This window comes from Cotesia glomerata, linkage group LG4 (genome assembly GCF_020080835.1).
Source record: "Cotesia glomerata isolate CgM1 linkage group LG4, MPM_Cglom_v2.3, whole genome shotgun sequence".
NCBI lineage: Eukaryota > Metazoa > Arthropoda > Insecta > Hymenoptera > Braconidae > Cotesia > Cotesia glomerata.
The window spans coordinates 26357515-26465866 of NC_058161.1; the positions used below are offsets into that span (position 1 = coordinate 26357515).

At 28.4% G+C, this 108352-nt stretch overlaps 8 protein-coding genes across 14 annotated transcripts; 5 read left to right on the top strand and 3 right to left on the bottom strand.

Moving 5' to 3' along the window:
* The first annotated feature begins 3037 nt into the window (after positions 1-3037).
* LOC123262420 (anaphase-promoting complex subunit 4) lies at positions 3038-8690 on the top strand. Of its 2 annotated transcripts, none has more exons than XM_044724616.1 (5): positions 3038-3311; positions 3909-4804; positions 4881-5104; positions 7376-8090; positions 8544-8690. In XM_044724616.1, exons 1-5 carry the CDS (start codon positions 3206-3208, stop codon positions 8667-8669), a joined length of 2067 nt encoding a protein of 688 aa, XP_044580551.1. In that variant the 5' UTR covers positions 3038-3205; the 3' UTR covers positions 8670-8690. The 2 variants fall into 2 exon arrangements, with proteins under 2 accessions (XP_044580551.1, XP_044580550.1); XM_044724615.1 differs by having other exon boundaries at positions 3041-3311; positions 7376-8145; positions 8221-8690.
* An 11852-nt stretch (positions 8691-20542) lies between these two features.
* Positions 20543-21769, bottom strand: LOC123262513. 2 transcript variants are annotated; one of them, XR_006508950.1, is made up of 4 exons: positions 21372-21769; positions 21127-21245; positions 20907-20982; positions 20543-20834 (listed from the first exon to the last, which is right to left on the bottom strand). XR_006508950.1 is itself a non-coding variant. In XM_044724762.1 (3 exons), exons 1-3 carry the CDS (start codon positions 21170-21172, stop codon positions 20618-20620), a joined length of 339 nt encoding a protein of 112 aa, XP_044580697.1. In that variant the 5' UTR covers positions 21173-21768; the 3' UTR covers positions 20544-20617. The 2 variants fall into 2 exon arrangements, 1 of the variants encoding a protein (XP_044580697.1); XM_044724762.1 differs by having other exon boundaries at positions 20544-20834; positions 21127-21768.
* Positions 21770-24390: 2621 nt separating this feature from the next.
* On the top strand, positions 24391-26765 carry LOC123262469 (ribosome biogenesis protein BRX1 homolog). 2 transcript variants are annotated; one of them, XM_044724698.1, is made up of 4 exons: positions 24391-24544; positions 24751-24867; positions 25805-26081; positions 26160-26765. In XM_044724698.1, the coding sequence occupies exons 2-4, from the start codon at positions 24757-24759 to the stop codon at positions 26753-26755; spliced, it is 984 nt and encodes a 327-aa protein (XP_044580633.1). In that variant the 5' UTR covers positions 24391-24544; positions 24751-24756; the 3' UTR covers positions 26756-26765. The 2 variants fall into 2 exon arrangements, with proteins under 2 accessions (XP_044580633.1, XP_044580632.1); XM_044724697.1 differs by having other exon boundaries at positions 24392-24513.
* A 1192-nt stretch (positions 26766-27957) lies between these two features.
* LOC123262500 lies at positions 27958-30080 on the top strand. The gene is made up of 4 exons (XM_044724745.1): positions 27958-28120; positions 28477-28672; positions 28877-28914; positions 29729-30080. The coding sequence occupies exons 1-4, from the start codon at positions 28066-28068 to the stop codon at positions 29965-29967; spliced, it is 528 nt and encodes a 175-aa protein (XP_044580680.1). The 5' UTR covers positions 27958-28065; the 3' UTR covers positions 29968-30080.
* Positions 30081-33785: 3705 nt separating this feature from the next.
* LOC123262424 lies at positions 33786-43876 on the bottom strand. 4 transcript variants are annotated; one of them, XM_044724625.1, is made up of 6 exons: positions 43633-43876; positions 43427-43459; positions 40971-41107; positions 40633-40790; positions 35541-37437; positions 33786-33969 (listed from the first exon to the last, which is right to left on the bottom strand). In XM_044724625.1, the coding sequence occupies exons 3-6, from the start codon at positions 41049-41051 to the stop codon at positions 33877-33879; spliced, it is 2229 nt and encodes a 742-aa protein (XP_044580560.1). In that variant the 5' UTR covers positions 41052-41107; positions 43427-43459; positions 43633-43876; the 3' UTR covers positions 33786-33876. The 4 variants fall into 4 exon arrangements, with proteins under 4 accessions (XP_044580560.1, XP_044580558.1, XP_044580556.1 ...); XM_044724623.1 differs by lacking the exon at positions 43427-43459 and having other exon boundaries at positions 43648-43876; XM_044724621.1 differs by lacking the exon at positions 43427-43459.
* A 1590-nt stretch (positions 43877-45466) lies between these two features.
* Positions 45467-60948, top strand: LOC123262503 (UPF0547 protein C16orf87-like). The gene is made up of 3 exons (XM_044724750.1): positions 45467-45623; positions 48193-48381; positions 60436-60948. Exons 1-3 carry the CDS (start codon positions 45573-45575, stop codon positions 60670-60672), a joined length of 477 nt encoding a protein of 158 aa, XP_044580685.1. The 5' UTR covers positions 45467-45572; the 3' UTR covers positions 60673-60948.
* On the top strand, positions 54318-55541 carry LOC123262476 (trypsin-3-like). The gene is made up of 2 exons (XM_044724713.1): positions 54318-54655; positions 54771-55541. Exons 1-2 carry the CDS (start codon positions 54565-54567, stop codon positions 55496-55498), a joined length of 819 nt encoding a protein of 272 aa, XP_044580648.1. The 5' UTR covers positions 54318-54564; the 3' UTR covers positions 55499-55541.
* Positions 60949-61342: 394 nt separating the features above from the next.
* On the bottom strand, positions 61343-102473 carry LOC123262428 (monocarboxylate transporter 9). The gene is made up of 5 exons (XM_044724634.1): positions 102021-102473; positions 75609-75818; positions 75406-75532; positions 69818-69997; positions 61343-63712 (listed from the first exon to the last, which is right to left on the bottom strand). Exons 1-5 carry the CDS (start codon positions 102160-102162, stop codon positions 62437-62439), a joined length of 1935 nt encoding a protein of 644 aa, XP_044580569.1. The 5' UTR covers positions 102163-102473; the 3' UTR covers positions 61343-62436.
* Between the last annotated feature and the right edge of the window lie 5879 nt (positions 102474-108352).

A 108352-nucleotide genomic window follows, 5' to 3' on the forward strand; every position in this document is an offset into this window, starting at 1 on the left:
AATTTTTACACGTTTATTTTCGCATTTTTTCTGCGGGTCATAATAGATGAGGTAATGGCGAAAAAACGAGAGTTCTATGGAAAAATATGTTTAGTTGCCCGTACTACGTCGCCTGTATGATTTCAATGTTTCGGCCGCTCTGGATACTTTTATCAAACACTCAATTAGGAAAATGTACTGATTTTGCGCGAAGTGATTCCGTAAATTGCCGCTGAGATATATAAATTAAAAATAAGAAAACGAAATTTTCGTGTATTCCAAATGTAAATTATTTACATGCCTTGGACGAATACTGAATATTAAGGGCACAAATTTTAAGGGAATTTATTTTCCATATTTTTTGCATAAATTCAGTACGGAATAAAACGAAATACAATAGTTGCCAAAACAAAAAACTCTAATGTTTATATTACAGTGCTTACAAAAAATTCATTATGTTTATGTTAAAAAAAATATTGAATTGTTGCTAAAGATGACGAGAAAAAAAATTTTTATTTTATTGTCACATCGAAATTTTATATTTTTTTAATATGCTTCTATTTTTTTCTTAGGGTTTACAAATTACTGCGTTGAATATATGAAGCCTCAAGAATTTTCGAACAAAATAAAAGGTTACAAAGAATAACGATTGTTAATTTTTTTCAGCCAATATCTTTCACGTCAATCATTATCTAAAAATTCATTAATTTTTTTTATTCTATTTTTTTTTTTTTTTTATTAAAAAAAATCAATGCTTAGAGAACAAGAAAATTTTTTATGAAATATAACGTTTAATAATGATGTATAATAATAATATTCAACCAATATATTAATTTAAAAACTATTAGAAGTTTAAGGTATAATTTCTGACTTTCCGAAAAATTTTTCTATTTCTTAACGACACTATTATTATTATCGATAAATATTACTAAGCTTATTTTTTAAGATCTTTTCATTATTTACAAATTACCTCTTTAGGTTGTACGGATAGTACCCCGTAAGTCATGGTCGAATCTAAATTTTTTTTTCATTAAAATTAAAAATTTGAATCCGAAAATTCATTACTATAATTTAACCGTTACCTTACATTATTATTAATTAAAATAATTAAATAATTTAATTAACAAAAACAATAAATAGTCAACGTTTCACTCAAGTATTTTTTCACAAAACTCGGGCTTGACAACACCGCGCTTAACAGCCGAGACCAGTGATTGCAGTTTCAATCGGCTTAGCGAAACGAATGGAAATTTTGGAAAAACGTTTTTAGAAATAATAGATAATTTAATAAACTATTTCACCACAAAGCGTTTTTTTCAAAAATTTCATTCGTTTCGTAAAACCAATCGAAACTGCAATTGCTTTGCTGTTGGGAGTGCGACAGAGATAGTTCCGTTGAACTCCGTGAGAGCAAAGCGAAAAAAAGATGGTCTCGCCTGTTAACAGCTGTTTATATTTATCTCACTGTGTAGTGTTGTTGAAAAACATAAAAACATAACCCATAAAAATACACAGGAATTATTAAAATTCAAAATTCGCGCGTTCTATTCTGTGCAACGTTGCCACACTGCACTGAATCACGTGGTTTATTTATTTTTAAATATGTCGGCCTGAAATTTTCGTAAATTTCTCATCTTTTGCATTAAAATATCTTTAAAAGCCTTCGTCAGAAAATTTTCATTTTATTTTTAACGTATTCTACGAAAGTTGATTGACTGAAATAGAAGTTTTTTGTTTTTTTAATTTTCCTATGAGGTAGTCACATAAATCGAAATATGTGCAATCCGCCAATAGTCTCTATAGGCTACATGCTAAATTTCAATTTTTTAATAATTTATTAAAGAATAACTCTTCGTCAATCTATTCCAAAAAAATAGAAAATTTATCAAAATTTATGAAAAAAAAATTCAAAATTTCTTGAAAAATTTTCGATTTTTTAAATTTTTTTTTTTTTTTTTTTTTTTTTTTTGCAAGTTTACAAAGTCACTAATACAGATTCAAGAAAAAAATAAAGAAAAAATTTTTTTTTCATTTCGATAAAAATTATGACCTTTTCAGAGCGAAATTCTTGCTCCTTTAATTTTTTAAAAAATTCAATCAAGTGGGAAAAAAAAAACGGTTAGCTGGATTAAATTGAAACTTCGTAGGGTTTTTGTGGGTATATTGAACAGTAAAAAAGCACACTTAACATTAGTGGTTTCCGCAATATTTTTGATTGGGCACTTGATTTTCCAAAAAACCACAAAAAGCCCTTTTTTGGTTGCTTTTTCAAATTCATGTAATGATTAAAAAAAATTTTTTTTTTCAAAAATCAATAGCCAATCCTTGTAGAGAATTTATTCAAGTTTTTGAAACCAACCTTGAAATTTTTGCGCGATCCATTGGTTTCTGAGATATTGGTAATCAAAGACAAAATGATTTTTTTCCATTCAAACACTGATATCTCAGCGAGAAATGCTCGTATCGAGATTTTTAAAAAACCAAATTAAAGCTGAATAAACAAGTTATTCGGTCCATATAAAAGTTAAGTAAAAAAAATTTTTTCCAAGTCCGTAGATTAAAAAAAAAAAAAAAAAAAATTCCGAAATTTTTTTTTTCGGTGGTTTTCTTAAGATTACTCGAAAAAAAATAAAAAAAAAAAATTTTCAAACCCAGATCCAAAAACTAGACACTTAGAGTTACAATTTGCTTTTTTTTTTGCTGTACGACCATTTTTGTATAAGTTACAGCCTGTTGAAAATCCCCTAAAAATTTGGATTATTTTCTTAATCCCTTAATTTTTGTGAGAAGTGTACATCATTTGTTTACCAAGCACAAATTTTTTTACAGAACGGAAAAATTTATTTCTGTCGTTTGCGATTTCTTACTAGTGTTTAAAATTACTTCAAATTTTTAATATACAATCAATATGATCGATCTCACCCCAATAGCTGATATGTACCGATCGAAACGTTATAATCTGACAATAAAATTGTATCATTTGATTAATTTCTTACTTACTAATCTATGCTGTCAGCCGTTTATAGCGTCTAAATGAAGTCAATATAATTCTTGCAAGCCTGGCACATGCGCATCAAGAATTTCCAACTAGAGAGCGCTGAGATGATTTATTATGATTATTATTTGATTTTCTGTTTATGTTTGCATAGTTTTTACAAATTTTCTACTTAGGTTATAAATTCAAAAAATTTTTAATACAAATTCATTGTTTATAAAAAATAAAAAAATGTCTGGAACAATAAGACAATTAGAAGAACGTCAACTGGCTACAGAAGTAACAATAATGCGTTGGTCACCTAAAATGGATCTTCTAGCTGTAGCTAATAAAAAAGGTTAATGTTTTTTTAATACTACATTATAATTTAATTATTGATTATAAATTCAATTGATTAGTTGTTACTGTCAAAATTTTCTTCTTTGTTTTTTTATATTTATAAAAATATAAAATTTTTTAAATTATGAAAATCATAATTTGTTGAAAAATTTTATTTATTAATTTAAAAAAATTACAATTGCTTTAAATTTTTATGATTTAATTTTTGTAAAACCATGATCTATTTTTTCTTTGAATTTATCAAAAATATAATGATTGGTAAAAAAAATTTTTGGAGTTCACTGTTAAAATTTTTTATGATCAAAAAAATTTTTTCTACTCACCCAATATTTTAAAATTTTTCTTTACAAATTCTATTTTTGACAAGAAATAAAAATTAATTTTAATGATTTTAAATATGATTGTAATTGTGAAATTTTTTTTAATTAATTAAAATCTGACCATTTTTTTAAATTTTCTCCATAATTCTTAGCACCGATGCTCTAATTTATTTGTTAAATGAAACTAAAAATTGTCAGATGTCTGCTGATTTCAGTGTCATTAATTTCCCAATTTTGGGTAAAAATATATTTTAATATTTTTTCTCATTTTTTAGGTGAGGTATCACTTCATCGTCTAACATGGCAACGTGTCTGGCTAGTGAGCCCACCAGAAGAATCAGAAACAATTTCAAATTTATCGTGGCATCCTGAAGGTAAATTGTTGGCTGTATCATATGATAATACCAAAGTACTCCATTTGATTGATATTGAAAATAAAAATATAATACACAAACAGAAATATAAACCAAATAATCTTATAACATGTATGTCCTGGTTGTCACTATCTCAGCAAGATTCATCAAACGACAATTTCAAACAATTAAATTTACAAATAAATGATGAAAAGTCTTCAATAACACCAACTGGTCCATACTTGCCACCGTTACCAAGTTTGAATCACACGTTTACGCAAGAGACAGGGCGTAAGGAGTTCTCTGTTAAATCTCTTGACATACTATTTTTGGGTCATGAAACTGGTGAAATATCGATGTATGTATTTGGCATGTTTTATTGTGGGAAATTGAAAATTTGCGATGGTGTTGTGTCAGAAATAACAGGTGGTTGCGGCAATCCAATTTGGGTGAGCTGCCGAGTTAACGACAGTAAAACAATAAAAGTATATCGATTATCGTGTTCTTTATTGGAGAGCAGCAGAGCATTTTTAAAAATAGCTCAAATGCAAGCACAAATAGATTATTTGATGGATTATTTATCGCAAACATTGATGGCCATTTCTGAGGCTTGGGAAACTATTTTGCTGGAAATGGATGAGAAGTTAACCCGCTACGAAGACAATGAACCACTGGGTACACTAGCTGCTGATTTTTTAGAATTATTAATGATTGGTATTTCTTCAAGTAAATTGGCTAGCTTTTTACTACATGATTTGTCGGATAAAGGGTTGAAGAAATTAGCACACAGTATTGATATTTGTTATGGTAATATCCAGGTAATTTTTTTTATTTAAAATTTATTATTTATTTTATTGATAGGTTAATTATTTTTGTTTTAATTTGTTGTGGTAGAAACTGGTGATGAAACATTTGAATAGTGTCGGTATGGCATTAGCTTATCAACTTGGAGAAATGCAAGGCATGGCGAGATTCGGTGGTGACTATAAAGCATTAGGGTTGGAAAATGATAAACAAATAACAATGGCATTACATGCTGTTGAAACATTTCTGGCTAAGTCGTCTGAAATCGAGCAGGTTATTGATCAAAGTATGAAAGAATATAAATCATTTTTCAGGTAAATTTCTTTTTTTACTATAGTTTTTGTTGAAAATTTGATAAGTTGAATAATATTAAGGAATAATATAATATTTTTTACACTTCATTATAATTATCTACACTAGAAAAAAAAATTTCCTGGTTTAAGAATTTTTCTGCGCAAATCAAGACGATAAAGTTCTTCAAATTTTTTTTCTTGATTCAAGTTAATTTTTTTTTTTTTTGTGTATGCTAAACTATTAGAGAATATACAAAATCAATACACTTGAGCAATCAATAGTAAAATGAAGTAAAACTTGTTAATATGAAAAATAAAAAAGGTCGACCGATCGTCACGGAAACTGAGTTGACACTAACGATGTCCGCTGATTACGCTAAAGACTGAGGGTATCCCCCTGCCGTATGCTTTTGAGTGTGATTAACTTAAAAAAAAAATAAATTATAACTTAAGGATGTTCAATCGTTAATCGTTACGCTAGAGTCAAATGAGTACCAACTTTTTATAAAATTTATTGGGGTTTTGAGAAAAATTTTAAAGTATATCAATAATCTTATGATGATTTATAATTTTTTTTTTTATTTACCTAAAATATTTTTTAGGCATCTATTTTAAAAAATCAGTAAATAATCAGTAAATTAGTCATTGATTTGACGTCCATCTTTATTGTTTATTAAATTTTACAAATCTGTCATTTCTAACCATGTAATTAGCTGTATTCAGGTGCTTGTTTTTAGCACGGTCAAAAATCAACTAAAAAAATTTTAAATACTTTTTTAAAAAGTATTTAAAAAGTATATAAATTTTTAAATAACAAATCTTGTCAAGATAATAGGATAAACTTATCAAATTATTTCATTGTCATAGGTTCTTAAGACTATGCAAGTTTTTAAAATAATAAGACATCTTGAAGTTGGTGAAAATAAAGTTGAAAGATTCCATTAAATTAATAAAAAAATTAACTCGATTTGAGAGAAAAATTCTTGAACTAAGAATATCATTTTGAAGAGTTTAATCATCTTAAATCAAGTGAAAAATTCACACTTTTTCGATACTTTTAATTGTTTTTTTATTTCTTTTGTTTATTTTGATGTTCTTTGTACGTCTTTAAAAATTCTCAGAATGAAGTTTCGTGAGGTAAATACGCAGCTTGAATAACATTTTTATTTTTCGATCAATAAAAATAAGTAAAAGACGAAAAAAATTTACTCTTAAAATTTCAGAATTTACAAAAAGTTTTTTTTTTAGGACAAAAAATAAAAAATTAATGTTTTTTTTTTTTTTTTTTCCCCAATAGCTCTGAAAATTTTTTATCTATTTTTCACTTCAAAATGAAACTTAATAAAATATCCTGATTAGTTAATTTTTGAAATATTTATAGCCATTTCAAAGTAAAAGTTCTTTTTTTTTTAATTTGTAACTTTTTTGGGTGGGCAAAAAAATTAAAAAAATCCTGAGAAACAATTTTAATAGAAAAACTTTAAAAAGTGATTTACCTGCAAGTCATTCCTGGAACTTACCGCTTTTTTCGAACTCGAAAATTTTCTAATTGGTTAATTATTGAGATCTTCGAGCTCAAAAATTTAAAAGTTATATTAAAAAAATGATTATTTAAAAATTTTTAAATGGCTATAACTTTTAAACACCTAGTTCGATTTTGATTTACTTGGCATCATTCGATGCAGTTTTTGAATGCAAAAAATTGTTTATCAGGTCTTGAGTCGATAGATAGAAGAATTTAAAAGTTATTTCAAAAAACGATTATTCATAAATTTTTAAATGGCTACAATTTTTGAGCGCGTCGTTCGATTTTGACTTACTTGGTACCATTCAACGCAGTTTTTTAACTACAAAAAAGTATCTGTGATGTTTGGAGTTGATTAGTCAAATATTTTGAAAGTTATTTAGAAAAACTTTTATATAATTTTTTTTTGGTTTTTATTTTTTGAATATTTTTGAAACAGCGACGGATTGACTTCAAAATCTAATCAACACGAAGTATCAATGAACATTTTCGAACGCCGTGTCGCTTATCTCGATCGGTTGATTCGTCGTAAAGATATCGGACCACATAATTTTATTTACTTACACACATACGCGGCCGGACGTCCAGTTGGAAACAGTCGGAATGGCTTGCTAAGACCTCAAAACCTGGAGATTTGATGAAAACTCGCATTCTCAAAATCGAACGGAAATCTATAACTTTCTACTTTTCAAAATTATTAGTTTTCAAAATGAGATATAATAAAATATAAAATTTTAAATTAAACTTACATATTTAATTTTTTTCAGATGGTTATACGTTGAAATAGCAAAATTGACCGATGAAAAAATACAACAAGATGCAAGCAAAATATCACAACAAGAATTAACATTTATTGCGGAATTTTTACTAAATTTTGACACGAGCAAAAATACGAAAGCCAACGATACAATGAACCAAAGTGCGACTACATTAACTGTAATTGATAATACCAACGCTAGTACCAGCAATAGCAACAACAATGACATTGATAATAATAATTCAAGTACGGGACGACGGAAAGGAGTAAATTTAGAAAAATTAGGACAGTATTTACGCCGAGAGCCATTGAAAATTCCATTATCCGTCGAAGGTAGTGAATGGGGTGCTATGTTACAGGAAAATAAATGTTTACTCGAGCATCCATTAATTATCAAGCAAAATTTAAATATGTCACTTTTACAATCTTATGATGCTGTTGTTGATACTATTGATAAAGTATTTTTTGACGCTTACAAAGGACTGGTGAATCATTTCAAAAACAATTCCATTGTACTTACCAATAAGTCACACAAAAATGATAAAATCAATTACGATCATAATCATGACAGCATATCTTCACAAATTGTTGATGATAATGGTGAACTTTTCCTTGCTACTACCGATAGCAATGGTAAAATTTTAAAAATTTTTAAAATAGAAGCTTATGAGTATGATGATGTTTATCGTGAAGACTACCATAATGGTGATGATGATGATGATGATGAAAAAGTAGAAATGGATTTTAAAGTTGCAATGGTTGATTTGGATAATCGACAAGGTAATTATTAATTTTTCATTTCTGGTTTAGATCATATGAGGTTTCATGATTTTGTAATTTTTATTTTATTTGCAGATTCGTTTTCAAAAACCTCAACTGATTTAAAGATAGTGGATTTACAGTTCTATTCAACAAGTTACTTGAGCTTATTGGTATTAAATACAAATAATAGTACTACTTGTTTAATACAGTTGCCAATTAAAGAAGACAAGTTATTTGATAATCCCGATGAGATAATTTATTCTATTAATGATTTCATTGGGAGTAATTTACCGAAATCATTCAATGGAATAACCGCTAATAAAATTGTTGTATCAGGACAACGTAAAGTTGCTGCTGTTTTGAGTGAAAATAATCGTAAGATTCGGTTACTAGAAACTGAAGTTGAGCCAGATGAAGACGATGACGATGAGGAGGATGAGGATGATGATAATAATGATAACATTAACTTATCGAAAAGTATTAATGATACACGGGAAGATGTTTCTATGGACATGTCTAGTGCTCATGAAAATTTATTGTAAATAAATTTTTAAGAAAAATAATTTAAAAAAGTTATTATAATACTTACAAATAACCACTTTACACCCAATAAGGTAAGTGATTTCTATACTAGTCAGGTCCCCTTTATCGGCCATAGGCTGGAAGTCGTATAAATTTTGTCAAGAGTACGTAAATAAAAAATTAGTAAAATTGTTGACCCTACTAGGCCATCTCTGAAACTTCCCGCTAATTTCAAATGCAAAGCATTCAAAATATCGCCTATTACAAAGTTTTTGTGATTTTCGAGCTCAAAAATCCAATTTGTATTCAGTAACACCCTTTTTTGAAAATATTTGAACTACAATAACTTTTAGATAAATAAACCGATTTTGATATATTTGGCGGCATTTAGCGCAGTTAAGAGAGCTTTACAAAAATTCTCAAAAAGAAATTCGATCTGATGAACAATTGAAAAACTATAGTAAAAAACGTTTCCTTTTCAAGCACTAATAGTTAAATTATTAAACTTAAAACAATCCGAAAAGAGATTTTGAAATTGTTAGAAAAAATCTGGAAATCGGTTGACGGCGAAGGTGAACCCTAGAACTTCCCGCTAAGTTTGAATTTGAAGCGCCTTAAAATGTGTTTTTTGGTTTATATTTGACCTTTTCAAGCTTGAAGTACAGTTTTTCACATTTTGAGCTCGAAGATTTATTCCTTCTTTAAATTTTTAATTTTGCAATTTCGACAGATTTTTAATTTATAAAACTTGATCTTTCGTAAATTTTTAAATTCTTCTAGTTCAAATTCAATCTTCGATTTCGAAAATATTACTTAAAAATTAAAAATTCTGTAATTTAGTTGATTCGTGAAAAATTGTAACATTTACTACAATCTGTAAAATATAAAAAAAAACTAGAAAAACGGCTGACCCCAAAGGCCATCCCTGCAACTTCCCGCTAATTTCATAACTAAACACTTAAAATTGCAGTTTCTTAGCAGGAAGTTAAAAATACAAAATAGCTTTTAGTTACCTAACTTCATTTTTCTTGTAAGATTAATTTTCTAACTTCTAAAAATGTTCCAACTATAAATTCTCAGTACACATCAATAACTTCACAAATTTTTAAAAATTTGCAATTTTCAGCAGGAATCCGAAAATAAAATACTCACAGAATAAGAATTTAAAAAAATATTTATTTTTTACGAAGCACGGAATGCTCACTTAACCCTTCGTAGATCGCATAATGAGCGCGGCGCCGCCTTTTTTGCATTTTTTTTTTTTCTCGAAATTGAGTTCATTGATAATTTTGAAAAAAATTAAGTGCATTCTTTTAACCTTTCTAAAAATTGTGACGTTATCAAAAAGCATAAAAATATTTACGAAGTAATTTAAAAAATCAATGTTCGGAACCGGGCGGCGCTATGCCGCCCGGTGCGAGTGAGCCTCCGGGAGATTTTCTAACTGCGCTGTTGCCAAATGTCGTTACCGCCACTATTTCAATCTATTTTACCGCACGTGAGGTACAAAAATAGGGTGCCACAACTTAGTCCTAACAGAGACTATACAAAACGTAATGTTTTTAGCAAGGTGCAATATCCCAAACGTCTGATGTCGAGATAAGCACATGTAAGAAATGTGACACTTGCCGAAAATTAGTTTTCATAAACGTTACTTAATCCTAAAATGTATATGCTAGAAATGTGATGTCTAAAGAACGTTCATGTTAAGAAACGTTATACTTCAAAAATGTAAAGCTTCTAAAAGTGATAGCATCACAAGTGTGCCATTTGTAAATCGTTCAAGGTTCTAAACGTGATGTTTCCCTAACGTCATACGTTTAAAAAAATTCAGCCGCGTTACCGACTGCAAAACAAGTCAAATTCAATCGATATTATAGATTTCTTATGATACTATACCTGGAAATTTTCGTCTATAAAATCACACTGTCATATATACAAACGTCAAAAATTTTATTTGACAAAAATTCAAGTCAGAATGATATTTATGAGCAAACTTAAATCCTCTTTGAGTTGTGAGAACAATGATATTAAAGTTAGCAGTCACTTGACAATTAAAAAAATTTTTTAACAAACAAATTTGTTACAAAAATTATTTTAAAAATTGCATTTTTAATTTTTTTTAAATGTCTAGATGTCAATTTTTTTTGCCATAATTTATTTGTTACAAAAATTTAAAAATTATTAAATGTCGGCTAATTTAATTTTCATGTGAGAACACAATAGTTGAAAGTCACAGGACCATTTGATTGTAGCATAGAGAACACACTTAATCAATTAAAAGTTTCAATAATTTCGAAAAAATAACCAATGCAAAAGCGAATTTAATAAAAAGATAGGAAGGAGAATGTAATTTTTATTTAAACATATATATACATACTTATATAAACTTTTAAGACATATGTATTATTTTCTAAATTAGTTGACGAGCTGAGTCAAAATATATCCAAATTTTTCAAAAGTTTCGTCATCAGGACCAATGCAATAGTTAGATTTTCATACGATTCTCTACTATTCAAATACGATATCAATTTCATGAAAAACTTCCATTGAATAATAGTATTCTGGTGGCTGTAGAATCACGCCTGGAAAAATAAAGTTAACACTTTTAGTTAATGCTATTTCTATTATCAATTTTGTAGTTTTACATGGTGATATTAATGCCATCGATTTTATGTACACCATCTTTTTATCTTCTTATTTTATTTCACAGAACATAACATTTTTGGTAGCTTTGATTATTCGTTATGTATATTTTGTAGCTTTGATATTTGGTAGCTTTGATTATTCGTTATTAATTTTTCAAATATTGTCTACAAAATTTAAACAATCTATCTATCAGATCTCGATTAGATCCTTTGAAGAATGGACTACTATATCGCGTTACTAATGCCGGAAGGTCGCATCTCAACATCTACGCCCTTCTGGCCCTGCAGAACCAAAAGGGCGTATAAAAAAATTTTTTTTTACTCCAATTAGCCTAAAAATATTTATAACATATAGATCTGTAAGGAAAGTGAATAAAAATTGTTTTTGTATACGCCCTTTTGGCTTTAAGACAAAAAATTCTAAAGCAATAAGGGCGCATCATTTTTTTTTAATCATAATTAATTATTAGCCTTAAAAAAAAAAGAAAAGTTATAACAGTTATATAGACTCCTCTGCTCATTTTATTTGAAGAGAATAAATATTTATATTTATATTTATATAATTATTTCAAGAAAATAAGTATTTTATTAAAGAAACAAAAATATCAATTTAGCTTAGGCACTTTTCGAATTACGTTATTATTATTATTAATTTTTATTTATCAAGTTATTGTTACTAGTATTATTATTATTGATAAAATTTGTATTATTATTATTACTACTGTTATAATTATTAAAATTCATATTTTTATTGATGAAATTGTTAATAGTATTATGATTATTATTATTATTATTATTATTATAATAATTATTATTATTATTATAATTATTATTATTATTATGTTATTAAATGCTCAGGGGGGTTGTCCCCGAAGTCCGACTCTCCGAGGGCCCAGCCTGAGCTCCATCCATTACTGCTGGACCACTCCGCACAACAAGGCGGTTAGCGGCCACAGCAGGCCAAAGTCATTTCCCTAAGTAGACGGAGGGAACCTAATATTACAGCCTTCTGCATCCTGACAGCCAAGAACTCAGATTTTGACGTGCAAGCTGGAACTTTGGCAAGTGAGGATACAAAAGACTGTTTCATCCCTCCAAGGACGCCAACGATTAGGACGACTAGTTTGACACGGTAACCTGGGTAAAGTTTGCCAATTTCAAATAGGAGATCCTGATATATTTTTCTTTTGTGCTCTTCTTTGGCTGAGATGTTGTGTTCAGCCGGGGCCGAGAACTCAATGACATAAATGTCACGAGTGGCCTTGTCGAAGAGCACAATATCGGGTTTGTTGTGATCGATCCGCCGGGTTGTTGCAAATGGCATGTTCCAGTAAATTTTGCAACTGTCATTCTCAACAACCTGGGGAATATCTCCTGGTAGATAAGGCAGCACTGGTGTCATATCAATACCGTAGTAATGACGAAGATAGTAGTACAGTACTCTCAGGGCAGCGTTGTGACGCTGGATATATGCACCTCTCGCCAGCACAGGACATGCCGACAAAAGGTGTATGAGCGTCTCTGGGTGTTGTTTACACATCCTACATGACGTGTCCAGAAGCTGCACCTGGAGCACCTTGCTACGGTATTCTAGAGTGTTAATGACACCATCTTGGCAGGCAAATATGAACCCTTCAGTCTCGGACATCAGGCCAGCTGACTTTAAGAAGGAAAAGGTCAGCTGCGTGGACAAGCCATGATCACGCACGTGTTTGAAGTACACGCTGTGCATGGACTTGTCCATCAGTTCGCCTAGGAGTTGTTTTTCCTCGGCGTTCCTGATGACGCTCTTAAATTCTTCCTTTCGGAGTTCCATAAGAGCGTTTATCTCTCCAAGACCAAGGGTTCTTGCTGCATATATAGCTGCCTTATACAAGAACGACCCCTTATGCGCATTTTCATGTTTATGTACGATTTGCATAAGGAAGTCATCCTCGTCTGCAGTGAAATTGACAACCTCGAATGTTAAGCCCAGGACCAAACGATCATGCAGCCGCTCCAAACTCTGCAGACCTCTCCCACCGATGGACCGGGAGAGGTATAATCTGGCGACTGATGAATTGGGGTGCATGCTCCGATTCATATTGATAACCTTACGGGTTTTGATGTCGAGATCTGGTAAATCCTTTCGGGCCCATTTCAGGACACCGAAAGAGTATAGTAAGACTGGGACAGCGAGCATGTTAGTGGCGGAGACTTTATTTTTGCCGGAAAGTTCGGAGGACCAAATTTTCCGGAGTCTCCTAACATACTCACTACGGAGAGTTGCTCGGACTTCAGAGACCGCATGCATGCGGTGCTCTTCCATTCCTAGGTATCTATACAACTCTCCGGCGCCTAATTGTCTTAAGATGCTCCCATCTACTAACTCGACATCATCACCCGTGTCAGAGCACTTACCCCTCGCCAGATGTATGACCGCACACTTGTCCAACCCAAAAGACATTCCGACATCTCGTGTGTACTCTGCTACGATGTTCAGGGCTGCCTGTAGATGATCTTCATTAGCACTATATAGCTTCAGATCATCCATGTAAAGCAGATGGGTGATCGAGTATTTTCGATCACCCGGAGGCCCCACAGAGTACCCATGGATTTTACGGAGAGCAACAGATATAGGCAGCAGTGAGATGCAAAACAGCAGAGGGCTCAAGGAATCGCCTTGAAGACCCCTCGTTTGTACTCTACAACTCCGGTTACGTGCAATGCGTTTCCATTTCCTACAGGGAAACGCGTTCGGCAGAGCTGAATTGTACGCCGAATACATTCCACCGTTTTGGGATTGACCCCCAGGCATTTGAGGAGGTATAAAATCAACTCATGAGGAGTTGAGTCAAATGCCTTGCGATAGTCAATCCAGGCCATTGACAGGTTGCGTTGATAGTAGTTATTATTATTATTATTATTATTATTATTATTATTATTATTATTATTATTATTATTATTATTATTACTTTATGACATTTATCAAATACTTTTTTTCCAATCAAAAATAATAATCGTAGTAATTAAACCTGCGAGTGGATTTCAATCGTGATAATGTCTTACTAGTTTTACGTTTAATTTCTTAGGTATAACGTGATTGAGCCAAATATCGAGTTACAATAGTGTAAAAGAGTTAGCGGCTGTTAGATTAAAATGATAAGACTAATTATAAAATTATGCATCGAGAGAAAAAAGAGCTCGATTCAACGCGACTTGGCTCAGTTTCTTTACATGTTAGATTTTTATTAACAAAACAATACTGTCTATAAAAATGTTAATTATTATTTAATATTTAATTTTCGAATTATGTTATTATTATTATTAATTTTTATTTATCAAGTTATTGTTACTAGTATTATTATTATTGATAAAATTTCTAATAATATATATTAGACGATGTGACTTTGGTGTCAGATTGGTCAGATTGAAATTCATATAGGTTTTTCATTATCTGAAGAAATCTACTGCATCAACGGAACTCCTACAGTCGATATGGCCGATTGACTTTTTAAACGTATGACGTTAGGGAAACATCACGTTTAGAACCTTGAACGATTTAGAAATGGCACACTTGTGATGCTATCGCTTTTAGAAGCTTTACATTTTTGAAGTATAACGTTTCTTAACATGAACGTTCTTTAGACATCACATTTCTAGCATATACATTTTAGGATTAAGTAACGTTTATGAAAACTAATTTTCGGCGTGTCACATTTCTTACATGTGGTTATCTCGATATCAGACGTTTGGGATAATGCACCTTGCTAGAAACATTACGTTTTGTATAGTCTCTGTTAGGACTAAGTTGTGGCACCCCAAAAATAAAGTAATGTTTAAGGTTAGTTTTTACTGTTTACATTATAACTTGTGATTTGTTCAAAATAATGTAATAATTACACTCATATTTAATAAATTAAATATTATTTATATAAAAATAGTAATAATAATACAATTGGTAAATAAATTATTTTATAGTACATCATACTAAAATTAACAGATGTCTGGCTTTATATATTACTAATTATTTAAATAATGAAAAAACAAAAAAATTTCAGGTGAACGAATTAAAAAAAAAAAAATAACAATGGATGCCAATTTTTCATGAGTGTGAATTCAGCCGACATCCGACAAATGAAAGTTTTCACAATCGATAACTTTGTGAAAATATCGATTACAATCGTTTTGAAAAGTGATAATGGCGCGTATTCGAATTCTCTTCGAGAGCATTTTTTAAAATTTTTATTCAATTGATTTCCTGAGCTATAATTTTCAAAATAAAATTTAATTTGGAAATATTGAAAATATATATCGACGAAAATGAATCAAATTCTAGTAATAGAGCATTTTACTTTCAATTTTCAGAAGCATTTTTTTATTTTTTGCAGAAAATGATTAGGTTCTTTCAGCTATAACTTTTGAAATAATGTTCTAAACGAAAAAAAAAAAAAAAATGCTCTTCTTTATTTGATCAAATCCTACAGGAGCATTTTTTTTTTTTTTAATTTTCCAAGTTTAACATATTTATAATCATTTTTTTAATATCCGACAAATTTAAATTTTCATCTACAAGCGTGCAACCACTATATATAATTAAAAAAACACTTAGCTCTTGTTTATTTTTTTCTAAATTACAAGAGTATTTTTTTTTAAATTAACTTTTGAGGTAAGTTTTTTTTTTATATATACTTTTTGTATATTAATTACAAAAACAATTCATTAATATGTAGTTTTTCAATAAATTTACATAAAATTCCATTGTTTGCTGAAATTTATTATTTTGTGTTCAATAAACTCTCTGTTTTATTTTTGGAGCTTATAGTTGATCTACTTGTACATTGCAAACGTTGTTCGAATCTCTCATTTCTTTTTTTAGTGGCGCTGTACTCAAATATTTGAATGATTTGAACTTTTCAGTTATTGTTAAGCAGACATTGTTGAAAAGATAACATTGTTGAAATAATATTTTTAAGCAATATTCTACTTCTTAAAATTTATTTTTTCTAATCTTTTAGCCATAACATGATTTTTAATTGGTTAATTTTTTTGCTGATAAAAGGTAATAAAAATGTCAGAAGTAGATACTGTTCTGATCTTACATGAATTAATTTTTATTTCTTTAATTTATTTAATTTTCGATCAGTGCTGATTATATTCTGAATACAAATTCATTAATAACTATGAAATTCGATATTACTAAGACTTATTTTGCTGTATTATCATTAGCTAATAATATTGATAATATTGGTGATAATTTAGCTCAGTTAAAAACTATTTTCAGATCTTTGTGATTATTTTAAATTACAACCACATGCAATTAGTAAATTTAAGGTCAACTTATACTTTGCTTGGAAAAACAATCGAAGAGATTTTAAAAACAAAATTATTAAACAGATGGAGTTAAAAAAGAATCAACCAAATAATTCTAACGACAACAACAACAACGACAAAAAAACTAGTCTTCAAGATTCTAATTTGAAAGAAATTTCTTCCACTGATACTGCATTCGATTCTAAAGAAGATGTGGATAATACTGAAGAGTTGGTTCGACAGTTGAGTCATCAATTCAGCACATCTTCAATATCTTCACATGAGAACGTCGATAACCGTAATCTAAAAGTAAGAAATGATTATGATTATTTAGGCTCGTTAAAAATACCTTTAGCTGAACTTCTTCATAAAGATGTTATTAGCTCTGATCTAGTTAATCATCAGTTACGTACTCTTTTACCAACAAAATTTAACATAAATTGCTTTTTTGTTATTAGTAAATTTGTACCTGATGATAATTTCAAGTTTCACGATTATGGCTTTTGTCGTCAACCAGGATGTTCCATAAAATTTAAATTTCATGGAACTACAACTGGTCTCACTTCCAACATCAAAATTTTTTCTACATCGGGTTCAACAAACCATCAACTTTCCTTGGCTTACGAATTACGTGGATCTGAACGGATAAAATTACAAGACCGGTTAAAGCATGAGAAGCCACGATCGGTTCGTAATTCATTAGTTAATGAGATGAACAAAGAACTCGTTAAGAGTGATGGTAATCACCAATTTACTTACTCTAGCAATACAGTTCGGAAAGCTCGATCATTAGCACTCAGTAAAAATGACCGTGATCCAAATGATGTGGTTGATATTATGTTACGAAAAGCTGAGGCCAATGATCATCCTTACATCAGAGAATACGTCCAACCATTTAATATATATCTTGGGATAAATGAACAAATTGATCTATTAAAAAAATTTTTAAATCTTGAACTACATTTTGATGCGACTGGATCAGTTGTTAGACCACCTTATCAAAATTCTAAACGTGTCTATTATTATATAGGTGCAGTGAACATTGATAAAAAAATATATCATGTACTTGAGCTTATCACGAACAATCACACATCTGATTCAATTGGCAAATTTTTTTAATATTTTCGAGATTTTTGGATTAAAAATGGAGTAGATTGGCCATGTTTTAAATCATTAGTCTCCGACTGGTCATGGGGATGTATTAATGCACTCATGTTTTATTGGAATGATTGTTCTGTCAAAGAGTACATTAAAATAACTTACAAGAAAATTTTTTCAGATGAACCATTACCATCAAATATAATACCCTTATATTTATGCTACCCTCACATAATGAAAATGATTTCTAGGTACGGTAAAACCCATAAAGTTAAACCAGAGACAACTAAATTATTTTTAGAAGCTTTCGCTAGACTAGTCCATTGTAAAAATATAAATATTTTTGATCAGTTAGTCGAATTGTTGTTTGTAATATTATTATATCCGTTCAAATGTTTGGAGCTGATAAATGCACTGAAATTTTTTTCTACCGTAAAATATTTGAAAGAAACAATTGACTCTGAAAATTGTGATGTTGATGAAGATCCAATCACTGTTGATAGTGAAGCTAAGACTGATTATGATTCGTCACCTTATTTTCAACGATATGTCTGTAAGAAAAACAAAATTGAAGACGACATAAAGCAATTGAAAGGATTTCTAGCTCCAAAAAATAAATTCCAGTCTTTTGTTGTGGCTCACTACTTACTTGAGCATCTATTACCATATTTATACTTCTGGTCAGTATTATTAAATGAAACTGGAAATTATTCGTCAAATGCCTCTGCGGAAAATCATTTTAAACAAGTAAAAATAGCATATGTCAATAATTTAAAAGCTGGACGTTTCATTGACATCATAGAAGTTTCATTACGCAGCTCATACAATCAGTTGGGGTTGGAAGAACCGAAGAGCTACGTCAAAGCTGCGCAAAAACAACACAAGCGTATAAGTAAACCGGATAATTTAAAGTCGGAAGAATATTGGAACCGTGGTCAAGACATCAAAAGAAGAAAAGTTGAAAAATATCAAAATGCGACTATTATTGAAAAAGCTGCTATTACTATTCGAAGATCTGCTTTGAATTTTAATTCCAATTGGACAATCAAAGATGATGATTATTACTTTGCTCCTGAACTGATGAAATTTTATTTTGTAGCCTATCATCGGGATTATGCTGATCCCAATAAATGTTTGTATTTAATGGGCGAAGATTATTGTACATTGTACAATAATAATTGGTTGTCCAATGGAATTATTGATTATTATTCAAATATAGTTGTTTCAAGATCTCGTTTCAACCATTGTGTTGGCTATACTTCTTGTGAAATGAGTTATTATATTCTATTAAAAAGATGTTTCAATGTTGGGGAAAACTTTTTTGAAATTTTAAACGATTTGTGGAGTGGTAAAACTTCTCTAATTTTACCACTCAATATAAACGATTCTCACTGGACTCTTCTTTACGTAGATGTAAAATCGCATCAAATTTATTATATGGATCCGCTAACAACTAAATTCCGACAAAAAGACAGCATTGTAGAAAATTTTATATTTTGTTATGAAAAAATGTTTCCTAATCTAAAAAAAAAATGGACAATTGCAACGAATGAATATCCAACGAATAAATATAGATTTTATGTTAAATCATTTGGTAAATAGAATAAATATTTATTAAAATTGTAAATATGTGTTTGTATAACTTAATGTAAGTCTTTTTATAATAATTTTTATTTTGTCAAGTTTTACTTTCATTTAAAGTTTAAAGAAAAAGTTTTAAGTTTAAGAAGTCTATAAAAAAAAATTTAATTCAGGAGAAATTAATTTTCAATTGTTTATATTGTTAGAATAAAAAAAAGTTAATTTTAAAAAAAATGCTCTTGTAATTTAGAAAAAAATAAACAAGAGCTAAGTGTTTTTTTAATTATATATAGTGGTTGCACGCTTGTAGATGAAAATTTAAATTTGTCGGATATTAAAAAAATGATTATAAATATGTTAAACTTGGAAAATTAAAAAAAAAAATTATCCTGTAGGATTTGATCAAATAAAGAAGAGCATTTTTTTTTTTTTTTTTCGTTTAGAACATTATTTCAAAAGTTATAGATGAAAGAACCTAATCATTTTCTGCGAAAAATAAAAAAATGCTTCTGAAAATTGAAAGTAAAATGCTCTATTACTAGAATTTGATTCATTTTCGTCGTTATATATTTTCAATATTTCCAAATGAAATTTTATTTTGAAAATTATAGCTCAGGAAATCAATTGAATAAAAATTTAAGAAAATGCTCTCGAAGAGAATTCGAATACGCGCCATTATCACTTTTCAAAACGATTGTAATCGATATTTTCACAAAGTTATCGATTGTGAAAACTTTCAATTGTCGGATGTCGGCTGAATTCACACTCATAATTTTTCAAATTATTTTTTTTTTGATTGAATTTAATTCTAATTATGATAATTAATTTAGCGGATATTTGATAATTTTAAGAATTTTTGTAACAAATAAATTATGACAAAAAATAATTATAAAAAAAATTGACATTCAGACGTTTTAAAAAATTAAAGATGCAATTTTTTTTAAATAATTTTTTTGAAGAAATTTGTTTGTTAAAAAAAATTAAAAAATTGTCAAGTGACAGCTAGATTTAATGTCATATTATAATTTTATAATCTGGTCTTAGATGTTAAATTTAATTATGTCACATGTGATAAAATTAAAAAAAAAATTTTGTTATTCAATTAAATTTATGATAAAATATAAAAGTAAAATTATATTTAATCATAAAACATTGAAAAAATACTTTATCTCACAAGGAAATAGTATTAGTTTACATTTGGCAACAGCACGTACGTTTTAACACGGCGCGCGGCGGAGCGCTCACCATGCGACCGACTTAGTTCGGAAAAGACACGCTACCTACGAAGGGTTAAATTATTTTTCTTTGGAAGACATATGTGACAATGAGTCATAAACATATCAGTTATTTTAATTATCAATCTGTTCTTCGATTGTCATAATTATCTCTAACGTACAACTTAGATAACCCAAAATACTTGTTAATGTTATACAGATAATTAACAAAATTAATTGTAACAATAGAATATATGGCGATTTAGTAAAAAACCAGTTGGACCCGAGCTCAAGTCCTAATATAACAGCGGTTATGATATTAAGCATTGCCCAGCGAATAAAGACATTTTCCCTGAAATTTTGATTGATAGTTTACTTATTATTTATCAATTTTAATTGTCATAATTATTTATTGAATACTTACACACTAAGACCTAATTCGCATACAACCAATAATAGAATAATTTTAACTGCACGCTCGAAATTAACGTCTCTGAATTCTATAAAAATAAGTTATTTAAAAATTTCTAAAATGAAATAGAGAGATTTCTTAAAATTGATAATTAAATTAAGAGTAACTCTATAATATAATGGTTAGCATTTTTATGAAGTACAAAAATTAATGAAAAATGAAAAATAAATACCGTTTATTATTGGCATTATTAGCTGTTGAAATATTTGAACTGCCATGTTTAATCCAGGTTATTTTTTAAGAACTTTGAAATGATTGTAATGCTTTTAGTAAGCAAAGACCTTTCGAATACTGATGCAAAGTTATTTTATAATTGCTGTTTTTTTTACATTTATGATTTTAATACAGGTAATATCATTAATCATAAAATTCTATAGTTTTCTGTTTGCTTACACTACAGTAATACTATAAACTGACCTTAATTCTAAGAGATTCCCAAATTTTGGTCAACAAGTTAGCATAACATGGGAATGACGGTAGCCATGTTTGGCCTAAAAACGGAAATGATGGTGACCTCTAGCTGTTTTCATGATCCCAAATCTTGAAATTGAGTTGTTATGTTCTTGATACTTATTTTCAAATTTTAATAGGGCTAGAAATTCAAATTGTGCGCCGTGTGCGCGCTTTAATCATAATCACCAATAAATAATCAGGAACCATTTTTTTTTCCGATAAGTTTCAATACTAATTAACCCAGGTAACATGTGTATGAGCAAGATTTAGGTGCCAGTGTCTTGAGCAAAACCCCTAGTTGCTAATGTCTTTTTCTACATATGGGTCTTGCTCAAGTTCATGTAGAAAGAATTGGTTCAAGATTTATATGTAACTAGCTCAAGACATTTTATGTAAGAACATGAGACAAGTCTAATACAAGGTGCATTGAAAAACTTTCTGACAGATTTTTTGAATCAGAAACTCACAACAAACACACCCATGACTAGCTCAAGATTTGCTTAAGATCCGTAATTCTCAGTGATTTGTTCATTTCTAAAGCATTTGTGAACCAAAAACTAACAGCAAATGTTGAAGCGTGACTTGCTCAAGATGCATGATGCAAATATATATTTTATAGCACTTTTTCCCCTCCACTACTTGAAGATGTATTGATTCAGTGGTGTTCATTTTAAAATAATTTTGTCTTGATCGATAAAACAGTAGGTCTATACTCTAAAAGATTAAGCTGATTGAGATCCACTGATCCTATAGTAAATATAGGAGGGGTAGAATGATGCGAACGGTCATTTGAAAACATTTGATCTTGAGCAGATCTTGAGCAAGCCTTGCACAAGTATGTTCAGCATGCTTCTGGTGTCAGTCTTTCTCAAGAATTTATGTAGTTAGTTTATCGATAAGTATTTTCAGATTTTTTCAATTTTCTTACACAATTCTTGAGCTATAATCTGGCCCAAAGTTCTTTTGTACAAGGCTTGTTCAAGACGTCAATTGAATTTGCTACAGGTATCTAGAGCAAGACCCATAGGTAGAAAAAGACACTAACAACGGTCGAAATTGAGACCAGATTTGCTCAAACCTTGAAAAAGATTACTATATGGAAAACGACTCCAATTCAGTCATGAATTTTTAATTATAGGAATTTTCTGAATTTTTGAAAGTTAACATTTGATTTTGAATTATTAAAAAAAAAAAATCATTATTTTTAAATCAATAAATACTCATAGACAAATTTTTTCTAAGACTCTTATTAATTTTATTTACAACTAGCAGTTGATCCCGGCTTCGCACGGGTATTTAACAAAAATTTGAAAATTCAACATAGTCTATGTCATCAGGGAATAGTGTAGCTTCCCAGCAGTAAAAGAATTTTTTAAATTGGTTCAGTAGTTTCGGAGCCTATTCAATGCAAACAAACAAACAAACAACCAAATTTTTCCTCTTTATAATATTAGTATAGATAAAGAACTCTGTTTTCATTCACTAACATATTAAAATTTCTCTTTTTTCTCGGTTCAAAAGATCTGAAAACTTAAATCTTTGAGATTTGAATTATTATTATTATTTCACTATACAACTATTTTACACTCAAACATAGCCTGTCAAAAATATTAACTGAAAAATTTACATTCAATTTTTTTTTTTGAGTAGTCTGTTAGTTTCATGTAAAAAATGAACGAAAGTACTAAAAATTTTTCTCTGTAGCTTTACCTGAAATTTTCATATTTTTATTTTTAACTTCAATTTTATTTGTGAAATTAAGTATATGAATATAGTCTGAATATTATTGTGTCAAATCTGTAAGAGAAATAAAAAAAATTGAAAAACGGTTAATCCTTCAAACCACCCTAAAACTTCCCGCTATTTTCGAGCTTAAAATACACTGATAATTCAATCAATTACTTTATTTTTGTGTTTTTTGAGCTCAAAAATCTACGAATTGTTTTAAAACAACATTTGTTTTGAATATTTAAAAGAATAACTGATTGATTGATAAATGATTGATAAACTGATTGATTGATAAACTGATTGATTGATAAATGATTGATAAATGATTGATAAATGTGTAATGATGTGATGATGATAGTGCATTATTATTTACTTTTTATATTTTATATATGATTATATATTTATACCATATACTTTTTGTATTAAATAATTGTATCTGTGATGGCCGCAAGGAGCCTAGACTCCATGGCCAAATAACAATAAATAAATAAATAAATAAACATTTAAACTGCAATATATTTTTGACCCTAACAGTCAATTTTAATTTTCTCGACGGAATTTGTCGGATATTTTTAAGCCAAAAAGTGCATACAGAGTTTTGAGACGATTGGTCGAATAGTTTGAAAGTTATTTCAAAATAATTTTTGCCCAAGAATCACAAAAAATATTGATTTTTTGGTAGATTTTACTTAACAGGTGTCAAAAATTAATAATCGTCAACTTAAATTCAACAAAACATTAGCAAAAAAAAATTTTTTCCGCTTGGATGGTTTTCATTCCTTGAATATTTTTAAATGGTTTGACCAATTAACTTCTCAATCTAATCAGATTTAAGTCTCAACGTCGACTTTAAAAAATTATAAGTATGATATTGTAGCCGACATTCAACAATTTTTTATAAGCTTATAAAAATTTTCATTATGACAAAAATACTAATACAAAAAATAATAATCGAGGAAATAAAAAAAATTTCCTATTTAACAGTTGTTAAAATCTTTTATACAATCATATAGATAGAATTTGTTAAAAAAAGTTTTAGAAAATTAACTGTCTGCTAATCTTACTCTCATCAAAAAACTTGGGTGTAAATTTTTTTTAATCTTTCAATTTTAGTTTTTGATAAGTGTGAAATTTACTTATTCAACAACTTTTATTATATTTATTACTCATTATTCGGTTTTTTAAAATTTAAAATAGCGTTAGACTTATGCGACATCTAGATAAATTATCGACATAGGAGGCGAGACAGCTAAAGCTATTGCAATTTCTGAAAATTTTTTTGTGTTTGAGGTTTGAGTTACGTTGCATTGAATGAATAGCACGTGTATAACATAACCCGAAAATATTGTGTATTAAAAGTACTGTAGCAAATAAATAGGTATGTTTTTATTTAACAAAATATTTATAAGGTAAACATTGATCTTAAAAAATAACTCTACCGAATATAAAAAAATTTAATTTTAAAATCTGCATCGTCAGTTTATGACAAAGTTAAATGTAATTAGAATTTACTCCATAACAAAACACATTGCCTCGTTTTGATTTATTTTTTTGTTCTTTTAGAAATTTTTTTTATTAATTTTAATAATTCTAATTAAGTGATTTTTTCTTGTAGATAAATATGAAGGTTAAAAGTAAAAAAACCGAAGTTAAAGTAGCACCTGATTCAAAAAATGAATCCCAAAAAGTATTGTTGCCAGCCAAAAGAAGGTCTGATGAAGTGATAAAAAAGGTTAGTTGTACAAATATAAATAATAATTCACTAATTTAATAAAATACTATTTTATGATTCTAAAATTAACAGACGTTTGAATATTTATGTTTAGACATTCGATAATTTTTTGAATACTAAAACTAGCAGACATTCAAAAATTTTCAGTTTTTTTTTTTTATAATTTAATTAAAAATAGAAAAAATATTTTTAAAAATTGCACGTATAATTTTTTAAATTTTCTGTAGGTGAAATTTTTTATTTTAATCTTTTAGCAATAATTTTTTTAATAAAAAAACTAAAACTTGTTAGATGTCTACTAATTTTATTTTCATATTCTTTGAAAAACTTATGTGCAATTAAATAAATTTTCTTACAATCATTAAATTTAAAATTACTTGAAAATATTCTAAATTAGCTGATGGCGAATTTCACTCTCGAGATATTCGACACTTTGTATAATAGTATTTTAATTGTATATTGTACTTACTGTATAGATATTTTGAAGCATACTAATAGTTACGTAGTTTATGTCTAATAAATAACTAGTCAATAATTTTTTCTTATCAATTACAAAACAACAAAGATATTGTACAAATTCTTAAATAATATGTTGTAAATTGATTTTCATTTAGAGAAAAAAAAATGTAGTTTTTTAGTCACCATCTCATCGTTGTATTAAAATTTGAAACTGTCGAAAAAAAAATTAATTATGCATGTATTATTCTTATTGAAATTAAATATTTTTTTGTAGAATCATATTAATATGACAAAATTTTTTTAAGTTATATGCATCCACTTAGTTAAATTAAGATAAACTTTAAATTCATTATCAAATAAAATTTTATGCTTAAATTTCTTAAAAAAAAAAAAAATCAAAAACTTTATGCTTACGTGTTCCATTTAAACTTGAAATTGCAAGCAACATTGTTGATAATTAAATATTTTTCTATTGCAGAAAAAATGGATCAACAGACAGCGAGTTCTAGTACTGGCTTACAGAGGAATAAATCTTAGATCTCGGCATTTAATGGAGGATTTAAAAAGACTTATGCCCCATCATCGGCCTGAAGCTAAAATTGAACGCCAAAAAAATCTCCAAGCAATTAATGAAATCTGCGAGGCAAAAAATTGTAATAAAGCAATTTTATTCGAAGGCCGACTTAAACGAGATCTTTTCATGTGGTTCGCCAACGTCCCGAGTGGTCCTTCTGCTAAATTTCTTGTCGAAAACAGTAAGTTTAATAATAATAATATAAAATATTTGTTTATAATCATGATCATAAATTGATTAATTGAATTTTTTATTACAGTTCACACTATGGGCGAGTTAAAATTAACTGGAAATTGTTTGAGAGGATCTCGACCATTGTTATCTTTTGATGAAAGTTTTTCAACAGATATCCAGTATGGAGTTTTAAAAGAATTGCTTACTCAAATATTTGGAGTGCCAAATCAGCATCCAAAAAGTCAACCTTTCTTTGACCATGTTTACACCTTCAGTATCTTGGACAACAGAATATGGTTTAGAAATTTCCAAATTTTAACGGAAGACGGTGGCTTGGTAGAAGTAGGCCCGAGATTTGTTTTAAATCCAGTTAAAATTTTTTCTGGTAGTTTTGGCGGACCAACCATTTGGGAAAATCCTCATTATATTTCGCCTGGTCAATACTTGAGATCATTTAAAGAAAAAGCTGGTAAAAAATACTTGAACCGAATTGAGCAGAAAGTTGCTCTTAAAATGAATAAGCCAGAAACTACTTACTCACTCAATCCATTGGATGAGATATTCAGTGGGGATGTTGATAAAAAAGCCGAAGATTTGGACAAACTTGAATCCCAGCCAATTAAAAAACAAAAAGTCCAAAAAGTTTCTAAGCAAAAACTGAAAAAAATTGATGTTCAATAATTTGTATTATTAACGTTATTTTTGGTATTTATAGAATAAAGTTATAATTTTTTTTTTATAGAAATTAATAATTTAATAGTTTTCTTTTTTTTAATAATAATAATTATTTCATTTCTAGAGTATGAAGTGTTTCATATAGTTAATGGAATTTTCATAACTATCATTTCTTCTTACCAACAACAGTTTTTCTTCAATTTAAACTATTAAAAAATAAATTAATTTTCGATAAAAAAATTTTTTCTATTATTTTCGGACACATTGCTAATAAACAAAATCTTGACCAAATTCTAATTGAAAAGATATTCTAATCTAGAGACGATAAATTTTAGACGTTCTTCTAAATTTTATCAAAATAACGAAAAAGAATTTGTACCACCCATTTTATTAAACAGATGTTTCTTGATATTTTGTTAGCATCCAAAAAATTGGTCAAAAAAAGAAACATTGAATACTTTTTCTTTTTTTAACCAAGTTTTACCAAGTATGTAAAAAATTTTTTCAAACTCAGAACACTGACTTTTTTTCATTTCGAAAAAAAAAATTTTATTAACTAAAATATCTCTTAATAAATTTCTCACAGAGAATAAAAAAACCGACAAGAGAAAATAACACATACCTATATCATACCGGGGAAAAAAAAAAAAAAAAAAAAAAAAAAACCGGACAATTTACAGTTAAATTTTAAGTATAAAGAAGAGTATTGATTTTTTAATAATTTTTTGTAGCAGTAAATAAAATTAAGTAAAAATTAAAAATTACACATTTACAAAACATTGATGTTACAGTTCGTAAAAATAATTAGATCAGTATCTTTCTTTTCTTTTTCAACTACTAAGTATTTTTTTTAATTAATTTCCATTTTTGATAATGTATAAACTGAGATAGGAATTTTAAAATAAATTAAATAGATAATTTTTAATGTTTTATCCCTGCTATCAGCTTCAGACTTGGTATTTACTGTTAAATAATGTAATCAAGTATTTTCTGTTACTAAATATGATATTGAAATCAGTGTTTCTCTTTACTCAACCCACTTTTAAAATTATTAAGGCTTATGACCTCAGCGATTTTTTTAGACAAACAAGTTTAAAATTTTCTATATTATATTCGAGATATTACTTAAAATTACAGTCGAGAGTCGAAGATACCCGAAGTAACGTCTCTTACTCGTTTGAATTTATATTGATCTTTCAATTATTATGCACCTCTTGCCTCTTATTCTCATTCCCACTCTAATTGTCAAGTTGTTTTGATATATATCATAGTTCATTGTTTATAAATACAAAAATTTTTTTTAAATTTATTCTAAAATGGGTATGAAAGAAATTAATACATGGGTTTTAATACGAAGATACGATAAATTAGGTAATTATTTATTGGTAAAATTATATTTTATTATTTCCTTGATAAAATCGATATAAAAAACTAAAGAGATATTTATTTCAAAATTCTGCTCAAAAAATTCTTTCTAAGCTAATAATTAATGTATATAATAATAATAATAATAATAATAATAATATACCAAGAATAAAATAGAAATAATTGGTTAAAATTAAAAAAAGATAAGCAAAAAATTATAACCAGAATAAAAACTATTTTTGTAATATATATATATATATATATATATATATATATATATATATATATATATATATATATATATATATTGTAACTATATTGTAATACTCCAATATTTTATCTATTAATTATTAATTTTATAGAATCTGATACCGCAAAACTCCAAACAAGTTTACAAAAATTGACACTAAGTCATGACATGATTTCCGATGAATTAAAATCATTGATCTGTAGATCTATTGATGTCGATGATGATGGTTCAAGAGTATTTAAAATTCGACGATTTGACAATAATCTCATACCTTTGTCAACTTTACTGAATGGATCATCGCCAGAAAGGTACCACCTATTAATTATAATCAGAGTTGCAGACGTTGAAATTGTTTAAAAAATTCGGAAAATTGATTAAAAATGTAGTGGGAAAATTTTAGACTGATCAATTTGATTATGTGATAAATTTAAAATTTCATTACTTACCTGCAATATCCATAAATAGAAAAATCAAAATTTTTTTATAATATTGACTTTCATTTTATTTTTCAGACCATTTATTATTGACGTGGTTGAAGTTCATCAATATTGTAAGTTGCTTTAATATATACCGTTTATGAAAAAAATTCTGACTCATATATATAAATATCACACCTGGTTATATTTAAAGTAATTTTTGAAGAACTAGAAGAGTATAATTTGTCATTATTCTTGGTCATAAAATCTTATAATAATATTAGATTTTTTTAAAGTATCACTTTTTTTTTTTTCAAATTCAAATATAAAATAGTAAAAAAAAAAAAAAATATTTATCAAAAATTTTTATTTCTCCATTTGAAAAACTTAATTTCGGTAAAAACCATAAAAATTTAATAAGTTGACGTTTGAAATTTTTCGTAAATTGTTTTTAGTTGTAAAATGCAAAGAAAGTATTAGAAATCACTAAAATTGTTTCGATAAATTTTATTAACATTTTCAAATCGAATTGAAAAAAAATATTTTTTCTATATCATAAATTTCTTTTTAATAAAGTTAAATAAAATATTATGAATTTTACATAGACATTAACAACAATAATATTTATGATTCAATGTCTAACTAATATTTGATTATTGTGATCAGAACTTGACTTTTTCCGTATTTAAATAATTATTTTAAAACAATCACATTGCTATTTTATTATTATTATTATTATTATTATTATTAGAAATTTTTTTTTCTATGAGTGTAATTTTATATCAAACAAAAAAGAGACTACTCACTTAAAACTGTAAGAATTATTTAATTACAAAATATTGACTTGTCTTAAATTATGAGATGTAATAATGTTTATCATGAGCCATCATTTTTTATCTTGATGAAATAAATTTATTATTATTAATAATAATAAAAATCTAATTTTAGGCCCAGTTGAAACACGTACAATTTTACCAAGCTACATCGATGCATTACAAGCTAAATTTAAAGATTTAGAAAAAAGAGTAAAACTAGCGGAAACAGCATTACCAAATTTAAACGATAATCATGTTAAATCTGTTGAAGATGCGGCAACTCAATTATCAACTTGTCTTCATTTTCTTGATCGTCGCCTCGATGAACTTATTCCCGCTTCATGGCAATCACAAATCAATTCTTCAGCTTAAAAAAGAAAGTATTTATAACTGAATGAGACATGACAATGTTAAGGCGTGAATATGCACTTTTAAAAATTTTTTTTTTTTTTAACTACAAAGTAAATTATGAAAAATTATTATTACATAACATTTCATAAATAAATTCTCAGCACAATAATTATTCTTTAAGGTATTACCCTCGCGACTTTCGTCGTCAAAAGTTTATGCTAAAGTGTACGGTACACATACCGGATAGTCATTATTGACAAGCCTAAAACTTTTTGCTGTTTATGTACTTATTTCAGCCAATCACGAACGAGAAACTGATCGTTTGAAAAGTCTGGCAACACTGCGTGAGCGTTAAGATAATTTATAGTGGTTATACTGTAGTGTTTTGGACTAGCTGTAGACTAACCTCTGTTTTGATACATGCGTTTATTTATTTATTCACAGATTCGGTAGAATCTGGCGCCAAGTTCCGTTCAAATCCGTTGTAAACGGAGCGCCAGACTACCGACTATGTTTACTGTAAGCAGAACGGTTTTTTGAGGCTGCGAAATTTTATTTAATTCTACGGTACTTTTTTTACCCAATTTGTTTATCATAACAGTAATTCATAATTTATTTCACCGTATTAATTAATTATATTCACTTATAACAATTTATTTACTTGAAATTATTAAATTTTATCAGCACATACTATAGCTCGCTCACAAATTTCGATCCTGACTTTTTTTTGATGGAGAAAGGTCAGCGCCACAGACTAGATAAAATAAAAATGTGTAGTAATCCTCCTTATAGATATGCAACTACAGTTAAAAAAAGTAATTCACAGCTTACATTTACGGCCGCCAGGGTGCACTGGAATTACATCTACATAAACTGTAGCTTCAAGGGGATAGTTTGCAGTAAAAAATGCAGTCAACACGAGATTTAAGTTGTTATCAATTGTAAATTTTCATTATAATTACAAAAAATACTAAAATCCGAACAAAAACAGTTTCACTGTAAAAAAGTCGCGTCAAGTCCACGTTCATAAGACTATTAGGAAAAAAAAAATTTTTTTTTTCTTTACAAAAACATACAAAATAAAAAAATTAAAAAATCCAAGTAACCGATATGATTGTTTATGATTTTCGGAAATTAAAAAAAATTTTATTGTAAATTTAAAAATAAAAAAAAAAATTTTAGAACGTACTTGGTGTGCGTCATTATGTATTTCAATTTTTTTAAAGTCCTAGTAAATAGATTTTACGAATTTCATTAAAAGTAAAATATTTTGCAACCACGCACACCAAATACGTTCTAAAAATTTTTATTGGAGGTAAAATGTATAAAATGATAAAGGAAAGATATGGCAAAACAACATGCGAAGTGACAATAAATGGAGCGAAAACAAAAGAATTTGAAGTAAACCAGGGAGTGAGACAAGGATGTGCACTGGCAGTGCTATTCATCATACCGAACAAAACAAGTTTCACTGTAAAAAGTCGCGCCAAGTCCACGTTCATAAGACCATTAGGAAAAATTTTTTTTTCTTTACAAAAAGATACAAAATAAAAAAATTAAAAAATCTAAGTAACCGATATGATTGTTTATGATTCGGAAATTAAAAAATTTTATTGTAAATTTAAAAATAAAAAATTTTAGAACGTATTTAGTGTGTGTGGTTGCAAAATATTTTACTTTTAATGAAATTCGTAAAATCTATTTACTAGGACTTTAAAAAATTGAAATACACAATGACGCACACCAGCTAATGTTCTAAAATTTTTTTTTTAATTTTTAAATTTACAATAAAATTTTTTTTAATTTCCGAAAATCATAAACAATCATATCGGTTACTTAGATTTTTTAATTTTTTTATTTTGTATGTTTTTGTAAAGAAAAAAAAAATTTTTTTTTTCCTAATAGTCTTATGAACGTGGACTTGGCGCGACTTTTTTACAGTGAAACTGTTTTTGTTCGGATTTATATACATACATTTATTCGGAAATATAATAACAATGTCTGAAAAATCGACTTATAAAAGACGATTCATAAAAAAAGTTCTTGAAAAACGACAGAAATCTCTAGCACATATGCAAATAACTATACAAATAACAAATAGAAAAAAAATAATTGACAATATTGTTTTGTTTTTTCAGAAAAATAAGTAATTAAATTTTTGTGTTGATGTATTAACTGTATGTTATTATCAGTATTAACTGATTTTAAATTTAAGTATTTTTTATTATTTCATCTGACTATTATTTTTATAACTTATGAAAGATTAATATATATTATATTAAAATTGTTAACTTTTTGAATTTTTAATAAATATAAAAAAAAAAAAAAATGAAAATTAATTCAGCCGATATTTAAAAATTTTTAGAATTTTTTTTTATTGAAAAAATGATTACAAAAAAATAAAAAAAAAAAATTTCACTTGAAAAAAACTTCAAAAACTGTAAATGCAATATAAAAAAATTTTTTTTTTCTAATTTAATTATTTAAAAAAATCGAAAAAATTAAAATGTCGGCTAACTTTAGTATCATAAAAAAATACTTACTTTCATAAAATAATCATAGTTTTTTTTTTTTAAATAAATAAAATTAATAACTATAATATTACACCTAACGTAAATTAAACTTTTCAAATTTGTCAGCGCATGCGCGTCTCATACTTCTTTCGCGACTCACAAAACTTGCGCTGTTGCCACAGCTTTATTAACGTATCCCCTCCTCGGCTAAAGTCTGGTAAATTTTTCATTACTTATTAATAAATATCTCTGAAACTGTGTAGTAATTATCAATGAATTTTTTTTTTTTAATTGTTTAGTTGTTAGTTAACGTTACTCTAGTTTTTTAAAAAGATCCTAAGAAAAGTTTCTGAGATATAAAAATTTTTGTAGGTAAATTTTTCGATATCCCGTATACCGTAATGTATAAGAGCGTTCAAAACTCAAACTTTGAAATTAAATATCTCGGAAACTAGATGGTCAAAAATTCTCAAATTGCGCCAATCGACGCAGAATTATATGAACATTAATCTGCCAAAATTAAAAAAAAATCCTAAGAAAACGACTTTGGCGAGGGTACTACCTTAATGATAATTTAAGAATCGGTTTATTAAAAATTTATTATATGTAAAAAAAACAATTTTATGCAATGTAAACAAATGTTTTATTTAATAAACTATTAATATAAATTACTATAATTTAAAATTATTTACATGTAAAAAAATAAAACCAATCAAGATAGTACCTCTGTAAATCTACTATTTAATAAAATTTAATCGAATTTATTAAAAATAGTTTTTTAAGAAAAAAAAACATTCATTGTCTTCCGACTTGTTGGAAAAATATTAAAAAATAAGTAAATTATTCGGAGACATAAGTAAAAATTGGTGAGTGTAAGAACCATAAAATCTAAGGAACGGAGATACTACCCTAATATATAATTAATGGAATTTTTTTTATATGAAAACAAACAAACATATTATTAATGAACTTAAATATCGTCATACATACAAATAAAATAATTTTTTTTTCCATAAAATTGTGATGATACAATTAAAAATTATTTTTCTTAAACATGACTGAAAAATATTTAATTTAAAACAAAACATTGTTATATATTACTCTTTAAAAAAAATAAAATCAAACAAATAGTTAACTTTAAAACTAATAATTAAAATATATCATTTTATGATTTATTTTAAACATTTTTTATGCAATTTTATTTTTATCTTAACTACAACACTCTGTAGAAAAATATCAATATATTTTTGTAATATTTTTTCTTTTAAACTAGTCATATAAATAATAAAATTTTTTTTTGTCACCTGGAATACTTAAAATTTTTTGAATAATTTTTTAACGAATATTTTGATGATTTGATGAACGGTAATCGTTCCGAACACTTTTTGGTAATGTTTAACAATGTAATTTTTCAACTTCAACTCGTTTCCGAGATATTGCTATCGAGTAATGTTAAATTAACTTCACTATTAATGTTGTTGACGTTGATTTCTACATTGTAAGTATTTGCCTGCAAAGAATAAAAAAAGTATGAATTATTAGATTCCTCAATTTAAAATTAATAAATAGATTAGATGAATATTAGTCCGATAAAAACTTCAATTATTGATATCCTATTTTAGTCCAAGATTTATTTAACAATTTAAAAAAATATAAAATATTTATTAATAAAAATGAAAAAAAATTAAGTTTCCTTGAGTCTATATTGTGAAGTGAGCAAAAATTTCTTATGGGAACAAGCACTCTTTTGAAAAAATTATTTTTAATTATTTTTTTAATCTATTCTAATAAAGTATGAAAAATCAACATTATTAAATATATACATTAATTCAATACTTAGTAATTTCAAAATAAAGAATACTAGCAATTTGCAGTCACTACGAGACAGCCGAGATTTACTGATTATGAATATGAAAACTTTGGCTTAATGATTTTTTGATATTTCTAATTACACTATACATAGTTTGGGTACTTTTTAAATGAATTAAAAAAATAATAATACTATTACAGGATTAATTACAAATAATTTAATGGATAGATTGTCACGGAAAAAATTTATAGAACCAATAAACTATTAAAAACTCCTCCAAAAACTCAAACACAAAAAATTTGACTATCACTAAAAAATATATAAAACCGTGAAAAGGCACTAATTCTTGTCAAGACCTTTCTGATGATACTAAATTTAACTATAAAAATTCCTTTAAAAATAATAATGTACACGTCACAAAATTTTTCTTACTCTCTCAATTATTTAAATCATAAATGACTATCGCTGAAAAGATATCAAACCCAATTCACGACAAAGGTATCCGTTACAGAATTTCTCTGAGTTTTTTAATTGTATAAATTAATTTTTGACATGTAACCACATGGCCATGTACAAAACAAAATAAATAAATAAACAAATTTTGTTTATCGCGAAATTCGAATCTATTTAGTACTACTTTGAAAACTTATTACAATAAATTAACAATTGCTGAAAAGCATATGAAACATTTAATTGAAAAGGCACTAATTCAAGTCTAGACCTTACCAATGATACTAAATTTAATTTAAAAAACTTATTTTGTCATATAAATACTCCGGAGACAAAATTTTTATCATTCTCTTAATTATATAGATAATAATAAAGAAGAATTTGAGTAACAAGCAATAAAGGAATATTCATTTTTAATTATCGAATTATCATGGATGTAAATAATCAGTTGATTTTTGTCAGGCTGTCAATAATTGCTATATCTGAGCGATTGGCTTCATCTGGTAGTATTATTAGTTGAAATAAATAATTAAATTAGAGAAATTACTATTAAAAAAATAAATTTTTCAGTCAAAAACTGATTAATGCATTGTTGAAAAAAAAGTTTAATCTTAATCCTAAATATAAATAAAAAAATTGTGATCCTAGCCATGTTTCTTAGTCTCAATAATTAGGGATTTTACCTTATGTAAAATTATATTGTAACTTTGGAAACATTAAGAATCATACAATTCAAATTTTAATAATTAGATATTTCATCAACTGAAACTTTTTTTGACTAAATAAACTATTCAATTAATAAAATTAAAAAAAAATCTTACCAAATGTAAAGAAGCGACAAATAGTCGCGCAATATTTCCTGGTTCTTCCTCATTCTCAGCAATTTCATGAAATTCCACCTGATGCGTCTCCTTCATTTTCAAGCTCTCCAAGATCCTCTTTTCATATTCACCGACGTGAAAACTTGGTCTATTAGCAGCAACTTTCAACGCCTCTATAGTCTCCAGCCATTTGGCAGACTCTTCATGTTCATTTTTTCCATCAAATTCCTTCCTCAGCTCTTTCATCTTTCGTTCAATTCTCTCAACTAAACCCTGACCAACAGTCTCGAAATCATCTTCCTGTATTCTTCCCATTACCGAAAAATCAGCTGTATTTTCAAGATCGGAAAAGTCATCAAGTGACCGCGGAGATGAGTAGAAACCGTCTGAGTAACTAGTAAACAATTTGTTCCGACAGTCAATTATAGTATCAGCATTAAATTCTCCATTGTTTTCTATTCCCATACCAACATCACAGTTAGAATCTTCATCCAGCAACCTAGACTCATAACCTATTAATTCACCATTAACCATCACAGGACAATAATTAACACGTTCAGTTTCTTCCACGAGTTCTTTCTGCTGACTAACTAAAAGCTTTATTTCTTCTTCATTCTCAGCGACCAATTTTTTTAGTCTCTTACTATTCAAACTTTCATTGTCGCTGGTCAAGAACGACTTTAATTGGTTCTTTTTTCTTTCATTAATCGTTAGTTTACGCTTCCTTGGTTTTTTGGATCCTTTTAGTAAAGCAGCATGACAAGGTAATTTGAATTCACGTCTCAAACGTGGTAATTTGTCTGGAACACCAGATTCGAATGGTATCGGATCGAGTATGCTAGTATTAATATTAATATTATTATCATTAGTTTCTAGGATATCTGTTACGGAATCAGTTGAACTGCGTAACCTTTTAATTGGTAAAAATAACTGTTGACAATCATCAGGATCACCAGATGTATAACCAGCATCTGTTTCAATAGAGTCACGGGTTCTAGGAATTTTTTCAGGATTTTGGTTACTATCACAAAGATTTTGTACTTGAGATTGATTGCTTTCAGGTTCTACCGTTACTGAAGAAGTATTTACATTAGACTCAGATTCTAATTCTAGACTTTTTTCAACTGATTCTTGATTTTCATGACCAGAATCAAAAGACAAAGGCAAAGAATCATGTGCCCCATTATCAGATTCATCGATAAGTTCATTACTTGTATCACATTCTGTGGGCGCATCTGTATCTGATGATAACAATCGTTCATCAGTGGAATCACGACGACTTGAATCGCTGATTGGTACTGAAAAATCCGAATTAATACGCGAACTAGGTGTGTTTGGATTTGAATTGGATGTCGTTGATCCATAAGCCGATTCAATCGTTGGACTCAACATTCCATTAGCATGCGTTTCATAGTCAGAACATGAATCAAAGTTTTCAAAATTAAAATCCGTTTCTACATTATCAGTATTAGCATCTGTTTCCGTATTTTCAGTGATCAAATCTCCAGCTTCAGGATTTTCAGGACTATGATCATCAGATAAATTTATATCAAATTGAAGGATGCTGTTTGTGAAATCTAGTGGTGTTATTGCGTCAATTAGCATCCGTGATGTTGACAGTTGTTGATTGCAACGAAAATCATATTTTTTACCGATCGCTTCCCCATTTATGTCGATTATTTCGTCCGTGAATGCTTTACGGGTGATGTCTTCTAATTGGGGATAACGCTGGTTTATTAATTTTATCTTTTGGGATTTTGACGACATCGATTTTTGGGTTGAGTTTTTTAATGTTTCGGATGATAGATTTAACAAGTCAAAGTTTTTAAAGTCAACCTGCGTTTTCCGGGATCGCCGAATGGATTTTGCTGTGGCTTTTTCAGATTCAACTTCGTGTCTGAAAGTTTAATTATGTTTTATTAATTAGACATTGATGTTAAACACTTAACACTTAGAAATTATTGTTAATCTTGCTTTCAAAGTTTATAGGGTAAATGCACCAGTTGTTGACCGGTCACCAATTAGTTGACCGATGTATATAAAAGTTAATTAATTAATATTTTACAAGAGTGTTTTTTTTTTCTTAAAGTATTAAAACAAAAAAATATGACATTTAATCATCATAATAAAAAATTACGCAATTTATTGCGCAGTGATTACAGCTTTAAAAAAAATATTTTATGTTTGTTTACAACACGATCGGCCATAAACCGGTCAAAAATAACTAGCGTACAATTAGAGAGTGAGTGCATTTCATTATTAATTTAGTGATATTAATTGACATAATATAAAATATTTTAGTTTTATTATGTTAATTAAAGATCAGATTCCAACTTTTATGGAAAAATACAGTAAAATTATCAGTTTTAATATTATTTTAAGACCGGTCAACTATTGGATCCGTCAGAAGCCAGTAAAAAATTCATTCGGTCATTTATTAGATCCTCTGATTTTATCACAATCCAATTAATGACCGTATATTTATAATACAAACTTCTTAACCTCAAAATTGAATCTGTCAAGTGTTTAAAGTACTTTAGTCATTCAATGTTTTGTAAATATAAAAATAGTGATTATAAAATGTATATTTATAATTAAAATAATACTTAAAATCTTTTTTGATTATTAAATTTTATTTTGTTCTAATTTTTTTAGTGAACGGTTATATCAATGAACGAATTATTAGAAAAAAAAATTGCTAAGCAATTAAAAAAAAAAAAAAAAAGTTACAAGCTAGTAAAAAAGCTTTAATTGAAAAAAAGAAGAAGAATAAAAAAATTTCAAGTGAATCAGAAGAATTATCGTCATCAAAATGAATTTGTGATTATTTGTGACCTAAAGAAATGTGACTTTATGTTAATTATTGCTATTACTTATATTATTTTATAAAAAAAAGTACGATTTAAAATTATATTGGAAATTTAGTTTTGTTAAAGATGTTGTTAATACTTCAAAAGTACTGAATAAATTTAATTACATACATGTAGTTTACAAAATTACTTATAATTATTTCAGCGGTCAATTAATTGGAGAACGCTTGGTCATTTATTGGGTTTCTTCGGTCAATAATTGGTGATTTTAGTATTTCAAGATTTAAATAACAAAATTAATATAATTTTGTTAATTTTTATTATAAATAGTTATTAATTATTATTAATTAAGTATTTAACTTTAGTAAAATCCATTACAAATTGTACTTAATAAGTTAATAGTTTTTTTATAGCTTAGTACAAAAAAAGAAAACCTTAATCGGTAAATAATTGGTGCATTTACCCTATTACATAAAATTTTTTCATTAAAATCATTAAAGACATGTAAATCGCTAATTAAATTGTTATAATATTAAAAATTAATTTAATTTTGCCTGCTATTGATGTTTTTTAATAAGTATTTTTTTATTAATTAAATTATTCAAAATTTGTTGAAATATTCAAGTTAAAAAGTTTAGATTAGATATTTGAATTACTATACTGATAAATTTATTTCATTACGTACAAAAATAATTTATCGGAGGATATAAGATTAAGGTTTCATTCTGGTTTGAAATTTTCAAGAAAAAATTTTTTTTTTATATTTTTCGAACGTACGCATGTTTGAAAATATTGCGTTGAAATTTTTATGTGATTGGACCACTGGAACTATTTTATTTTTTGATGTTTATTTGGATTTTCAAGTGAAAGAAAATCAAATTTTCAAAAAGACTGAAGGGGACCCGGTGGCCTAGAGGCTTAGAATTACACGAGTATTTAAATTTTTTTTTATATCAAAATAACAATCAAAACTTTGGAAATTTTTAAGGACTATTTTATGACAATTTAAGTATACAAAAATGATTATTAAAGAAAAAAATTATTTCAAGTAATTTAAAAATGGCGCTGAAGTCAGTCCTCTCAAAAAGAAGAACCTGTACTGGGTGGCGTACGATGTTTCAGCTTTTCTATGGATCTGAAATTAAAAAAAAAAAAAAACGAATTTTTAATTATTAAAAATATACCTATCGCAGGAACTAGAATGAAAAAAAAAATTTTTTTTTCAAGATATAGCGCGTTGTTAAAATTTTTTGAAAATTTCAACGTGCCATTTCTTAAAAAAAAAATTTTTTTTTTTTCATTCTAGTTCCTGCGATAAGTATATTTTTAATAATTAAAAATTCGTTTTTTTTTTTTTAATTTCAGATCCATAGAAAAGCTGAAGCATCGTACGCCACCCAGGTTCTTTTTTTTTAGGGGACTGACTTCAGCGCCATTTTTAAATTACTTGAAATAATTTTTTTTTTTTTTTATAATCATTTTTGTATACCTACTCAAATTGTAATAAATCAGTCCTTTAAAATTCCAAAAGTTTCGGTTTTTATTTTGATATAAAAAAAAAATTTTAAAAACTCATGTAATTCTAAGCTTCTAGACCAACGGGTCCCCTGAAGGAATTCAGTATGTATGATCCCGGCATGGCTGATTGACTTGAGGAAAGATTTTTTTTTTATTAAATAACCTTTAAACGCGTTCATCTCAGAAATATGTTTTTCTGGTTGACGTAAATGATATCTCTGGAATCACTGACTCAATCTTAATGAAATTTAAGCCACACATTTTACATAGTAGTAGCTATTGCATTAGCTACAATTAAATAAAAAGTTAAATTTTTGCTATTTTGTTAGGAGTAAAAACTGTGAAAAAAAAAAGCCTCATTTTTCAGTTTTTTTTTTTTAATGTCCGCTATTTTATTATTTATCAATAAATATTAATCTCCGTAGCTGATGCAATAACTACTTATATATTGAACGTAAATAATTTTGGTCATTGATTTTTAGATGAGCCGTTATCAAGTTATTATCATGTACGTCTGCGAAAAACCAACTTTTGAAGGAGTTTCGTTCATTTGTTGTTTATTTATAAAAAAAAATTAAAAAATAAATAAATTTAGATATTTTTCGTGTTATTCAAGAGTGTATTTGGTGAGCTGAGTTAGTTTTATATTAATATCTATAATAGTTTCTGTGTAAAAAAATCATGAATATTGGCTTTTTTTCGATCGCCGGAACCAGAATGACCCTTTAATATGAATTAATTATCTATTTGAAAAATACACTTACTCATGGTCTAAAAAAGACTGCTGTAACGCTGTTGTTTCCTGATACAAGGCTTCAACTCGTCTTACGTAAACATTCGCTGAGTTTTGTAAAACTAATGCAGCTTCACCGAAATTTAAATTATTTTGCTGATCAAGTAATGTGTAATAACTCTCGAGTACCTGTAAAAAATTACTATTACTTTCATTGAACAAAATTATCAATAATCAATTATGAATTCTTATAAGATATTTGATTTCACAAATATTCATTTTTTAATTTGTGTAAAAAATTTTCGGTAAATTTTTTAAAAATTAATATATTTACTAAACTCTATAAAAATTATTAAAAATTAATAGAACCTTTGATAAAGGAAACTGCCAGTCCGCTAAGTCTTTCGCCGGCTTCATCAATTGAGCAGACACTTCTTGTAATGTTGTCATATTGATGTAATATCATTTACACATCAGCGGTTAGCACATAAACAAATTATTTCTATCTGAAAAAATAAAAAAAAAGTCATGATTACTTTTATTAATTATTATTATATTAATTATTTTTATTTCAATTGAATGAAATAATAAGTTCTAAAAATAATTATTGATGATAAGTTCTGTGTGATGAATCACACAGTTTTTAATCGATAGATATTGAAAAAATGTATATACCATTAAAAAAAAAAAAAAAAAAAAAAAAAAAAAATCTTAGCTCAATCTACATTTAAATCGAAATTCATAGAAGAATATAATATTGAACTAAATAAAAGAATAAAATAAACTTATATCTGCAAACTACTTTAAACTGAACAAATAATCTTCCAAAAGAATAAAGAAAAAGTGTGTTAAGTGTCAATAATGGCGCTAAAACCATCTTATCTAATTATCATTATTCACGATAACATTGGTCTAATTGAAAGTATCGGTACTTTAGATTAATTTAATTGAATCTATTAGTCATTTAATATTGGTGAAAAAAAAAATTTTTTTCAACTAAAAATAAATGAATATTATTTGACAGTAACTATAAAAATCTGATTTTTTCATACAATGATATGTTATTACGCATTGCATTGATAAAATAAACTAATGGTCATTACTCGAATCAAGAAATTTTCCTTGAAACGTTTGAATAAAATATAATTTTTAAAAAGACATAAATTTTTACATATTTTTAATAAATGAAAAGGTAAAAATAAAATTAGCAGTATTTAGCGAAAAAATAAACGTTTTAACTCTGATAAAGAAGAATATAAATTAGATATCTTGACTTTCAAATACTATAATCTAATAAATTTGAATGTTATCAAATCTCCTTTGTTAGGCACATGCTTTCTTTTTGTAGTCTATCAGTTACTTACGGAAAAAAAAAAAAAAATAAAAAAATAAAAACGTAACAATGATAGAAATGTATAGCTAGAATTTAATGTACTTTCAAAAAATGAATTTTTTTTCTCCTGAAAAAATTGTAATACTGTGAATCCGAGTCGAAATAAGAATTATATATGATCACTTTAGTATCTTGTATTGATAAAATATTCAAATATATTGAAAAAATTCGCGTTTATATTATAAAGAAGATTTAAAATTCCTAAGATTGTAGCAGACAACTCACAATTTTAAAAATATTTTCTGAAATCATTCATTTATAAATGATTTACTTATTGCAAAAATAATAATATTAACAATACATTTGAAAACTTTTAGAAGCTTTTTCTATAAAATTTTTTAGATTTTTTTTATAATCATTAAATATAAAATTTATAATAACTTTATAAATTCATAAAAATCGAAATTTCGTGCGATGAGTTGGATTTATAAAAATAATTTTGATACCGTTGCTATTTGCGATTGAAATTTTCAAAAAAATTTCTTTCTAATAAAACGAATTTGTTTTTTTCAAATATTTTATTCTCTATAAACTTAAAAAATATATGTGACTAATTTTCAACGGTAGTATGAAAATAATTAATTTCTATTGATGGTAATGAAATTAACAGACATCTGAGAACTTTCAGCATTTTTTTGATAAATAAATTATTAAAAAAAAAAATCCAGAAAAAAAAATTTACAGATTGGAATTAAGAAAAAAAAATTAGAAATGTCAAGATTTTGCAAAATAAAACAATAAAGTGGTAAGTTGATTTCAATATACTTTAAATTGTACTCATTTTTTTAATTAAAAATTTTTTAATTGCAAATTCATCAACAAAAAGAAATTTACTGTTTTGAGTCTTCAATATCGCATTTCGTATTTCAATATAACGAATTTCAATTTCCAAATAATAATTTATGATAAAATTTATGAAACTAAAATTAAAACAAATAAATTAGTTAGTGTAACATTTTTTTCGTTAACGAAAATCCTAAAAATGAATAAATGTCTGTTTATTTCAATATCATTAAAATTTCATTTCATTTTTTAAAAATAAAAGTTGAAAGCAGTCGATAATTTAAAAAAAAAATAAATAAAATGAATTAACAAAAAAATTTCAAACTTAATATTTATGCAAGTCGTATTTTTTTTTTTTTTTTAGCTTAATTACTAATGAAAATAAATTTTAAATTTGATTTTTAAGTGCATGTCATATCATATCCAGTGTATGTACATGTGAAAACATTCTCACATGTATTGATGTATAAAAACATGTATGGACATGAATGAAAATTTTTCCACATCTGAAAATAACAAAATAGATTACAATTAAAAATTAATAACTTATAAATGCTGTGATTTATGATGACAACAAGAATAATAATTAAAAATAATAAAATTGTATGATACGAGACAGTGAATATATAAAACGAAAATATAAACACACCGTTACATTGCGCGGGCCCATGAAGTATCGTCACTAGAATATAGTTTAATTAGAAAGGGTATTCATAACAAAATATAAATTACTTAAATAATTATTAAAAATCAATATAACACCACTATAAACTTGTATAAAAAAAATAAAATACTCTTAAACTTGTCATAAATAGTGAGTTACATATTAAATCAATAATTTATTTTAGATTATACCTTTAATAAACTTACAGCGTCAGTCCACTCAAACTAACTTGTTGGCCATTTTTAATTTTTACTTATACGTTAACGTTCATTTTTTATTACGCCGCTTTTACTTTAGCAGTTTCGTATTTAGTGTCTTTGTTTTGTGTACACCCATACACTGACAATAACAATAACGGCTAGAATATTATATTTATTATATATACTACAAAACTACTAGTGTATGTATACATCGTGCGCGCAGATCGTGACCGGAAGACGGACAAAAAGATTTCAATTCCATTCCGCAAATTTTCACGCATACAATTTATAAATTATCAACGTTCGAAGTTGTCTCTATGCGCCATCTTGTGTGTAAAATTATTCGGATGAGTTGTTTCGTGTTAGCGTACGGTGGTAATAAAGATGATTAAATTTATATATATAGTATATATAGATTTAATTTATATTATTTTCAATTGAAAATTAATATTATCAACTAATATCAATAATTTTTTAAGAACACTGTCTGCTAAAACTTTAATATTAGTTATCATTTCAAAAACTTTTCTAGTCATTTTTTAAAAGTTTATCATTATATTGAAATGAGCAGATATATTATCTGGCAATTTTTCGAATTTTTATAACCAATCAATTATTATAAAAAAAATATTTTTAAAAATTTGGACTTATAATTTTTTTTAATTTCTTCATAAAGAAATTAAAAAATTTCTTCATGTAGAAATTTTTCTAAAATTTTTTCAATATAATTGTTATAAAAACCTCAAACATTGTTTGATAGAAAAGTAAAAATTTATCTATTTTCATTCCCAAATGCGCAAAAGATAACTTATAGAATATTGTCAAAAACAAAAAATTCTCAATAATTTTATTTTTCAATTTTTGATATTTTCTAAAAAAGTCACTCATATGTAAAAAGAGTCCTAGTGAATCAATGCCGCGTGAATGTAAGGGTCTTGGCCGCCTATGAATCGACATGTCAATTTTCTAAAAAATACTTCCACCAATGTAGTCTCAAAAAAAATAACCGAAAAGTGGAAAAAAATATCTGATATCTACTTATTTAAAAAAATTTTTTGTGTTTTGAATGTATGTGTAGTTTATTATTCAACAATAAAAAATGCATGCAATTTTTTTAAATCCGTGAATCTTAAAAATTTATTAAACATTAGGTTCAATTTCAGTTAAAAAAAACACTAATTTATAATTAACGATATTAGTAACTTATAACTAAAAATTCAAAACATTTCAATTGAAACCTACTATCAATTATTAGTTTTTTTAATTAATTTTTCTTGAAACTGAATGATTATATTCAAGTAAATTACCAAAAAGGTAACTAAAAAGTTTTTATGTTATTACTTACTATAGAAAATAAGTAGGTTAACAATTCAACAACTTTATTACTACCGGCACTTATTTTTTGGTTTTAAATATTTCGCGCTTTTTTTAATCTAGGGATTTTAGACAGTATCATTTCGACCATTCGATACAATTAATCCCAGCAATATCGACTTATCGCAATTTCGATGGTTTTTTCATCTACAGTCTAGTCAGTTTATTTATTATTAGTAAGATTACAAAAAAAAATTAAACAAAGCATGTTTGTTTAATTGTTATTATTACTATTTCAGTCATTATTCCTAATTTCGTCGTAAGTAAAGCAAGCAATTAATTTAAATAAATTAAAAATTGATTTTATTGCAAAATATTTATTTTTGATAATTGTTGATGTACCTTGCAATGTTTTTTTCTTATAAGTATTTATTTATCGAGGAAAAAATTGTTTCAGATTAAAATACTACTGATTATTGTTGTTGTAAACATGAGGATTGAGGATATATAGATATAGCGGCTCAACTTATTTGATATTAAGAATAATAATGATAAGATAAAAATAATTCTAATCAAGTTAGAATAAAATTTATTTATTGTTAAAAAAAATCATTAAAATGGCGAAGACAAAGACGATTAGTAAAGGATGTCCAAAATGTGAATTACAGGTAAATCTATTTTTTTATGTATCATTTATTGAGATTGAAAGTAGTACGCTGTTGTTACATCAAAAATTTTATACATTAGATTAGTGAATCTTAATGAAAAATTGCTTATGTAATAGCTCAAAAATAAAACAACTCAATAGTTATTAACATGCTAAGTTTGTTATAATAAATAACAAGCAACTCCCTGATTAAGAAATCTAATTTGAAATGATTTAAAATGATTTGAAATGATTTAAATGCATCGGATTTGAATACTATATAGATATACAATTAACATAAAGGTAATCATTTCAAATCATCTTTCTGAATCAGGGCTGTTAAGAATACTGAAAACTAAATCATGTTGCTAATGTCAAAAGCATCTATTGCTAATTTTTTACCCTATTTAACTTCACAGAACCAAAAGGTCATATTAAAAAATTTTTATCATTCGAATTAACTTAGGAATGTAAAGAATGTACAAATTCACTAAAATAATAAAATATATAATATATTACGCACCTAGAGAGCAAAGTAGGATATTTCAACCCGCGCAGTATTGTCACCCGAGCCGAAGGCGAAAACTTTCGCGTCAACTTTCGTCCCGCTGCGCTAAACGAAAATGCCGCTTTCTGCCTCCATTGAGGAGAAAAATAGTATACACACTATGAACAGTAAATAAGAAAGCCTCAGATCACATGTTTATTGACCTCGGCTTTGCCTCGGACAACAATTACATGTGATCTGAGACATTTCTTACTTTACTGCCCTATATGTGTAATATACTATTGTAATGAATAATACAGGTTAATTAAGAGAAAAAACTATTTAAAATTATTGAAGACTTTTTGTTGAATTTTAAGATAAAAGGTTACATGATTGATATTGTCATAAATTATATGATAAGTAATGATAAATAATTAAGTTTAAATAAAATTACTTTTTTTACAGTCTAAAGCATCTTCTTTAAAACGAGTCCTAAAACTTTTTGCAGTTAAAATATTTTGCGAAATATTTAAAAAATGAACTTAAAAAACTAGAAAAATATTGTAATTTTGAATTTTGCAAAGCTTTTGAAAAAATAGACTCTGGGGACGTCACAGCACCAAGATTTGATGGAAACTTCATTTCTAAAAATAGAACTGACTTAAATTCTCGAATTTTCGAAAATTTTTAATTTTTATTGCTAGATGTTCAAAATGTTTAATTTCTAAAGAAGAAAATAAGAAAATGAAAAAAAAAAATTTTTACATTCCTAACATTCCTCAATCGACATGAAAAAAATTTTTTTCATGTAACCTGCATTGAAAATGCGAGTTTCAATGCTTGTTGAGCCAACCGAAACTAGACAATTTCAGACCAATACGACTGTGTCGGGCAGGAATCAATCATTTCTTCCCGACGGATAGAAGTTGCAACTTTATTTTCAATCCTATCAATTGTTTGTTTATTTTATACCCTTATAATTGTCATTCAAACCGTTAACTGTACGGACATATTATAATTCTGTTATTAAGCCTAAATAAGAATGACAAAAGAAAACTATCCAATTTACGTACAATGTTTGATAAAAAATAAACTATTACTTTCTATTTTATTATGTTTTATAATAAAATGGTATTTTCGCTATTCGTCTGAAACTATCTAGATCTGGTTGGCTCCAGACATTGAAACTAGCTTTTTTAATGCAACTTATATGAAAAATATAATGTGTGACGCGGGATGAAACACGATTTCAGACCAGAGTGAAGTTGCCTGCCCGAGCGAAGCGAGGGCTGGCATCACTCGGTCTGAAATCTTTTTGTTTCATCCCTAGTCACACAATATACTATTTTTTATCTATAAATTTTATTTAAAAACAATTAAAGTTCATGAAAATTTTTGGACTTAAAGTCTTTAAACTTAAATTTTAACTTCTGATCAAGAATTTAAAACCCATTCAGTATTTTAGGTAATTATTTGGAAGTTGGGTTGCCCGTCGAAAATAAAAAAATAAAAAAAAAAAATTCTCAACATAAACATTTTTCGGATTTTCACCATTTTAGGTTTCGATTTTTATGTCTGAAAATATAGTCTTGCTTCACTTTTGTATGATAACTAATTTCTTTAACTTACATGAGGTGGTATTATAAATTTTTTCGTCATCTCAACCACTTCAGATGGACCAGAGCTACGATTATCATAATTATTTAAATCGACTCTCTTTCATTTGTTTTCATTCATGTTTTTAGCAAATCATGCAGTAAAAGCTTACAAATATACAATTAGTATATTGGCCTGATTCGATATAAATTTGACTTATTATTAAGCAATACACTTGATAGGTCGAGACGAGAAAAAGATAAGATTCATATATAGTCTTGATCTTGAATTCAGCTTTAACAAGTATCTGTAAATTTTACAAAAATCAAGAAAATTGGTTTTTTTTTTTTTATAATTAAACTATCTTAATAACAAATTTTGCAATTTTGTAAGTTTGCATAGAAAAAAAAAACAATCCCAGCAATTTAAAAATTTAGATTTTAAGGGGATATTGCAAAGCTTTATTATGTAATTTAGTTAATTATTTTTTATAATTTTGTCTCCAAAGGTACCGGTAGCTTGTAAAGCGTGTCCCTGTGGCCATTCATTTTTTAATGCACGTAGAAATTCAATGAAAAGTCCACCAAGTCCTGATGGTTCTGGCGCAATGAAAACAAGACGGACTAATCGGATAAAACGGCGTATTAATTATTATGATGCATTAGAATATGATAAACAAACTAAAAAAACTGCCAAGGTATGAACGCAATTTATTTAATTGTTACTTGAATAACATGTCTTTTTGTTATTAAATGAAAAAAATTTATAATTTGTTAGTTGTGGTGCAACTTTTTATACGAAATTTCTCTAGATCTTAAAATGCCTCAGATAAAATTTCTACACTGGAAATAATATTGTTCAAAAAATCCCTAATTCGTGAGTCCGGTAGAAAACAATTTAATAAAATATGACATTCTTAATATTATGAATATTTCAGGAAAAAAATCTTTTATAGGCGAATATTTTTTATATTTTTCTGAGGTTGTGTGTGTTCTTTTATTTAAATCCCCGAATAAAAAAAAGTATTGGGACAAAGAAAAAAGTATTGAAAAGTATTGGATTGACTAAAATTTCTATTATATAATAGAATAGTCGAGATCAATCAATTTAAATTATTGATGACTTAAATGGCAATGAAAAACAATTTTAAACGAAATGAAGTAACCGTGCGCATTTTAAGACACCATTATATTATAGTAGTTTTTTTTATAATAAAATAAACATCATATCCACTCTTTCAAATGATTCATGGTCTTCGTATCGGATGACCTGAACAACTACGTGAAGAGAACCACCTTTATTTTTTAAATTACTTCTCACACGAATTATTGTTCCATTATCAACTAAACACGAAGCAGAAGTCAATACCCGACGAAAAAAGTGTTTATCTAATCATATATAATCATGCATAATGATCTATATATGATTGGATCCAAAAATTGGCCAGGTCTAATTATATATAATCATATATGTATAACTATATATAATTATATATAATTAAACTAGCTGTTACCCGCCCGCTCCGCTGGGCGTTTATAGAATTGTATTTGTACATTTAAACTTGAAATTTAATTGGAGTATTGTATTGACTTACAGAGATTCCAAATTTCATCGAATTGGCATTTACCTTTTATCCATGTGATCATTCGAGCTAATATTTATTGTAACTTTCAATGTGCAATTAATATAAAATTCCCGTGGCTTTCTTCAAAAAATGAATAATAATTGACACGAAGAAAAAAATTTGAAATGAGCATTGAAAGTTTCAGTTAAAGTTATTGTAGGTCTCATTAGTGAAGTTGAAATCTGTCTAGCTCAAAGTGCAGCGAATTTTGCTGTTCATTAAAATTTCCTCCGTAAAAAGAACAATTCATCGGTTAGTGATCAGTAAAAATAAATGTATGTTAATCTTTTAGTCCGTTGACTGAATAGCTACATGGAAAGTAAAATTTTGGAAACGTTAAAATGACTTTTTAGCCGCTGCCAAAGAGACGATTGTTGTAAGAAAATATAATTATTAAGAAAGAAAAATATTTAAATCGGTTGACCTTGGAGGCCATCCCTGTGATTTCCTATTTTTCTTGAGATTCTATCAAATTTTATATCTGTAGGAACAATCTGAATTTTTTGACAATCATCACTCCCGTACTCCTATGTAGGGGAGGAATTTTGTAAGATCCTATTCGAGATGATTTCTACATTATAAACAAATGGTTCCAACAAAAGTTCGAGGCCATAGAAACTATTGTTTGAAAATGAGAGATTTTCATTGTTAACGCGCCCGCAATCGCTTATGGGGTTAGAATTCGAGAAAATCCATTCTTAGCTGAACTTGACATCATACACGAAGATTCCTACCAAATTTGGAGTCTTTGGAAGTTATTATTTGTAAATTAAAATTTTAGATTTTAAAACCCAACCCCGCAATCTCTATCAGGAGTAGAATTTATTAAAATCCATTTTGAGATGATCTCTTCATAAGAAATAAAAGATTCTTACCAAATTTATATTTTTTAGAAGTTATATTTTGGAAATTAAGAGTTCTTATTGTCAACACTCACTCCCGTGATCCTCATTGGAGGTGATTCGTTGTAAAATCCGCTCTTAGATCAATTCTATATCACATATAGAAGACTCCTACTCAATTTGGAGCATGTAGGAGCTATATTTTGAAAATCAAAATTTTTTTTGTTTATACCCACTCTCTCAATCCATATTTGGAATAAGTTGTCACAAAATCCATTCTTAGATCATTTCTACCACACATATAGCAGATTCTTACCAAATTTGGAACCTATAAGAGTTATAGCTTGGAAATTAAAAATTTTCATTGTTAACACCCACCCCCGCAGTTCATATTTGGATTAGGTTGCCATTAATTCCGCTCTTAGATCATTTCTACCTCATATGTAGCAGATTCTTACCAACTTTGAAGTTTATGGGAACTATAGCTTGGAAATTAAAAATTTTAATTGTTAACACCCACCCTCGCAATTCCCTGTCGGGTGAGCTATCGTAAAATTCGTTCATAAATGATTTATACATCACTTACAGAAAATTCCTACCAAATTTGGAGTCTGTAAGAGCTACAGTTTGAAACTTAAAATTTTTCATTGTTAATACTCACCCCCGCAATCCCCTGTGAGGTTAAATATCGTAAAATTCATTCATATACTATTTCTACATCTTTGACAGAGAATTACTCCCAAATTTGGAGTCGATAGGAGCTATATTTTTAAAACTGGAAATTTTTCATTGTTAACGCCCCCGCAAACCCCTTTGGAGGAGGAATTTCTTTAAAACCGTTGTTAGCTGACCTCTACATGGCAAAAGTAATATTCCTACCAAATTTCAAGTTTCTAGGTCTGATGGTTCCCGAGATATCGTGATGAGTGACTATATATAGATAGGAATCACATAATAATATAGATTAGGACTCCTATTTCATAACCACCACTGGGTTGACCGACATCATATATGTCCTATCATTCGCAGAATAACGTCTTCTGACTGTATACCAATTTTTATTAAGATTGGTCAAGCCGTTCTTGAGTTATAAGAAGACATACAGACAGACAGACAGACAAAAAAAAAAAAAAGTTGGATGTGAATCAGCGCATCATAAAACGATTATTTATCACAAAATTATATGAAAAAATTGAATGTACAGACAGAGTCAATAGATTTATATAGTAGTATAGATATTTAATTACATATTATTACTTCTATTTAATTATTTGGTTACTTTTATGGATGTAGTACTTGATATGGTCATACGCAATTCTCTATAACCAATTAAAATACAAAAAAACATTTTACATATAATTTTACGGCTATAACACCAGCGGTCACCCATCCAACTACTAACCATGTTCAATGCAGTTTACCTTTAGTGATATCCGTGTGCCTTGAAGTTCCCGTCTGCTATGCTGCTATCTTATGTGACAATGATTCTATGAAGTGCATAACGCATCAAATCAGTTTATCATAAATATAATATAAAAATTAATTTCATAACATATTTTGATAGTCTTAATTTATTTATTTTATCGAATCTCATTATTATATCACATTTATTTAAATAATAAAGTAAATAATGATTTTACTGTTAGGCAGTAGCAGAGCAGACCAAAACATCCCGTAAGAAATTTAACAAATTTTTTATTTCAGAATTATTTAAACGTAATGGAAAACATCATTTTGAACTTTTTGTGATAACCAAAAAAAATTTTTTTTTTTTTTTTTCAAAGAAAAAATTTTGTTAACATCTGACTATGCAAGTCTGATTAGATCTTATTGTATTTAAACCTATACATTATCAGATCTGATCATACATATACTTATATATGATTATATGTGGGGTTATAACAGCCAAGCACAGGGAAAAAAGTAAACTGTAATAAATAACAATCGATTTATAATAAGTAATGATCAACTGCTAAAAATTACCATTTCAAACAGTAAAATCGTGATTTTACTATTCACTATATAATATTTACCATTTAAACGTTACAATTTACAATTCAGACTTTGATATTTATCATTTGGTACCTAAAAATGATCTTATGATGTGTAAAAAGTATAAAATAAAGTTAGTAAACTTCTAATACAAGCAACGTCAATATTTACAAAGTAAAATAGTAAATTTTAAACGCAACGCTAAAAATCAAACTGTAATTATTGACTTGCTTGGACTGGTAAAATGTATATTTTAAAAGTATAATTTTTACTGTTTCAAATGTTAAATTCTCCCAGAGTGAGACCCCCTTCTCTTTCATCTGAGTTCCCCTTCTCTTCATAATATGGACTATTTATTGAAATGGCAATTTTTACTATTTGAAACTGTAATTTTTTAAGATGAAAGAGTCGTTATTTACTATAGTGACAGCTACTAATCACTTATTTTGAATATTAAATTATAAATTGTGGCTTTTATACTTTCTACATTAATTTAAGTTCTGTAATATTTATATTTTTGCCACCCTGAGCCCGCTTTACTGTTTGAAACTATAAAAATTAACCGGAATCCGAGTGAATATTACAGTTTACTTTTTTCCGTGTATGATTATATCTAATTACTAGCTGACCCGGTGAACTTCGTATCACCTACAATATATTTTGTTACACCTTTCGATCAGCGATTATCAATCTTTAAACTCTAATCTACTTCGATAAAGAATAAATACTGGCTGTATGAAGTGCTAGAATTTTGTTAGAATTTTGTCAAGTTATTAAATGAAACTCGCTTCTTATTATCGCCTGAAAATCAAGATCCCAAAAAATCAACACTGAATTTATGGAATTTTTTTTTGTCCATATACACAGAAGATAGACGATTAACAATTTTAGATCTGTTTATTTCCTTAGCTGAACTTACGGGTTTTCCAAAAATTTTATTCTTTTGAAAACATCCCTGAACTATAGCGAACAAAACAAAAAGAACATTTTTGAAATCGGTCTAGTTGTTTTTGAGTTTTAGCGAGACTAACGCACAGCAATTTATTTTTATATATATAGATAGATATATAGACTCATATACAATTAGATCTGATCATATATACTTATATATGATTAAATGTGGAGTTATAACAGCGAGGTATGATCAGATCTAATTATGTATAATTATATATATGATCATATATAATTAGACAAAAACTTTTTTCATCGGGTACCCATTTCTCTGAGACGATGGCACCTCCACATTCGTCAAGTTCATCGAGCAGAAATTTTACTTGGTATGGAAAATCTTCAATAACTGCGTGCGTTATGTATTAAGTCAAGGTTGCTCGATATTATATACATATACATAGGGTAGAACCACCGGTTATGTACACCTTAGTGCTAGTTTTGGACACTTTGAAATACAATGACAGTGTAGAAAATTGTAATGATAAAATAACATTTTCATAGAATTTTTAAACGCTTACATTAATACAATCAGAATTTGCGATGCTATTACGTTTATAATTTATTTATACAATAATTTGGACATCTAATGTCCAAAAACAGTATAGTGTCCACAAATGGCGCTTCTACCTTATATAAACTTTTGAAATTTCTACGAATCAAGCAATGAATTAAGGTAGTTGTAGCGTGATAGTCATTTCAACAGAAAATTATAAAATTTTTTTTATCGAAAGATAAATATATTAATAATTCACTACCAAAATTTCAGATCAATTAACCGCACCGTTTTTAAGTAATTAATTTTCGAAATTGCGTCTTTTACACGTAGAGGTATAGAGAGATGGTAAAGTTAGTATGAAATCTTTGGCCCGCTCGAGTGGTACGGAAGATTTCATACTAACTTTACCATCTCTCTATACTTCTACGTGTAAAAGATGCAATTTCGAAAATTAATTACTTAAAAACGGTGCGGTCAATTGATCTGAAATTTTGGTAGTGAATTATTAATATATTTATCTTTCAATAAAAAAAATTTCATAATTTTCTGTTGAAATGCCTATCACGCTACAACTACCTTAATTCAACGTATCTTGATAAATTTTGATGAATTTATAATAAATAGAATTAATAAAAGTTATCATAGATATTAAATATTAAATAAAAGTTATCATAGATTTTTGATTAGATTTATTAATATTCTGATAAATTATATACTTGTTGATCGAAACTTTCGATTATGGTACAGATCTATTAATATGGTACCGATATGACTTAATACTAATAATACTTAATACTAATAAGCCCACTCATGATTTATTAAGAAACCTAATCAAGATTCTATGATAACTTTTATAATAATTAAATTCATTATAAATTTATCAAAATTTATCAAGATACGTTGAATAAATTCACTGCTTGGTTCGTAGAAATTTCAATGATGATAAGTGCTTAAAACTATATATAAACGAATAGAATGTCGAATCAATCAGTAGTAAAGATTCTAAAAGTCAATAAGATGATGATAACACTTTTCGCTCTGTTTGTTTCTTCTGCAGTGGTAATAGGTATGTTTTTAATTAACATTTTCTCTGATTATTATGTTATTAAATAGATTTTTGGTTAGAGTTTCGCACAAATTTTGAAGTGTTAAATTGTAAAATTTTTGAAAATTTATTATAGCTGATCCACTGAGAAGCAACCTCGACTTAAAAAATAGTGCACGAATAGTAGGCGGTAATAATGCAGATATTGAAGATTTTCCATACCAAGTAAATTTTCTGCTCAATAAACTTGACGAATGTGGAGGTGCCATCGTCTCAGATAAATGGGTACTGACTTCTGCTTCCTGTTCAGTTGATAACGGAACAATAATTCGTGTGGGAAGTAATTTAAAAAACAAAGGTGGTTCTCTTCACACAGTTGTTCAGGTGATCCGACACGAAGACTATGAATCATTCGAAAGTGGATATACAATTAATGATATTGCGCTCGTTGAAGTCGAAACACTATTTGTATTCGATAAAATGCGTCAACCAGTATCATTATTTGACAAAGGTGAACAAGTTGAAACTAACTCGTTTGGTAGTGTAGCAGGGTTTGGCTTGACTGAAACTGAAATTTATCCTCATCATTTATCAAGTATTTCTATTCCAATTCTACCGGAATATAAATGTAATGAGTTGTATGATATACTACATGGTCTTCATCAAGGTCAATTTTGTGCGGGTTTCGAAGAAGGTGGACTCGGGTTTTGTGCTGGAGATATTGGCAGCCCCTTTGTTGTCCACGGACGAGCTGCGGGTTTGGCAACTAATTTTTTCGGATGCGGACTTCCACAATATCCGGGAATTTTCACTAACATTTCTTATTACCGATCATGGATCGATGGCAAATTGTCGACTAAATAATAAAAAAATTTAGAATCGATCAATTCTACGATGATGTTCTCGATTTTGTTAATTAATGTAAATAAATAAATAAATAGGTTTTATTTGTATCACATAAGTTGTGTTTTACAAAGTTTTTACAAAGATTTTTTAAATCTAAAGTAATTCCGTCTTGCTCTCTTATTCTAACATAGCTTTGGTTCACTTAATTCTACTTTGTACTGTAGATCTTTTTTTATAATTATTTATTATATTAATGTTGTGCACCAAGAATTTACACTTATCTTTTTATTCTAACTTCAATTGCTTATACTTATGATAATTCCATATTATCCTATCTTTTTCATACGCGTGATCACTATATCACCCGCTCTATACTCACAGCCTCATTATTATCGTTACTTTTTTTACATTCACTCTTTTCATATTCTCTCTGCATTATTTCTATTTCTTTTATTATTTTACAAAAATTCTTACATATTTTTCCTTTTAATTTTTCAACTATTTTAACTCTCAATAAGTTCTCACTACCTTTATATGCTTCCCACTCCGTTATCATTTCTTTACATTCTCTACTTAATTTTTTTTTTACATTATTACACAAAAAAATATGCTCTATCGTTTCTTCACTCTCATTACATATTCTACAACTCCAATCGTTTATTCCTTTTTTTCCTGCTCGTGTTATATTCCCACATCTTATTCTCGCCCATATTTCTTTATCTACACTTTTCACTTCTTTGTCATTCCAATACTCGATATTTTCACTCTCTGTTATTATGTCCTTGTACATATTATTGTAACTCGATACTTTTATTCTCCCCGTTATCCCCGCCTCGATTTGATTTTTATATTCACTCAAACCTTTTTTTATCACTTCCGCTTCTTCATTGTCATATATCCTTTTTATCACATTTTCACATTTCATTTCTTTCGTTAATTTTAATATCTGTTTTCCCCATCTGGTTGGACATTTATTTATCACGCATCTTATCTCTTCTCTTAGGCATATTTTTGGCCATCGGTTTTCATCCATTTTTATTATTTCAATTATGTATCTCCATATCCTTTCTTTCACTATCGCTTCTATTTTTTCACAGCTAGCTTCTTTTTGCACTATATAACCTGGTATATTTCTTTTCACTCTTAATGCCATTCTCAGTAGCTTGTTTTGCATTATTATCATTCTATCTATTTTTTCACTTCCCCATATTTCAACTCCATAGAGGCATCCTGCTCTTGCTAACGTGTTGTATAAATACAACCTGTCTTTAATATTATTTCTTTCTGTTCTTTTTATCACTCCCCATGTCGCATTTGCCACTTTATTTGTTTTATTTTTCATGATTTCCATGTGCCTGCTGTGACTATTTTTGGTAGTAAATGTGTAACCCAAATATTTAAAATTGCTCACCACTTCAAGCTTCTCCCCCGTGTAACACCACTTTTTATACACACCTCTTCCACCATTTTTAAAAACTATTATTTTTGTCTTAGCATTCACTTTTAATTTGTTTTTATCTACATATTTTTCTAGCTCCCTTATCATTTCACTTAGTCCTTCCGGGTTATCTGCTATTATCACACCGTAGTCTGCATATTTTTTCTTACCATTTCGTCCTCCATATCATCAATAAAAATATTGAATAGCACTGCACTTAGTGCACATCCTTGTCTCACTCCCTGGTTTACTTCAAATTCTTTTATTTTCGCTCCATTTATTGTCACTTCGCATGTTGTTTTGCCATATATTTCCTTTATCATTTTATACATTTTTATCTCCAATTCCTAGATTCTTTAATTTCTTCATTAATATTTCTCTGTCTACCGTGTCAAATGCTTGTTTCAGGTCTATGAAACACGCATATAGCTTCTTCTTATTTTTTAGCTTGTTGTTTATTAATGAGTTAAGTGTGAAAATGTGATCTCTTGTTCCTCTGCGTTTTCGAAATCCTGCCTGGCTCTCCTTCATTTTTCCTTCTCTATCCGTCCAGTTCATTATCCTTTCCGCCATCATTACTGTCAGGATTTTGTACCCTATATCCAGTAGTGAGATACCTCTATATAATTAATGTATTATATCAATATAAATAATGTTTATTTTATGATAAAAAACAACTATTATATAATGGTGTCTTAGTAACTTCTTGCTGAAGGAATTGGGAATAAAAACACATATTAGATTCAACTCTTGTGAAATTTTATCTTGTTACTTAATGAAGTGTCCATTTTAGTAGACTTTAGAGAAATAAAAATATTGCATTTGTCCTCATGACAGAACTTTTGAAAAATTTAATTTTTTTCGGCCATCTTGTGAAGCTGATTAAGAAAATGCATATGGTTCAAAAGTTTATATAGGGTAGAAGCGCCATTTGTAGACACTATATCGTTATTGGACATTTGATGTACAAATTATTGTATAAATAAATTATAAACGTAATAGCATCGTAAATTCTGTTTGTATTAATGTAAGCGTTTAAAAATTGTATGAAAATGTTATTTTATCATTAAAATTTTCTGCACTGTCATAGAATTTCAGAGTGTCCAAAACTAGCACTATAAGGTGTACATAACTAGTGGTTCTACCCTATGTATATATATATATATATGATATAGCGCGGCTTGCCTCGACGATAGCGCTCACAATTTTTATCGGATCTTGAATTAATGAAATACAGGATACTTTTTGGACAATTCTTGGAGTTAAGTTCAAAGATGAACCAAATCGGTCGATTAATTTAGAAATGAAAGCAATTCAAAATTTTTGAATAAATTGCAGAAATTGCATTTTTGTAGGCTCTTATTAGAATAACATTTGAATGCGAGAAATCAGATTTTTGTAAATTGCATCTAAAAGCTCATGAAATAAGGTTCAATTTCATGTCATTTGATTTTTCTAGAACAGAAATTACCTACAGGTCTATGAATATTTTACGAAATTCTACTATTCCATTCGATCCTGCAAATTTTTAGTAACTTTGAAAAATCTACTTGTGCTTCGGCTGCCAAATGGGCGTTTTAGGTAGATTTCATTGAAATCTATCTATTGCATTGGTCCTCATGTCAAAAAGCACCTTCAATTCTTAACGGATTTAGATGAAACTTGGTACACATATTCTTTGGATAATAATCTTGAATGAGTTCGAAGATGAGCGAAATTCGTCAACAAGTTTAGAAATGGTAGTAGCTCTTCAAAATTATCAAAATAGTGAAAATCACGTTTTCGGTGACTTCATTGATGTATAACTTTTGATTGAAAAAAGATTGCTAATTTTTGATAAATTCATGTGAAAGCTCATGGAATCACCTTTAATTTGACGTTTATAACATTGACATTTTCACCATTTTTAGTTATTTTATCATAGTTAAGAGTGCAATTGAACCATTTTCAGGGAATGTGTAGTACAACCAACTTATATATGTTATTTTATCAAGAATTAAAATAAATTTCATTCAATGTCAGACTAACGTTATTGGGATAAGATGATAATTCATTCTGTGAAATCTACCTTCCATTTCGGGTGTGGCCGAATGGCGTTTTTAGTACTCTCTTAAATCGAAATAGTGACTTTCGACTATGAAATAGTGACTATTCACTATTTAGTAGTGAAAAGTATACCACTATTTGAATTAGTGATCTACTCTGCACTGCAAAAATAGTGAATAGTCACTATAGTCACTATTTCGATTTAAGAGAGTAGATTTCATAGAAATCTAACTATTGCATTAGTCCTCATGACGGAAATTTCGAAAAATTTTGCTGTATTCTGACATAACTCGACGAGCTGAGTCAGAAAATACATATGGTTCAAAAGTTTATATATGTATGTATAGATATATACGATATAACGCGGCTTGTCACGACGATATCGTCGCCAATTTACAACGAATCTCTACCAGACTCAACATACTTATTCTACAGATAAATACCGAAGTCAAGTTCGAAGATGAGCTTAATCGGTCAAGTAATTTAGAAATGCTAGGATTTCAAAATTTTGAAAATCATAAAAATTCATATTTTTTCACTTTCTTACTCGAATAACTTTTGAATGGGATAACTTATTGAAACTCTGTAAATTTCATCTGAAAGCTTTTTAAATAAACTTTAATTTAAGTACCATTTCATATGTGTATTCTCAAAATTATGTCCTATTCCGCTATGCCAATTATGAAATTTGCTATTGCACTGGTTTCAGTATCTTTCCGTCGATATATATTTTTGTCGATTGCATAGAAGTTAAATGCCCTAGTTTTGTATACAATCCTCGTTATATTTTTCTCCATTCATGATGAAATCTACTTCCATTTCGGCTGCCGAATGGTCTTTTTTTTTTATTATATTCAACTAGACATACATGTGAATTCGTGTTATCAATCAACATGTAATAAAAGAGATTTTATTTCTGAAATATTCACGATACGAAAAATTACATATTTTATTCTGCATAAATTCACACCAAATTATGATTTTTTGTTAATACTTTAGTCAAAGTATTATTATTTAGTAAATAGTACTCACATTTTAAACAGAATTCACCGATATTATCAAAATGTTTGGTAATCATTTTATTTTCCAATTTTAATCACAATAACAATTTCTTCTGTTGAATTTTTTATAATGTTATGGAGGATATAAGCTAATTGATAACTTTTCGAGTGGATTAATTCTTAACTATTTTTTTATTAACTTCTAAAGTGCTTTGTCAATAAATTGTGATGTTCATTTAGCTTTACTACCTAGAAAAAAAGTATCGAATTCTTTAAACCGGGTCAAAATCGGTACATCAGTATATTGAAAAAATATCACGGAAGATATCACGTTAAAAAATTATAATTGTGTGCTTACCATTAGAGCGCAAAATAAGAAGATAACCATTTATGAAAATATTTACTCATTTAATTTTAAAAAAGGCGCATCAGTAGTAAGTAATAACTTACTTTGCTATTTATAATTTTAGTTACGCCGTGCAGCAGAACCAAATTCATTTAATAATTGTGCTCAGTTAAATAAAAAAAAAAAGCGTAAAGTCAGTAAAACTAAAAGTAACCGAACAGGTGGTAACGGTAGTGTCGGAGATGATGAAGAAGAAACTGAAGGTGTTAATGCATTATCACCAGAAAAACAATTAACATGTTCGTTAATATTACAAGAAATTAATAGTAAATTTCTGAATGTTGCCTGGAAACCAATGTGATCATTTTTATTTTATAAGTCTTTTTTTATAAGAATAAGTTAATTAATTATTATTTAAAAATAGTATAAACTATTAATAATTATTATTACGTATAGTAAGAATGTGTTTATTAACATTTACATTGAATAAATAGTTTTGATTCAATTTGTAATAATTTTTTTTTTTTTTGTAATAAAATACATTAATTGTACAAGTACATATAATCCATTCATTAATGCATTTATAACAATTGTAATGATTATAATAATAATTGTGCAATAAAATACAATCTTTTCATTATTATCAGTAATTACTAATTAATTTTATTTAACGTACTTCTTATTATTTACTCGAACATAAATAATTATTTTTTATTTAAAATTAATTACTTCAATAATACCAATACATTTAATTATTTATACTGTAAAATGAAAAATATAACATATATATAGATATTTGTATGTAAAAAAATACTGTAAAATATAAATGATAAAATTACTTTTATGATTAATATTGAAATTATTTTTATATGATATTATTGAATAAACTATACAATAATTAATTAATACAAAAATTAATGACATGATTTTTACATAAATTATTTCATTTTTTAATATTAAAGTAAAATCTGCAGAAATTTTTATTTAAAATATCTTATTTAACATGCAGAATTTAAAATCAAAATTGATTTAATTATTTAACATGTGATATAAGCAACAGTATATAAATAATTATTTTCTTTCACAGTTTTTATTTACTCAATGTTCTTTACGGTAAATTATTTTTAATCATTACATAATATAAAACAGCTATTTCCTGCAAATGCTCGTCGTTAATGTAATTCTGTACATCTCAGTTTAAAAACTCAAAAACATAAAGTTTCCCAAGCGTAGAAAAAAAATATTGACTTTTTGGAAGATTTTATTCAACAAGAAGTCAAAAATTAGAAATTGTCAACTTTAATTCAACAAAATATTACTAAAAACATTTTTGTGTCGCTTGGGTCCGTTTATTTAAGTAAATGTTACGGTTTATGGAAAATTAGGATGTAGCTTATTGGGAATAAAGTTCCCAAAATAGCCACTGCTGACGCGTGTTGCTTTCAGTTTTAATGCTAAAAATTTTCATATTTCTTTACAAAAGAAATCACTATCTACATATAATCGATGAAAAAAAATTTTTAAAATACTATAATTATAATTGTGTTGCAAATATAGATCAGGCGTCTATAATTAACTTAGTAATTATCATAATTCATAATTGATAGGTCATTTTTTCCTACATTGGTTCGATTGAATCAATTACCGTCATGCTACATAACAAAAATAACAATTTTGCAACTATACGTGCATTAGAACGACGCAAAAAAATCGGCTATTTCTCTTTCAATTAATAATGTTTTAAAAAAGCTCTGCAGAAAAGAGCTCAATACAATTTTTTAGAGGTCAAGATTTTTAATTCTAATATTTATTAAGTTAAATACTAAAATAGTGAATTATTTGCGCCACCTTAACGCCCATTTATATCTTCAATTTACTTATAGAATAGATATATATATATATATTTATAAATTTATAGTTAATAAGGCAAGACAATAGTGTCTCAAACTTTCTTCGTGAACAATTATTTATTTTATCTATCTAGTATTTTATTCCAAGCGCAATAACCGCAACAGTTAATAGAAACTTTCAACTAAAATTTACTCTTGGAAAAATAGACTCGGCAGTGATTTTACATAATTAAAAAAAAAAAAAATGAAATAAAATAGGCCTTGTTTTTCTATTTCTAAACTTTACTAGCTTGTGCTTTTAAATTCTCAGCTTTTTGTCGTCTTCTAATAAATGGCACACAACCCCACAAAGACGCGCCGGCTATTAAAACAATACCTAAGCTACTGAATATTGGTCCATAACTACCGATATGTTCAAATATCATTCCGCAAATTGGCGGTCCAACGAGTTGTATAATACCGTTGACGAACAAAGAAATACCATATGAAGAGATTAGTTTTTCAGTTCCCAACATGTCCGCCATTATGACAGCAGTGACTCCAACGTAAATACCTGACGCTAGCCCAAAAATACTACAGTAACTTGCTAACATTATGTAAGAAGTCGATGTTGGCATCAGTGTTAACGCTACACCAGATACTAGTAATCCACCAACAAAGTACCAATGTTTGGGCATAATTTTGGTATCTGAAAGTGCTGATCCACCAATCCGACCTATTAGATCAAACGCTGAATTAAGCGATAGCAGCACAATTGCACGATTTCTATCGTAACCCAGTGAAATCGCATATATTGGCAATAAAATAATGAAATTTGTGTAACTGACCGCATTCGTTGAATTTGAAATTAAAATAACGAGATAAATTGGATCTTTAAGAAGAGACAAGTCAAAAAACTTTTTTTTTGCGTTATCAGTTGAGTTGTTGGCGTTGTTAGCGGGGTTGATTGTTTTTTCAGGTGATTTCCGAAATGTACTTGAAATAGCGTTTAACGTTAAGTTTGACGCATACTCCGGTTGCAGTGCTGATAATGTACTGCCGTGATAAGGCGTACTTATGTAATTGAATGATGAAATACTTGGTGAACGTAGTGTTGATTTACGACGTACTATTGAGCTGCTGCGTTCTGGTACAGCATGTAATGCTGGAGTACTGTGCATTTGTGATGTTATTTCACGATTTGTTGGCATGCTTATTTTACGTGTTCTATTTTGTACAGGAGTATTTTTATAGTTTTCTAATGCAACGCTTGATGCACTTTTTGGTACGGCTTTAGGTTTTGGAGATAAACTGTTATTAGTATTGTTAACTGCATGAGGTTTTTCTGTTTTTATTGTTGGAATAATGAGAAGAGAATTTTTGCAGTTTTCATTGTGATTTAACCGATCTATTTCTTCAGTTTCTTCCTCTTCCTCTTCTTCAGCAACTTGTTCATCTGTTAATTTTTCTACGGGCAATGGTACAAATTTCATGTGCTTTTCTACGGGTTCGTATAGCAATGCTGCGGCCCACACGTGTAATAATACACCACTCATGATTAGAACTGCGCCTCTAGAAAAAAAAAAAAAAAAATACAAATAAAAATAAAAAGAAATTTTATAGTTGAGAGGTTGCTTTATTGTTATATATTATCTTATTACATTAGTAGACATGATATCTTATTAGATTTGCCTTGATGTGTTTCAATAAAATTGAGCTATCTAAATATCGATCTTGATCTAATCAAATTTAATTTAAAATAGGGCTGTACAATTTAACCGGCCAAGCCGGCTAAAAAAGTTAGCTAAGTTAATTAGCTAGCTAACCGATAGGTTTAGCTAATTTAACCGGTTAACTTAATTAGCTCAGCTAATTAGCCAACGGCTAACCGGCTAATTTTTTTTCAGCTATTCACTGATTCCTTTTCTACAGAAAGGTTCAAGAAATAATCTTAAGGCTCTTTTTTTCTGCTTAAAGAAACGATAGTCGCGAAATTTATTTATTTAATATTTTATCAATAACACCGACCCACAAAAAAAAAGTGCTCTGTACTTTTGACCGAACCTACCTATCTTTATGTATTTCGACGCGCTGAATCCGAATCTGAAGTCAGTTTTGCCCATACACCCTCAAAATTTTGAGTAAAATGCAAAAAACCCAAAAAAAAAGGCAAAAAATTGCGAAAAACTGCAGTTACAGCAATGAAAAAATTTTTTTGGACCCAGATCACGTATGATTTTTATGTATTTCAATTCACAGAATCTGAATCTAAACGTTTAGTAGCTCCTTGAACCGTCAAAATTTGAAAAAATTGCAAAAAACTCAAAAAAATCAAGATTAAAAAAATTTTTTGGATTCAGATTGAGTATGATTTTTATGTACTTCGTTCCACTGAATTTGAATCTGGAGTTTTTTTGTCCCATTGATGTTTTAAAATCTTAAAATATCTCAAAAAATCAAAAAAATCGAGAAAATTGCAGTTATAAATATGAGAAAAAAATCTATTAAACACGATCGTTAATGACTGAGGTGTATTTTCATAGATGGAATATGATCCTAAAATTGAAAGACTGACAAAACTTTAAAATGTGTAGAAAATAGCATGTAAGGAGAAAGTACAGAATCATGTTTTCGAATTTCGGACTGTCCTTCGTTTCTATTGAACTTTTTTTGCTTCAAATGAGCTACGCAGAGGGTTCCCCTCTTACCTTTTTTGTTTTCTTCTGGTATTTCTTTTTTTAGCATCCAGCAAAATATTGATTGAACTTGATTAAATTTATTTCTATCGAAAAATCTTTTTTAAAACCATGCGATGATAAGAAACGATCTTTCCGATTTTAAGCTGTTTTTCGCTTGTGTCGAATCCTTTTGTCTTCAAATGACCTACGCAAAGGGTTTCTTTTTCGCTTTCTGTTTTCATCAGGTACATCTCTGTTTAGTGTCCAGCAATGAACTGCCATCATATTGACATTACACTTTCCTTGATATCGACTCTCCATTTCACTTATGTCTTGGTGGAATCTTTCGCCTTGTTCTTCACTGTAGTCGCCAAGATTTTCAGGAAAGTATTGAATGTGAGAATGTAAGAAATGCAATTTAAGATTCATTAAGCAACCCAGAGTATCGTAACTCCCCAATAACTCTTCAACTAAATTTTCGTAATTTTCACTTTTATTAATTCCCAAAAAATTTTGTGACACATCTTTAAAACTCGACCATGCTGCTTTTTCAACATCTTTCATTTCATAAACGAAGTTATCGTCTAAAAGCAAAGTCTGAATTTCACGCCCATCGAAAATTCCTCCTTTTAATTTGGCATCACTTATAGCTGGGAACTTTTTTTCCAAATATATAAAACAATTGCCATTTTTTTCCAGAGCTTGTCGAACTGTTTCATAAGACCAAGCTTAATATGAAGTGGTGGTAATAGGTATTTAGAAGGATCAATTAATGGCGTTCGTATCACATTTTGAGAACCTGGATCCAAGTTCGCTCTCGTTGGCCATTCTTTCTTCACATAGTGATTTTCCCGATCTCGACTATCTCATAAACATAAAAAGCAGGGATATTTTGTAAACCCTTATTGCTGACCTAACAGAAGTGTTGCAATTTTCAAATCACCACAAATTTTCCATTGATGATCCGAATACTTTATTTTATTTAATACAATCTGTAAATTTTCATAAGTTTCTGTAAGTGTGGTCGAGTAGGCTATTGGAATCGGTGCATATTCCTCCATTCATCGGTGCATATGCTTCCATTCATCGTCTTTGAATGTGTTCGGTTTTAATTCATCAACCAAACTTTTTACATCTGAATAGTAAACCAATGAATTTTTGTTATTGTTGTTGAAAAATTTTCGGAACTCTTTCTCCCTATCGCGATAAAAATAAGCTGATGTTCCTTTAGTTAATAAATTTTTCTTCTTCAATAGAGCCGTTAAATGTTCAGATCCCTCTTTGGATAGCCCTATATCTCGCAATAGGTCATTTAATTCTAGTTTGACGAAGGTTTCAGGGTCTTTATTTTGACCGACACCGGCCAAGTATTCTTCGTCTTCAGAACTGTTTTCTTCATAGACGTCGTCAACTTGCATTCCTTCTTCGCTCTCATCCATCGGCTCAAGAGTAGCAGTTTCTTGAGGTTCGACACAAGCGGAGAACAGCTTAAAATCGGAAAGATCGTTTCTTATCGTCGCATGGTTTTAAAAAAGATTTTCCGATAGAAATAAATTTAATCAAGTTCAATCAATATTTTGCTTGATGCTAAAAAAAGAAATACCAGAAGAAAACAAAAAAGGTAAGAGAAGAACCCTCTGCGTAGCTCATTTGAAGCTAAAAAAGTTACAACACAAGTTACGATACAAACGAAGGACAGTCCGAAATTCGAAAAGGATCATATTCCATCTATGAAAATACACCTCAGTCATTAACGATCGTGTTTAATAGATTTTTTTTCATATTTATAACTGCAATTTTCTCGATTTTTTTTATTTTTTGAGATATTTTAAGATTTTAAAACATCAATGGGACAAAAAAAACTTCAGATTCAAATTCAGTGGAACGAAGTACATAAAAATCATACTCAATCTGAATCCAAAAAATTTTTTTAATCTCGATAATTTCGATTTTTTTTTAGTTTTTTGCAATTTTTTCAAATTTTGACGGCTCAAGGAGCTACTAAACGTTCAGATTCAGATTCTGTAAATTGAAATACATAAAAATCATACGTGATCTAGGTCCAAAAAATTTTTTTCATTGCTGTGGCTGCAGTTTTTCGCAATTTTTTGTCTTTTTTTTGGGTTTTTTGCATTTTACTCAAAATTTTGAGGGTGTATGGGCAAAACTGACTTCAGATTCGGATTCAGCGCGTCGAAATACATAAAGAAGCGATCACTATGTCATTTGTAAAATACATAGCAATAGATATGTTACCGTTATCACACGCCGAAGGTCCAAGATTTATGCAATTCGTTAAAGCTCTCAGTCCTGAATATGTGATCCCGAGTAAAACAGTCATAAAAGATCGCTTAGAAGTCTTGTACCAATCAGTGCGTAAAGATATACTGGCAACTCTTCGTAATTTTTATGATGTGTCGATTACAACGGACGCTTGGACATCTCGTTCAGCAGTTTCATTTATTACAATTACAGTACATGCTATAGATGAGTTATGGAATTTATACTCTGTAACTTTGAACACCTTGGAAATGACTGAAAGTCACTCGGCAGCAAATATTTACCATCATTTATGCAATGCTTTATCAGAGTGGAATTTGGCAGATAAAACAATTGCTGTGGTCCATGATAATGCACGAAATATGGTGGCTGCAATGCGCGAAAGCTCTACTGCTGACATCAAGATCGGTCAAAGTGTTCGTTGCGTTTGTCATTCGTTACAGCTTGTTATAAAAAAAGCTTTTAATGAAGAACATTTTTAAATAACATCTTCAAAAAGTTTCTGCAATCGTTGGTCACTTTAAACATTCATATAAAGCAACAAAAACTCTTAAAGATGCCCAGAAATTACATAATTTACCTGACCATTCTTTGATTAGCTACTGTGTAACTCGTTGGAATTCCGCTTACAATATGATTGAACGGCTATTGGAACAAAGACAAGCAGTTGAAAGTGTGTTACTGAATCTTGAGTTTACAACTACAGTAATGTGTAAAAAATTGCTGTTACGTAATTTAGAATGGAATTATTTAAAAGACTTGGTCCGAATATTGAAACCGTTTGAAGTAGCAACGAAAATAATGTCTAGTCAAACGGAATCAACTAGTGGAATGGTACGGCCACTTATTCATTCAATGATAGATAAGTTCTTGGTGCTTGATTATTCAGATGACCCTCCGAAAATTCAATCACTTAAAGAAGTATTTCGTGAAGAACTAGAAGCTCAGTTTTTGGAGGAAGATTATGATTCCGTACCTGCATTAGCCTGTTTTTTGGATCCTAGGTATAGTTACACGATACATTTATTCACTAATAACGAAATTATTTTAAAAAATTTGATTATCAAATTCATTAATGTTTTAATATATTGCAGATATAAAAATATGGCTGATGAAACTCAAGAATTTCGAGAGTCGGTCCAAGAAAAAATTTTAGAAATTATCGCCAAAGAAAATGTTATTAAAGAGACACCAGCAGCTATCACTAAAAATAAGAGAGAGAAAAATTTGGATTATCTCTTTAATTGTGAAGCCTTATCTCAAAGCTTTGAGAGAATGACAAGCTTTGAAAGTGATAATCCAAATTATCTAGATAATGAAAATGAAAGAGAAATTAATAGCTTCAAAATGGAGCCAAATATTCCGCTTGGTGACAACCCTCTTCATTGGTGGCACTCAAAACACCATAAGTTTCCTAAACTGGCTAGGCTGGCGAGAAGATACTTAGGTGTCCCAGCATCAAGTACACCCTCTGAAAGGGCTTTTTCTACAGCTGGAAACATTATTAGCTCAAAACGCAACTGTTTACTACCCGAAAATGCTAATTTATTGATTTTTCTTTATCAAAATAGAAGTATTACGGAAAACAAATTCAATAATTAATTTAAGAGCCATTTTCATAAATAAAATATTGTTAAGTGTTAATTAATTAAATAAATTACTTTCGTTATTTCGTTATTTGCATTATTTTTGTCATAAAAAAACATTATTATTATTTTTTGAACCTGTCTGTAAATAAAGAATCAGCGAATAGCTGAAATAAAGAATTAGCCAGTTAGCCGTTGACTAATTAGCTGAGCTAATTAAGTTAACCGGTTAAATTAGCTAAGCCTATCGGTTAGCTAGCTAATTAATTTAGCTAACTTTTTTAGCCGGCTTGGCCGGTTAAATTGTACAGCCCTAATATAAAATTTAAACTACAATTTTGCAGACTGAAAGGTAAAAATTTTTTCTATGTGCCTTTTTAGCTTTAGGATGCTCGAGTTTTTTTTTTTTTTTACAGATCTTTGTGTTTTGAACGGTTTTAAAACCAATGGCAAAAAAAATTGTATTTGTGTACACTTTATGCATTGATTCCTATTAACCTGTAGCAATGCGCCCTTTTATCTTTTCACACGCGATTTGATAAACGCTAGAAATTTGAATAGCGATGTGTTTAAGTTATGTTATGTCTCAATAAAGTTATCTAAGTATTATTAAAATCAGTCTGCTTATAGGGCATTGAAAAATCCACGAACTTCCCTTAGTTGCGCAAGTTTACCCCACACGAGTGCGTACACTTACTCTTAGTAGGGGGTAAGTGTGCGCATTTTGAATCATTCGCATTAATCTGTTTTTTTTTTTTTCCGAAATGTTAAGGTTTTAGACTTTATATTTGAATTTAATTATTACTTAAATAAATACTTTAAAGACATATTTTTATTTTCCTTCCATGCTTATCGTTTAATTTTGACACTAGTTTTAAAGCTTAAGTGCGCACACTTACCTTAAACTACTCTATTGGTTACTGATTCAAATTGATTTTTAAAAGTCAACTAATTGTCATAATTTATCAAATTCAGCTTAAAAAATTTTAAATATCTAGGTATTATAACAAAATAATATGAAAGAAATGAAAATTACAACATTGCATACTAAGCATGACATGAAGCACAAAAATAATGAAAAAATCTGGTCTTAAAGCATAATATTAATAAATCCAATATTTAAATAGGTTTACCTATATCCAAATTCTTGAAGTAGATAATTTAATACTGGTGGTAAAAATATTGATCCCAAAGAACTTCCTGATATACAAAGACCATTTGCGAATCCTCGTAGCCGTAAAAAATACGACGTAACAATGTAAACTGTTGGTGGAAACGCTAGACCAGCACCAATACCCAAAAATACTCCGTAACTAAAACAAAATTTTTTATATTAAAGTATACTTTATTTAAAAAAAAAAAAAAAAAAAAAAAAAAAAATCTTTATACACTAATCACAAAAATTAAGGAAATACAGTAGACGCTCTGAAAAGTTACGTTTTCAAAAGTTACCTTCCCCTTATATGAATTCCCCACTCTATTTCGTATGCTTGAAGGAATTGAGGGGAAATTGGTGATGGGTGGTCTTTTTATAATTGTAGTAGTAAATGTACGTGAGTCTGAGTCGGTAACCTAGAAGTCTAAAACGGTTGATAAATAAAAGCATAGACTGACAGTGGAGCAAAAATTTTTTGTAGTTGCTCTCTAGATTTTAAAATTTTGCAGGAAGAAGCACATATATGAGTTTTCTTTGAGAGTGTTGATAAATGTAAATTATCACTGGCTATTGGTTACAAAATTGTTAGCCACGCCTCTGAAAGTCCGCTTTTAAAAGTTACGCTACCCCCGAAAGCATAATTTTTGAGATCGTCTACTGTAAACACAATTTCCAAATTTCTAACAGACTGTATTCAAGTAAAAATGGTCATATTAAAATTATACACTGAAAAAACAAAAAAAAAATTAGAAAAACGGTAGACCCTGAAGGTGATCCGTGCAACTTCTCGCTAATTCCATACCTAGGTACTTAGAACTGCACTAATGATGTTTTTGAGCTCTCCGATCACACACACACACACACACACACACACACACACACACACACACACACACACACACACACACACACACACACACACACACGCACGCACACACACACTCAGAGCTAAAGAACGGCAGAACAGCATCGCACGATGGCAATCGCAGTGGAACGCCGCGACAACAGGGAAATGGACACACCGTCTCATACCGAAGATCGACGTTTGGCTAAACCGAAGTCATGGCGAGGTCAATTACTATCTGACGCAGTTGTTGTCAGGACATGGATGTTTTCGGACGTATCTTCACCGCTTCAAGCATGATGATTCACCGGAGTGCCCGTCCTGCCCAGGAATCAATGAAGACGCGGAGCACGTTTTCTTTGAGTGCCCACGATTTTACCCACAGCGAGATGAGCTGGAGATGATCCTAAAGAAGAAAATCCAACCAGAGACAATAGTAGAAGCAATGTTGTCATCAAGAGCCTCCTGGAACGCCATCAGTACATTTGCAACAGAAGTCCTCATAGACTTGCGTTCCATCGAAAGAAGAAGAGCAAATGACAACAACTAGAAGAAAGGTAAAATAACACCTTAGCTACCAGAAGAAAGAGCAGTAGCTAGATCCTCCCCTCACGAAGTAATGCCTAACGGCGGTTTCCATGAGGGATAAGGGGAAAGAGGAAAAAGGGTTTAGGGTTTAATGGGTAGGGGCGCTAGCGTCGAGTTTTAGTATGACACTGCGTCGAGTCGCCACATATCCAGGCCAAACAACTATGCCTAGAATCCGTAAAAAGGATTCCCCCCCCCCTTAAAACAAAAAAAAAACACACACACACACACACCCACAGCACAGCCACCTTCAGTCACGTCTGAGAAAACACAACAGCAAGGAGAGAAAAATAACAAGAAAAGGCTGCTGTCCACGCCCAGTCCTTCCTCAGTAAATGACAAGCCAGTACAGAAAGACAGCCCGGGAAGATACCTGGACTAAAGTGACTTGGCAAAAGAAAAAGAAGGAAAGAAAACAGGACCCAGCGGCTCAATCTGCTATACTGAATAGGTGCGCCTTGGCGCAAAACCTGGTGCGCCAGTGTGTCTTTGAAGATAAAATCGACGTCTGCTTTATCTGCGAGCAATATCTAAACATCGAAGGTAAAACATGGTTCGCAGACGAAACTGGCACGGCAGCAATTTGGATTGTGAACACAAAGAACGTTACCGTCAACAACAGCGGAAGTGGAGCAGGTTTTGTCTGGATTCAAACCCCCACAACCTGCTTCATGAGCGTCTATCTCTCACCTAATGAAGGGATTAGTGTGTTCCGACAGAAACTGGCAAATATAGAAAATACGGTCACTAAGTTTGACGGCGAAGTCATCGTAGCCGGAGACTTTAACGCTAAATCGGCTGAGTTGCTTTCTCCGATACCAGAGGTAACGAGGTTGCTGACGTCGCGGCTAGACTCGACCTCATAGTGCTGAACACCGGGAGCACCACGACCTTTAGAAGGCCAGGGTACTAAGAATCCATCCTCGACATTTCGTTGGCGACTCCAAGGACTGCCAACATGATCGAAGACTGGTCTGTATCCGAAGAATTCACTTGCACGAAGCTGGTCTATTTTTCAGAACAACCTGACTCCGGATACCTGCAGCGAGACGGAAAAGGCAGTGCTAAACACGATGAAGAATATTGCTGCCGCATGTGACGCTTCTATGTCGCGGCTGAAAAATCGGAGTTTCCACAGGCCGGCGTACTGGTGGTTACCAGACATAGCAGAACTCCGGAAAAAATGCCACAAACTCCGTCGGCTAGCAACGAGAGCTGCGAAACGCTCCCCTAATCAAGATCTATTTTCGAACGAGTATAAGCAGGCCAAAAAGAACCTAAACCGGACAATCAAAGTAAGCAAAGCTAAATTGTGGCAAGAGATCTGTAACAAGACATCTGGGGTAAAGCCTACCAAATTGTCACCAAACGACTTGGAAAGGCTTCACCAGAAGCGCCGAAACCACCTGCTTTAATGAGCAGCATCGTAGCGGAGCTGTTCCCCAAACACAAACCAAGGGAAAGAAAACATTATGTGAAAAACAGTGTAACATTTTTCACAACCAAGGAGTTGCAGGATGCAGCGAAGACCCTCAAGACAGGAAAGCCACCCGGCCCTGATGGCATTCTAGCATCGGTGATCAAGACTGTAGCCCTGGAATACCCAGACATATTCCTGAATACCTACAACGCATGCTAGGCAACTGGCACGTTTCCCGCGGTCTGGAAGCGGCAGAGATTGGTTCTGCTAGATAAAGGCAAAGGTGGCCCTGCAACACCCTCGTCGTTCAGACCACTTTGCATGCTGGACATTGCTGGGAAATTGCTTAAAAAGCTTATACAGGGAAGACTACGAAACGACATCGATCGTGCTGGAGGCTTTGCCGCAAACCAACATGGCTTTCGGAAAGGACGTTAAACAGTCGGCGCGATTCAGACAGTCGTAGGGACAGCGAGAGAAGCATGGACTGGTAGCCTCAAAGCTCGTAAAGTATGCATTCTCCTCACGCTAGATGTCAAAAACGCATTTAACAGCGCGAATTGGGGAGATATTCTAGACGCTCTGGAACACAAATTTGACGCAAAGTCAGATAATTTGGCACTAATCGACAACTACCTTGAAGAAAGAAAGCTAATAGCGGAAACTACAGAAGGACCACAAGAATACGCCATAATGGCTGGCGTGCCGCAAGGCTCAATAATGGGGCCCGATTTATGGAACGCCGACTATGACGAGCTTCTTAAGATTCTGTTACCAAAGCAAGTAGAGCTAACGGGCTTTGCAGACGACGTCGCGGCCACGATAATAGTAGACAGCGTAGAGGAGGCCGAACTACTAGTTCGGGAAACCATTGATGCCGTCGAGACTTGGCTCGATAAACACCACCTGAAACTCGCCAAGCACAAAACCGAGATGATCGTTCTGACTCGTCAAAAATGGTTCCCAAAACCATTCGCTGTGGACATGGGAGGAACAACACTAACGCCAACAAGGGCCCTGCGCTATCTGAGGGTAATGATAGAAGAGAAACTATCTTTTCGCGAACACCTCGATAATGCATGCCAGAAAGCCAGCAAGACGGTGTCTAGCCTAGCAAGAATTATGACCAACACCATGGGACCAAGAACAAAAAAGAGAAGAGTTCTTCTAGAAGCAGTCCACTCGGTACTGCTTTATGGAGCGAAGATATGGGCAGACATATTAAAGCAGAAGACCTACCGGCGAAAGATAGCAGCAGTACAGCGGCGAGGCGCTCTCAGGGTTGCCTGCGCCTACCGCACAGTTTCCGAAGCGGCTGTATTGGTCATTACGGGAGCCACGCCCATCCACCTATTAGCGTTCGAGAGAGCTAAACTCTATGACGCTAAAGATAGTGACGGGCAGATGGGCAGCGCGCCTGATCCCAAACATCAACGTCTGGCTTTCTCGAAAGCACGGGGACACGGACTTCTTCCTGACCCAGCTGTTGACGGGACATGGGCAGTTCAATGCCTATCTTTTTAAGATGGGACTGCACAGCACACCAACGTGCAAATACTACCCAGACAAAATTGACAACGCCGAGCACACGTTTTTCGAGTGTGATCGGTGGAAGGACGACAGAATCAGCACCGGAGAAACAATAGGCACAACGCTCTCCCCTGAGAGCTTGGTCACCTGCATGATCACAAAAGAAGAAAACTGGTCAGCTGTCGCAGCCTACGCGCAGCGCCTTTTAAACGAAAAAATCGCAGAAAGGGATTAGAAACCAGTAGTAACAAGAAGTAGGTGTCGTGAGACACAACATGGACTGGATCGAAGTAATGCTAACGCGGTTCCGATCCAGTCTTCCCTGTAACATTTATGGGGACAGGAGAGAGGAGGATGTTTAGTCGGTATTGTTGCAAAATAATATTGACTTCTGAGTCCAACATGCCCAGGCACCAACACCTAGTCCTGGCACCAACACCAAGTCCTGGCATACGTAAATGTATTTTACCTCCTCTATAAAAAAAAAAAAAAAAACACACACACACACACACACACACACACACACATACATACAGACATAGTGACAACATCGCGGGGGTAGTCAGGGAAGATTCCTATGACCTTAAAACGTCGAGATCTGATGAAAACTCTATTTTTGCAAAACGAGCTGAAAACAACACTTCCCGATTTTTCGAAAATCTTCGATTTTCTTAGCGGGAAGTTAAAAAACAATGAACTTGATATAAGAAAATTATTTTGAAAAGTTTCATTGTCTTGAGTTAAGACGAAAAATTTTTGAATTAAGTAAAATTTATTTTTAAATCAAAACGATGAAACTCTTCAAAATTATTGTCTTGGTTGAATAATTTTTTATCTAGAGCAAAAATAGGGTTTTATAACTCTGGAATACTAGTTTTTCAATCCTCCAGTTCAAAATTTTTTTCTGATTTTGAATAAAAAAAGATTAATTTGTCTTCAAGCAATGGATTTCTCAGTAAACGATAGTTATATAGAGAATTGAAATGATATTTGAGAAATTAGAATAAATTTTCTAGAAAATTTATACGTGATTTTTGAAAAAAAAATTTTTTTGTCCTAAAATTGAAAATTTTTTACCGACTTCAAAAATGATAAAAAATTTTAGTTTCCTTAACTTTTGTGATTAATTCATCTTTATTTAATTTCATAATAATTGATAACATAAAAGAAAAATCCAAATTACCTGACACAAAGAAATACTATAGAATCAGCAAAAAAACTGAGCATCATTCCTACAGCAGCAAATGTTCCACCAATCAAGGTGACTGTACGATATGAGTACTTAACAGATAATATACTCGACAGAGGACCTATTAAAAAAAAAAAAATTAATAGTCATTTGATTTCTAATTAATTCAAATTATCTTATAATTTTTGTAAATATACCTAGCGAACTGTAAAGAAAGTAGCAAATTGCTGGAATCAATGCAGCCATAGTTGATCCGCTTTTAAACACGTTCAAAAATTCAACGAATAAAACCCCAAATGATTTTATTGTTCCTGGTATCAGAACGTTTACCATTACGGCGGCCAATAGGACAAGCCAACCCCAACCACCGTCTGGTGGTATCCATTCTCCTTTAGGTGAAATATCAACTGTAATACAAAAAAAAAAGTTTGTAAGTAATGTGCTTCAATTTGTTTTAAAAAATTTTTCAACTACTTATTTTATTCTAAGTAATATTAATAAAAATTCATAAGTCGATTCAAGTATTTGGTATGATAAATAGTTTTATTTATAAATTTATAAATTTGCAACAGGATATATTTTTTATTAAAAGTTAAAAAAACATTTTGAATAGTGCACTTTTGGATTTTCAAAGCTTTTTTTCCATATTTTATGTTTTCAATTATTAGATGATTTATCTACGGTTGATGGTTAAGTTTAAAAGTGTTTTGGTCATGTATAAATTATAATTCAATTAAATTATCTATTGAAGAGCGGAACGCTTTTTTTTGAAAATTTTCATTTATTTATGCATAAAATGCGTTTTAATATTTCATTCTTTGTATACGTTTAAGAGATACTTCGCATCCATTTGTCCAAAAAAGGGCGAGAGAGAAAAAAATGTAAACAGTTCTTAAAAGATAAATTTTTTTGAAGGTCGATTAATTTATTGTCAATTAAAAATACGTGTTCGATAAAACGCGTTTTCCAATTAAATTATAAATTACCGTATGAAAAATCCGGTTTGTAATCCATTATTACTTATTCATAGATCGGTTGATATAAGCATGAGTAGAGTAAAAAAAATTAGTTTTGCTGAAGTTTGTCAACAGAAAAACTTTAACAAAAGTCAGAGATTTACAAATTGAAAAAAATTTATAAATCTTAGCAAGTGGACAATTATAAATATTAAAAGTCAAATAAACACGACTATCTATAATTTTCGTGAAATCGATTAGATATTAATTGAACAGTATTTAACAGATATAGGAAACAAGTAATAACATTAATAAACACACTCACACACATATATTATTATGTATTTTGATCAATCGAATACTTGGCACAAGATACGACTATGTAATTAAATTGTATGGTTAAGTATGTGAAAAGTGTGAAAAGAATGTTATTTTAAAATTCAGAGCTTGTAAACAATGTAAAAAGTATAATAACCACTATAAAACTTGCTCACGAATGAAATTTAATGAAAAAAGTTACTTTTTATTCATAAAGCCAATTTGTGGTTCAGATAAATTGAAAAGCCGAATTGGCCATGACCTAGATTCTGATTATTTGGATTTTATTTTTAATCTTTTAAAAAAGAAACTGAAAAAGCTTAAGGTAGTTGCTTTACCAAACTCACTTTCTTGGAATTTTTTAAAAATTTATACAGACTATCCGACTTGTGCCAATACCTCGCACAATATCGTGATCAAATAACGATTAATCCTAATATAATGGCAAAATGAAACTGACATTCGTAATTAATATCAAAAATAAAATATCTTTCATTACACTGAGAAAAAATAAAAATTATGTCTGGACAAGAATTTGTTAAAATGAACAATCAATATGTTAATTTTTTAATAATAGAATATCTTTATCATTGTCAAAAACACAAATTTTCAAAAAAAGTATTTTTTTTTCTCAGTGTAATAAATATTGAATTTGCATTTGCATATTGTCCGAAATATTATGTTAATTATATACGTAGTCAAATGTTCCATCTACTTTAGTGAATAATACATTATTGGATTGAATTATAAATAACAATTTATATAAATTTAATGAAAAATGTGTCGATTTTATTTGATTAGTTTCCCTGATTAAGAAATCTAATTTGAAATCATTCAATCTACGCAAAGTCTATATCTATATATTAATCAACTCAAATCATTTTTAATTGTTTTTAAACATTTCATATTAGATTTTTCTATCAGGGTTGCGTGATAAGTACCCATGTTGTACGTATCTGCGGAACTAAGATTTTAGACCTATTTTTTTTGTAACGTTACTGTACTTCTCACACTACGGTATACTCTTTACAAATTCACGCACATACATACTACCAAATATATAAAAATCTGACAACTTCCTAAATTTATTTCACTAATTGTCTTGTTCAGTCCAGACTTACTCATAGTTTATACGCGATATAAATGCAAACACCTAATATTTTTGTTATTCTGTATGATTTTTTTTTTATAATTATTTATGTTGATAATCATTATTCAATAAAAAATTAAAAATATTTTGAAATAAATTTTTAATCGCTTTATATTTTTGCGCTTTTTTCTTTTTTTCCGTTATTTTACTCGTTATAATGTTACTGCTTCATTTTCTTGCAACTATTTCTTATATCCCTTCCGTTAAAAACAGTCCTCCAAATATGTCATTTATTTAATTTTTTTTTTTATTTATTCAAAACATATTATTCTTTAATATATAATAGTTTTTCGTAAGAACAGTAATATTTCTTTGAGAAAAAAAATTAAAAAATCTGTAATTTTCTCATGCTACTTCCAAACTATCAGTTGAAAAAATTTCATTTTTAATTGGAATCATCTCATGATGGATAAGGTATGTCGTTAAATTTTAACATCTTGTGCATTGATGTATTGAAGGTCTTATATTTTAAGTTTGAAAAATTTCTTAACATTTTGCTTGCGTGATCCAACTACCTTAATACATAATATATTGTGTTATTTATCCTTTTTCTACTTGATTCTCAGTTATTGATGTCAAATAAGTTTAAGTGATATTAATTTTCTACTGGAAATCAGATATAAGTTGATAACGATATCTATTTTTTCATTGTTTGATCACAGCTTTACCAACAAATTTCTGTTCACCAATATTTTTTAATCTCAAATTTCAAATTTTCTTTATGTTAAAAGGACAACAAGTGGCGGCAACAACTGGGAATCAAATAAGGTCAAAGGTCAAATAACACAATATATTATGCGTTAAGCCTGGCTTTAAGATAATGTCCGAAAAATAAAAAAAATAATTGTGGGAGTACTTTTCCACTATTGAAAATTTTTCGTCAACCACCGTACTCTTTGGGCCATAAAATCCCTTCCCCGGCATTCAAGGGGCTCATGACGTCACAAGACCCCAAGAACAACTCTAAGTGTTAGCAAAGGCTAACACCCTCAACAGTCAAGGGGCACGAGGCAGATTTTCCTCAGCCTCTGAGATACACACATCTACGGTTTACGACTTGCCCTATTTCCCTCTACTTAACGTATCGCATTATTGTAATCGCGAATTACCATCTTGACAATTATATTTATACACGAACTTAATCTATTCTATCGTTTACTGATAACTATATTCTACGGGATTGATTAATTATTGTGAAACTTAATTAACTTCATTCGGGTATTGTAAAGAGTATAGTTATAACCTGAATAAATTATTGAATCAAAGAAATAGACTACTACATAATTAAAATTAATTATTATTTTTACATATCCGTAAAGAGGATTTAATTTCTTTAATGCTCAAAATTACAATACTAAGTATCTGCAATACTTGACTTTATTTAAAAGTTACAAAAATAAAAAAAATTTTTTTTGTTTCTTAATTTTGACAATTTTGTGTTAAAATATGTTTTTTAACTTCCCGCTCAGAAAATTGAAAATTTTCAAAAATCGGGAAGTTATTGGTTTTACCTCGTTTTTCGAAAATCGAGTTTTCATCAGATCTCGACGTTTTGAGGTCCTAGGAAGCTTCCCTGACTATTCCCGCGAGGGTGTCACTGTCTGTATGTGTGTGTGTGTGTGTGTGTGTGTGTGTGTGTGTGTGTGTGTGTGTGTGTGTGTGTGTGTGTGTGTAAGTATGTAAACCTCTCAAGAGCTCAAAAGCATAGAAAAGGTATCGTTTTGAGCTCGGAGAGCTCAAAACAACACACAGATTGTATTTTTGAGCTCGAAGAGCTCAAAAAAAAACGGCCATGTATTAACGGAATCAGCGGGAAGTTGCAGGGATGGCCTTTAGGGTCAACCGTTTTCCTAATTTTTTTTTATAGTTTTGAAGATTTTTTAATATTTTGCTTGCGTGACCCAACTACTTAAGATGTAAATTATCCAAAGGCTGTCATTATGATTAAACAAGACGTTAACAATAAATAGTACCTTCTATAGCCTGTCAATATCGTTAAATGAACTGTTAGCAAATGGTGTAGCATTTTTAAATAAAAAGTTTTTTGTATAATATTATTTAAGAAAAAATTTTTTTTTTATTTTTCGCCAATACCGAGAAATATAAGCTTTAACATAGTATTCGAAATTTTAGGATTGATAAAGGATTGAAAGAGATCTAACCGTCACACAAAAAACACCTTATTTGAGCAATAAGATTTACAATGATTATTATTACTTCAATAATTCTACATTGAAAGGTTAAAAATGAATGAAATTGGTAAGAAATATATTTCCGAAGATATTCAATTTTAAACGTTTTTTTTTTTTTTTTTTTTTAGACGATTAATTGACTGCACCATATATATACCCTATTATAAATATTTACAAAGAAATTTTGAGATCATTTTTTAATCAAAAATTTCAACAGCATATACGTTATTAAGTGTAGACTTTTCACGAAAATTTTCTTGACTTATTTATTTTTCTTATTGCTAATGTACGAATGTTATTAAAATTACTCGAAAGTGATATATTATATAACTGTAATTACGAGGTTGGCAATAGCTTACACGGAGAGAATTTTATGTTAACGGTAACCATCCCTATTTTGTAGCTTCTACTATCCAGGATGGTTATTAACTTTTACAAAGTTGAGATGATAAATGCAACTATCCGGCGATTGTAATTAGTATAATCAGTATATATTAATTCCCACAATTATGATGATACGGTTTATCATCTAGATGGTAACTTTTATCATCGGAGATAGTTAAAATCATCCTCGATTAAAAATAAAAATTGATTTTTAAAAAATAAAATTTTTATCCACTGCCGCAACACCGCTGCACTACAGCCGTTTGGAAGACAAAATCGCCGCAACACGAAATCTTTATTCTTGACTCGCATAACCGCAACACCGCCGCAACACAGCTGCACGCTGCTTGATGTTATTCAAATCGTCGCCACAACATCGCCGCAACACCGCTGCAACACTGCTGTACCCCAATGCTAAAGCATAGCTACAATTTCACAAAAAATGGCATCATAATTAATTTATCACGCAATAATTAATTAATAAATAACTTGAACATAAATTTGAATGTAAGACCTATTGTTTAATCTCCTTTTATTCAAATGCCTAATATTCAAACGAAAAAAAATTTTTAAATCAGGCCAAAGTACCGCGAAATTATTGATTTTTTTTAGTCGTATTATTGAAGTATATTTTTAATTTTGTCCCCTGGGTTGAACAGAAGCGGCACGTCTATCGAAATACCCTGGAAAAATTTTATATAATGATGAAACTGCGATGGTATTCGAACCTGGGTCGTCCGTATGAAAGTCTCGAACATTACCAACTGCGCTGCAAGTCGTAGTTAACTAAAAGAATTTAGTTTAACTATTTGAATGATCAACAAATATTTTATTTCAATGTATACCACCAAACGAAGGTAGTTCAGCGGTGTTGCGGCGGTATTGCGGCGGTCGATCGAAATTTATTATTTTTTAGTAGAAAATAATAATTTAATTTTTACTCGGGACAGTGCAGCCGTGTTGCGGTGATGTTGCGGAAGTGTTGCGGCAATCACAATTTTATTATTTCATCACAGATTTGTTGCAGCTGTGTTTCGGCGGTGTTGCGGGATTTAAGAAGTATTTTAGAAATATTTATTACAGTGCAGCTGTGTTGCGGTAGTGTTGCGGCAATTATAATTTTTTTATTTTATCACAGATTTGTTGCAGCTGTGATGCGATGCTGTTGCGGGAATTTAGACTCCGTACGGCGCTGTTGCGGCTATTTTATGTTTTTACTCGGGTCATGATTGCAATCATAAAGAAAATAAACAGGAAGTATAAAAAACTAAATTTTTTCGATTTTAGAGTCAGAATATAATAATAATATAATGTTTGATATAATAACATTCTAATGTTTAACATAAGAGTGAGTAATGAAAAAAGTATATCTATATTATTAAGAGAATAACAAAAATTTTGTCTCCAGGATAGTCATATGATAAAATCGGTTTTTTTTTTTTTGTGAAATTCAGTGTCATTGCAAAGGTCTTGACTTGAATTTCCGCCTTTTCAAGGTTTTTTATCATTCTCGTCGATAGTCAATTTATCATGATAAGTATTTAGGCTGCATTCGAAAATGCTCCATTTCTAGACTCATAATTAAGAAATGATCTTTTATCTTGTTAACTATTGACATTTTTAAAGATATAAGCTCATCCCGAGATTACACTCATCGAGACCTTTCATTTGAGTACCCACATCAATTTTTCATATATTTTATATACTTATATATATTATATATAAATATATAAAATATATGCTTATATTCGTTTATTTATAATTCACAAGTCACGGTAGTCACATAGTGACTAATCATATTACTAGCTGCGATGGTAATAATTACCATCATGATTGTAGAATTTACAACCAACATGATTTTAGCGGTTAACATATATTATGATTAAGTTTACCATCTTTAAGTTACCAGCCAGATGGTAATAATTATTATCCAGATGGTAAATGTAACTATCTGGATGGTTCAGTTAACAATTTGGATAGTTCTTGCAATCATTCATACTAAGAAGCCTGTTTTTACAATACTCGGATAGTTGTATTTACCACTAAATTCTCTCCGTGTAGTCGGCGCGGTGCCCGCTTTTCGAAAGAGTGGGACCCGGGTTCGATCCCGGCACGCACCAATATTTTTCAGTAATTATATTTAAAAATATGTGCGTTACATTGTCAGCCTCTGGAAGTGGCAGAGATAGCCGGGCGGCACACGCCTGACTTGAGCGATCACCCATTTTAAGCAACAACTTGAATGGGTGACCACTCTAGTCGGCGTTGGCTAGCGCGAGGGATCTCTGCACACTAGGAGAAGGGCCTAATGCTCCAGTGGTCGATAAAGAAGAGTTTCTTATCAATCACTGTAGGCTTAACCCAACTCCGACTGTACTAACATGGGTTTTCTCTGTGGTTTTCCCATGTTACTGTTCCAATAGCCGAGTGGTGAGGATCAGGGTGAATACGGTACAGAAGGCACAAGTCGGTCCACAGCCGCAATGATAAGGCAGAGTTAAGGCAGTAACTGAGCAAATGATAAGGCTTAGGAGTGTAAAGGGGCGTTATCACGCCTATACACTAGAAATCTGTAACTAACTAACTATATAACTGTAGTTAATATTTGATCTTTTTCTTATTGCCTGAAAAAAAAAGTTCTACAATAAAACTGATTTTATTTGCAGTAATTCAATAAATTTATCTATTGAAATATTAATAAATTAAAAAATTTTTTATTTTCTTATTACTTTACATCTTTAATCTTGTAATACTAAAAATAAAATAAATCTACTCGTTAATTAGATTAAAATAATTTAAATTATATCATAAAAATGGTTTCCATTCGAATATTTGTTCAAAATACTTATTTTATGATAATAAAAAACTTGAAAAATATATGTATTGTTTACAGGAATTATCTTGCTGACGACGATGTTATATTTTATCAGAAATTTAATTTTCGATAACCTAGATCTACACGGAAAGAAAATTGAAGGAGTTTTTACTATTTTACTATTGTAATTTTTACTAAATAAAATAGTAACGGTAGACTATACTTCTCATTTAGTAATTTTTACGATCTACTATTGTAAATTTTATCCAACAAATAAGACTAGCAAGAGTTCTAAAAAGTCGAATACTATAGAGCAAATTATACAATATGTGTTTGTGAACTTTACAATTCAACTATTGTAAAAATTCACAGTTGGTTTTTTTAAAAGAAATATTAGGGAGGGAGAGAGATAGAAGGTTGGACTAATTGGTACCTGTACAGTAATCGAAAAAAGAAGCCGACTTTTTCGTGCTATCTGGGATTCGAACCCAGAACTCTGTGTTGGCAGCCAGAGACTCTCCCTCTACGCTATCCGAGGTAAACTAAGACCCACATCCTTTAACATTTACATAAATTCGGAGTCTAGAGCTGTGCACGGCCATCACTCACATTAATTGAGAAACATTCCAATTCAACTATTGTAAAATTTGCTATAGTTCTATTGGATAGATACAGAGGCAACACTGGAAATTTTCATCTCTTACTTTTTACAATAGTAATATCGTATTTTTTCATGAATAAATAGTATTTTTTCTTTTAAAATATTTGACAATTAATAGTAATAAAAGTATAGTCCAGCTTTACAATAGTTGTATCGTAATTTTTCCCAGAAATTTTTTCCCGTGTACATTTAATATAAATTTTATGATTAATTGTTATTATCTTTAGGCAATAATTGGCAATCTTTTATTTTTAAATAATATTATTATACTGAAGATAATTGATTGCTTATTTTATAAGAAACTTGAGACTAAGATTATGTATAAGTTTTAGTCTTGATTAATTTCGATATGTTTTAGTCTTGATTAATTTCGTAGTTAACGTGGATACTCGGTGAGAAATTTTCTTATCAAATTTTCTCTTTTAAATTAAAATCTATAAAAAATGTTTATTAAATCATTTTCAATATAAAATTTCATGAAATTTTATAAAATTATACAAAACTGATTTCTTAAGAAATAAAAATTAGTAGCACATAACAAGAGTTAATTATTGCACATTATTGCAGTGATTAATTAAAAGTTTAGAAGCAAATTTGGATAAAAGTTTACACACATACATTTATTCATACATACATGAATCAGGACATCATCGTGGATATAGTCAGAATAGTTTTCTAGGATCTCATAAGGATTGTTTATCATACGACAAAATTTCAATTTGAAGACATCTCGAAACCAAGTTTCTTCATGGAATTTGATTTTTTGAAAATCAAACTTATTTATTATCTTTAATCGTCGAAGAGTAGAACACGTTGAAAAAAAAAATTTATGAATGTTTTAATTTTTCGATTTTTTATAGCTGGAATACGAAACCCTTGGGATTAATTTAGTGAATTTTTGCTATCACAATAAAGTTATTTTCCTCGTGAGAAATTGAGTAAAACAATCTTCAGAAACTTTAAACATTATTTTATTTAATAATATGTTATTGAAATAAGATCCATAAAGTACACATGTTTGTAATGTCAATTTTGACTGTGTTTATTCTTTTACAATAATCAACTGTGACAATTCAGATAAGAAAAGATAACAGTCTATCAATTTAGTCACTCTGTTAAAAAAAAAATTCTTTATTAACATAAATAACATTGATAAAAATAAAACTTTGATATTTAATTTTGTATAATTTAATACAAAAATTATGACCTTAAAAAATTTACATTTTAACAAAATACCTTCGTTATTATTTATTCATTTATAATTATGACGAAAAGCAATGCATGAATTATCAGAATCTGAATCAAGTTCATTAATAATTGTATTTAATTTGCGTCGTTTTGTTATTTTTCTTTTATTATCAACAAATAATTTTTTTTTTAATTTATTGTTGTTTGTATTAATATTAATCCTATCCTCAATTTCTGATAGCGAAGCATCGCTCGCTTTTGAGTTAATTCGACGATAATTTTTATTACCCAATTTTTTTCCACTTTTATCAAAATTTTTAATTCTAATGCTGTCACTTTCTTTTTGACTTGACAGAAAAATAAATAATAAACCACTGACAGTTATACAGCACAAAACATACAAAGTATTCCACAAAAAGTATGTAAAATATTTAAAAAACCGTTGATAAAAAATCCAAAACAAAATTAAAGCGACCGCTAACTTTTCTAATGTCCAGAGAAGTTGAGAATTTCTTTTACAAAAATCGTACAAAAAAAATTTAGAGTCCAATATTTTTGAAAATATCCGTCTTGTTAATTTTTGCAGCATCTCGTAGTACAACCCCGAGTACCCGGGATTCCCAGGAATATGTTCGTTGGCTCTCTGGTGACGGGAATATGAATCCAGACATGATGTGCACACATGAGCCATTTTTAAATGTTTCTTTCAAATTTCGGGATATAGTCTTCAAAACTTCGATATTTCTTATTATAATTATCTACAACATTTCATTTTCAATAAAAAAAAACTTTAATAAAAACGTTTTGAATTAACCTTTTCGATGCAAGTGCTCAAATTCCTTTGTATTTTTATCGACAAATAATTTAAAAGTTCCTATTAAACACTCTAAAAAAAAAAAAAAATGAAATACTGTAAATAATTTTATTTTGAATTTTTTTGATCAAAATTAATACCTGATTTTTTTTGGCTCTCAAAGAAATCATCACATGAATAATCATAAGTATGATCAATGCAGTTATTATCGTCATACGGTGGTGAATAATCACCTTTATCAGGCTTACAGTGACAAACTAACGGGACTTGATCCGTTTTATCTAGCTTATCGTTAATTTTTCGTGATAATTTCGAGTCAAATCTAACCGTTTCTAATCTTCGAGCTAACGAGTTTATTAAACTATCAAGATCATCTCCAGTTTTATCGTCTTCTTCTTGTCGTTTTTTATTGGAATAACTTTTACTGCCGTGTAATTTATTTTTTTTTCTGTCTATCAGTTCACTATATTCCCTGTTTAACAATTTTTTATTTATCAACTCTTCACAATTATTTCTATTTTCACTTACATAAATTAAAGTTGCAATAAAGCTCAAGAATACGAGCGTTAATATTGTTAGAGCAGTTTTCATTACACGGCATTACTGACATTTAGTTAATTATAGTGATAAATGTTATTTTTAATAAATATATTTAACAAATTTAATTCGCGAAACTGACAATTTAACAATTTTGGTTAGAATTTACAGATTTTATTATTTTATTACTGTTTACAGATTCATGAGAAATGACTATCGCACGCTTAAGTTTGCAAACAATGAGAATTCACGTCGAGAGGAATTCAATGAATACAAGAAAAATATCAGTGACTAATTATTTTTGTTTAATAAAAAACCATAGTATTGTATTATTGAATGTAAATATAAATAGACGATTTTAAATGTAAGTCATGTTGAAGGTCGAGGTGAACGCTTGATATTGGGATGTACGCAAGGTGATACTTATTGCAATGGTCCTTACTAGTTTCAATGTTACTATATTTATATATATTCAAATCTGGACGAAATACAAATATATAATTAGGTAAATATATGCTATTTTTAAAGTATTTTAATTGGTAAAAAAAAATTTGAAAATTACGGAATTTTAAAATTAATTATAAATTAATTCCAAAAACAGTTTTATTCAGATTTTTCTTTATTATTAAATTATTGACTTATTTCTAGAGCTTTGCAGAAAGCAAAATTTTATAAATAAGGTCAAAGCACCCATTATTGATACTTTATTTTATTCCAAGATTTGTCCAATGATAATCGTACTTTTTTAAATAATTTTTATAATTTAAAGAATTAAAAATAATTATTAGTTGTGAATGATATAAAATATTTAATAATAAAAAACAAAGTTTATTCAAGTTGAGAAAGCTCTTTGAAAAAAATATTTTTTAGTTCTTTTTTTTTCATCTATTTACATTTTTTTTCTTACTTGATTTTTTTAGAACTCCAACTATTTTATTTGGTCGCATGGCAAAAGTTACCGAAAATTTTATCATCATAATACCGTCCGCAATTCTTAGGAGATCTTTATGAAACTTTGCACACTTCTTATTTCAGTAAACACTTTGAGCAATTTCAAAGATGAGTAAAATCAGCTGATTAGTTAAGAAATGGTAGCTATATTTGAAATTTTAAAAATAGCAAAAATCAAGATTTCCGTGACTTTATTCGGGGATAACTTTTTACTGGAAATAGATACCTAAATTATAGAAATATCACCTTAATTAAAGCTGATTATCTGCTGTTTGTTTTGACCGACTAAACTCATACTTTATATGATGATTCTATAAAGGTTAATAATTATAGAAATTACAAGAAAAATGGTACTTCAATGGCTTTTTTCATCAAATAACATCTTAATGGTAAAAGTTAATTAATTTCTGTAAAATTCACTTGGATTCTGATAAAATATTAAATAAGCTTAAAGTTACATTTTTTACTTTTTATTTTTCAATAATTTATAAATATATAAAATATGAGAAGTAAAATATAACTAAATTAAAATATAATAAAAATAAATCAACAATAGATATTTACAATAAATTTATTGTTTATTAAATTTATAATAATAAAGTAATAGCCCCGTAATTTTTTGACAAAAAGTTTTTGTATTTATTTTGAAAATATTAAATATCATTTGAATCATCAGTATAATAAATAGATATTTAATTTCAATGCTTGAATTTAGTTAAGTAAATTAATGGCTGTTGGTGATTAAGGTTGTTAATAATTGGTAGAACGTTACGTCACTAATTAGGTTAATCGATTTTGTCAGACTGTCAATAATTAGTTTATCCGTGTGATTGAATTATCAGTTGAAATAAATAATTAAATTTAAGAATTTACGGTAAAAAAAAGAAAAAAAACATGAATTTTTTAGTTAAAAGATTCATCAATGAAATATATATCTTAAAAAAATTCAATAAACTTGATTTTAAGTATTTCAAAAAAGTAATCAGCCGTGTTTTTTAGTGTCAATAATTTTTACTTTTAGTTGCTTATTCCACAATACTTCTATGAGATTTAGATCGGGAAACAATTTCTGTAAATGCATATCCGGATACTTTTTGTCAGTAATATATATTTTAGTTTTTTAATCAAAAATATTTTTCATTGTGTACTCGTAAACTAACTGGATATGTAAGAGCGAATTTCAGTAATTTTATTTATTGAAAAGATTGTTAGACTTGGACATGGTGCTTCTTGAGCTTCGATCCACTGCGTCGCTTAATGGTCCCAATCACGGGCATATATATATATTGTCACAAAATCTTTATTTGATTTATTTAGATTTGAATAAAATAAATGACTGACTCTATTAAACTTTACACAAACTTATTAAGTTTTAAAAATTTTTATGAAACTTAGCAATTCTTACATTGCAACAGAAGCAATGATCTAATTAATATAATTTTATAAAATTTAATGAAAACATTTTTCACCCGGGAATCGAAGTATTTTTTTTCTCACTAAAAGTAATCGGGTGAGAAAAAAAAACGAAAAATTGTGAATTATTATTGAATATTGATTAAATCACAATCATACAATAAAGAAATAATAATAAGAAAGAGTTCAAGTGGGAGCTACTAAAAATTATTAATTCCGTTCTACCACGAAGGTTACATTTATATATAGCCTTCGCGCGTTCTATCTACAAGACATTATAAGATACTTTAAAAAAAAAAACCTGAAAAAGAGCAGTTTCAAATTTTTTATGAGTGTAAAGAAAACAAGATTTTAAAAGTATTGACACACTTTTAGTAAACACAGTGAAAAAATAAAATTTTATTCCTTGATTCTCCAAAAATCAATCGATTGTTTTCAAGTTTGCGACATTTATATCTAGCAGCTCTTCGTATTTTATTTGTAAGTTAATGAGATTTCGGGAATTAATTGGTCAGCAGTTGAAAGTTGCTCAAAAAAATACTTTTAAAAAATTTATTGCTTAATCAGATTTTTGAATCAATAAATAAATGAGTTATTGGTGATAATGATAAGATATATATATCCCAAGAATTTATTTTGTAAGTTATGGCGATAAGAGATAAGATATATGAACACTATTCAAATAAATTAACGATGAGAACAATTGATAAAATTTTGAAATATTCAGATTTTTTTTCAAGTTCCAGTTGATAAAATTCCTATTTATCATTATATCATAAACTATAATAAATAATAACCAAAAATCATTGATTCGCTCAAAAATCATGAAAATTAATATTAATTTAATACTTATGATTCAAATTATTTTTAATATTTTCAAAATAAATACAAAAACTTTTTGTCAAAAAATTATGGCCCTGTCTAGACTTACTGTCAATATAACGCACCTCAAATTTTATGTGCCAATTATTGGCACTCATTACTTCAAAATTACCAATTATTAAATTGATTGTAAATATATAATATTGCTAATTTCTTACATTTGATTTATTATGTGAAAAAAATAGAATGTACAGGGATGAAAAAAAAATTTTTTTTTAAGAGCGCTTGTCTAACGAAAATAGTTTAAGAATTTTTCACTCATGAGCTATTTCAACTTGAATAAACTTTGTTTTTTTATGAATGAATATTTTATAATTTTTACAACGATTAATTTTATTTTTAATTCTTCAGATTATAAAAATTGTATAAAAATGTACGATCATCAATAAATAAATCTCGGGATGAAAGGATATCAATAATCGGTATGTTTATATTTTATAATACATTGTGATTTCTGGTAGGAATTTTCCACTCATAAAAAAAAAAAAAAATAGAATCAACGGAGCAAAAATACAACGTCATACGTGGGCAGTTTGGAACCTCTTCCTAGACTATTTATTTATTTTCATAATTTTATTTTTATTTTCATTCCAGATCTTTTTTTCTTTATTCTTGTTCAATCACTTTAGCTCAATTACTGAAGATGCTTATAAATAATTTCTTTCAAGGTTTGGCAGTTTTTATGATGTAAATATGTGAAAACTTGTAGTGATGTAATTTTTATTTACAAAATAGATTTGTAATTGATTCTCTCACATAAACTTGCTTTAGTATACTAAAATTTTTTAATGTATTTAATTATAATTAATAAGGTTGGCAATAGCCTAATCGGCTCGGTACCTGCATTTCGAAAGAGTGGGACCAGGGTTCGATTCCAGCGCGCACCAATATTTTTCAATGATTATAAACTAAGAATATGTGCGTTTCATTGCCAGCCTCTGTACCGGTCGGGTTTTCTGTGGTTTTCCCATATAGTTATGGAGGTAAAATGTCATTATAGAAGTATCTCCATACTATTTAAGACCGTAATGCAAATGCAGGTACTGATTATAACGCGTAAGTCGGCCACAGTCGCAGCACATGTGTGTCGGGCATGAAAGAAAAAATCCCGACATGCAGGGGGGTGGGGACGAAAAAAGTGGTTGAGAGTTATAATGACGGGGTTGAGAGATTATATTGCGGAGAAAAAAGTGGAGAGACAATAATTCCCAACCCTCCCTTGTAAAACATTCTACAGTGATACAAGTAAAACGACCCTCAATTATAACCTCATAATTATAATTAATAACTAACGGATAATATCATTTGGTGACTCAAAATTTTCCATGAATTTCCAAATGTTGTAATAAAGTTAACAAGTTAAATATTTAAATGAAGAGAAACAGATAAAAAAAATGATGTGAAAGCGAGGACGATAAATTGTATTTCAAAATAAATTGAGTGTAGTCTATTGTGTGACAATGTCTCATTTAACTCGATTTAACATTGATCAATTGTTTGGAAAATAAAATGATGATGTCATTTTCAATCTAACTTTTGTAAATACTTATAAAAATACACTGTTTTAGCGTTAAAATCATTGTTTAGAAAATTTATATTTTAATTTCAAGCAATTTAATGTTAAGGAATTTTCCTTAATTTGCCACCATGATTTTTTTTTGTACCAAAACGCTATTTAGTGTTGGAATGTCTGATCAACATTTTTATAATTGAATTTAATTTTATAATTTATTCTAGAATTAAAAAAAAAAAAAACCGGAGTTAGTTTTATTGTTAAAAAAATTATAATTCTACACTTTGGTAATCATTTTAAACAATAAAATTTCAAATGTACTTGAATAAAATTAGATGTAAAAAATTATTTTTATGCACAAAAAAAATATTCAGCTCGATATAAAAATTTAAAGAAAAATTCAACAGACAAATTTTTAATATTTCATTTCAATTTTATAATTTTTGAGGGTCTTCTTATTGGACTATATTCTGTTACTTGTGATGAAAAATATATAGCTTAGTTGAGAGTTGAAAATCACTGGCAAGATAATTGGCGAAAGTTAGCCAAATGCAATCTCCACGATTTTTATTGACAATGATCGCTCAACATCATCAAATAATCAAGAAATTAATGGCATGTAGAAGACAGAAGGGAGGGGGGGGGGAGGCGGAATATGATAAAAATATAATAAAAAAAAAATGTCTTTTTCCAAAGAGCTTGTGAAATATGTAGAGATAGATTTAAATACCGTTGTTAACTTTCAAGCTTTCCAAAAAAATCATTTTTTTCATGGTTAAACATAAATTTGAACTCTATCTTGCATTTTGCCCACTTTGCACACAGAAAAAAAATTTATGAGATCTGAAGTAGTAAAAATTTTTTATCAAAAAAATCATTTTTCGTTAACTTATTAAAAACATAAAAGGTATATTTAATTCTAAGCAAAAGATATGCTAGTAACTGTAGATTTGCTAGCTCATTAATAATTTTTTCTCTAATAGTCTATCTACGGACCTTGAGAAAGAGCTATGGTTACATGGTAAAAATTAGCAAGAACTTACTAAGGGACAATGAAGCATTTTTTCGCGTTCACGCTAGTGGTAAGCAAAAATAATAATAACCATCATATTTCATTGATAATATCTCTCGAGATCGGGAAATTAATATGGATGCCTTGGCAAAGAAGAAAAATTTTGAAAAATAATAATATACATTCGCGTGGCAAAACATGAAAGAAAATCTTAGATTAGATGCTACTGCCGTTGACAAGATGAGTGAAACGAGTGCTGGCATCACCCGCAGTCTGAAATCATGTTTCATTCTGTGCCAGAAACTTTACTATTGATATCAATTGTAAATTTCCGATTCAATGTCTACCGTCAGTTAAAAAAACATTTATTTTTTATTTTGTGCGGCTGAATATAGTTACTATACAAAAGAAAAATTTCAAAGTCAAATAAAAAAAATATAAATAGAACCAAAAAAAAATTAGTTTAAATTTATAAATAAAGGAAATAGGTTCTGAACTAGATTTTGTGCCAACATTACTCATTCTGTCATCATATATATAGATATATATAAAAAATAATCTATATACTTATATGTGTTTATGAAAAAAGTAAATAAGCAAAAACATCCATTGTAATTTGCGAATGAAAAGTTAAATGATAAGTATAAAATAATTTAAAAGATAGAATATAATTAGTAATATGAATACGATACAATAAATAAATAACTTATCAAAAGTTTATTAAGTAATAAATTGATGTAAATTGTTGTTTTAATCACAACTTTTGTAAGAAATACATAAATAAGTGGGAATAATGAATTACGCATATGTTTTCTTTAAGATACGCAAACTAAGAAATACTTTGCTATAAAAATTGATAACTGGTTATTCCTAATATAATTTACATGTTCAATAAAACAATATGTCCTTGTATGTCATTTTATATCAACAAATATATTACAATACCAATCATAATAATAATGAATAATAATTGATAAAAGATTATGATAAAACCGGTTTTAGTTCATTTTTTTTTTTAGAAAATACTCATTTTACTTTCCACTTGAAGCTTATTTTTTATGTTGTTATTTATTGTATAAAAAAAAAAAAAAAATTGTTTATTAGAATACTTTTCATCTGTAAATTTTCTTTATTTTGATAATTTACAATTATTTTTAAATATTTTGTTCTGTTAAAAAAAATTTTTATTTTGAAAACTTTGTGCATAAAAAAAAATTCAAAGTCTTTAATTTGTGAATGTCAAAATCTTTAAAACAAAATTTTTGATATCAACAGTTAGTGAGTAATCAGCCGACTTCAATCCAATTTGATGTATTTTTTTTTTAATTAAATCTTTTATTAAATTTCTGAGTAATATCCATTACCAATCCAATATTTACAGTCAAATTTTCCAAAACAACTTTAGAATAAAGAACTAATTAATAAAGATTGGCATGAATCAACCAAACTTGATGTCCATTAGTTTAGTATTCTTTTAAGAAAATTATTTCTGAAGAAAATTCATTGCTAAAAGGGTACATTTTGAAAATACCATCTCATCTTAGATTATTATAGGCATTAATTTTACTTATAAATTTTCATGTCATGTTTAATCAGCGGAGAGTTTATACATTTTATTTCAATAAAAGTTTTCCTAGAACTTATATTACCTTTGACATTTAACCAACTTAAAATCATGCCCGAAATCCTATTGAGTTTTTTTTTTTCGGACTGTACTCTTCGTAAACTGATCCCATTATTATCTTCAATATACTTACTTGTGATTCAATTTATCTATCTTAATAAATAAATTATTTCCGCCAGCATCTATACTGCTATCTGTTTTTTCTATCTTTAGAGAATTCTCGTTTGTATTTTGATAAGATCAATAATAAAACCGAAGATTTTGCAATAAACTCTTATTTATATTTTTTTAAGAAAAAAATAATCTTGACGTCAAAATATATAATAAACAATTACAATGAATCATAACAAAAATAAAATGATCTCATTCGCTTAATAATAAAAAATAATTTTTTTTTTCTATCTCGATGTACATTATAAAGAATTTAATAATTGACTTAATAAATTTTCTTGTTATACACTTACTTATATAATTTACTTCAATATATTAGTCAACTCTTTTAAGTAATTCAATAATAATTTATTTCCTTTTAATTTCATTATCTCTTTAAGCTTTAATAGTTTGACATATTAATTGATATAAAACATTGGTAAAGTACACATTGAATAATGTAGTTTTCGAATTATTATCTCTTGACAAATAAAAAATAATAAAAAAAGAGAAAATTTTAATTAGTTATTTTATTAATTTTAACTTTTGAATCAAAAAAATATTTACTTGAATCAGAATTTTTTTTAAAATTTTCTTGGGCCATATAAATTTTACAATTTCCATAAAAAAAATCAAAACTTGAGACAGTTTTAAGCAATTAAATTTTTTAGCAAAAATATGTACTATAAAGCTAAGAATATTCATTTATTTATTTTATTTATTTATTCAAAAATTTAGACCCTGAAGCCAAAGCTCCCTAAGGGCCTTACACTAATTATACAAATATTCTTAACAATATTCATTTTTATGTCAAGAATAAGCAGTTCAAATTTTAGAGCGATATTTGATGATTTTTAACATTACTAGATCATTGATTACAAAAAAATAGCGCAAAATAGCATTTTTAATAACTTATGAACTATTGGTTTGAGGAAAATTAAAAAAAAAAAAAAAAAACAGAATTATAGCATTGTCCATGTTTTACATTTTACCTGCTGACACCGAAAATATCAACCCGGTAGTTTCGAAGATAAAAATTTTTTAATTTGTATTTTTCAATTACCTGTAATTCATAAACAATTTGAAAGTAGAGTTTAGTTCTTTCTAGAATTTCATGTTATCCGGCTGATTATCACAATTAAGTAATTTTCACGTCGATTATTAATTGTTCGAGTAATTCGTTATATCTTTGTTGTTATTCAATTTATTAATAATTCCAGTCATTAAAAAGTACTTTACTGTCGAAAATTTTTTTTCTTTTTTTTCGCAACAATTCTTATGGTTATACTTTCGTTAGTTCACGGAATGAAAATAATTATGGAAAATAAGTGATAATCGCAGCAACACATAAAACGTAAGACAACACCTAATTCAGTCGCAACATTGGAGTAACGTTTTAACTACAGTGAAAAGTATAAGTTTTACCATAGCGTGTTGCATCCACAGATTCGGTAGAATCTGGCGCCAAGTTCCGTTCAAATCTGCTGTAAACGGAGCGCCAGACTACCGACTATGTTTACTGTAAGCAGAACGGTATTTTGAGGTTGCAAAATTTTATTTAATTCTACGGTACTTTTTTTTCCTAAATTGTATATTATAACAGTAATTCATACTTTATTTGACTGTTATTAATTAATTATATTCACTTATAACAATTAATCTAATTGAAATTATTAAATTTAATCAGCACAAACTATAGCAACGCAAAAATTTCGATCCTGACTTTTTTTCGACGGGCAAAGTGATCTGCCACAGACTAAATAATTCGAGAATGCATAGTAATCCTTCATTAGATGGGAAACTACAGTTAAAAAAGATATTTCACAGCTTGCATCTACACCCGCCAGGGTGCGCTGGAATTATTTTTACATAAACTGTAGTTTCAAGGGGATAGTTTGCTATAAAAAATGCAACCAACGCGAGATTTAAGTTGGTACCAATTGTAAATTTTTATTATAATTACAAAAAATACTAAAATCCGAACAAAAACAGTTTCACTGTAAAAAATCGCGCCAAGTCCACGTTCATAAGACTATTAAGGTAGTACCTCCGCGACAATCCAGATCAAAAATTTTGACTCGCTATCCATGTTATACGTATCGACAGAGCTAAGGTTGTAGGTTAAGATTTTTTAACGTTACTGTACTCGTCACTACTATATTCTCTATACATATACACACACACTACGGTTTCAGTGACTAGCGGCTGTTTTGTACCCCTCTCCTAAAAATAATCCTCTAAAAGTGAAATTGATTTTAATTAATCTCGAAAACTACATGGTAAAAATTTTCATTTTTTTAATTGTTTGAAATATCATATTCTTCAATCTACTAGTTTTTGATAAAGTCTTGAAATTCTTTCGATGGAAAAAATTAAAAATACTGTCATTTTCCCACGCTTCTCCTATGTTACATGTACAAAAATGTCATTTTCAATTGCAATTATCTCGAGCTTGGTGTGGTAAATCGTCTTCAAATTTTAACAGCATATGTATTATGTATTTAATGACTTATATTCAAAGTTTCGAGGATTTCTTGAAATATTGCTTTCATAACCGTACTACCTTAAGAAAAAAAATTTGTTTTTTTCTTTACAAAAATATATAAAATAAAAAAATAAAAAAATCCAAGTAACCGATATGATTGTTTATGATTTTCGGAAATTAAAAAAAATTTTGTTACAAATTTAAAAATTAAAAAAAAAAATTTGGAACGTATTTAGTGTGCGCGGTTGCAAAATATTTTACTTTTAATGAAATTCGTAAAATCTATTTACTAGGACTTTAAAAAAATTTAAATACACAATGACGCACACCAAGTACGTTCCAAAATTTTTTTTTTAATTTTTAAATTTATAACACAATTTTTTTTAATTTCCGAAAATCATAAACAATCATATCGGTTACTTGGATTTTTTTATTTTTTTATTTTATATATTTTTGTAAAGAAAAAAACAAATTTTTTTTCTTAATAGTCTTATGAACGTGGACTTGGCGCGATTTTTTACAGTGAAACTGTTTTTGTTCGGATTTTTAACTTCATTAGTGCTGCAGTTCGAATTACTGCAGCGATGAACCAAATTATAGGATATAAGTATTATTCAGGTTAGCATCTACAAAAAAAATGAAGTTTTTTTGTAAGGGCTTGAAATTTTGTTAAAGGATGTCAAAATAAAGATCCTATTAAAATTTGAATGATTAATATTAATATTTAGAGATTGTGAATAGTAATGTTTCTATTAAATAACACAATAATGAATTTTCTAAACCTTAGAATTTTTTAGCTTGTCCTAAAATTAATTTACACGGAAGAGAAATATATATTTTTCTCTAAAAAATTAAAAGCTCTAAAAAAAAGACTACCACGATTTTTTAATAAATTTACTTCTTTAAAAGTTATTCCAGGCTTGACATACCCTTAATTTTAGTATTTACGGTGAAATTGTTATTGTTTAGATAAAAATTTGCCGATTATTGTAATAGATATTTTCCAAATAATGATTATATCATGATTAATAGTTAACAATAAATTTCAACGGATGAAAAATAATTTCAATCAATAATAAAAAATTTGCAATTTTAAATTAAAATACTTATTAACTATAAAAGTAATCAATATTAAAATTGACAACTTACTTTTATACAAATTTTTATTAAAATAACAATAATTGTATCGTATATTAATTATAATTCATCACTGTACAGATTATTTATTAAAAATTGAGTTTTAGAAAAATTGATTGATAACAATGAAAAAAAAAACATAGAAATAAATAAAAAAAAAATTTCCGAAAAGCAATATTGTAAATGTATGAAACTTGAAAACAAGATAAAATAAGTTGTTATTTAAGGGGGTATTCTGGTGTAGAAGCATGAAATTTCAGGTAATCTTAAAGTGCCGTAAAAAAAGGCAATCAATATTTTTACAATCAATTTTTTTATAAGTTATTTATTAACATTATAAGAATACAGAAAAATATAAAAAACTAAAAAAAGTTGAAAGTTCATAAAATTAGCAGCTGATGAAGTGGGGGGTCTCAAAAAATTGGCACTTGACGATACCCACGATTCCAACCCTCCTAACAATCGGAAACAAAAAAATAAAAAAGATTATTTATCTAAAGTAATGTCACTATGGTCGGAACTACGGTCATCCCCAAATTTCAATTTTTACTATTTTTAAAAAATTCGAAAAAGTAAAAATAAGTGGTAAAAAAAATTTTTTTTCAGCCTGTCGCTATTTTGTGAATATTTTTTTTTAAACTTTTCCGTACTTCCGACCATAGCGACATTACTTTAGATTAATAATCTTCTTTATTTTTTTGTTTTCGATTGCTAGGAGGGTTAGAATCGTGGGTATCGTCACGTGCCAATTTTTGGAGACCCTCCCTCCCCCCACTTCATCAGCTGCTAATTTTTTGAATTTTCTACTTTTTTTTATTTTTTTCTGTATTCTTATAATGTTAATAAATAACTTATAAAAAAATGTATGGTAAAAATATTGATTGCCTTTTTTTTACGGAACTTTAAAAATTACCTGAAATTTCATGCTTCTAGATCAGAATACCCCTTTAAGTCATTAATAGATTTATTTTGTCAAGAGATTGGACGGTATTGAAAAGAGTAAAATCATTGGGTAAAATTTCAATGTAATTAATAAATAAAATAAATTTTATGAGTTTATTTTAGCAAGCTTTGTAATTCTTGACTACGACCACTACCGCAAGGTAAAAAAAGAATTTAGCATACAGTCATCTGACGTTGAATGACTATGATGGTTTAAATAACGATCATCACGTCATTAGTATGATCACCATTAGTGCAGTCACGGTCATGGTGATTGTTAATAATAACAATAAGATAATACTGATCAATGCATGTCATTGAAGATTATGGTTGTATTAACTATCATTTTCAATATCAGTACCAATTGTTCAATATACTGCGTACATTCTTTGATCTAATTAGATATTGAACTCAAATCAGTCGAAAATTCTCCAAATCATATGAGCGATAAAAAAAAGAAATTTTTTTTATTCGCTGACATATACTTCCGATTGGTCATATTATTTTGATACTCAAAAAACTGCATTTGATACAGCAAGCTTTCAAAATATCGTTCTTGTTTTCAAATAAACTAAATGTTTTTAAACTTATCAAAATTTTATTGGCTACTCAATAAACGTGGCACCTTTTTTAAATTTTAATCTTTTGCCTTCAACCTGTTTTGATGAAAATTTTGAAAAAAAACTTGATGTTTTGTTTAAACTATTTTGAAAATTTTATTCGGAATCCGAGATGGAAGTAGATTTCTTAAAGACGAATCTCTTGAGTTTTTGTAAAATCAACTTTAAACTATGATTAAAAGTGTAAAAAATATTGTAAGGTAAAAGCCCCAATAGATGATCGCGTACCAGTATATGATCACTCCATGTATTTGTATATCTATATTCACAAATATAGGTATACAAATACATGGAGTGATCATATACTGGTACATGATCATATATTGGGGCTTTTACCTTAACATAAAAAGTGAAAGAAAGTAACTGTAAGCTCATTTTATCAGAATTCAAATGAATTTTACAGAAATTAGTTAACTTTTACCATTTAGAAGTTATTTGATGAATAAAGCCATTGAAGTACCATTTTTCTTGAAATTTCTATGATTAACCTTGATAAAATCATCACAAAGTATGAGTTTAGTCGGTCAAAAGAAACAGCAGAAAATCAGCTTTAAAGTGATATTTCTATAATTTAGGTATCTATTTTTAGTTAAAAGTTACTCACAAAAAAAAAGTAACGGAAATCGTGATTTTTACTATTTTTAAATTTTCAAATGGCCGCTCTCTCTTAACTAATCAGCTGATTTTGTTCATATTTGAACTTGCTTAAGGTATCTACCCAAAGAAAAAGTGTGCTGAGTTTCATAAAGATTCCTCAAAAATTACGCGCGCTATCTTAATAATCCGTGTTATATTTCATATATATTTTTGAACGAATGCTATTTTCTGAACATAATTGACCCCCGGAAACATAATATGGCAAAATTTTTGGTAACTTCAGCCAAGAGAGCAAAAATCTACTAAAAACTACGCGAAAGTAAGAAAAATATTTATTTTACTCTGGACGTACACAGAAAGAATGGTTCACTTGAACCAAGAAAATATTTTTCTTGCTAATTATTTTCTTGGGCGAAAAAAAAAATTTTTTTTGACACAAGAAATTTCACTTATCCCAACAAAATTAATTCTCTTGCTTCAAGAAATACGTATCTTGATCCAAGACAATTTATTTGAATCAAGAAAATTTTCTTGTTTTGAGAAAATTTTTCTTTTGCTCCAAAAAATTAAGTTCTTGACAGAAGTAAATTTTCTTGTCTTGAGAAAATTTTTCTCTTGCTCCAAAAAATTAAATATCTCGATAGTAAATTTTCATTAATATTTTTATTGACAAACATGTCAAATGGAAAGATCAAATAATATTGAACCATTTTCTTTCATTCAATATGTATAATTGCGTGCTAAAATAATCTAAAATGGGTATCAAATATTCAAGAGAAAAATTTTCTCAAGGTGAGAAAATTTTTTTCTCAGCTGAAGTAGGTGGCGCTGCTTCCCTAGAGTATCTCAAAATCTTGATCCAATATAAAAATTTATTGTATCAAGTATTTATGATAATTTGAATTAAGAAAAATTACTTCCACCAAGAATAGAATTTCAAGAAAAATTTTTACTTCGGCCAAGACAACTTCGGTCTTCCTTCGGGCACCCGAAAATTTACTTGAGCCAAGAATTTTATTCTCCAGTCAAGAAATCTTTTTTTCTGTGTAGTTTTGTGGAGAGTATTTTAATTATAAATTATCAAAAATTTGATATATTTAGTAAATTAAATAAAAATTTTACAATAGAAAGTTTTTTCATTTTTATACGAACGATATTGCTTTCAATTAAACTCAACAGAACCGTAAGATGATACTGACCCTAGTTACTTTGGTTATTGATTACTTACTTCGTTTTAAAAATAATTTTTCCACTTTTTTAATATTGAAAGTTATATATTCGGCACCTGAATAGAAATTTTCGACTAAAATCAATGTTTTCAAAACCATTAACTTTAAAATTAATATATCGTGTCCTAAATTTTTGTGAATTTATAAAAATTTTTGTAAAAATTTATTTTAATTTAATCGTACTTTTAATTGCACACCAATTTCAAGTTAACAAATTTTTTTAAACAGAACAATTATCATTGATAATTTTAATTATATTTATTATTTATAATAATAGTAATTAACATTTTCGTGAGAGTAGTATAGCTGAAGGACAGACTAATGTATATGAATCAATGGTCAATGCGGTATGTACACAGACATAAAACATTCGCACGGAAATATACATGCGGAATAATCTCATTGATCTTTTCTTTAGCACAATAAAATATACTGTTGAAAATTTTGATTTTAAAAATAACAAATGTTATATTTCTAAATTTTTAGAATAATTGATTTATTATTGGAAATTAAAAAAAATTTTTTTATTTCTTTATTGTGATAATAATTCAAAAAAACTCACTTGGAAATTTTTTATTGTTTTCTTTTATTATTAGCTTTGAAATAATTTGAAAAATTTCAGTAAATGTTCAGTTTAACAACTTAGTTTTTTTTTGTATTAAAAAATCACGTACAAATATAATATTATTAAAATTTGCAAGAGTAAATTTTTTAATAACTTATAAAGCTTTTGTTGTTAAAAAAAATTTTATGTCGATCAAAAATTTAAAATAAAATTTGTCTTCATATGTCTGCCAATTTCTAGTGGTTTATTTTTCAAGGCATGTAAAAACAAAAAAAAATTTCGAAAATGCCATTTTTTTTTATTTTTTCAGAAAAAACGATTTTTTTTTTTTAATTAACTTAAAAAAACAAATGTTAAAATAAAATTTCAAGTATTCTTACCAATTGAAGTATTATTGTAGACCGTAAAACTAAACAATTACCAAAATTTAAAAACATTTATGGTTAAAAAAATTGAGTAAAAAAAAAATCTTACCATTTTTAGCTTGTCCATTAACTCCATTATTATTCCCCCGCGGTTGTTTTGTCGAAATAGGTCGATATTTTCCTTTACCATCGTTATTATCCTTACCAATTTTTATATTAATACCATTGTCAACTTCTTTGTCACCGATCATTTTTTAATTTATATTATTTTTTGTAAAATCAAATAAAAATATCACGATTAATATATATACTTCACAAAAACAAATTCTTAACAACAATTTGATTGAGCAAGTAAAGAATTGTTTAAACAATAAAACCAACAAAGGAAAAAAAGAATATAAAATAAAATAAAATAAAAAAAAAAAAAATTAATAGTCTAAACCAATAAATAACCAATTATTATCAGTCCAATCGTCGTCGTTGGCCTCTTCGGAGTTCATAGACTCCGACTTCCGGCAATTCTCGCACCTTTTTCTTCTCCTCTGGCAACGCAATTGCTTTTGACCGCACATAAGATCTTTATTAACTGATACACCAAACTCAATAATTGTCAACAGTAAGTAACTAAAAATAAAAATATTAGTCATTTAAAACCATGAAAATATGTTATTTTTAAAAAACTTTTAAACACAATGAAAATATATTTTTCCTCTCTCTCTCGCCCTCTATTGGACAAACGAAAGTATCTCTGTCATACTTGTACAACAAATGGAATCTTAAAACGAATTTTATGCATAAATAAATGAAAATTTTCCAAAAAAGCGCTTCGCTCTTCGATAGATAATTAAATTATCTATCGAAGAGCGAAGCGTTTTTTTTTCGAAATTTTACCACATACATGAGAAAAACACGTTTGAAAATCAACTATAAACCGCTCTTAAATACTCAAATCACCCAATAACTTTTTTCTTTGTTTCTTTGTTGAAGAATGCACATGGGCGCGATGACGCAGAACATCGATGATTATGTATTTTGTATATTGTATATTGTGTATTGCAAGATGTTGAGTTAATTGTGAGGACTGAAGACTGGACGCCCACAGCCAACTGAATTCAACTGAAGGCTCTGGGTTTTTAATATCAGGCTCATGTTCATCAGTATTGAGCATGTGTAGACTCGACTCGATCAGCTGTTACTATCCTCAATGTATAAACATATCTATATCTGTCTGTATATATAGTCAGTTGGAAGGCTACGGCTACTGTAGTGACTGTAGCCATCATAATGAATATACTGTACACATTCCAATTTATAAGCTCCAAAAAATATTTTAATTACTTTTTAAATTCAATCTTATTTTCAATTTTCCACATTTTTTGTTCTTATTCTTCAAGTTAAGGAAAATTAATAGCTTTATGCACTAAAAAAGTCTTCATTATTTTGTTAAATGTTTGTAATGTATAATTAAGACAATAAAGAAAATTTAGTCACTTTCATTTGACTAGATGTAAGAATATCTATATGATAAAATTAATTTTTACAGTTAAATTTTGACTTGAATTTGTTCTTTTTAATGATTTTATATATTTTTTTTTTTTTTTTTTTTATATTACTTGATTTCTTATTTCCAGTTTTTTGATTAGTTCATTTTTTTTATATTTATATTTTATGTATACACTACGTGTAAAATTTTGATTAGTAGAAATAAAATTAATGTTAAAAAAGCTCTATTCAGCCACACCCCATGCACAAAAGTAGATTTTTCAATTATCCCAGTTATTTTTTCGTTAAAATTATAATAGATTTAACGAAAAAAAAAAATATAAATTGAATTGTATAAAATTTTCGATTCTTTTTTCAGAACGCTATAAAATTTATAGACTTAAGAAAAATTATACATTCAATAGTGTAAATGATTGCTTTTGAAAAGAGGTATAATATAAATTTTATGAAATTTTGATACGGCGTATTATGTGAAAAACCATAGCGGGATAAACATGCTAAATCAACCCTCATGGAGTTTTTTATGTCCGCACTGAAGGGATCAATTTCGTAGTAAATGAAAATTTTAGCTCTAAACCTTAAAAAGTTTTTGAGTTATTAAAAAGAAATCTAGTTATTTGATTTTATTTTTTTGTTCACTAGTAAAATTAAAAATTAATTGACAAATAAAATTAAAATTATTTTGTTAAGTGCATTTAAAAATATGCTACAACCATCAAACTTTGTTTAAATTGTTTAAATTTTTTCGATTTTATGCAAGATTATGAAGAAAGTTACAAACTTTTTTTTTTGCTCCTAAATCTGTGATAAATGGTTCGAATCGAATTTTTTTTTTTTTTCAAAATCTTTGTTTCATATAAAATGGAGTGGATTTTTAGTTTTTTAATTTTCTATTGCCGAAAACTATCATCAATATTTTTCGTAGGCTTCCTATAATAACTTTTTTTTTTTATTTTTCAAGATTTGGAAAATTTATATATCTCATTAATCATCATCATATTAATTAAAATCAACTTTTGTTAATGTATGTGTTTCGTTTTTTAATGTTACACATATAGCGAAATTTTATATTAGTTCCAACAAAGTACGTCTGCAAGAAGCACATTTCTGAATGAATTTACCTTATTAGTAGAAAAATAAAGTGAATGAAAAAAAATTTTTGATTATTATTTTTAAAGAAATTATTAATTTATCCTCGTTTGAACTGAAAAAGTCTAAAAAATATGTAGACTATGAGTTTGAGTATAATTTTTTAAACTATTTTTGGGTAATTATTTTTCTGTAAAAAATGAAAATAAGTAAAAATTAAAAAAAAATTTTTTTTGATAACTTCGTTTTTTCAACCGATCGACTCGAAACCTGGTAACCATTTTTTCTGTCGAGAAATCTCGTCAAGTGCCGTCAAACTAATCAAACTCGAAACTTCAAAAATTTGAGAAAAGCGTTATTCTGAAACAATTAAATATTTGGATTTTTGAATTTAAAATCGTTGATTTTAAGATTTGATATATTTATAGGTTATGTAAACTGAAGATTATAAAATTAAACGTTATTGAAGTAATAATAATTATTTATCTAATTGATTAGATAAAGAAGAAATTTAAACTTTTCTATGTTATATATCAATAAATATTATTTTCTTTAAAGTTTAATCAATAAAAAATGTAGTTATAGTGATATTTAACGAATTATACTTTCAATAAAGACATCAAGAATTAAATCTTTAGAAAATATTAGAATTAACATTCTTTCTAATCAAGTAATATTAATATTTTCAGGGTAAATGACAATCGACCGTTAAAACTTGATAGGGTTTTTTGCCTAATAACTCTTACAATATTATAAACGGTAATAAACCATCGAGATAAATGAAATTAGAGAAATTTTTTAAGAGAATTTAATGATCTAGAAAAAAAGACTGATTGAAATTTTCTGTCAGATGAACCCTTTTCTCATAACCACGCCTTGAAAATTGGTACGATTTCACACTTTGATTTTTTAACTTTGGAATTTTATAATTCACTTAAAAATCAGTATCCATAAAAAATCCAATAGAAGATTTTGAAGGAAATTTAATCTCTTACAAAAAACGTATCTTAACATTTTTAGCTAAATTCACTCCTTTGAAAGTTATTCAAGCAAAATTTTTCAAAAGTTCCGTTATGAGAACTAATGCAATAGTTAGATTTCTATGATATCTGCTAAAAATTTGGTAAGTATGAACTAAAATAAAATGAATGATTAATTACACGAAATGAATCATCTCGATTTTTGGTAATTATCAAATTTTAGTAAAAACGGTCAATTTCATCGGAAAATGTACGCATTCAGACACAATTATTATCTTTAATTGTTATAATCACTCCATTTTTTTAAATCTGAATTATTTACAATATTAATTAATATTTATTCTATATTTATGATTATTGGATAGAAAACAAAATTCTTTAGTTCAAGAGTCTCCGCTAGGTGGCGACGAAAAAAAAAAAAACTTCTCGCTCCACGTACACAAAAATAAGTAAATATATTCGCTTTTGAAAATTCCATCAGCACCCAGCAATAAACCTAGCAGTTTTGTTTCCTTTCAGCTTTTTTCAGACAGCTTTTATTCTTTTTTTAGTTTTTGACGGAACTATTGTTGTTCAAAATGGTTACTTTCCAAGAAATACGGAGAAAAGTAAAAATAGTAATGGTTTTGATCGCATTACCGGGTACAATTTACTTAACATTGAATTTCATTTTCAAAAGTATACGATACATGATATACGGTAAAAATCGTGCCATTTACGAATAATTTCTTTGAAAAATTATTCTTAACGTGGTTGGTGGTCGGCTAAAATATTCAAAACCAAAATAAATTAATCACCAAAATTATAAATACAGTTCAACCTGGTTATAAGTTACATCGAATGATCTACTCGCTCTCACGGCAGTTATATCTATACATGAAATATTTCATGTAAGTAGAAGAGAGAAAAAAATATAACTTATAACCAGGTTGTACTGTATTTTGAAGTTTGTCATTTAATTTTTCAAATTTACACTGAAAAAAAAAAATTAACTTGAATTAGGAGAAAAATTCTTGAACCAAGAAAATAATTTTGAAGCGGTTTATTCTTTTGAAACAACGCGAAAAATTCTTGAAAAATTTCTCAGATCGAAAATTTTTTTACTCAAATCGAGAAATTGAAGTTCTTCAAAATTATTTACTTGACTAAAGTTAATTTTTTTTTAATAAATATAATTTTTTTTAATAAATTCATATCAATGATCTCATATCACCAGATCTTCATGTCTTGAGATCCTAGCAAGCTATTCTGACTATTTTTACGATGATGTCAGTATGTGTGTATGCCATAAGTTTTAAACGGATTGAATGGTTAAAAGCGATGTTTGGCATTTCAAAGGATTCCACTGAACTTAAATTTCTGGAGAATTTAAAATGATTTGGTTCGATAGATTTTGAGAAATTTTATTTTTGATTAAAAAATTTTATGGCTTAATTTTTAACGCTTAAATCAATAATTTTTAAAGGTGTGTGTGTGTGTGTGTGCAAACATCTTATAACTTTGTACCGGGGTATCCGATCGAAAAGCGGTTTGCGGTTTGTTTGGATTTTCTGTGAGTTGAAACTGAATTCGCACGGTAGATTCTGAGAAAACCAAAAAAAAAATTCGAGTTTTTTTAATTTTCAAAAAATGTTTTTTTTTTTTGCCAAATATTAAAATTAGAAAGTGTTCCGGAAATGAAAAGATACGATGTTATAATTAAAAAAAAAGAAAAAAAAACATGATAGATCGTGAATTGAAGATAAATTTTTAACATTCCTGTGTGTGTGTGTGTGTGTGTGTGTGTGTGTGTGTGTGTGTGTGTGTGTAGAAATATCAATTACTGTCATTAGTAATGAATTATAGTTGATAGTTTTACAGTTAAAAAATTTTTCTAAAGTGCGTATTATTAAATATTGACAAATAGATAATGAACGCACGACACAGTTTATTAATAAATTGACATTAATTATTAGATCAACTATAATTTACAATAATACTACACGATGCATGCTGCAGGATTAATTTAAACGTGCCGACCTTTAATTAAAATACGCGTTTTAAATAGTGGAATCTTACCGTGAATTCTAAACTTGATAATGCCGTAGTAAACACATTCATCAGCTGTGCAATCGTTTTAAGAGTTGGTATCATCAATGCTCATTTAATTCATTGATTTGCCCTAATTTATTATTAGATTGTAAATTACTGCTATTTTGTATTTTTCTTACAAAGTATAATAAGCAGTACTTTGAATTGCGCTTAAATTGCAGTTATTCGATAATATGAGACTTACATTTTAACTATAAGGCTACTTTATCTATCACCAAATTCAGTTACGATTAAAATAGATCATATCAATACATTTTATTCCTAAAAATTATAAAAATAAAAAAAATTATTAACTCGATGCCAAGCTACCTGTGAAACTTACCAATATTCCAGCTGAGCTCCTTAAGACAGTCAAAAAAATGATTTTTATTTTACCCTTATTTTTTTTTCTTGATTTTGATGCACCTTCTCTCGGAAATTTCTGATATTATAAAACCTTTGATCGAAAAATGATTTTTTTATTATAAAATAAAGTTACAAAATTATTGTATCCATCGAAAATTCGACTTTTTGAAAATCTAGCCAACGTTATATAACGTCCCAAAATTTTATAAAATTAACAATTTCTGCATTGGAGCGATAATTAAAAAATATTTATTATTTAATTACTCAGGTGAACTCAAGTAAATAACAATAAAAATATTTTTAAAAAATTTAACATTTAGAATAATTGCCAATGTAGTGATCATTTCACTGATACAAGTTGCAGTTATACATTCTTGTCTTTCAATGATTCCGGGCGCGGTAACTATAGTTAGCAATAGAGATAGTTATCTCT

Excerpts from the sequence above, each read along its gene's own strand:
- LOC123262428 (XM_044724634.1), bottom strand. The coding sequence starts at position 102,162 with ATGATCGGTGACAAAGAAGTTGACAATGGTATTAATATAAAAATTGGT. Across the intron at positions 75,533-75,608 it reads CTTTCTTTACAGTTCGCTAG|GTCCTCTGTCGAGTATATTA; the intron begins GTATATTTACAA and ends TTTTTTTAATAG. Across the intron at positions 63,713-69,817 it reads CTTCAAGAATTTGGATATAG|AGGCGCAGTTCTAATCATGA; the intron begins GTAAACCTATTT and ends TTTTTTTTCTAG.
- LOC123262513 (XM_044724762.1), bottom strand. The coding sequence starts at position 21,172 with ATGGCAGTTCAAATATTTCAACAGCTAATAATGCCAATAATAAACG. Across the intron at positions 20,983-21,126 it reads AATAATGCCAATAATAAACG|AATTCAGAGACGTTAATTTC; the intron begins GTATTTATTTTT and ends TTATTTTTATAG. Across the intron at positions 20,835-20,906 it reads TGCGAATTAGGTCTTAGTGT|GGAAAATGTCTTTATTCGCT; the intron begins GTAAGTATTCAA and ends TCAAAATTTCAG.
- LOC123262424 (XM_044724623.1), bottom strand. The coding sequence starts at position 41,051 with ATGACAACATTACAAGAAGTGTCTGCTCAATTGATGAAGCCGGCGAAA. Across the intron at positions 40,791-40,970 it reads GGCAGTTTCCTTTATCAAAG|GTACTCGAGAGTTATTACAC; the intron begins GTTCTATTAATT and ends AATTTTTTACAG. Across the intron at positions 37,438-40,632 it reads CAGTCTTTTTTAGACCATGA|ACACGAAGTTGAATCTGAAA; the intron begins GTAAGTGTATTT and ends TTAAACTTTCAG.
- LOC123262476 (XM_044724713.1), top strand. The coding sequence starts at position 54,565 with ATGTCGAATCAATCAGTAGTAAAGATTCTAAAAGTCAATAAGATGATG. Across the intron at positions 54,656-54,770 it reads TTCTTCTGCAGTGGTAATAG|CTGATCCACTGAGAAGCAAC; the intron begins GTATGTTTTTAA and ends AATTTATTATAG.
- LOC123262500 (XM_044724745.1), top strand. The coding sequence starts at position 28,066 with ATGGGTATGAAAGAAATTAATACATGGGTTTTAATACGAAGATACGAT. Across the intron at positions 28,673-28,876 it reads AATGGATCATCGCCAGAAAG|ACCATTTATTATTGACGTGG; the intron begins GTACCACCTATT and ends TTTATTTTTCAG. Across the intron at positions 28,915-29,728 it reads GGTTGAAGTTCATCAATATT|GCCCAGTTGAAACACGTACA; the intron begins GTAAGTTGCTTT and ends ATCTAATTTTAG.
- LOC123262503 (XM_044724750.1), top strand. The coding sequence starts at position 45,573 with ATGGCGAAGACAAAGACGATTAGTAAAGGATGTCCAAAATGTGAATTA. Across the intron at positions 45,624-48,192 it reads GTCCAAAATGTGAATTACAG|GTACCGGTAGCTTGTAAAGC; the intron begins GTAAATCTATTT and ends TTGTCTCCAAAG. Across the intron at positions 48,382-60,435 it reads AAACTAAAAAAACTGCCAAG|TTACGCCGTGCAGCAGAACC; the intron begins GTATGAACGCAA and ends TTATAATTTTAG.
- LOC123262469 (XM_044724698.1), top strand. The coding sequence starts at position 24,757 with ATGAAGGTTAAAAGTAAAAAAACCGAAGTTAAAGTAGCACCTGATTCA. Across the intron at positions 24,868-25,804 it reads CTGATGAAGTGATAAAAAAG|AAAAAATGGATCAACAGACA; the intron begins GTTAGTTGTACA and ends TTTCTATTGCAG. Across the intron at positions 26,082-26,159 it reads TAAATTTCTTGTCGAAAACA|TTCACACTATGGGCGAGTTA; the intron begins GTAAGTTTAATA and ends TTTTTATTACAG.
- LOC123262420 (XM_044724615.1), top strand. The coding sequence starts at position 3,206 with ATGTCTGGAACAATAAGACAATTAGAAGAACGTCAACTGGCTACAGAA. Across the intron at positions 4,805-4,880 it reads TTTGTTATGGTAATATCCAG|AAACTGGTGATGAAACATTT; the intron begins GTAATTTTTTTT and ends TTGTTGTGGTAG. Across the intron at positions 5,105-7,375 it reads GAATATAAATCATTTTTCAG|ATGGTTATACGTTGAAATAG; the intron begins GTAAATTTCTTT and ends AATTTTTTTCAG.